General features: G+C 45.8%; 1 protein-coding gene across 1 annotated transcript; it reads left to right on the forward strand.

Annotated features, from left to right (window-relative positions):
• The first annotated feature begins 25955 nt into the window (after positions 1-25955).
• LOC140205363 (neuronal pentraxin-2-like) lies at positions 25956-76841 on the forward strand. The gene is made up of 5 exons (XM_072272958.1): positions 25956-26558; positions 60359-60598; positions 73806-74027; positions 75884-76063; positions 76608-76841. The coding sequence occupies exons 1-5, from the start codon at positions 25956-25958 to the stop codon at positions 76839-76841; spliced, it is 1479 nt and encodes a 492-aa protein (XP_072129059.1).
• The last annotated feature ends 67338 nt before the right edge of the window (positions 76842-144179 follow it).

Raw genomic sequence — 144179 nt, forward strand, 5'->3', positions numbered from 1 at the left:
TAGTCCGGGTAATTATAGACCAGTGAGCCTTATGTCTGTGGTGGGAAAGCTGTTGGAAAAGATTCTTAGAGATACGATCTATAGGCATTTAGAGAATCATGGTCTGATCAGGGACAGTCAGCGTGGCTTTGTGAAGGGCAGATCGTGTCTAACAAGCTTGATAGAGTTCTTTGAGGAAGTGACCAGGCATATAGATGAGGGTAGTGCAGTGGATGTGATCTACATGGATTTTAGTAAGGCATTTGACAAGGTACCACACGGTAAGCTTATTTAGAAAGTCAGAAGGCATGGGATCCAGGGAAGTTTGGCCAGGTGGATTCAGAATTGGCTTGCCTGCAGAAAGCAGAGGGTCGTGGTGGAGGGACTACATTCAGATTGGAGGATTGTGACTAGTGGTGTCCCACAAGGATCTGTTCTGGGACCTCTACTTTTCGTGATTTTTATTAATGACCTGGATGTGGGGGTAGAAGAGTGGGTTGGCAAGTTTGCAGATGACACAAAAGTTGGTAGTGTTGTGGATAGTGTAGAGGATTGTCACATATTGCAGAGAGACATTGATAGGATGCAGAAGTGGGCTGAGAAGTGGCAGATGGAGTTCAACCCGGAGAAGTGTGAGGTGGTACACTTTGGAAGGAAAAACTCCAAGGCAGAGTACAAAGTAAATGGCAGGATACTTGGAAGTGTGTAGAGCAGAGGGATCTTGGGGTACGTGTCCACAGATCCCTGAAAGTTGCCTCACAGGTAGATAGGGTAGTTAAGAAAGCTTATGGAGTGTTAGCTTTCATAAGTTGAGGGATAGAGTTTAAGAGTCGCGATGTAATGATGCAGCTCTATAAAACTCTGGTTAGGCCACACTTGGAGTACTGTGTCCAGTTCTGGTCACCTCACTATAGGAAGGATGTGGAAGCATTGGAAAAGGTACAGAGGAGATTTACCAGGATGCTGCCTGGTTTAGAGAGTATGGATTATGATCAGAGATTAAGGGAGCTAGGGCTTTACTCTCTGGAGAGAAGGAGGATGAGAGGAGACATGATAGAGGTGTACAAGATAATAAGAGGAATAGATAGAGTGGATAGCCAGCACCTCTTCCCCAGGGCACCACTGCTCAATACAAGAGGACATGGCTTTAAGGTAAGGGGTGGGAAGTTCAAGGGGGATATTAGAGGAAGGTTTTTTACTCAGAGAGTGGTTGGTACATGGAATGCACTGCCTGAGTCAGTGGTGGAGGCGGATACACTAGTGAAATTTAAGAGACTACTAGACAGGTATAGGGAAGAATTTAAGGTGGGGGTTTATATGGGAGGCAGGGTTTGAGGGTCGGCACAACATTGTGGGCTGAAGGGCCTCCTGTACTGTGCTGTACTGTTGTATGTTCTAATCACGAATGTATCAACCTCAGCTTAAATGTAGCTAATGACTTGGTCTTCACAGCCATCTGTGGCAATGAATTCTACAGATTCACCACCTTCTGGCTAAAGGAATTCCTTCTCTGTTCTAAAGGGATAACTGTTTATTCTGAGGCTCTGCCCTCTAGTCCTAGACTATAAGAAACATACTCTCCATGTCCACTGTATACCATTTAGCTTTCTAATTGCTTGCTAAGTTAGTATGTTGACTTTCAATCGGATTAATTCTTTTCTATTTATTTAGAGGTTCAACAGGGAACAGGCCCCTTCTGGCCCAGCAAAGCGTGCTGCCCAGCAACTCACCTTTTTAACACCAGCCTATTCACAGGACAATTTACAATGGCTAGCTAACCTACTAACCATCTTTGGGCTGTGGGGGGGAAACCGCCCACTCAGAAGAACCCCACGTGGTCACGGGGAGAACGTACGAACTCCTTACAGACAGCGCTGTAATTGAACTCTGAACTCCGACACCCCCAAGCCGTAATACTGTTGCGCTAACTGCTACACCCTAAGCTGTGGTTAAGGACCTCTAGATCCCTTTGAAAATCAGTGCTTCCCAGTGTCTCATCATCTAGAAAATACCCTGTTACGTGGCATGTGGACCAAATCGTTGACATTTCATTTTTTTCTGACTATATTCTCTGCCATGCCGAGATTGTAAGGGTAGGGGTCTTCAGTGTAGCGTATTTAGTAGGATTTTCTGAGTCACTGTAGGAAAAATTTACTATTGCCGGTCAGACTTAAATAAAGACACAGACCCCGGTATCTGGTTTAGTTACTTTATTGCATGATCATGCAACTAGGACTGTGCTAAAGTGAGCACAAGCATGGTCTTTTATCCTTTAAAATATGTGCAATTCAGCAGTTCTCCGAGATCAATACAGTAGTTCCTGCTTAGACATTATTGGCAAGGTTTGGGATGCTTCCACACCTTACAGAAAATTAGACATGGGGTCCCCGCATACTGAATTAGTTCCCCATTAATTAAAAGAAACCAAGCCATTAGACACGTAGACCTGAGGCCAATGGTTCCTCCCCATTCTTTATAAGAAACCAGGTTGTTAGTCATGTAGACTTTGGGGCTAAGGGTTCCTCCTTACACACAATACACGTGGTTTATCACTTCTCCATTTCCATCAGGCAGGATTTACCCCATCTGTGCATTATCAATTCTTCATGTCTATCAGGACTTGTTGCTAATTAGTATGAATAGACAGACCCCCCCCCCCCCCCCCATCTGCTTACCCTGCTAGTCTCATGATTTTGTTAACCCTTGATTCTCAGGCTTGATTTTCTTCCACAGTCACCATTTTGGAAGGTAGTCAGGCCTCAGGTTAGCATCACAGGAAGTTGCCTTGTCTGGCAGTATAACACACAGACAGTGACAGATATACCATCCCCACGTGATCAGATATCACTGTGTCTCGGGGAAAAATCTGGAACTCCCCCACACCGCCGAACTGCAGGGGGAATCATTGACAAGCGGGCTCCAGCGATTCATGAACACGGCTCGTCTCTGCCTTCGCAAAGATGGCCAGGCAATGCAGGATTTGGCGGCGACATCCACGGCTTGAGAAAGAATAACAGATATCGTGAGAACGCTGTGTAGATTGAAGTTGCTGATGCCTGTAAAATGGCATGCTTTTGCTTAATAGCATAATCCCTGACCTAGTTGTAGCACTTCCTCTTTCTGCCCAAGTTCGATAACTACGAAGTCCATCTTCCTCTTTCTATTCTTTTTGGAAACTAATGCACAGGATAAGCAGTGATTAACTGAAACTGTTTTCATTTTCTCTATCTGTCTTACACACTCATGTATAAAGTTGCTAAAACTCCTCATGTTTTGGGAATCCTGCTTCACTGAGATGCCAGGATTTCTCTGGGCAGTTCTACTGAACTCACAGACCCCTGTGACTATCATGCACCTTAAGCATGCCGGAACATGGGCAATTTTGTTTCTTTGCTGGGAAAAATGGACTGAAAAATGGCAGATGCAGACAATGCAGGCAAGTGTGAGATGTTGCACTTTGGGAAGGCAAATCCGGGTTAGACTTAACCGCTGAATGTTAGGGAGCTATGAGTGTGGTAAAATGGAGAGATCTGGGAATGCAGATCCATAATTTCTTGAAAGTGGCTTCACAGGTTGATAGGGTTATAAAGAGAGCTTTTGGCATGTTGGCCTTCAAAGTAATGTCCTAGTTAAGGTTTCTGCTGCTATGCTGTAGGCTTTTCATTTTCGCAGGCATCTACGAAAGCAGCGTGTCCTGCTGGTAGAATGTTTTGCTTTCAGCTAAGATAAGAAGCCCTGCTGTTCAGCTTAAGCATGTGAGTCAGCTAATCAGGATTGTGGGGAGAAGTTTTCCAAAGGATGAGTAGACTTGCTCGGGGGCTTTTGGCGGGAGCTGCGGAGCGGGACAGAAGGGAAGGTGCGGCAGAATGCTGTTCTAAGGGAGTCCTTGTTGCACAAAGTGCTTTGTGAAGATGAATGGCTCCAAGGGGGAAGGGCCAATACTCCTGAGAGAGGGCCAGTTTATTCAAGATGGACTTCAGGAGAAGTTTGGACTGTGGCTGGTGCTTCCAGGCAGACTGTGGGCTTGGCGCTTTGAGTAATGGTTAAAGCCGGCGTCAGAAGGTACGAACTCCAACGTTATGTGCACATTTTTATACTAATTTTTATAGATGCACTGTAGAAAGCATTTAACCTCCAAATATCCGGACCTGCCTCTCAGTTTTTTTGCACTACCTTACTTTCCCTTTTCTCTTTTCTGTTTATGATTTATAATTTAAATTTTTAATATTTACTATCGGTTTGTACTCCAGGGAGCGGGAAGCGCAGAATCAAATATCGCTGTGATGATTGTACGTTCCAGTATCAATTGTTTGGTGACAATAAAGTATAAAGTATTTAACTGTAATGGGCCTTTTTCTTTTTCCTATTAATCGTTCAATGATAAAGCTGTAATTTGTAAATATACTTTCTTTATAATTTTATACCGTGTACGATCAGTTATTTCTGACCACCAACATTTCTGTCTGGACGGCATTCACTCAGATTGAGGTTCCTTTGATTGGAACATCACAACCTTCTTGTCTGGTTGAAGCCCAAGTCATACAGATGTTGAATGTATTTGTTTATGAAAGGTGGTCTTCTCGCTGCTGAGTCAAGTGGCTGTTAGCAGAGTTAGCACAACGAGCCAAGTTTGTATACAAGCCCAATGAGAGGGTTACTCACAAAATGCCGGAGGAAATGAGCAAGCCAGGCAACGTCTATGGAGGGGAATAAACAGTTGACATCTTGTGCTGATTCCCTTCATCAGGACTGGAAAGGAAGGGGACAGAAGCCAGAATAAGAAGGTGGAAGGAAGGGAAGGATTCCAAGGTGGCAGGAGATAGGTGAGATTAGGTGAGGAGTAAGATGGGTGGGTGGGAAGGAGATGTGATGTAAGAAATTTGGATGGTTGTAGTAAATCACAGATATAAGAGAGTCTGCAGGTGCTGGAAGTCCAAAGCACCACACACACAAACTACTGGAGAAACTCAGCGGGTCAGACAGCATCTATGGAAATGAGTAAACAGTCGACATCTCAGGCCGAGACCCTTCACCAGGACTAGAGAGGAAAGGGGAAGAAATAAGAATAAGAAGGTGGTGGGCGAGGTGAAAAAGAAGTACAAAGTGGCAGGTGATAGGTGAAAATGGGAGGGAGTGAAGTAAAGAGCTGGGAAGTTGATTCGTGAAAGAGGGAAAGGGCTGGAGAAGGGGGAATCTGATAGGTGAGGATAGAGGACCGTGGAAGAAAGGGAATGGGGAGGAGCACCAGAGAGAGGTGATGGGCAGGTAAGGAGATAAGGTAAGAGAGGGAAACAGGAGTGGGGAACGCTGAAGGGGAAGGGGGACGGGGGCAATTACCGGAAGTTGGAGAAATCGATGTTGATGCCATCAGGTTGGAGGCTACCCAGATGGAATATAAGGTGTTGCTCCTTCAGCCTGAGCGTGGCTTCATTGCGGCAGCAGAGGAGGCCATGGACTGACATATTGGAATTCGAATGGGAAGTGGAATTGAAATGGACGGCCACTGGGAAATTCTGCTTTTTGTGGAGGATGGAGCAAAGGTGCTCGACGAAGCTGCCTTGGACGCCTGTCATCTCGATCCAAGGATACTATGCATGAATTCCTGAGATTAATGTCCTCAGCCGAAATAATCAATAGCTGCTTCATTGATGACACTTCTTCCAACATAAGGCCCGAAGTGTGGATGGTTGCACTATGTTCAGTTCTATCTGCAAGTTCTTAGGAGCCACATGCCTACAAGCAACGAGATCTCGTGAACATTTAAGCTATGCCAATAAGTCGGAGTATCCAACATGCCATTTCCAACAAGCGGACGTCTGACAACCTACCCTTGATGTTCAATTGCCTTACCATTTCTGAGATCCCAGTACCCTCAACATTCTAGAGAGTCACAAAGGTTCAAAGGAAGTTCACAAAAATGGTTCCAAGATTGAACAGCTTGTCAAATGAAGAATGTTTGATGGCTCTGGGTGCGTATTCACTCGAATTCAGAAGAATGAAGGGTGACCTAATTGAAACCTATCAAATAGTGAAAGGCCTTGATAGAGTGGATGTGGAGAGGATGCTTCCTGTGGTGAGAGAGTGTAAGACCAGAGGACAAAGCCTCAGAATAGAGGGATGTCCTTTGAGAACGGTGATGAGGAATTTCTTTAGCCAGAGAGTGGTGAATCTGTGGAATTCTTTGCCGCAGGTAGCTGTAGAGGCCAAGTCTTTATGTATATTTAAGGCAGGGGTTGATAGATTCTTGATTTTTCAAGACATGAAGGGATACAGGGAGAAGGCAGGAGATCAGGGCTGAGCGGGAAATGGATCAGCCACAATGAAATGGCGGAGCAGATTTGTTGGGCTAAATGGCCTAATTCTGCTCCTACATCTTATGGTCTTATGACCAGGAGCTCAGTTGTACCAGCCACTTACATACTTTAGTTGCAATAGGAAGTTGGAAGCTCGCGACCTTGTGGCCGACGACTTATCTCCAAACACCCCAAAGCCTTTCCACTATCTATAAGTTGGGAATGTGACGGGATACCATCCAATTCCCTAAAGTACAGAAACAGAATATTTGGCCCATCTAGTCCAATCTGACCTGATCTACTTGCATCCCTCCAAACCTCTCCCATCTATGCATCTTCCAAACGTCTCTTAAATGTCGCAATTGAACCTGCACTTACTACCTGCAAGCACACTCACACTGGCCTCTGTGTGAAGAGTTTTCCCCACAAATATTTCACCTTTCATCCTAAATCTACAGCCTCTAGTTCTAGTCTCACTAACCCAAGGGGAAAAGGCCTACATGGCTCCGTCCTATCTACATCTGTATCGTTTTGTATACCTCTGTAAGATTCCTGCTCATTGTCCTGTGCTCCAAGGAATAAAGTCCTAATCTATTAAACCTTTCCCTTTCACTCAGGTCATCAGGTGGGTGGGGCAGGAGGTAGGCTTGGAACAGAAGTCGGCATGTCCATGTCACATCATGGATATAACAAATTTACTCAGAGACCCGAAAGGCAATCAGTGGGAATTTTCACTGGAGAGTGGGAGAATGTGGAACTCTTTCCAGAGATGCTGCCTGACCTGCCAAGAATCTATAGGACTGTTCATTCTGCTTTTCCAGCTCCTGCGGTCTTCTTCAGATCCTCTCTTCCAGAGGACTGAGATGACTTGAATGGATTCCTTTGTGTGGATGTGGGATTGGAGAGGAGGAAATGGAGAGATATGGTGATGGGGCCAAATGGAGAGATGTGGGAGGAGACTGATATGGAGACGACCACCAGTGTGGAAACAGTGGCCTGACTAGGCTGCTTCCTAGTTGGAAACTTAACCACCCTATCAATTGCCACACAAGTTGATAGGGTTGTTAAAAAGGTGTATTGGCCTCTGTGGGTCAGGGGGTTGAGCTCAAGAGCTGTGAAGTAATGTTGCAGTCCACTGCCAAGAAGACCTACCAGTGCCTTTATTTCCTGAGAAAACTAAAGAAATTTGGCCTGTCCCCTAAAACCCTCACTAATTTTTATAGGTGCACTGTAGAAAGCATTCTTCTAGGGTGCATCACAACCTGGTATGGAAGTTGTCCTGTCCAAGACCGGAAGAAGCTGCAGAAGATCGTGAACGCAGCCCAGCACATCACACAAACCAATCTTCTGTCCGTGGACTCACTTTACACCGCATGCTGTCGGAGCAGTGCTGCCAGGATAATCAAGGACACGACCCACCCAGCCAATACACTCTTCGTCCCTCTTCCCTCCAGGAGAAGGCTCAGGAGCTTGAAGGCTCGTACGGCCAGATTTGGGAACAGCTTCTTTCCAACTGTGATAAAACTGCTGAACGGATCCCGACCCGGATCTGGGCCGTACCCTCCAAGTATCCAGACCTGCCTCTTGGTTTTTTTGCACTACCTTACTTTCCATTTTTCTATTTTCTATTTACGATTTATAATTTAAATTTTTAATATTTACTATCGATTTGTAATCCAGGGAACGCGAAGTGCAGAATCAAATATCACTGTGATGATTGTACGTTCTAGTATCAATTGTTTGGTGACAATAAAGTATAAAGTATAAAGTAAAACCCTGGTAAGACCACTGTTGGAATTTTGTGTTCAGTTCTGGTTGCCTCATATCAGAAGGATGTGGAAGCTTTAGAGAGGGTGCAGAGGAGATTTACCAGGATGCTGCCTGAACTAGAGGGTGTGTCTTATGAAGGTAGGTTAAGCGAGCTGGGGCTTTTCTCTTTGCAGCGAAGGAGGATGAGAGATGACATGATAGAGGTGTACAGGGTGAAAAGAGGAATAGAGCAAATAGCCAGAGATTTTTCCCAGGGCAGAAATGGCTAATACAAGGGTGCATAATTTTAAGGCAATTGGAGGAGAGTATGGGGGGGGGCGCGGGGGATGTCAGACGTAGCGTCTTTGCACACAGAGTGATGGGTGCGTGGAACACCCATCCGGGGCGGTGGTAGAGGCAGATATATTAGGGGCATTTAAGAAACTCTTTGATAAGCATATGGATGATAGAAAAATAAAGGGGGAAGGAGGGAAGGGTTGGCCCCCACAGCCACTTGTGGCAATGAATTCAAAGTTAAAAGTAAATTTATTATCAAAGTAGATATGTGTCACCATATACAACCTTGAGATATATTTTCTTGTGGGCATTCACAGTAAATATAAAGAAACACAATAGAATCAATGAAAAACTGTATACAACAAAGACAGACAAACAAACTATGGAAAAGTCAACAAAATGTGCAGGTACAAGAATAATAATAATAAATAAATAAGCAATAAATATCAAGAATATGAGATGAAGAATCCCTTGAAAGTGAGTCTGTAGGTTGTGGAATCAGTTCGGTGTTGGGGTGAGTGAAGTTGAGTAAAGTTATCCCCTATGGTTCGAGAGTCTGATGATGAGGGGTAGTAACTGTTGCTAAACCTGGTGGTGAGGGACCTGAGGCTCCTGTGCCTCCTTCTTGATGGCAGCAGCAAGAAGAGAGCATGGCTTGGATGGTGGGGGTCCTTGATGATGGATGCTGTTTTCCTGAGTCAGTGCTCCCTGTAGACGTGCTCAGTGGTGGGGAGGGCTTTACTGTGGTGGAACGGGCAGTATCCACTACTCTTTGTAGGGTTTTCTGCTCAAGGGCAATGGTGTTTCCATACCAGGCCCTGACACAACCAGTTTCCACCATTCACCTGTTGAAGTTTATCAAAGTTTTAGATGACATGCTGAACCTTTGCAAACCTCTAAGAAAGTTGAGGCACTGCCGAGCTTTCTTCGTAATGGCACTTACGTGCTGGAACCAAGACAGATCCTCTGAAGTGACAACACCGAGGAATTTAAAGTTGCCGACCCTCCCCACCTCCGATCCCCCGATGAGAACTGGCTCAGGGACTTCTGATTTCCTCCTCCTGAAGTCAATATCCAGCTTGCTGACATTGAGTGAGAAGTTGTTGTTGTGGCACCACTCAGCCAGATTTTCAATCTCCCTCACAAATGCTGATTCATCACTGCCTTTGATTTGGCCTACGACAGTGGTGTCATCAAAAAACTTAAGTACGGCATTGGAGCTGTGTTTAGCTTCACAGTCAGAAGTGTAAAGTGAGTAGTATTGTGTGCTGTTTTGGTCCCCTAATCTGAGGAAAGACATTCTTGCCATAGAGGGAGTACAAAGAAGGTTGACCAGATTGATTCCTGGGATGGCAGGACTTTCATATGAAGAAAGACTGGATGAACTGGGCTTGTACTCGTTGGAATTTAGAAGATTGAGGGGGGATCTGATTGAAACGTATAAAATCCTAAAGGGATTGGACAGGCTAGATGCAGAAAGATTGTTCCCGATGTTGGGGAAGTCCAGAACGAGGGGTCACAGTCTGAGGATAAAGGGGAAGCCTTTTAGGACCGAGATTAGGAAAAACTTCTTCAGACAGAGAGTAGTGAATCTGTGGAATTCTCTGCCACAGGAAACAGTTGAGGCCAGTTCATTGGCTATATTTAAGAGGGAGTTAGATATGGCCCTTGTGGCTACGGGGATCAGGGGTATGGAGGGAAGGCAGGTACAGGGTTCTGAGTTGGATGATCAGCCATGATCATACTGAATGGCGGTGCAGGCTCGAAGGGCCGAATGGCCTACTCCTGCACCTATTTTCTATGTTTCTATGTTTCTATGAGTAGAGCAGCGGGCTAAGCACACAGCCTTGTGGTGCACCTGTGCTGATGGAGATTGTGAAGGAGATGTTGCTGCCAATCCCAACTTACTGGGGTCTGCAAGTGAGGACATCGAGGATTAAGTTGCACAAGGAGGTATTGAGGCCAAAGTCTTGGAGTTTCTTGACTAGTTTTGAGGGAATGATGGTATTGAATGCTGAGCTGTAGTCAATGAGGAGCATCTTATTGTAAGTATCTCCACTGTCCAGAGTTGAGTGAAGAGGCAATGAAATGGCATCTGCTGTGGACCTGTTGTGACAGTCGGCAAATTGGAGTGGATCCAAATCACTGCTCAGGCAGGAGTCGATACGTTTCATCAACAACTTCTCAAAGCACTTCATCACTGTGGATGCAAGTGGGCTACTGGATGATAGTCATAGAGGTAGTTTACCATGTTCTTCTTGGGTACCAGTATAACTGAAGCCAGCTTGAAGCAGGTGGGTACCTCAGATTGCTGGAGTGAGAGGTTAAAGCTATCACTCCTGCCTATTGGTTAGCACAGGTCTTCAGTACTTGGAAAGGTCCACCTTTCTGGTCAGGTCACCTGTCTGAGTGCTACTGGTACCGTGTAACCCAGTACTACCTGTCGCATGGTCGGGTGGTGGGTGACTAAACCAGCTCCCCCACCTGGCTTGCCCGGTGAGGAGGGTGGCTAGACACCCTGCAGGACGAGAAACAAGACCTGTCAAATGGCGGATGAACCCTCTCGTAGGGTCAACGGCCATCTAGCAAACACGTGCCGTGAAGCGCGGAAAGGGCATCCATCGCACCAAAGCTTGGTCTGGCCATTCACTGCAACAGAACGTCCCCCGGCCGTCTTGGACCCCACCGTGCCGCTGGATCCAGGAGGGGATATCGAGAGGGTGGGTCTGGACCTGTGCAACCCCCTACTCACCTAAAATCCACTCACGCACACGCTGTTCCTTTCTGAGGAGTGGGGTACCACCCCACTAACTGACTGAAAGGAACCATCATCATCCTATGGGATGGATAGCTAGAGAGAGAGAGACATCTTTTAGGCTGGATGCCTTCTGTGGGTTCACCCCCCACAATGGATATTGTCAGATCAGTCTCAGAGAGTGAAATCAGAGGGTCGCTGGGGGGTGGGGGGTGGGAGCTTGTGATAGTGCTTTCATGTTCTGTTGGTGAAAGTGGACATAAGTTCTACAGATTCACTACCTTCAGGCTAAAGTAATACTTCCTCAACTCTGCTTTAGAGAGGTGCTTCTGTGCTGAACCCTCTGGTCCTAGGCTCAGCCTGCTATAGAAGACATCTTCTCCACATCCACTCTCTCTCGGCCTGTGGGTGGATATAGTCCCTCTACAGAGTGCTGCCAGGCTCTGCAACTCACGGTGCAAAGGGAGGAGTGGATGTGGCATGGAATCGCGGCTCTTTCCCACTCTCCTCTGGTAGCACGGGCTTCCAGTGGCTCTGCAGAAGGTTACAGAGTGCTTCTCGAGCTGACCGGCGACATCTGTTTGCGCAGGAGGCTTGTGCAGAGGCAGCTGGCCCTGCTCCAGTTCAGGGATTCCTCAGGTTTATCATTAATAAAACAGCAAGCGTTGGCAGCATGCCAGGTCAAAGCACAGATGGAGATGGAGGGAGAGAGAGAGAGAGAGAGAGAGAGAGAGAGACACACACACACACACACACACATACACACACACACACGCACGCACAGGGAACAGGCAGTCAGCGACATCTCCTGCATCTGACTCCTTGCGAGCTCCCGGGCTTCGATCAGTGTTCAAGCCACCGCTCCAGAGACGTGACAACACAGAGGTCCCGGGTTCAATTTGACAAGGTTCCACACGGTAGGCTTATTCAGAAAGTCAGAAGGCATGGGATCCAGGGGAGTTTGGCCAGGTGGATTCAGAATTGGCTTGCCTGCAGAAGGCAGAGGGTCGTGGTGGAGGGAGTACATTCAGATTGGAGGATTGTGACTAGTGGTGTCCCACAAGGATCTGTTCTGCGACCTCTACTTTTCGTGATTTTTATTAACGACCTGGATGTGGGGGTAGAAGGGTGGGTTGGCAAGTTTGCAGACGACACAAAGGTTGGTGGTGTTGTAGATAGTGTAGGGGATTGTCAAAGATTGCAGAGAGACATTGATAGGATGCAGAAGTGGGCTGAGAAGTGGCAGATGGAGTTCAACCCGGAGAAGTGTGAGATGGTACACTTTGGAAGGACAAACTCCAAGGCAGAGTACAAAGTAAATGGCAGGATACTTGGTAGTGTGGAGGAGCAGAGGGATCTGGGGGTACGTGTCCACAGATCCCTGAAAGTTGCCTCACAGGTAGATAGGGTAGTTAAGAAAGCTTATGGGGTGTTAGCTTTCATAAGTCAAGGGATGGAGTTTAGGAGCTGTGATGTAATGATGCAGCTCTATAAAACTCTGGTTAGGCCACACTTGGAGTACTGTGTCCAGTTCTGGTCGCCTCACTATAGGAAGGATGTGGAAGCATTGGAAAAGGTACAGAGGAGATTTACCAGGATGCTGCCTGGTTTAGAGAGTATGGATTATGATCAGAGATTAAGGGAGCTAGGGCTTTACTCTCTGGAGAGAAGGAGGATGAGAGGAGACATGATAGAGGTGTACAAGATAATAAGAGGAATAGATAGAGTGGATAGCCAGCACCTCTTCCCCAGGGCACCACTGCTCAATACAAGAGGACATGGCTTTAAGGTAAGGGGTGGAAAGTTCAAGAGGGATATTAGAGGAAGGTTTCTCACTCAGAGAGTGGTTGGTGCGTGGAATGCACTGCCTGAGTCAGTGGTGGAGGCAGATACACTAGTGAAGTTTAAGAGACTACTAGACAGGTATATGGAGGAATTTAAGGTGGGGGCTTATATGGGAGGCAGGGTCTGAGGGTTGGCACAACATTGTGGGCCGAAGGGCCTGTACTGTGCTGTACTATTCTATGTTCTATATGTTTCTATGTATATATTTTAAGAAAGCTTCTGTTAACCATGAGTGTGGGACAGAATCAAATACTTTTTGGTAGTCAATGTAGCAACACAAAAGAATTCTGGTTTTCCACCGGGCCTTATTTAGAAAGAATCTATTAGTAGTTGTTTTTATATTCTTTCATACTCTTCTACTCTTCTGTGAGTATATTGTGGTTATCAAAGTGAGTGGTGATTAGTTGTGAGATGCATGATGATACAATTTTCCACATAGTTTTTAGCAAGCAATAGAATGATATTTTGATGGGTCATTTCTGATTTCTCCTTTAGGGAAGATGTTTTACTTTCTGTCAAAAATTTAGACACTTTTTCAGTATTTTGAAGAAAATTGTTGATTCATACGAATGAAGGTAAGTTCAATTTTCTATACCAATAATTATGAATATTATCACTGCCGACAGTGATAGTATTTTCCGGCTATGGGTATTTTTTATAACTGCTTTTAACATATCCATTGGTGTTTGCATTTGTTCAATTGTGTGAGTGTGTTCGTCTTCCTCCATAATCCAGCTTGCTTCTTGATTGTACATTGCCCTGTTTGACCAGATATTAGACTAAAAGTTCATCGTCTCTGTGTTTGTTGGTAATTCTGTGCTAGGGTTGGTGACATTTTGATGTGTTGGATTTAGTTTCAATGCCCTGTATAAACCTGTATCATTGTTCCTAAACTGATAATTCTGTTTTCTTTGTCTGATGCATTTCGTGTATCTATTTTGTCTAACTTTGTATGCACCAAACTTCTGTTTCTGTATCTATGAAGTCTGCAATTATTTTGTTAAGTAGATCATGTCTTGTATGGACTTTATATTTGCCTAATATTTCCTTAGCTTTACTCTTAACTTTCTTGTTCATGTTATCAATTTTATACTCCATTAGACAGACTATTTCTGCTCTGAAGGTTTCAATTTTGTTTCTTAATCTCTCCTGCCATTTCAGTGTTCTCATTTCATTACTCTGGTTTGTGTTTCCATTATTGAGTGCCTCTATTTTGGAGTTATTAGCTGCTAATACTACAGTATGTTATTGTGCGTAGTTCTTCAGATGTTTCAAGTTTTCCCAACTATTGTAGTAATATAATATTGTTGACAGTATGAACAATTTTTGCAGATTTTGGTGATGTGTTTTGGTTTGGTATGTAGGGCCTTTTTGTTGGGTAAGTGCCCATGTATTCTGTTAGTGTGGTGTTAAATGTAGGGATAATTTTGCTGGCAAGCTCAGCTTCGTCATCGTGTTTCTGCAGAAGTCCACATCTGTGTTGTTGATATTACCATCATGTTGTGGAGCAGTTGCTAAAGAAGTTCTATTTTCATCAGCGCTTTGTGGGGGGGGGGGGGGAGTGGTTGACATCTTCATTATTTCCTTGTATAGCATTTTTGTTATATGTAGGTTGATTTCCTTCTAGCTCTTGTGCAACTTCATGTTTTACTTGGTTTAACTTGTCGACAGGGATTAAGCTATTTTTTATTATCACCCTACATTAATCTGCTATTTGTTCTGCATTTACTTTTATGGAGAGATGTTGTACTATAAGCTGCTGAAGTTTGTCCCTGTATGCTGTCTTTTCAGTTCCATTACTCGATAGTACACGTGTTAGGAATGTGCTTGTTTCTAGCAATCACTTCATGCGTGTCTTTCTTCCCTTATCTGCTTGAGTGCTCTCATTTGTAAGTGGACTACTCCTCTGAGCAAGTCACAGCCTTTTAGTGTTGTAGGGTGACTTTGAATGCTGTTTCTGGCTTCCTGGTGCCTGCCGGCCTATTCAGCAGTGTGCCACTAGTGGTTTGCTTACTGACCCACCCAGCGCTAGCTGCGAGCTTGCCTAGCGACCCCCAGTCAGTGGCCATATTGCTCTATTCTGCAGACTTCTCTCCATTTCTAAAGTGAAAGGAAATAGCTTTTCATACCTACAGCCAGGATTTGGTGTCAGCTGCCCAATCTGGGTACAATTTGTTTCTGATTTGGTCCGCAGGTGTTACTTTATTTCCCACCTGCCCTGCATACCTGCAGAGCTTTCCCCAGTATGCCACTTGGAGAGTCTTTGTGACTAGTTTTTTATGACTCTCCTGTATTTCTTTGTCTACTCTGAATGCCTGCAAGAACATGAATCTCAGGGTAATATATGGTGACGTATATGTTGTTGTTGTTGTTGTATGTTGATAATAAATTTACTTTGAACTTTGAAGTTTGGGATAGGTTAGATGTTTTGTGAACTCTGGTTGGGGGCAGAACTGTGGCTAAGCAAAAAAGGAAAAAACTAAGTTTGCAGGTGATACCAAGATTGGTGGAGTTGTGGATAATGTAGAAGACTGGCAAAGAATACAGTGCAATATAGATCGGTTGCAGGTATGGACAGAGAAGTGGCAGATGGAGTTTAACCCAGATAAATGTGAGGTACTGCACCTTGGTAGGGCAAATGCAAGGAGACAGTACACTGTTAAGGGCAAGATCCTTAACAGTGTTGTTCAGCAGAGAGATCTTGAGATCCAAGTTCATAGCTCCTTGAAAATGGCCACACGGGTTGATAGGATGGTTAAGAAGGCTTATGGAATGCTTGCTTTTACTAGTCGAGGCTTTGAGTGGAACTTTATGTTGCAACTTTATAAAACTTCGGTTAGGCCACATCTAGAGTATGCATACAGTTCTGGTTGCCCTGCTATAGGAAGGATGTTGAGGTTTTGGAGAGGGTGCAGAAGAGGTTTACCAAGATGCTGCCTGGTTTAGAGGGCATGTGCTATCATGAGAGGCTGGTTAAATTTGGGCAGCTTTCTCTGGAGTTGCAGAGGCTGAGGGGAGATCTGATAGAGGTTTATAAGATTATGAGAGGCACAGACAGAGTAGACAGGGAGTATTTGTTTTCCAGGGTTGACATGTCTAATACAAGAGGGCATGCATTGAAGGTGAGAGGGGGTAGGTTCAAAGGGAATGTGAGAGGTAAGTTTTTTAATCTGAGAGTGGTGGATGCCTGAAATGTGCTGGTTGGTATGGTGGTAGGGGTAAATACATTAGAGGCTTTTAAAAGACATTTAGGTAGGCACATGGTCATGAAGAAGACGGAGGGTTAGGGACATTGTATAGGTAGGAGGGATTAGTGTTTGGGTGTTTTTGATTTGCCTTTTAGCTGGTTCAGCACAACATTGTGGGCCGAATGGCCGGTTCCTGTGCTGTAATGTTTTATGTTCTAGTTATGAAAAAAGATCATGAACCTGAATCATTACTGCTTATTCTCCCTCCACAGATGCTGCCTGACCAACTGAGTATTTCCATTTCACATACGTTAACGGGTTATTGTTACATTTTTGGGACCTTGAAATAGTTTCCTTGCTGAATTTCATTATGTCGCAACAGTGACCACATTTCAAATTGATGTCCTTGACTGCAAAGTGCTTCAGGTCTTCCAGAACTTCCATAAATACAAGGCTTTCTTTACTCCAATAGGCTTTAACTTGAGCAGCACACTTAACTTTCCATTGTTCATTTGCTCTCACTTGTTTGTTCTATTGAAGTATTCAAGTCTGCTTGACACACTGTGACTTACACACAGTGGTCACTTTCTGGGTGGCAGGGTGGAGATATCTCCTTACGAAAGGAGGCATAAAGTGCTCCTTCCCTCCACTAGCCTGCAGGTCACCCTTGGACAAGGTGTAGCACCTGCTTAGCCCCTCGATCAGGGTCACATGAAGCCACGGGAGCAGGTGGTGGATGGTCGTATGAGCAGCTGATGCATATCACAAGTCCTGGTTTTGCCACAACTGACGCCAGGCGGACAATCTCTAAAGGGTATTGATAATGGCTGGGGTCACCCGTCAGAAGACAGGTAAGGGCAAAGTACTTCTGTAGAAATATTTGCCAAGAACATTTATGGTCACAAGACCGTGATCGCCCACGTCATATGACATGGCACATAACGATGATGATGTGTTGATGGCCACTTTATTGGGAACAGGAATGGAATCTGCTGTGGTCTTTTGCTTCCACTTCAAGGTTTGATGTGCTGTGTTTTCAGAGCTTTCTGCACACCACTGTTGTAACGTGTGGCTACTGCCTGATTATTTGAGTTACTGTCGTCTCCCTTTCAGCTTGAACTATGCTGGCCATTCTCTGCTGACCTCCCTCATTAGCAAGGTGTTTTTGTCAACAGAACCACAGAACTGGATGTTTCTTTATTTCTTGCACCATTCTCTGTAAACTCTATAGACTGTTCGGCGTGAAAGTCCCAGGAGATCTACGGTTTCTGAGATGCTCAAACCACCATTCCACACTCAAAGTCATTTAGATCACATTTCTTTCCCCATTCTGATATTTGGTCTGAGCAACAGCTGAACCTCTTGACCATGTCTGCATGCTTTTATGCATTGAATTGCTGCCCCATGATTGGTTCATTAGATGTTTACATCAACAAACAGGTGTACAGGGGAGTGTACCTAATAATAATATTCCCCATAATATCTATTATAGTTATTTCAATAGCTATTCCTTTTGATAACTTTTCGAAGTTTTGAAGTACGCAACTGTGCCGTTCAAACACTATCCAGACACTTAAAGTGATAAATAAGTTTAGAAGAGAACTGTTTAACAATATGTGAAGACCTTACAGGAAGACAGTCACTGCAGGCAAATTATTAATGACAATTTTATAGCAGCCCTTAGCAAGGTCACAAGTAATACCCTTACCCTTATACTTATCCTTTTTCACTGCAGCTTTTGGGTCAAACTGACTAATCTTTCTCCCCTGAGTTCTTCCTTGAATGGGGCTTGTCATGTCTCATATCATTCTCTGATAATTACTGATATTGCAACCAACAGAATTGCCATGTCTCATACCAACAGAATTGACATGTCTCATATCATTCTCTGATAATTACTGATATTGCAACCAACAGAATTGGTTGCAATAACCTTCTTTCTCATCCCTGGATCACCCTCTCCTGAGATCTCCAATCCCTCCTCCACTCCCATTCCTTGCCGTGTGCTGTCTTGGTAGTAAATTGACTACAGTATCCTTCAAAAGACCTAAAGGAATTTCTTTAGGCAGAAGGTGTTGAATCTGGGGAATTCATTGCCACAGATGGCTGTGGTGGCCAGATTATTTAGTATATTTAAAGTGTAGGTTTCTCGAAGAGGACCACTTCCTTGTCATTGGGTTTGGAGGCTTGCATGCCTCAATGACCTAGAGAACTATGTTAGCTGGAGTCGGGACTTTATGCTTTGGCTCTTGGGTCATGCCAAATGAGTCAAGGGGTAGAGGGTAAGAGTGGTCCACCGGTCCTCCAGGTTCAGGGGTTCAGCTCAGGGCTAACAACCCTGACTAGTAAAACAAAATTGTTACAGAAACAGCAATGAAGAATCCTTCTACATCTGAGTGCGACGGTATTCCTGAGTCTTCACCCAGGACTTGCATGACTGACAGTAGTGAAAACCGAGAGGAAGCTACAGGCATGATGAAGGAAGCCCTGAACACTGCCAGAGATGGAGGACCTTCATTGCTGCCCTAACCTCCAGTAGTGTAACAGGCAGAAGAAAGAAAGTGTAGGTTGATATATAGGTTCACATATTCTTGATTAGTAAGGGTCAAGGTTTATAGGGAGAAGGCAGGAGAATGGGGTTGAGAGGGATAGTAAATCAGCCATGATAGCGTAGACTTGATGGGCTGAATGGCCAACTTCTGCTCCTATTTCTTATGGACTACCTCACTACCATCTCAAGATCCCTGCTCTGCACCCAGACCTGAATGGGCCACAATTTCCCTGACTTTTACATTTGACACCGCTAAATTCCATTACTGACCCACTGAGGTTTATTTAATTTGAGCAGAGTAGTTGGTTCAGAAAGAGCTTCTTCTGGTGTGAGTTGCTTTGGGACATCCTAAAGTTGCGACAAATGCTCTACAAATTTCTTTCCTGACATTAGGAGCTATTAATAAAGAGAGATAGAAATAAATTATTTCATTTTTACACTCCGGAAGTAACTGCTACTGAGCATAGGGAGCTGTTTAATTACAGTAACGTAACCTGGTGGCTTTAAAGGCAGGAAAAATGTCACCCTCACAGCAGAAATACACGTATTGAATCAACAAAAGGTAATGGGTCAGCCCTCATATTAATTCAACAGGGGGTTTTCACAATGAATGCTCTATCTATCAAAAGGTCATTGTGGTAATTGTTCACCTTATGTTGTCATGGCTACCATTTTAACTTGGAGACAGATGAAAGGACAATAGGGAGATACAGTGAAGATACAGGCCCTTCAGCCCGTTGAATTCCTGCCAGCTATCGACAGCCCAGTTCCACTTTTCCAATACGAATCCAATTTCTTTTATTCTCCCTACGCCACGGTTAGCGTGATGCTATTACCGCTCAGAGTGCTGGGGTTCAGAGTTCAATTTCAGCGTCTTCTGTAAGAAAGTTTGTACTGTACATTCTTTGCATGGGTTCCTCCGGGTGCTCTGGTTTCCTCCCACAGTCCAAAGACGTACTGGTTAGTAGGTTAATTGGTGAATTCTCCTGTGACTAGGCTAAGGGAATGACTGGCAAACTCCACACAGACAGCCCCTAAACCCATTGCAGCAGAGTGGTGAGGCAGCTCTCCTAGCTGTGCCCGCTGTGAGCATTTGTGAAGGAAATTGCCCCCCTGGGAAATTACAGGATGACTGGACTGATGGGGTTGATGGTGGAAGACGTGGACAAAAGGGCACTTTCAGTGATTGCTTCTTGTTCAGCAACCCTCTGGCAATTAGGAAGAGCAGATGGAAAACACCCCTCCATGAATCACACAGTGTATCACTCTGTCTTCATCATCGCTGGCTCATGACTGCCTTCTCAAGGCAATTATTAAAGGGCATCGCAACATGCCCTGCCAAGTAATGAGTACAGTCACAGCTAATGAATCAGAGCTGTTCTCTCACACACACACACATTATTATGCAGCCCATATGGAGAAAGCAAGAAACATTCAGCACAAGGTTTAGTCGAGGGGAGGGCTGATTTTGTTCCTTGCATTAGTCATTGGGTCGAGTCGCTCCTCTCCCAGCCCTTGCAACGGCAGCCTCTCTACTATACACTCCGTGCCCACTTTATGAAGTACCACTTTTCCCCCTAAATTGTAATGGCCAGTGTTCGCAAAAATCTTGCACTCTACAACTTTTTGGCCGGTGACAACAACATGTACGCACTGAATAATTTCTTCAATAAAAGCAGTATAAAATCTGCCGGTTCTAAAACCTGCCGACAAAGCGTTTGCAAACTCCACCTTGTCAACACCGTCTGCACCGGAAACTGTAAAAGGAAATGTGATCGTGAAATATACTTAACATGCCAATGAGGTAGAGGGTGACAATCTTTTGTGCGCAGTTTTAATTCCTTTGTGTGCCAGTAGCAAAAGATGTCTGGGCTCACACACACCTTAGAGGGAACACTGCTCAGTACACCTGTACACCTGCTCGTTAATGCAAATATCTAATCAGCCAATCATGTGGCAGCTACTGAATGCATAAAAGCATGCAAACATGGTCAAGAGGTTCAGTTGTTGCTCAGACCAAACATCAGGATGGGGAAGAAATGTGATCTAAGTAACTTTGACCGTGGAATGACTGTTGGTGCCAGATGGAGCAGTTTGAGTATCTCAGACACTGCTGGTATCCTGGAATTTTCATGCACTAGAGTCTTTGGAGTTTATCGAGAATGGTGTGAAAAACAAAAAAAAAATCCAGTGAGTGGCAGATCTGTGGGTGAAATTGCCTTGCTGATGAGAGAGGTTAGAGGAGAATGGCCAGACTGGTTCAAGCTGACAGGAAGGTGACAGTTACTCAGATAACCACCGGTTACAACAGTGATGTGCAGAAGACCATCTCTGAATGTACATTTCGAACCTTGAAGTGGATGGGCTACAACAGCAGAAGGTCATGAGCATACACTCAGTGGCCACTTTATTAAGTACAGGGGATATCTAATAGTACGGCCAGTGTGTGTATATCCCAGCGGTAAAATTCCAAGATTCAGGCAACTCACTGTACAGATATCTCACTCATTAGTGTGGAATGGGAACTGGGGGGTGGGGGGGGGGTTGTCCAGAGTGAACTAGGCTGTTCAACCATAGATAGGGGTCTGAAGTCCAGCTAGGGCTGGGTTTGGAGTCTGCACTGTGTGCTGGGGCATGTGTCTGCAGGTGGGGTTGGGCTCAGAGCATCTGGGGTTGGGAAAGCGGGTAAATATACTGCACCCTGGCACTGGCAGCTGGTATTTTTCTTTCTGCCTGCCTTTAAGCTCATAAGAAGATTTATTGAACTATGGTGGGACATGTATGGGTGGCGAGGTGGAGATACGTCTCTACCAAAGGAGGTGTAAGGTTCTCCCTCCCTCCACTAGCCTGAAGGTCACCCTTGGGCAAGGTGTAGCACCTGCTTAGCACACCTCCCCACCCAATGACCAGGGTCACGTGAAGCTGTGGGAGCAGGTGGTGGATGGTCGTATGAGCAGCTGGTGCATAATTGAAGGCAGGATGTAGTGTTACAGTTTTAACTAGCTTGTAGTGGTTGAAAAGTAGCTGGGTATGCACTGACATGTTAAAAACCAACAAAATAATGGACCAAAACTGGGAATTAGGTTAGGCTAAGAGCTCATTTATGGCTAAGGTAGGGACATGTTCGGCACAGCCTGTATTGTACTGTATGTTTTCTATGTTTCTATGTTTCTATATCACAAGTCCTGGTTATGCAACCACTGATGCCAGGCAGAGAATCTCTGAAGAGTATTGGTAATGGCTGGGGTCACCCGCCTTGTAAAGACACTGCCCAGAAGAAGGCAATGGCAAACCACTTCTGTAGAAAAATTTTGCTAAGAACAATCATGGTCGTGGAAAGCCTATGATCGCCCACATCATACAACACAGCACGTAATGAATGACCAAACAGTGTGGAACATGTAAAGCTAAATGAAATTAAAGTATGTTGGTATATTAATAAGAGTAACATCTAACAGTCTGGAAAATCTGCCAGCCTCAACATCACCAAGCCAATTAATTATCAGAGCTTTAAGTAAGTGGTCATGTTGACAAATAATGTCAATATGGTCCACCCAGTTAGTTTCCTCTGTACCACTGACTGTTGATGTTCAGGTAAATGCAACGGTTAGTGTGTGTACAGTCAGCTTCCACAGACTACAGAAGAAAGAACACCTGCTTATCTATAGCCCCTTCCATGGGCACAAGTTTGGAAGTTCAACCTGTGTGGGAAACGTCAGGGCAAATTTGCACACTTCTGTCACGAACAGCAAAGTGACAGTGTCACATTGTCTGCTTTAATGATGTGGGTAGAGGGGAACGCCGTCCAGGGCATCTACAGAAGTCCATGTAAGACCCCTTGGGAAGCTGATGGGCTACGACAACCACATTTACTCTGCTAGTACTTTCTGACAGGCACATCACCAGTAACCTGTTTGCATATTTCCCCAGATGATCCATCCTGACTGTACTGTAGGAGACACAGTCTTTCACTGCTTGTGCAGTTAAACATGTGATAGGAATACAATTCGATTTAATGGATTTGTGTGGCCGCCTGGCTTTATTGAACAAGATTGCAAGGCTGTCAAATACTATATTGTTAGAAGAACCTGAGCTGTCTCTCCTGGCGCTGCGGTTTGTCACTGACTTTCAATGGGTACATGATGGTAATTATAAAATTCGCCAGCATCAAAAGCTAAGGGGAAGCCTCTCTAGTGATTGGGAGGAGCGCCAAATGCTAATTTCCCTTCACACACCTTGGCCCTTTTGTGTTTCCTAGAATGAATTGTTGCGCAATTCCAGAGTTGTTGACCCCAAGTAGCCACCTTTCACTTAGAGGTGTGGTTAGCAAGTATTGGCAGCCTATTCGACCACTGTTGACCTCTCTTGAAAGACCCAGAAGCACTCATATACACTTATAGGTACTGAAGTATACACATATACACTTAGTGGCCACTTTATTAGATACATCTATACATTTGTTTATTAATACCAATATCTAATCAGCCAATCGTAGCAGCAACTCAATTCATAAAAACATGCAGACAGAGTCAAGAGGTTCAATTGTTTGTTCAGACCAAATATCAGAATGGGGAAGAAATGCGATCTAAGTGACTTTGACCCTGGAATGATTGCTGGTGCCAGCTGGGGTGATTTGAGTATCCCAGACGCTGATCTCCTGGGATTTTCACATACGGCAGTCCCTTGAGTTTACAGAGAATGGTGCGCAACATCCAGCGAGCAAGAGTTCTGTGGGGAAGAACACTTTGTTAATGAGAGAGGTCAGAGGAGAATGACCAGGCTGTTTCAAGCTGACAGGAAGGCGACGGTAACTCTAATAACAATAGTGGTGTGCAGAAGAGCACCTCTGAATGCACAACACATCAAACCTTGAATTGGATGGGCTACAGGAACAGAGGACCACGAACATACTCTGAGTGACCACCTTATTAGGTACCTCCTGCACCAGTAGAAAAGGTAATTGTCTGCAGTCTCCCATCACTGCAGGACTTGTACGTGTCCAGGACAAAGAAGTGGGCAGGAAAAAAATCATTTTGTAAATATTACCTACAAAGCAAACTACATTTTCAAAAGCTTTCTGGAAAGCATTATAGGTCTATTAAAACAAACACTTCATGCCATCTTAAAAGTTTCTACCCCCTATGCAGTTAAACTAATCAACCATTCTAGTTACCCCCACCCCCCTGTCTATTACCTCAATCACTGCACTGTAAATACTTTAAACCACTTTTTATGATGCTGTTTCCATTGTAAATAAATGCTGGTATTTATGTATTTATGGATATTTTATTCCATATCTGTGCTTTCAGCTTTATTTTAGTAATTCTTTATTCTGTATAATTGTTGAAGGTTGTTGTTTTCTGTTGCATGTCACACCAGCACACAACAAATTCCTAATACATGCAAATATATATGGCAAATAGAGTTGATCCTTGATCCATACACTTGACTCTCACTCTCTCCTCTCCTATCAGATTCCTTCTTCTCCAGCCCTTTGAATTTTCCACCTGTCACCTCCCAGCTTCATACTTCACCCCCTCCCCCAACCCATCTTGCTTTGCCTTTCGCCCTCTAGCTTGTCCTCCTACGCTTGCATATTTGGGCACCTCCCCCTTTCTTTCCAGTCCTGACGAAAGGTCTTGGCCTGAAACATTGACTGTTTATTCCTTTCCATAGATGCAGTCCGGCTGCGGAGTTCCACCAGCGTTTTGTGCCCATTGCTCCGGATTTCCAGCATCTGCAGGATCTCTTGTGTCCATAATCATACGCATTGCTCACACTCACGCTTAGGCGGCAAGCTCATCCACAGGTATTGCAGCTGGTGGGCATGCTAATCCATTCATTGCACTGATTCATCAGCACACACACTCATGTACACGCTAGTGCTTATAAGGACACACATTAAGTAGAGCAGTACTCTCCCATGCTTGTCTCAGGAAGTAACAGGCAAACTATAGCGCCCCACCTGAATGCAGGATGGATCTCCACATTCCGACTGGAAGATTTGTCCACCAATGAGGGAAAGGAGCTGAACAGCCTCTTGAAACCCCCTGTATTTTCTGCCTTAAAAGAATCCCTAGAAACCACTTCACTACACTGTCTTCCACCATGGGTATTCGGGTTTTTTTTATTTAATTCCTCCCAGTGGTAGCTGGCTTTGCTTGGGATATAGATGTCTCCTCATTCCACTCATTTTGAGTGCTATCCCTCGCTCTATTCACCTCAGATGGGGAACTGAGCTGAGTTTTACCATAACTTCTTGTCTATTTCCCGATCAAAATCTCCATGCTACAAGTATTGGACCTTGGAAATGGAGCAGAAAACGGCCGTGACACTCATCAAGCCAGGCGGCTCCTGTGGAGAGAGAATGAGACCAGAAGTTTCCGGTCAATGACCTTTGATCTGTGCTGACTGACATGAAACACTAATCTAGATTCACTCTTCTTGTTCCTGCCTGCCTTGCTAATGTTCTCCAGCATTCTTTGTTTCTCTATGCTACATGAGCCTTTTCTGAAAGAAAATTAAATCCCACAGCAAAACACTTCCATCATAAATATTAAATCTGTAATGAATGGAATAATGTTTGGGGAGTTCATGTTCCGTTTTAGAAATAAAATAACACACTGTATGTTGTTACAAAATATCCCTGAGGTGGTGTATTGTGGAAATTCAAATAATTATTTGGAGGTAAATAGTACACGGTCCTGTTCGTGATTTCCCAGCAGACAGAAGTCGCGGACCTTTTGGTTTTTTTTCAGTAAACAGCAGAAACAGAGAGGTCATCATTCATAGAATTATAGAGTTTTCAGCACAGTGTCAGATTTATTATGCACGACAACTGCGAGCAGGGTGTTTATGCTCCTAACGAGCTTCCCACCGCCCCTCGTCTTCCTAACCACCCTTTCAGCCGCAGGCCGTTTCCCTCCAATTCCTCCTGGAGCCTGTTTCCAATGCAAATTTCATTTTGAAACATGTTGCCGAAATGCTATACACTCACGCATTTTTTTCCCAGACAATTGGACCCGAGATGCGTTGCCCCTTTAAGGATTATTGTTAACCGAAAAGAATTCCCTTTTAAGAATGTGGGTCGCTCCTCCGGGAATCAATGACGTCTTCGAGGGGCTGTGATTGACAGATGATTGTACGGGATTGCCACTGCACTTGCTATCCGGCAGGATCCCACCTCGGTCTCCGAAGCTGCGGATTTCTGTTTTTAATTTTAACTTGATTCTTTCTCGGGTTCTTGTTGCACAAACTCCGTCACCCTGAAGTATCTAACCATACTGCTAGGGGCAGGGATGCTTGCATTTCTAGGTGCAGTGATCTGCATCATTGCAAGCATCGCCCCTGGTTCTCCGGGATCTGTCCCTGGTGCTGAAAATGAAGCCGGAGCATTGCTTGCAACCCAGAGCGGCGCTGGAGCTGCCCGCGGTGCTGATACGGGGAGAGCCGGCATTCCCGCACCTACCCCAAGCCAAGGCACTGCCATTGATCCTGGTGCTGGCAAAGCTTCTGTGAGCTCTAGGCTTGGATATGGTTCGGATTCATTTATTGGCACTGCCAGTCGCTTCCTCTGTCTGCCTTTGGCTCAGGATTGCCCTTCCCCTTCGATCCGGGAGGATCTGCTGCTGCTGAGGAGTACGGCTGACCACCTCCGCCAGATGGTCATCCAGCAGGAGAAACAGATCGCCAGCGACCAGCAGACCATCAGGGAACTGACCAGCAAACTCAGCCAATGTGAGAATGGCCAGGAACTGAGTTTCTTTCAAAATAATCCCGAGGAATACGCATGGGACCTTGGGAGAAACAGTTTGGAAGATGGGACCGAGGAATCTGACTGGACAGTGTTAGATCTGGAGCAGACCATCCACTCCCTGAAGGACAGCATTGAAAATCTGGAGGTGAGTGGTGTTAACCGAGTAGCCACATACACACGGACACGGACACACACACACACACACACACACACACACGGACACACACACACGGACACACGCATGCTCAAACATGCACTCTCTTCTTTATACACACATAAACACTCACACCACGTCCAATGTCTCACACGTAAACGCACACTCTCACGTTCTCACACATTAACACATAAATACTCTCACATACACATGCGTACGCAGTAAGCACAGACAGGAGCACACGCCGATACGCGCACAGACGGACAGACAGACACACACAAACACGCGTGTGAGTGCAGCAACAGTTTATATTCGGAAAGGCTTACAATGCACGGTTGTACACGTTGCAATCTCAACAGATGCCGGTGCATTGCAAAACAACCAGAATAGGAAGTCCACAGTTCTATGCTGTATTCTAGATGATTCGCGAGCCGTCCCTTTCTTCCAGGCTGCGTGCAGTTCATCAGGGACCTGTTGAAACTGCTGGAGCCGGGGCTGATATGCGGTGCGCTCCAGTTCTTACAGCGTTAGTGGATGTTATTAAGCTCAATAAATGACGATCGCTGGCACTCGCACAGTAACAGGGCGGAAGCGACAGCGTCCCTTGAAATCTATCGCTCACTCTTCTTCAGTTTGTCTCCCGGTCACCTGCCCCATTCTCAACCCCTGACGTTTGACAGCAGATTACAAATATAATCGAACCCAGACCACCGCCGCCGCCCTCCCGTCGCAGTCCAATTTAATTAACAAGCTGCGGATAGAGATCGTGGGGGTGAATGTTGGGAAATTGATCGGTTAGTAGTCCTGAAGGCAGCCGTTCAATTACCCTGGATTAGGGAACGGGAATCATCCAGTGTTACAGTCTCTAGCATTCGGCCCATCTTTCTGTGTAAGCTCTGTAAAGAATTAGACTCGTTTACACACTCACTCCCAGGTTCAAATGATGACCTGCTTGATATGTAGGTAATCATAAACCACTCGTTTTTTTTAAATTAACCAATGCATCGATTTATTTATTTGCATTGATTTATTTATTCGTCTATTCATTTATTTAAAATTATTTACCTGTTTGGTTATAGTGTAATTATTTAAATATATTTATCTATCTACCTTTGTGTTTATGTGTTTATTATTTATTTATATATCTAGCTATCTACCGACCAATTAATCAATGCATCTATTTATCTATTTTTATTTACACAGTTTGACTTTTGTACATTGGTGGTTTGTCAGTCTGTGTGCATTTTTCCCTTTGACTCTGTTATATTTCTTTGTTTTCTGCATGGTGACATACGTACTTTGGTAATTAATTTACTGTGAATTTCGAAGAGATCCTGCAGATGCTGGAAATCCTGAGCAACACACACAAAATGCTGGAGGAACTCAGCAGTTCAGACAGCATTTACGGAGGGGAATTAGCAGTCGGTGTTTTGGGTTGAGACCCTTCATCGGGGACCTGTTGAGTTCCTCCAGCATTTTGTGAGTATTGCTCTTGATATATAGGTAAAAGGACAATGGGCGAATGCTAGAGGACAGATGGCTGGACAGAACAATCCCATACATATTGGAACGATCCCCTGACAATCACAGGGAGCAGAACCTCAGTAAGCTAATCAGTACCCAGGCCTGAATGCCTTCCTTTGATCACTGCATTCAGAATAAAAGGGAGATTCCTTTTTCAAGAAGGAAATATGTTCTAAAGAACAAAACCACTGGCAGCTTCTCTTTCTCAATCTGACTCCATCTCTGGAGACAAACTGACAACCGACATCTTTTATAAACCCACCGATTCCCAAGGTTATCTTGACGATACCTCTTCCCAGCATGCTTACTACAAAAATGCTATTCCTATTTCTCATTTCCTTTGCCTCCACTGCATCTGTCCCCAGAATGCTGCCTTCCTTTCCAGGATAGCAGAGATGTCTTCCTTCTTCAAAGAATGGGGTTTCCCTTCCTCCACTATTGATGCTGTTCTGACCCTCTTCTCATCTTCTTCTCCATTTCCCAAACATCTGTGCTCATCCATCTTCCTGCCACCGTAACAGGGATTGAGTTCCTCTTGTCCTTACCCCATGAGCATCCACATCCAACACATCATCTTCTGCAACATTTGGAATCTCCAAAAGGATACTACCACTAAACGTATTTTACCTCCCCCCCCCCACCCCACCCTCTGCTTTTCACAGGGGTTGCTCCCTCCGCAATTCCCTTGTCCTTTCGACCCACCCCGCTAACCTCCCTCCCAGCACTTACCCCTGTAAGTGGTCCAAGTACCACACCTGCCCGTTCATCTCCTCCCTCACCTGCATTCAGGACCCTCAAATAGCCCTTCCAGGTGAGGGAGCACTTCACCTGTGAACCTGCTGGGGTCACCTAATGTGTCTGGTGCCCCCGATGCAGCCTCCTCTACATTGGTGAGACCTGTCGTAAATTGGGGGACCGCTTCATCAAGCAACTCTGCTCCATCCATCAAATGCAGAACTTCCCGATGGCCAAACATTTTAATTCCAATTCCCATTCCCGTTCTGAGATGTTGGCCCATGACCTGCTCTTGTGCCAAGCTGAGACTACCTTCAGGGTGGAGAGGCAACACCTTATATTCCATCTGGGAAAGCTCCTACCTGATGGCATAAATATTAATTTCTCCTTCAGGTAAATCTTTTATCCCTCCCCTCTTCTTCTGTTCCCCATTCTGACCTTTTACCTCTCCTCACCTACCTATCACCGGGTCCCCTTCTTCCCCTTCTCCTATGGTCCATTCTCCTCCCCAATCAGATTCTTTCTTCTCCAGCCTTTTACCTTTCCCTCCCATTTGGCTTCACCTATCACCTTCTAGCTAGCAGCACACAAAAACGTTGGAGGAACTCAGCAGGTTAGGCAGCATCTATGGAAAGAAGTAAGCAGTCAATGTTTCGGGTTGAGACCCCTCACTGGGACTGAGAAGGAAGTCGGAAGATGCTTGAATAAAAAGGTGGGGGGAGGGGAGGAGAAAGAGGCTAGCTGGAAGGTGATAGGTGATAGGTGAAGCCAGGTGGGTGGGAAAGGTCAAGGACTGGAGAGGAAGGAATCTGATAGGAAAGGAGAGTGGACAATAGGAGAAAAGGAAGGATGAAGAGGAAGTAATAGGCAGGTGAGATGCAATGAAAGTTCAGACTGGGGAATAGAGAAGGGGCGGGGAAATTTGTTTACTGGAAGGAGAAATCGATATTCATGCCATCACTTTGGAGGGTACCCAGACAGAATATAAGGTGTTGCTCCTCCCCCCTGAGGGTGGCTTTAACCTGGCACAAGAGGAGGTCATGGATTGACATGTCAGAACAGGAATAGGAATCAGAATTAAAATGTTTGGCCAATGGGAAGTCCCACTTGTGGTGGATGGTGCAGAGTTGCTCGACAAAGCAGCCCTCCAATTTACGATGGGTCTCACCAATGTAGAGGGGGATGCATCAGGAGCACAATGGACAACTCTAGCCGATTCAGAGGTTAAGTGTTGCCTCAACTGGAAGTGTTGCCTCATCTTCAATTCTTGGTATGATTTCACCCATTGTAGAATTAGTGCTCCTGATTATTGTGGACTTCAGATCCTCTGGACTCCTTAATACCACGGTCCTGATAACACTTCTGGAATTCATGATTGGATCTAGGGTTTTATGAAGTGAAGCAGAGAGGTTACACTGCAGTTCAATAAAACCCTGATTAGAATATCGTGTTCTGTTGTGGTCACCTCATTATGGGAAGGATGTAGAAGCTTTAGAGAGGGTGTAGAGGAGATTCACTAGATCGCTGCCCCGATTGGGTAGCATGTCTTACGAGGATAGGTTGAGAGATCTTTGGCTTTTCCTGTTGGAGTGAAGGAGGATGACAGATGACTCAATAGAAATGTAGAAGATGATAAAGGCACAGGTTGAGTGGACAGCCATTGATCTTTTTTTTCTTGATCTGTTGACTATAGGATCTCTTAGCTTTGTCTATTGCATGTTTACTTTTCTTGGTTACTTTGTCAATACCCCGTGTGTTGTACCCTCATTGGGTAGGGGCTCCATTATTAGGTAGGGCCTGGCTTTACTCACTGCAAGTTCTTCAACTTTCTTTATTAAACTAGGGTTGGAATCTTGGCCTGATTATATTGATAGTATCAGAGATATACGGAGGTGGAACAATTAGCTCAACACTTTGCAGTGCCAGCAGTTGTGCTGGAGGTAAATTGCCGCCACTGTCTGTAAAGAGTTTGCCTGATCTCCCAGTGACTACATGGTTTCTTATGGGCTCTCTGGTTTCCACACTGCGAAGACATACGGGTTAGGGTTAGGAAGTTGTGGGCATGCCACGTTGGCATTGGAAGCATGCCGATGCCTGCGGGCTGCCCCCAGCACGTTATCGGACTATATCGGTTGTTAACACAAACGATGCATTTCACGGTAAGTTTTGATTTTTCAAAGTATATGTGACAAATAAAGCTAATCTTTAGTGTTACTAATAGAGGTATCAGGCTACATGTATTGTGGTGCTGCAGAAACTACACAGTACCTCATGGACGCCCAGTTTTGAGCTGCTGAATTCATTCAACTCAATGTGATAGTGGTACTACATAACGTGGAGACTGTCCTCAGTTTGAATAGGGGAGTTACACCTTTAAGACTGTATAGGGTGACTTCAGCTAATACAAATGTCTTTGTAGCTGGTAGACTGGTGAATGTCCATCCATTGCCTCCTCTACTGCCATTATAAGGCCAAATTTAAGTTAGAGGAGCAGCTCCTTATATTCTGTCTGGGTAGCCTCCAACCTGATTACATGAATGTTAATTTCTCTAGTTTCTGGTCACTTCTCCTCCCTCCCTCCTTCTCTCCTTCTTCACTCCCCATTCTGTTTACCTTCTCACCCCTTCTCTTCGCCTCACCTGCCTGTTACCTATCTCTGGTGCCCCTCCTCCTTCCCTTTCTTCTGTTATCAACTGGCCTCTCCTCTTAGATTCCTTCTCATTCAGCGCTTTACTTCCTCCAGCTATCCCCTCCTACCTTCTTATTTCAGGTCCGCCCCCCACCCACCCACCTGGTGTCACCTATCACCTGCCAGCTTGTACTCCTTCTCCTCCCCTCACCTTATTTTTCTGGCTTCGGCTCCCTTTCTTTTCAGTCACGATGAACTGTCTCAGCCTGAGACACCTACTGTTAACTCCCCTTTGTAGGTGCTGCCTGAGCTGCAGGGTTCCTCCAGCATTCTGTGTGTGTTGCTCAAGATTTCAGGCATCTGCAGAATCTCGGTGTGTTTATGAGACTGATCAAAATGATGTCAGCTGGGTTTAGTCTTTGCATTGAATCTCGTACTCCTGCTGAAAACCCACCATGGCAGCCACATCGTTTAAGACATCCATGGTATTGAAACCACACTACTTTTGGTGATAGATATCAGTCTCTGTGTAGAGTGTGTCCAACAACTTTGTGTGTAATTTTTCAATGATTTAATTGTTTCTTTGTATTTACTGTGAATGTCCACAAGAAAATAAATCACAGGGTAGTATATGGTATGTAGCTTAATAATGGGGCGGCAGTTTTGAAATATGTCTCTAATCTGTCTCTACCAAAGGAGGTGCAAGGCGCTCCTTCCCTCCACTAGCCTGCAGGTCACCCTTGGGCAAGAGGGTACACCTGCTTAGCCCCACCCTACCCCCCCAACTCGATCATGGTCATGTGAAGCCATGGAACTAGGTGGTGGATGGTCGTATGAGCAGCTGGTGCATATTACAAGTCCTGGTTATGCGACGACTGCCGCCAGGCAGACAATCTCTGTAGAGTATTGATAATGGCTGGGGTCACCCATCTTGTAAAGACACTGCCCAGAAGAAGGCAATGGCAAAACCACTTCTGTCGAAAAATTTGCCAAGAACAATCATGGTCACGGAAAAGCCATGATTGCCCACATCATACGACTCAGTACATAATGAACAAACTTTGATAACAAAATTACTCTGAACTCTGAACAGGTTGGACAATGACTCCTCAGCTCAGGGAGGACGGTAAATGGTGACCTGTGGAAGACTTCTTTGTCTGTTTCTACTTTTGATCCATTGGGTCTGGAGACAACATTAGGAGTCCAAGGCCATTACTTTCAATTGCTTGCCAACATGGCTCTCTGGTGGGTCTGTCCTATCAGTAGAATACATTAAAGAGTTCTGAGACCTTGAAGGTGAGACTCTGACAGGGTTAAGAGTCTGTGAGAGTGTTTGGAGAACAAACCCCAGATGTTTGTGGGGAGAACTTTGAGAGATAAAGCCAGTTGGAGAAAGTTTCCAGTGCCCGAGTCTGTGCTGATGTCGATGTAAAATGGCCTACATAATCATTCATGGCAGATGCAATTTAATGTGAATAAATGTAAGGTTATCCACTTTGGTGGCAAGGACAGGAAAACAGATTATTATCTGAATGGTGGCCGATTAGGAAAAGGGGAGGTGCAACGAGACCTGGGTGTCATTATACACCAGTCATTGAAAGTGGGCATGCAGGTACAGCAGGCGGTGAAAAAGGCGAATGGTATGCTGGCATTCATAGCAAGAGGATTCGGGTACAGGAGCAGGGAGGTACTACTGCAGTTGTACAAGGCCTTGGTGAGACCACACCTGGAGTATTGTGTGCAGTTTTGGTCCCCTAATCTGAGGAAAGACATCCTTGCCATAGAGGGAGTACAAAGAAGGTTCACCAGATTGATTCCTGGGATGGCAGGACTTTCATATGATGAAAGACTGGATGAACTAGGCTTATACTCGTTGGAATTTAGAAGATTGAGGGGGGATCTTATTGAAACATATAAAATCCTAAAGGGATTGGACAGGCTAGATGCAGGAAGATTGTTCCCGATGTTGGGGAAGTCCAGAACGAGGGGTCACAGCTTGAGGATAAAGGGGAAGCCTTTTAGGACCAAGATTAGGAAAAACTTCTTCACACAGAGAGTGGTGAATCTGTGGAATTCTCTGCCACAGGAAACAGTTGAGGCCAGTTCATTGGCTATACTTAAGAGGGAGTTAGATGTCGCCCTTGTGGCTAAAGGGATCGGGGGGTATGGAGAGAAGGCTGGTACAGGGTTCTGAGTTGGATGATCAGCCATGATCATACTGAATGGCGGTGCAAGCTCGAAGGGCCGAATGGCCTACTCCTGCACCTATTTTCTATATTTCTATCTATGTTTAGTCTTTCTATGGCTTTAATAAAATGGTTGACCTTCAGAATAACTTGCTAGGTCATATCAGGAGGCAGTTAAGAGTCAACCACATTCATTTGGGTATGGAGTCAGTGGCCATTTTATTAGGTACTACCTGCACACCTGCTCATTAATGCAAATATCAAATCAACCAAGCATATAACAGCAACTTAAAGCATAAACGCATACAGACATGACCAATTCTTCCCCATTCTGATGTTTGGTGTGAAAACAACAACACAGTCATTGGTAAAAGAATCGGGGGGGGGCGGTGTTGGGTGCTAATGGGAATGTGAGGAAGAATAGGTTACAGATCTGCAGGGAAGTAAGAGGGGGAAATATTATTGACAGGATTACTCTTTTGAGAGCCAGTATGGACTCAATGGGCTGAATAGTCTTGTGTATCTTAGTAAGGAAGTTTAGCGTAAGTAATGCACCTAATGTCATGGAGGGATTTTAGATTACATCCCCAAATCTTTGGGAACCTCAGGACCTCAAGGTACTGGTATTTCAACACACACACAATACTGGAGTAATTCAGCAGGTCAGGCAGCGTCTATCGAGGATGCATCTCTTCAACTTTCTGGTGTTGCAGTTGACAACGTTCCCACAAGGAGTGGTTTTGTAGCCAGTTTCTGACAGGGGAGAAAGGTCAAGTTAGAGAGCTTTGGAAGGGGGAGGAATCCAGAACCCTCAATGGCAAAGAGTCAAAGAAATGGACATCATAGTTAGAAGCACGGCTAGACTTGACAGGCTGAGTGGCCTGATTCTGTTCCTTTGTCTATGGTCTTAAAGCCTACGTGAAAAATGAGGCTGGAAGACGTGATTACGAGGGTGAAAAGTAATCTATTGTTACAAGATACAAGATTATTTATCAACCATGGAGCAAATCATACGGTAAACGGCGTCACTTGCGTCAACAACCAACACATCCGAATGTGATGGGGTAGATCACAAGTGTCGCCACACATGCCAGCCCCAATATAGCTCCATCTGTATATTTGACTCTTACCCCAAAGGAATGTGGTTGTCTCCAACCTTTGCCAAGGTGGATCAGTTTGAACAAAGTGGAGGCTTTGGGGGCTGCAAAGTGGAGTGCAAAGGCTTTGGGAGCGACAAGCATGAAGTTAACAGGAGATGGGCTTTAGTACCTGAGCTGCAGCAAAGGCAGACAATGAACTGAAAGCACCATTGAGGAATACACTGGTAGAATTTACGATGGTGTCAGAGTGTAATATTTAAATCAAGGTATGTTAACAAGATAGCAATTTGCTGAATTTGTAGCACACAGAAACATTTCCCTTCAGCTTTGAATTTGCATAAAATTCAGATCTCACCGTAGACACTGAGCTGAACTGAACTGAAATATGCCTTTTGATTTTGTGTTTTATATTCTGTGTTTTTGCTCTTTTTATGTTGTCCTTTGTTAATTTGATGTGTGATGTTTCTCTTTGGGTGGGTTGGTTCCACTGTTCTTCTTTGTCTTGTGACTATCCGTGGGGAGGATGGATTTCAGGGTGGTATACTCCATACACACTTTAGTAATAAAAGTGTACTTTGAATCTTTGAACCTTTGGATTAAATGTGCCTGTGGAATTTCGTTGATTTACAATGGCCACTGACATTCTCTAATCCTGTATTCAGGGCACTGGCCGGAAAACTACTGTTGGGATTCAACAACTCTAAAGCAATTCCCAGCTAATGGTATATTGTTATCAAAATAAAATACGATCTACACCCAGTGACCACCTTATTAGGTGCAGGAGTGGAACTTGGTGTGATCTTCTGCTGCTGTGGCCCATCCACGTCACGGTTGGATGTGTTGTGCATTCAGAGATCTTCTGTTCACCACTGTTGTAACCCATGGTTATTTGAGTTACTGTCGCTTTCCTGATATCTTGAACCACTCTTGTCATTCTCCTCTGACCTCTCTCATTAAAAAAAAATGTTTTCATCCACAGAACTGCCATTCACTGGATGTTTTTTTTCATTTTTTTTCACCGGTCTCTGTAAACTGTAGGGACTGTTGTGCTTAAAAATCCCAGGGGTTCAGCAGTTTCTGAGATACTCAGATCATCCAGTCTGGCATCGACAATCATTCCACGGTCAAAGTCCCTTAGATCACATTTCTTTCCCATTCTGATGTTTGGGCTGAACAACAACTGAACCTCTTGACCATGTCTGCATACTTTTATGCATTGAGTTGCTGCCACGTGATTGGCTGATTAAGATATTTACATTAATGAGATGGTGTACAGGTGAACCCGATGAAGCAGCCACTGAGTGCATATCAGCCATTTTCTTACAGTAAGACGTCCCAAACAGCAACGAGCTAGCCGAGACCAGTGCCCAGTCCCATAACAGCTTTCCTGTTAATTCTGTTCCAGCTCTTATAAAAGAACCCATAACGTCTATCTCAGAGTTTATAACATGATATATTTTTACCCTCATCCAAACAGACATGGGAGTCTCTTGCTAGATTGGCATTTTATATCCTTGCCTAACTTTCCTTGGGTTGATGGGGCTGAGCTGCCATCTTGAACTGTCACCGACATAGAGTTAACATAGAACATAGAACATAGAAATCTACAGCACATTACAGGCCCTTCGGCCCACAATGTTGTGCTGACCATGTATCCTACTCTAGAAACTGCCTAGAATTTCCCTACTGCATAGCCTCTATTTTTCTAAATTCCATGTACCTATCTAAGAGTCTCTGGAAAGACTCTTTTGTATTCGCCTCTACCACCATCGCTGGCAGTGCATTCAATGACCCACCACCCTCTGTGTGAAAAACTTACCTCTGACATCCCCTCTGTACCTACTTCCAAGCACCTTAAAACTGTGTCCCCTCGTGTTAGCCATTTCAGTCCTGGGGAAAAAGCCTCTGGCTATCCACACTATCAATGCCTCTCCTCTTCTTATACACCTCTATCAGGTCACCTCTCATCCTCTGTCACTCCAAGGAGAAAAGTCCAAGTTCACTCAACCTATTCTCATAAGACATGCTTTCTAATCCAGGCAACACCTCGAGTCGAAGGGCCTGCAATGTGCTGTAGATTTCTATGAATCTATAATTCTATAGTCCCATTTAAAATCCTCCCCACATTCCCATCATCTCCCCCAGATTATGTTATTCAGCTACACACTAGGGGCAAATCACAGCAGCCAACTAAGCTGCCGACCTGCACGCCTTTGGGACGTAGCAGAAAACTGGAGCGCCTGGAGTAAGCCCACCCAGTCACAGGGAGAACATGCAGACTCCACACAGACAGTACTGGAGGTCAGGATTGAACCAGATGCTCTTGCTGGGCCACCGTACCTCCTGCTGTAGGGGAGGAAGCTTTTGCTGATAATATTGGACACCAAATTTTTTCCAAAAGTGTTGCTTCCTCAGAAATGTTTTATGTTTATGATAGACTGCTTGAAGCCAAACACAAATATAATTTCAGATTACTTGTATCACATAGGGATTTGGAGAAACAAGAAATTAGCTCTTTATTGAATATGATATGTTTAATTGCATAATGGTGTTGATGTTTTGCAGTAGTTCAACTAAGCTAAAAATATTTTGTTGATGATTTTCATTTGTGCTCAGTGCCCGAGGCTTCTCGCTTAAGTGTCCAACAATAATCAGCCAGTATTGATGGATTCCAGTTGCCCTGATGTCGTTTCTCCATGATCAGAATGTCCTGGTGAAACCTTTCACCATGCTCGTCACTGACAGTGCCAGATTTGCAGGGAAGTCGTCTAAATGGAAATACAGAAAGTGAATCTTTAGTGGCATGTTGCACTTCATGGTTTTGTATGCTTGAAGCGTGTTGCCAACCAGCTGCATGTAGACTGGTGCCAAGAAACTTTTCAACAACATCTTTGAATGCCTTCCATGCGATTTTCTCCAGTCCCATTAGAAGTTCTTTGAATTGCCTGTCATTGATGACCTGTTAGACTTGTGGACCAACAAAATCGTCTTCCTTAATCTTGGCATCAATTATTCTGACCTGATTTATGAATTGAAATAACAAATGTAGATGATTTCAGAAAAATTGTGCATGGTAAGAAAATTTCATGGTGATTTTCATGATCAGCAGCCCAAATTCCATAATATACACCCAAAAATATTCAGGAAGAAAAATCTTTGCTGTCCAGTGTTCTCAAAGTACCTATATGTTACCATATGCTACTCTGAGATACATTTTCTAGCAGGCATTCACAGTAGAACAAAGAATTACAGTTTAATCAATGAAAAACCAAATTCCACCCCCCACCTATTTTTTTACAGCCTATTTTCCCATACATCTCCCACCATCTACCCACACTAGAGGTGTTTTACCCTAACCAATTAATCTAGCAACCCGCATGTACTTGGGATGTGGGAAGAAACCAGAGCTATCTCATGGGCAATTCCAAACTAAACTTGAATGAATGAAGGATGCTCGACAGTGGTGGCAGGGCTTGAATGCTATCACCCCTTACAAGGTGAAACCAAGCGACATAGGTGGCAACAAGGCTTCACTTCCAAATGACATCAATGTCCCCTATGCTCGTTTTGACCATCAAAACATGGGGGAGCCATCATGAACAACCACAGTCTCCGAGGACCCTGTCATTTCAGGCTCTGAGGCTGAGCTGAGATCATCCTTCAGGAGGGATGCCCTCACACCTGAGAATGGGTGCAAGCCAAGCGGACTGTCTGTCCGGGCCAGACTGAGTTTCCTGCGGCAGCTGTACACAAGGAGAGGGAGCACGTTCCATTATTACCCCTGACTTGTGCCCCTCATCAGTGGGGGAAAAGCTCTGGTGACTCAGGACACGAATCCCTCACGGCAGGATGGACAGAATCACAAGACATCCACAGGGTGAATGTGCGTTGGGTTATTGAAGCTCAGAGCCAACCACCAAAGGTGTTCAGGATTGTAGCACTGGGCTGAAAGAGGAAGTGATTTAAAATCTTTATTTGGCATCCTGTCATGTATTATTTAAGAAAGGCTTGAACTCTAAAGAGGGAACTCACTCCTGAAATCAAATGTACAAATGCTATAGCAACGTGGCACACAGTACAGTAAGCGCAGTACAGGCCCTTTGGCCCAGGATGTTGTGCCGATCTTTAACCTACTCTGAGATCAATCTAACCCTTCCCTCACCAACAAAATCCGCAGATGCCGGAAATCCAAAGCGACACACACAAAGTGCTGGAGGAACTCAGCAGGCCAGGCAGCATCTACGGACAAAGTACAGTCAACGTTTCAGGGCAAAACCCTTCGGCAGGACCCTTCCCTTCCCCATTTTTCTATCATCCAGCTGCCCCTCTAACAGCCTCGAAAATGTCCCTAATGCATCTGCCTGTACCATCACCACTGGCAGTACGCTCCACACGCCTCTGTGTAAAAATCTTATCTCTGTCAATCCTCCCTGTAATTTCCTCAAATCACCTTAAAATTATGCTCTTTCGTATTAGTCATTTGCACCCTGGGAGAGAAAAAATATTTGTCTGCCCACTTGATCTATATTTACTAATATTTGGTACACCTCAATCAAGTCACCTCTCATCCTCCTTAACTTTAGAGAGAAAAGTTTTAGCTCACTCACCCTATTATCCTAAGACGTGCTCTTTAATCCAGGTAGAATCCTGGTAAATCTCCTCTGCAGCCTCCCTAAAGCTTCTGAATCCTTCCTACAATGAGGTGAACAGAACTGAACACAATATTTCAAGTGTGGTCTAGCCAGGGTTTTATAGAGCTACACACATAAAATTTGCTGGTGAACGCAGCAGGCCAGGCAGCATCTCTAGGAAGAGGTACAGTCGACGTTTCGGGCTGAGACCCTTCGTCAGGACTAACTGAAAGAAGAGCTAGTAAGAGATTTGAAAGTGGGAGGGGGAGGGGGAGATCTGAAATGATAGGAGAAGACAGGAGGGGGAGGGATGGAGCCAAGAGCTGGACAGGTGATTGGCAAAAGGGATATGAGAGGATCATGGGACGGGAGGCTAGGGAGAAAGAAAGGGGGAGGGGGAAAACCCAGAGGATGGGCAATAACGGATGGGGTACAAGGGGGAGGTGGGGCATTAACAGAAGTTAGAGAAGTCAGTGTTCATGCCATCAGGTTGGAGGCTACCCAGACGGAATATAAGGTGTTATAAGGGTCTTGGCCCGAAATGTCGACTGTACCTCTTCCTATAGAGGGGTCTCGGCCCGAAACGTTGACTGTACTTCTTCCTATAGACAACACCTTATGTTCTGTCTGGGTAGCCTCCAACCTGATGGCATGAACATTGACTTCTCTAACTTCCGTTAATGCCCCAGCTCCCTCTCGTACCCTATCCGTTATTGCTCATCCTCTGGGATTCCCCCTCCCCCTTTCTTTCTCCCTCGGCCTCCCGTCCCATGATCCTCTCATATCCCCTTTGCAAATCAACTGTCCAGCTCTTGGCTCCATCCCTCCCCCTCCTGTCTTCTCCCATCATTTCGGATCTCCCCCTCCCCCTCCCACTTTCAAATCTCTTACTAGCTCTTCTTTCAGTTAGTCCTGACGAAGGGTCTCGGCCTGAAACATCGACTGTACTTCTTCCTATAGATGCTGCCTGGCCTGCTGCGTTCACCAGCAACTTTTATGTGTGTTGCTTGAAATTCCAGATTCTGCAGATTTCCTCGTGTTTGCGTTTTATAGAGCTATAACATTACTCTGTGGCTTTTGAACTCTGCCCCCATCCTCTAATGAAGGCCAACACACCATGTGCCTTATCAACAACCCTATCAACGTGCACGAGAACTTTGGGGGGATCTATGGGCGTGGACCTCAGTAACTGAATGTGCACTCAGTGGCCATTTTATTAGGTCCAGGAGTGGAGCCCAGTGTGGTCGTCTGCTGCTGTAGCCCATCCACTTCAATGTTCAATATGTTGTACATTCAGAGATGCTTTTCTGCACACCACTGTTGTATCGTGAGGTTATCTGAGTTACTGTCGCCTTCCTGTCAGCTTGAATAGGTCTGGCCATTCTCCTCTGACCTCCCTCACTAACAAGGTGTTTTCGCCCACAGAACTGCCGCTCACTGGATGTTTTTTTTGTTTTCTCACCATTCTCTGTAGATTCTGTTGTGTATGAAAGTCTCAAAAGGTCAGCAGTTTCTGAAATACTCAAACCACCCCGTCTGACACCAATAATCGTTCCACCCTATCTGGCACCAAAAAATGTTTTTTTTTGGTTTTGTTTTTCATGCTGTTCTCTAGTAATTCTAGAGGCTGTTGTGCATGAAAATTCAAGTCAATCAACAGTTTCCACGGTCAAGGTCACTTAGATCAGCGGTCCCCAACCACCGGGCCGCAAAGCATGTGCTACCGGGCCGCAAGGAAACGATATGAGTCAGCTGCACCTTTCCTCATTCCCTGTCACGCACTGTTGAACTTGAACATAGGGTTGTCAACTGTTCCGTATTTGCTGGGACATCCCGTATATCGGGCTAAATTGGTTTGTCCCATACGGGACCGCCCTTGTCCCGTATTTCTCCAACTAAGGTAGAACATTCCTATGAAACCTTCTGTGCTGAAATCGCGTGAAGCGAAGAAGCAATTACCATTAATTTATATGGGGAAAGTTTCTGAGCATTCCCAGACCCAAAAAATAACCTACCAAATCATACCAAATAACACATAAAACCTAAAATAACACTAACATATAGTGAAAGCAGGAATGATATGATAAATACACAGCCTATATAAAAGTAGAAATAATGTATGTACAGTATAGTCCGGAAGATTAAGGCAAAACTGATTTGTGGGAAAAAAATTGGCACGTACGCGCTTGCGCACGTCACGCTAGTGCACACAGGTGCCCGTGCAAGGCTTCATGGTCATGGTAGCCTTTCCTGGGGTAAACACAAGTGTCCCGGGATTTGACTGCTACTTTTGTCCCTTATTTGGGAGTGAGAAAGTTGGCAACCCTAACTGTAAAAGACATGTTGGGGTGAGTTTAACCCTACTTGAATGCCACCCCCCTGGTTGGCCAGTCCGCAAGAATATTGTCAATATTAAACTGGTCCACAGTGCAAAAAAGGTTGGGGACCCCTGACTTAGATCACATTTCTTCCCCATTCTGATGTTTGATCAGAACAGCAACTGAACCTCTTGACTGTGCCTGCATGCTTTTATGCATTGAGTTGTTGTCATGTGATTGGCTGATTAGACACTTACATTGGCGAGCAGGTGTAGCTAGTAAAGTGGTCCCTGACCGTCTAAGCAGCACAACAGAAACAGGCAGAAGGCGGTTGTTGGTTAGCTGGAGACGGGCAGTCACACAACAAACCCATTCGGTAAAGCAGGCAGCGGAGAGCGTATGGCTTGATGGAATTAGTTTGCTCAGAAGGCCACTGGGACCTGCTGTTCGTTTGGCCTTTCAACCCACTCTGGGTGTGTAATGGTGATTGAAATTTCTAACAGAAAGGGATCGCAGCCAAAAGAGCACCATCAGCCGCTGGTTTGTCAGAGTTAATCACAGCTCCATGAATCATACAGCGCTGTCTGGGCGACCACATCCTGTTAATCATTTCAATCTGCGCGCATTCTGGTTAAGCCTTCCACGAGTGACAGTGACCAGTCCATTGGCCTGAGCAAAAGAACTTGTCCTCCTTGGTAACACACACAGAACACTGGAGGAACTCGGCAGGTCAGGCAGCATCAATGGAAAGGAATAAAGAGCCAACATTTTGGGCTGAGACCCCTCATCGGGGCTGGAGCGGAAGGGGGAAGAAGCCAGAATAAGCAGGTGGGGAGGGGATGTGTGGGGAAGGTGGAAGTGATCGGTGAAGCCAGGTGAGGGGGAAGATAGGTGGTTAGGGGAGGGAGGATGAAGTGAGAAGCTGGGAGGCGATAGGTTGAAAGGGTAAAGGGCTGAAGAAGGAGGAATCGGATCGAAGAGGAAAGTGGACCATGGGAGAAAGGGAAGGAGGAGGGGCACTAAGAAGAAGTGGAAGGAAGGTGGGGAGAAGAGAAGGGGTAAGAGGGAAGCCAGAAAGGGGAATGGAGAAAGAGTGAAAGGGGAAGTGGAGAAATTATTGGAAGTTGGAGAAATCGGTGCTGACGCCAGAAGGTTGGAAGCAATGCAGACGGAATTCCGGCTTCTTCCCCAACCTGAGAGTGGCCCCATCATGAAAGCAGAAGAGGCCATGGACTGACATGTCTGAATGGGAATCGGGCTGGAATTAAGATGGGTGGGCACTGGGAAATTCCGCGTGTCGTGGATGGAGTGAAGGGGCTTGGCGTTCTTTTGTTCAAACTGTTTGGACGTCCATGCGAGTCTAGAAGCCGAGCCCTAAAGGCCATGATCGGCAAGTCCTGGGGTCTGTTTTGATATTGTTGTTCTTGTTGCTGCCTGTCTTGTCCTGCTGAACCTTGTGGGCATGAAATGTTGGAGCTGGAATCTGCGGCAGCACTTTTGGGCTGCCTCCAGCACATCATGGAAACAACACATTTCACTGTATGTTTCGACTTAATTCAGGGATCTCCTGGCACCCTACAACTACTATTCTCCACTTTAAACCTGAGCGGGGGGAGCTCTCTTGCCCTATTTTGCCTTGACCTACAGTATGCCACTAAAATCTCACCCTTATCACATTGCAGTTGCGGGATCTTGCTGTGTCCAAACCAGCTGTTGCATTTCTCACTCGACTCTTGCAACAAGAGTCTATACTTGGTTCTGAGAAGCTGTAGGACATCAGGGTGTAAGCATGAAACCAGATGGATAAAACTAGACATCAATGAGAGGCTGTTGACCATCAATAGGTAATGTAGGCTCTGTTATAACAGTCATCATCATTATACGCCGTGTTGTATGACATGGACGATCATGGTCTTTCCATGACCATGTTTATTCTTGGCAAATAATGTACAGGACTGGTTTGTCATTTCCTTCTTCTGGGCAGTGTCTTTATAAGATGAGTGGTCCTAGCCATTATCAATACTCTTCAGAGATTGTCCGCTTGGCAATAGTGGTTGCATAAACAGGACTTGTTATTTGCACCAGCTACTCATACGACCATCCACCACCTCCTCCAATGGCTTCACGTGACCCTGATTGGGAAGGGCGAAACAAGCGCTACACCCTGCCCAAGGGTGATCTGCAGGCTAGTGGAGGGAAGGAACGCCCTACACCTCCTTTGGCAGAGACATATTTCCACTCCGCCACCAGTAAATGAAAATAAAGCATCCTGCAGATGTTGGGAACCTGAAAAAAATACAGAAAATGCTGGAAATACTCAGCAGGTTGGGCAGCATCTGTAGTAAGAGAAACAGTTAAAATATCAGGTCTGTGATCTGTTATCAGAACTTGGAAAGAGAGAGGTGCAAATTAGTCTTTAGCAAATCAGGGGGATAGCTAGAATAAAAGGAATGTCTGTGATAGGATGAGTTGAAGTGGTGCATGGTGGCAGTTACCATCACATTCAGCTTCTCGGTCTGTTGTAATGAGCTCTTAATGTTTGCTGGCCGTACCTGTCTCAGAAACGTATACAAGTAAACTGAGCCAATCTGATGTAAAAACAGAAAATGGTGACTGCTGGAAACACTCAGCAGGTCAGTCAGCATCCGTGGAAAGAGAAGCAGGTAACGTTGCAGAAATATTAATAGTTTCTGTTTCCACCGATGCTGCCTGACCTGCTGAGGTTTTCCAGCATTCTCTGTTTCCTAGCTCTGCTGCCAGCACGATGCTCACTCTCCCATTATTGTCAAACCAGAAGAGCAACTGTGGTGTGAATGGAGGTTGAGTTAGTATAGCCTCGAGGGGCTGAAGGGGGCCTCCTTCAATGTTATAATATAGTACAGCACAGGAATAGGCCCTTTGGAGGAACAACTCAAGCTAATGGCATCTAATTCCGACTGTCTACACCTGGTCCATATCCCCTCTTTCCCTACATATTCGTGTGCACATCTGAGAGCCTCTATCACATTTGCCTCTGCCAGCAGCCCAGGTAGCACATTCCTGGCACTCTCCACTCTCTGTGTTAAAAACTTTTCCTGTACCTCTCCCCTGAGCTTTCAGTCCCTTTTCTTAAATGCATGTCCTCTAGTATTAGACATTTTGAACCCGGGAAAGGGATACTGGCTGTCTCTATATGATAGAAGCCACTCATAATTTTATAAAGTTCGATCACACTTCCCCTAGGCCTCTGTCACTCCAGACAAAGCAACCCCGGTCTGTCCAAACTCTCCTTTGTAACACACCGATGAATTACGCCAGCTCTCCCTTCCTCCTGCTATCACATCTTTCCTAAAGTATGGTGCCCAGAACTGGATGCTTCTCCAGTTGTGGCCAAGTTAGTGCTTAATGAAGATTTATGACAGTTTCCTCGCTCTTGTACCCTGTGCTTCTAATTATTTAGTTAATTAAGATCATAAGGCACAGGAGCAAAATTAGGCCATTTGGCCCATCTCGATTACTCTGCCATTCCATCACGGCTGATTTATTTTCCCTCTCATCCCCACTCTCCTGCCATCTCCCTGTAACCATTAAAGCCCTGAGTAACCAAGAACCAACCACCCTCCACTTTAAATGTAACCAATGATTTGGCTTCTGCAGTCGACTGTGGCAATGAATTGTACAGATTCACCAGCTTCTGGCTAAAGAAGTTCCTACTCATCACTGTTCTAAAGGGGTGTCCTTCTATTCAGAAGCTGCGCCCTCTGGTCCTAGACTCTCCCACTATAGGAAACATCCCCTTCACGTCTACTCTATCTAGGCCTTTCAATATTCAATAGGTTTCAATGAGATCCCCCATATTCTTCTGAATTCCAGTGAGTACAGGCCCAGAGCCATCAAACACTCTTTATATTAACCCTTTCATTCCGGGATCATTTGGGAATATACTTATTTAAACATGAGCTATATTCTTATCGTTTTAACTAGAAGAGCAGTATTCTTACTACCTTTGACAATTACGTTAGATTGTTAATGACCTAAAGTATTCTGCCTGTGCAGAGGGATCCCAAGTCCAGTGACAATCCACTGGTAGCATGGGCAAATCCCAAAAGCTGGGAAGGTACTTATCATGATCATTTTGAATTAATCATAGCCTGTTCAGTGAGAAGCCCTGCCAGCAATGTCACTTTCAGGTAAACCCACCCTCTGACTATCTCCTCAGACCAAGCCCACAGAGAATCTGTGATGCCTCCACAATCAAAAACAGACTTAGTGGCCTCTTTATTAAATACACCTGCTCGTTAATGAAAATATCTAATCAGCCAATCACGTGGCAGCAACTCCATGCATAAAAGCATGCAGACATGGTCACGAGGTTCAGGTGTTCTTCAGACCAAACATCAGCATGGGGAAGGAATGTGATCTAAATGATTTTGACTGTGGAATAATTGTTGGTGCCTGATTTGAGTATCTCAGAAACTGCTGGTCTCCTGGGATTTTCATGTCCGGTGCCAGACGGGGTGGTTTGTGTATCTCAGAAACTGTTGATCTCCTGGGCTTTTCATGCACAACAGTCTCTGGAGTTTACAGAGAATGGTGCAGAAAAAAAGACTCCGGTAAGTGACAGTTCTGTGGGTGAAAAGACCTTGTTCATGGGAGAGGTCAGAGGAGAACGACCAGACTGGTTCAGGCTGACAGGAAGGCGACAGTAACTCAAACAACCTCACGTTACAACAGTGGTGTGCAGGAAACCATCCCTGAATGCACAATACACACACACACACACACAAAATGCTGGAGGAACTCAGCAGGCCAGGCAGCATCTCAGGAAAAAAGTACAGTTGACATTTCGGGCCAAAACCCTTCGGCAGGACTGGAGAAAAAAGGCTGAGGAATAGATTAGAAAGATCGGGGGCAGGAGGGGAGAGAGGAACACCAGGCAATTGGTGAAACTTGGAGGACAACACCTCAAAGCTTGAAGTGTATGGGCTACAGCAGCAGAAGATCATGAATATACATGCTGAGATCACTTTATTAGGTACAGGAGGTCGCTAATAAAGTGGCCACTGAATGTAGCCTATAAATACACCTTGGCTGAAGGGAAATGGACAGAAATGCGTGTAAATAAAGGAGGAAAGAGAAGCTTGTCAAATTTTGATGGAGTGAGCGCATAACTAATGACCTCATCATTCTATCCAGTGTTCTATATTCGTAACCGGTGAATTGAAAACCTTCCTGTACAAGAAAGACTAACATTATAAATTTATATCCTTGGACATTGGTTAATAACTTTCTGTCTCCTGTGAGGCTCTTAAAAGACGTTGTCACCAAGATGAAGTGGTGCCATGCAAAGGAAAGGGAAAGATATATTGCAGCAGATAGAAACTAGTCTCATGAAACACGTTGATTAATAGATGGATCTGTGTGAATCCCAGGAAGTATATATTACTGTAACAGCTCACTTCAACCGTCGCAGTTTATAGGATCTAGTGAGTCATCTTTCCCCACTAACCATCAGCTTATAGAATCTCAGCGGCATAATTCCTTATTTATCACCAATATAGAATCCAATGGATCAAATTTCCCCAGTTTCTCGAATCCAGAGGATCATCTTTCCTCATTAATTCCCAACTTATAAAATCCAATAATTCTCCCCATTCATTACTGACACATAGTCCACAAGATACAGGGCAGAATTTGGCCACTTAGCCCAGTCAGTCTGCACTGCCGTTGGATCATAACTGATTTAATATCCCTCTCAACCCTATTCTCCTCCAAGAGGACCACATCCTTGTTGTAAGGTTTGGAGGTGTGTGTGTGCCTCAACGACCCAGCGAGCTGGGCTGGCTGGAGTCAGGTCCTTGTGCTTTGGCTCTTGGTAGGGTCACCCATGCCAAACAGGTCAAAGGGTAGAGAGACCAGACTAAGAGTGGTCCACCAGGTTTGGGGGGGGGGGGTGGTTCAGCTCAGGGCTAACAGCCATGACCGGTTTAAAAAAACTTGTTGCAGAAACAGCAATGAAGAATCATTCCACATCTGTGTGTGACAGTATGGACAGACAGAGATGGAGACCTTTATTCCTGTCCTAAATGCCAGCAGCACAACAAGCAGGAAGTAAGTAAGTCAACCCCATTCTCCTGCCTTCTCCCCATAACCTTTGATGTCCTTACTAATTAAGAATCCATCAACCTCCACTTTAAATATACCCAATGATTTGGCCTCCACAGCCATCTATGGCAATGAATTCCACAGAATCATCACCCTGTGGCTAAAGAATTTCCGCTTATCTCCGTTTTAAAGGAGACCTCGTATTCTGAGGCTGTGCCTCTGGCCCGAGACTCTCCCACTAATAGAACCATCCTCTCCACATGCTCTTTCAATAGGCCTTTCAATATTCAAGTAACACACACAAAATGCTGGAGGAACTCAGCAGGCCAGGCAGCATCTAGGGAAAAGAGTGAACAGCCGACGTTTCGGGCCGAGACCCTTCAGCAGGACTGGAGAAAAAAAGATGACGTGTCAGAGTAAGAAGATGGGGAGCGGGGGAGGGTACCCTTTTCCTTAGACATACCGGGTAGGTTAATTGGTCATTGTAAATTGTCCCGTGATTAGTTTAGGGTTAATTGGGGGGTTGCTGGGGTGACGTGGCTTGAAGGGCCGGAAGGGCCTTCTCCGTGCTGGATCGCTAATTAAAATTAAAATAAATAGCCCTGCCAGAGAGAGGAGGGCAGATTTCCTTCAGCCAATATTCCATGAGCTACACAGAGGTGCAGCTGCACAGATCCAGAGGCCTGTATCCAGTGCTGGGGGAAGACTTTGGTGAAGCCAAATTTGGAGTCTTGTGTGCAGCTCTGGTTATCCACCTACAGGAAAGATATCGATAAGATTGAAAGAGTGCAGAGAAAACTTACAAGGATGTGGTCAGGAATTAAGTTATAGAGGAAGTTTGAAAAGGTTAGGACTTTATTCTCTGGAGTATAGGAAAATGAGGGGGAGATTCGTGGGTTACAGAATTATAGTGAAGTATAGATAGGGTAAAGGCAAGCAGGCTTTTCCTACATTTATGAGAAATTTGGATAGATACATGGATGGCAGGGGTATGAAGGGCTAAGGTCCAGGTGCAGGCTGATGAGACTAGGCAGAATATAATTCTGTACAGACTAGATGGGCTGAAGGGCCTGTCTTTGTGCTGTAGTGTTCTATGATTCTATGAGGTTTGAGGTGTGAGGCTGATGGGTGGTGGAGATGTTAGAAGATACAAGTGATTTTTACAAGAAATAAGTTTTTAACAAGAGTCTGCTGATCTCCAACTACATGTTACTAAAACCAGCTCTATTTGGAAAGAAGTTTTCTAAAATTCAACTTGCTTGCATTTCCCAACTGGATTGATGGGATTTGAACTCACAGATCACTCATTCTGTAATGGACTCCTCTCCAGACTTGGCTACAGCTCAACACTGAATCTTCTCCACTCTGCATTGAGCATCTAGTCTGCATCAGAGAGGCACTGTTTTTAAAACATCTGTTAGACCGATGTAATTTGAAGTTAAGTCACATCTTTGATTGAAGTTCTGACTGATACACTGGCTCTGATGGCTACATAAGAGAACCAGAGGTACACAGTTCCCGGGAGATTCCATGGTGGGATCATTTTGGTCTTCAGTATCTAGAGACATCTGCACAGAAATGGAGAGAGAACAAATCTCAGCTCGGGTGGGATGGGAGTGTACAGCTGAGGCAGGGGGCTGGGGGAGGATGAAGTAGGTCTGGGGTGGGTTCACTGTAAGAGACTGAATTAAGATGGAGTCCTTCTCTCTCCAACTCTTATTCTCTCTCCCTCATCCCACCTCTCTCCCTCCTATCTTTCTTCCTCCTCTCTCTCCCTTCCCCATTCCCCCATCTCTACCCCTCTCCCTTTCCATTTTCCTTCTCTCTTTATCCTTCTTTCGACCTTCCTCTCTCTCTCACTCCATCTTGATCTTTCTCTCTCTATCTTCCCCTCTCTCTTTCTCTCTCCCCCCTCTCACTTTCTCTCTCCACCCCCCTCATTCTCTCTCTCAGCACACTCTTATCCCAGTCCCTATTTTCCTTCAGATCTTTCTCTCCCACTGTTGTTTGCTGATTTAACAACAGATGATGTCATTACTCCGGGGAAACATTCAACGCAGCATGCCGCACGCAATCTGGAAAGAGGAAAACAAACGTGATATTGTCACTTATCGTACACACCGGGACAGGTGCGCATTTGGACAGGTGTGCACCGGGACAGGTACGCATTTGGACAGGTGTGCACCGGGACAGGTACGCATTTGGACAGGTGCACACCAAGACAGGCACACCCTGGCACAGGTGCATACTGGACAGGTATACATTGATGCAGATACTGACTAGGGCAGGTGAACGCTGTCACAGGTACTTGCTGGGATGACACTTAGGTGCTGACTGGCACAGGTGCACTCTGGGACAGGTACACACCGAGACAGGTACACTCTGTCACTGGTAATCATTGCTACAAGTTTTACCTTCAGTCAGAAATTATAGGTGTTTGTGGTACATGAGAAACAGATCCCTAAAAAGTACAAACAAGCTTTGGTTTAAACTGCGGCATTATAGACAGCAAGTAATCCAATAATAATAGTGTTTAAAGTATATTTTTTCTGTGATTTAATCCAGTACATAGTGACATTACTTGTTTCCCCAATCCCTTTTCTCTCACCTCATAATCTACCCAGCATCTGACACCGACCCCACCCTCAGACCCCCATCTCTCTGTTTACTTACTGTCCTCTACCCCACTTGCTCATTAGCCACACCATCCTCCCACTAGGACTAGGACCCCTCACCCCACTGTTCCCATCTGCCCTCCTCACTTCTCTTATTTGGTTCATGCTCCATCTTCCTTTCCTATTGGATTTCACTATCTTCAGCCCTTTGTCGTGTCCACCCATCACCTCCCAACCTCGGTCGTTTTTTTCTGTTCTCCTTCTTTCCGTTCCCATAACCCCTCCTGGATCCACCGGTCTCTTGCCAGCTATTTCCCCACCCCTCTTTAGAGTGGCTCTATCCCCCCACTCTCAGCAGGCCAGGCAGCATCTGTGTGGGGAAGTGGGCACTTGACGCTTCGGGTCGCGACCCCTCACCTGGACTGAGATGAAGCCAGTCCAGATAATGGATGAAACGTTAAAGACCGAGCAACACACACCAAATGCTGTAGGAAATCAGCGAGTCAGGCAGCATCTATGGAGGAGAGAATAGGCAATCGCCATTTTGGCCTGAGACCTGATGAAGGGTCTCGATCCTACACTTCGGCAGCCCATTTCCCTCCACAGATGCTCCCTGGCTCGTTGACTTCCTCCAGGAATTTGTTTTTCCTTGCTTCAGGTTCCGGTACCTGCCGTCTCTTGTTCTCCAGAGGTGACTGTCCATATCAGTAGCAATGAGATAAGTTGGAAAAAGGACGATGTACCGCAGATAGATTAGAAGGAGTTCAGAGAGAGATTAAGGTGACAGGGCATGAAAGGGAGTAATCAGAGGATTGCACCCTGGAGAATATAGGAACAGGACATGGCACAAATAAATCCCTGGCTGGCAAGGTGGTCCCGGTGAGATTCAGACTCCAGGGATATTGGGATCAGTTCAGGGAATTATACACACCGGATGGTTTGCATCTTGGCAAAGCGTGAGTTTTGTTATGCTGTGGTGTGGTCCCAACTAATACTGGGGTTTGGGCACAGGAAGATAATATTAAAAAGGAGATCAGCGGTGCAAGACAAAAATCTGGGATGTAGATAGGTTAGGTTGAGCAAACTAGGGCGTTTCTCTTTGGAGTGAAGGAGGATGAGAGGTGACTTGATAGAGGTCTACAAGATGATAAGAGGCATGGATCAGGTGAATGTCTGGAGACTTTTTCCCAGGGTGGAAAGGGCTAATATGAGGGGGCATGATTTCAAGGCGATTGGAAGAAAGTTTAGGGGGGAACGTCAGTGGTACATTTTGATACACTGGTGGGTGCTTGGAAACCTCTGCCAAGGGTGGTGGTAGGGGCAGATACATTGGGGCATTTAAGAAACTCTTAAACAGGCCCATGGATGGTAGAAAGATGGAGGGCTATGCAGGAGGGATGGGTAGATTGATCTTAGATTGGACTAAAAGCTCAGTACCACATCGTGGACTGAAGGGCCTGTACTGTGCTGTAACATTCTATATTCTATTGAACATAGGACAGCACCAGCACAGTACAGGCCCTTCGGCCCACAACATTCTGCCGACCCATATAAACATACTCCACAATCAATCCAACCCTCTCTCCTACACTGCCCATAACCCTCCATTTTTCTTTCCTCCTTGTGCCAAAGAGTTTTTTAAATGTCCCTATTGTATTAGGCTCTATCATCAACACCGGCAGTGCGTCCCAGCTACCCACCACTTTCTGTGTTAAATACATCTCAGCTAAACTTTCCTCCTCTCACGCTAAATGCATGTCCTATGATATTGGCCATTGCTGCCCTGGGAAAGGCTGCTGCCTGTCCACTCTCTATGCCTCTCTTAAACATATACAGAACTGTGCAAATGTCTTAGGAACATATACAGTATATAGCTAGGGAGCCTAAGGCTTTTGCACAGGACTGGAGTAATTTTATGTATTGCTCTGCACATAGGTCGAGCAGCATCTGGAGAGGGAAGAGATTGTTGATGTTTTGAGTCCAACCCTTGAAGAGTTCTCATGCTGGGCTTCAACCCAATGTGAACCATTATTTCCCTCCCACAGACTCTGCTTAACTGTGGCCGCAAAAATAAGCACAGTTCATGACGCATGTGAGTGATGATAAAGCTGATTCTGATACGGGTCTCTTCTGTGGACTGAGAGTGGGAAAGGGGCAGGGAGAGGGGAATCATGGTTGGGAAAAGGGGAAGGGAGAAGGAGGGAGTGGGAAGCAGGGAGACATTCTTTAATCCAATCACAAACAGGAGAAAATCTGCAGATGCTGGAAATCCAAGCAGCGCACAGAAAATGCTGGAGGAACTCAGCAGGCCAGGCAGCATCTATGGAAAAGAGTAAACAGTCGACGTATTGGGCTGAACAAATAAACAATTGTTTGGAATCAAGTGACCTTGCCCGGTGTCTCAGGGCTGGGTGTGTCTGCACTTGTGTCACCCCAGCCCTGGCACTCCTTCTCTGCCACCTGGCCTACGCCCCTCCCACAGCACTCCACCCTGGCATTCCCAACATCCTGTGCTCCCGTCAGAATTACAAACTCGCTCTCCGCTGCACGTTGAGAAATACAGTACTGTGCAAATCTGAAGCACCCTGGCTATATATACTGTATGTGCCTGAGACTTTTGTGCACCTCTTTCAAGTCATCACAGTGGTGCAGATAGTGGAACTCGTGGCCCAAGTTCTCTCCTGATCTCTGATTGTGTGGGATTTTCCCTGTGACTGCACGGCCTCCTCTGTATGCTTTGGTTTCCTCCCAGATCCCAAAGACTGCGGCTGGGGGGTTAATTGGCCACTGTACATTGCTCCTATGGTGTAGGTGAGAGATAGAATCTGGGGAGCTGATGGGAACATGGGGATCATAAAATGGGGTTCATGTAAAACAGGGACACAGGAGACCGTCGTGGCTTGGAACTGGAACAGCAAGCAATCTACCGGAGGGACTCGTGGGTCGAGCAGCATCTAGAGAGGGAAGAGATTGTTGGTGCTTTGAGTCCAACCCCTGCAGAGTTCTCATTCTGGGCTTCAACCCAAACGTGGACAGACTCTGCTCAACCTGCTGAGTTCCTCCGGCAGATCATCTCTTGCTCATTTCAATGGGTTTTCGACGGCAGGGGGCAGACGTTGTGGGCCAAAGGAACGTATGATTCAATGACTCTCTGTACGAGAAATAGCAAGTCTTCAAACAAGGCTGTCATGGTAACGTGGCGAATAATGTAATGATATTACGGTCACGGTGACGCAGATTCAGTTCTGCTGCTGCCTGTAAGGAGTTTGTACGTTCTCCCTGTGACCGCGTGGGTTTCCTCCGGGTGCTCTGGTTTCCTCCCACAGTCCAAAGATGTATAGGTTAAGAAAGAAATGAGTTATATTCATCAGATGTACATTGAAACATACCGCGAAATGCGTTGTTTGCCTTAATAATCTGAGTACGTGCTGGGGGCTGCCCATGCATGCCACAATGCTTCCGGTGCCAACGTAGCATGCCCAGAACTTTTACATGTGTATAGCAAGGATGCCTAAGACTTCTGCGCAGTATTGTATTTGTCAACATGGAGCGTAGAGCGAGTTTGTAATTCTAGCGGGAGCACAGAATGTTGGGAATGGCGAGGGTGGTGCGTCGAGGGAGGGGTGTGGGGTAGGTGGCAGAGGACTGCCGGGGCAGGGGGGGTGGCATGGGTGTAGATGCACCCAGCCCTGAGACTCCAGGCAAGGTCATTTGATTCCAAATGATTGGTTTATTGATCATTACAGAATGTCTTTCTGGTGCTTCCCACTCCCTCCCCTCTCCCTTCCCTTTTTCCCAACAATGATTCCCCTCTCCCTGCCCCCTTCCCACTCTCAGTCCACAATAGAGACCCATATCAGAATCAGGTTTATCGTCACTCACATATCATGAAATTATTTCTTTTGAAGCAACAGTACAGTGCAATACATAAAGTTACTACAGTACTGTGCAAAAGTTTTAGACACCCTAGCTGTACATATGTGTCTAAAACTTTTGCACAGAACTGTCGATAGTAGGTTAATTGGACACAAGGGTGTAATTGGACAGTGGGGGCTTGTTGGGCCAGAAGGGTCTGTGTCAAGTTGAATCACTAAAATAAAAGATTTAGAAAAATTAGAAAGGCTAAGAAATAATAAAGAAGTTGTTGGAAAGGTGGAGACTTGTCTCAAGAAAGGGATAGGAGTGGGTCCTAAGTATTCCTAGACTGAAGGTGTTCAAGAAATAAGGGGTGGAAGGGAAGGGTTGATTACGATAAATATGTCTCCCCCCTCGCTGAGTGATACCTCTCTGCTCAGTATTTAGGGAGAGAGAGAGAGTGCCTGTGGTATGTCGAATTGTCGGGTGAACGATTAGTTTTTGTCATACTGCCTATGGTGGTCTTTCTTGGGGGCTTTGCTATTGCTTGCTTGGTGGGTGGAGGGTACTGGTGCTTTTGCTGTAGTAGGTGTCGGGGGGGTCAATGCTTTGCTGCTGCTTGTGCGTGGGAGGGGGAGTGAGGGGACTTTGGGGTTCAAACATTTTTACTGTCACTCATTCTTTGGGGAACCCTTCTGTTTCCCTGGATGTCTGAGAAGAACAAGAATTTCAGACTGTATATTGGACACATTCTCTGATATGAAATGGAACTATTGAATTAATACAGGGCTGGAGAGTGAGGGAGATCAAGGACAGAGTCTGTCTAGATTTCAAGCTCAAGAGAAGCTTCGTTACAATACTGGAAACTTTTCTGTAGGCTTCCAGCCAGTGAGAAGGAAGTCAAGGAGCAGGTTTGCTGGGAAGTTTGCCAAGATGTGTAAAAGCAATGATGATAATTTAGACCTGGTTAGCAAGTCTATATTACATAGAGGCAAAGAGAAGCACGTTGAGCAGAGCTTTCTTAATCTGTGCGTTTCTGTCTCAGCGGGAATGATGGCTTTGCTGAACAATGAGCCAAACCAAATGGGGCAACTATCAGAAATAGCAGTCAAACAATCAGTAGCCATTTTATTGGGTTCCTTCCTTATCTAACAAAGAGGCCCCTGAGTGTATGCTTTTGGTATTCTGCTGCTGTAGCCCGTCCACTTCAAGATTCTAAGTGTTGTGCATTTAAAGATGCTCTTTTGCACGCCACTGTTGTAACATGTGGTTATTTGAGTTGGTGTTGCCTTCCTGTCAGCTTCAATCAGTCTGGCCATTCTCCTCTGACCTCTCCCTTTAACAAGGCATTTTCACCCACAGAGCTGCCACTCACTGGATGTTTTTTGTTTTTCTCTGTAAACCCTCGAGACTGTTGTGCATGAATATCCCAGGAGATCGGCAGTTTTTGAGATACTCAAACCACCCCATCTGGCACCAACAATCATTCCACAATCACTTAGATCACATTTCTTCCTCATTCTGATGTTCGGTCTGAACAACTGAGCCTCTTGACCATGCCTGCATGCTTTTATCCATTGAGATTTTTTGATAAGATGGTACGAGATTCAATGTTCAAAGTAACACACACAACACGCTGGAGGAACTCAGCAGGTCGGGCAGCATCCGTGGAAACGAACAGTCAACGTTTCGGGCCGAGACCCTTCGTCAGGACTGACAATCAACGTCTCAGCCCGAAACGTTGACCGTTCGTTTCCACGGATGCTGCCCGACCTGTTGAGTTCCTCCAGCGTGTTGTGCGTGTTGCTTTGACCCCAGCATCTACAGAGTATTTTGTGTTTAATGTTCAAAGTAAATTTTATTATCAAAGTACATATACATCTCCATATCCAGCCCTGAGATTTATTTTCCTGTGGGCATCCTCAGCAAATCTACAGAATAGTAACGATAACAGGGTCAATAAAAAATGAATCAGAGAAGACAACAAACTATGCAAATGCAAATATAAATAAATAGCAATAAATAATGGGAACATGAGATAATGAGATAAAGAGTCCTTAAAGTGAGATCACTGGATGTGGAAGCATCTCAATGGATGGGCAAATGAGTGTGTTTATCCCCTTTTGTTCAAGTGCCCGATGGTTGAGGGGTAGTGACTGTTCCTGAAGCTGATGGAGTGGGTCCTGAGGCCCCTGTACCTTCTACCTGATAGCAGCAGGGAGAAGAGAGCAAAGAGGTTTGTGATCAAGTCCTGAAATAAGGGGGGATATTGCAATGTAGTTAGAAAATTGGCTCCATTACAAGAAGCAGATAATTCCTGTACAATCTGGCTCTGGTATTGAAAGGAAGTGCAGAGTGCGGTTTCCCAGTGGCTGGTACTACGACCAATACATTTCTTAATATAGACTCATGAGTTGGACGTGGGTGGAGAGGGCATAATTTGCAAATTTTGCAGATGACACAAAACTAGTAAGCAGATTGAGTTGTGAGGAGGATAATAATAGACTTGGAGAAGGAGAGGGTGGTGGGAACGGGCGGATAGTTTGCAGATGCATGTTAAGGCTGATCCGTGTAAAGTAATGCATCTAATTAGGAGGAATGAGAAGCCTTAGAACAGGTGCAAGAATCAAGACGGTGTGCAAAGTTCACTGAAAGTGGCAGGACAGATTAAAAATGAAACGTGACAACCACTCTGCTGGAGGATCGCAGAAGGTCGGGTGGGGTTTCAACCAAAAATGCTGACAATTCCTTTTCCCCCCGCAGATTCTGTTCAACTTACTGCATTCCTCCAGCAGATTTAGAATTTATTTAAATCTTACATCCATCCCACGATTGTCTGCTGCTCTTGATTCCAACCCCTGCAACCTCTTGCCTCTCAAAGTTTAACCAAACATGGGTTCCTGGAATTTATATAAATAGAGACAGAGTTTACAAGAGCAAAGCAAACACATGAAGCACTAACGCAGGTACAACTGGAGAAGAGTGTACTGGAATACTCGCCCCTCGCCTGGATGAGTGCAGCTCCATCAACACTCGAGGAGCTTGACACCACCCAGTACAAGGCAGCCCACTGGATCGGTACCCCTTCCACAAACATCCAGTCCCTCCACCATCGATGAACAGTTTCAACAGTGTGTGCTATCTACAAGATGCACTGCAACAACACACCAACGTTCCTAGGGCAGCACCTCCCAGATCCATGACCACTACCATCTAAAACAGCAGATACCTGGGAACACCACCACTTGGAAATCCCCCTCCAAGTCACTCACCATCCTGACTTGGAAAACAGATCACCATTCCTTCATTATCACTGGGTCAAAATCATGGAATTCCCTCCCTAACAGCACGGTGGGTGTACCTACACCTCAGGGACTGCAGCGGTTCGAGAAGGCAGCTCATCAGCACCTTCTCAAGGGTGAGCAACTAGGGACGGGCAATAAATGACACCCACATCCCAGAAATGAATAAATTTTAAAAAAAGGCCCAGTTCTGGGCACCACACTTTAGAAAAGATGTGAAAGCAGTAGTAAAAGAGTGCAGAAGAAATTCATTGATGTTACAGCTCTGTGCAACTCACTATAACAAAGGTGTTAAGGCTTTGAAGAGGATGCAGAGAGGTTTATCAGGATGCTTCCTGGTTTAGAGGGCACGAGGGGCTGGATAAACTTGGGTTGTTTTCTCTGGAGTGTTGGAGGCTGAGGGGACATCTGAAAGAGGTTTATAAACTTATGAGAGGCATAGATAGAGTGGACAGGGTGTATCTGCTTCCGAGGGTTGTAATATCTAAACACCAGAGGACATGGATTGAAGGTGAGAGGGGGTCGGTTCGAAGAGGATGTGAGTGGTAAGTTTTTTATTCAGAGAGTGGTGGATGCCTGCTATGATGGTAGAGGCAAATACATTAGAGGCTTTTAAGGGACGGTTGGATAGGCACATGGATGTGAGGAAGATGGAGGGATATGGATGTGGTGTAGGTAGGAGGGATTGGTGCTTGGGTGTTAATGATCTGCTTGTTAACTGGTTCAGCATTGTGGGCCGAATAGCCTGTTCCTGGGCTACAATATGTTCTATGACATAGTACGAGGAGAGGCTGATCATAATAGAAGTGGTACTGGCTGAGGGGTTGATAGAACCTGAAAGAAGTTCATAAAATTCTGAGGGACATAGTATTTAAGAAACTTTTGCATAGGCAGATAGATGAGAGAGAAATGGAGGGCAATATAGAAGGATAGGCTTGGATTGATCTTAGAGTAGGTTAGCAGGTGGCACAATAATGTGGGCTGAAGGGCCTGTACTGTATTGTACTGTTCTAAGTTCTATCTTCTAAGTAAATATAAACACAGACCTTACTGAATTGTGTAGGAGGTACTGCAGGGTGGAGTAAAACATCTATCCCATTTCTATTTTTCTTTTCTTTTCAAATCTTTTTATTGTTATTATCCAAAATTATCACGAGTACATCGAAGTAGGCAACATTTACAATGTCTCAAAACAAAATATTGTTTTAAAGGTTGAAAAATTGTTGGTGACAAAAAAAAGAGGGAAAAAACCCTACTAAGCAAGGAAAAGTGAGGAAAAAACCCCACCATTTCTATTTTTTATGGCCTCCTTCATCCCCCCAGCGTTGCAGTGACATTTCAAAGGACACCTCACCGGGTGTAAAATTCTTCAGGAGAAGCGGGGGCCGTTGGAGAACGGCTTCACGTTCAGTTCCTGTGATGTGCTGCATCCAGTGAAGTGGAAGGCAGATGGAGCCTCAGTCAGCGAGACGTGAGTCAGCTCTGAGATGCCAGGGGGCCCATCTGCCACGTTCGATTGTGAATCCTGTTGCTGCCTGGGATGAGGCTGGTGCGGATCTGTGCCAGACCATCAAAAGCAAGAGGACGGTGTGGCTCATGCTCATACACAAAACTCTCCAACAGCCTTTGAAATCACGATTTACAATGCAGCATAGAATAACTTAATGGAGTCAATAAAGAACCGTAAAATACAGCATCGTATGGCTAATTTTCCCCACAGTTTACACTCACATACCTCACTAGCAGACACAGAACTTGGTATTGCACATCAAGATACATTCTCCAGTGTCACTGAAACCGCTGTCACACACAACTCACTGTCAGACACACACCCCACTGTCAGACACACAATCCACTGTCAGACACACACCTCACTGTCAGGCACACACCCCAATGTCAGACACACACCTCACTGTCAGACACACACCTCACTGTCAGACACACAATCCACTGTCAGACACACACCTCGCTGTCAGACACACAATCCACTGTCAGACACACACCTCACTGTCAGACACACAATCCAATGTCAGACACACAATCCACTGTCAGACACACACCTCACTGTCAGACACATACCTCACTGTCAGACACACACCTCACTGTCAGACACACAATCCACTGTCAGACACACAATCCACTGTCAGACACACACCTCACTGTCAGACACACAATCCACTGTCAGACACACACCTCACTGTCAGACACACAATCCAATGTCAGACACACCCCACAGTCAAGTCAGACACAAAATCCACAGTTGGACACAAACCCCACTGTCAAACAAACACCTCACTGTCAGACACACAGCCTACAGTCAGACACAAAATCTACTGTCAGACACGCAATCCACTGTCATCCACACACCCCACTGTCAGACACACACACCACTGTCAGACACGCACCCCATTGTCAGACAAACACTTCAGTCTCAGACACACTCCCCACTGTCAGACAAGACACTTCAGTATCAGACACGCACCTCAGTTTCAGACACATAATCCACTGTCGGACACACACCCCACTATCAGATACACAACTCCCTCCTTGGCCATATGCACACCTTTTTATTCTGGCATCTTCCCCTTTCTTCTTGGTCCTGAAGAAGGGTCTCGGCCCGAAACGTCGACTGTCTGCTCTTTTCCATAGATGCTGCCTGACCTGCTGCACCAGCATTTTGTGCGTGTCGCTTTGGATTTCCGGCATCTGGAGATCTTCTCATGTTTGTGACGCTAATACCTGACGTGCAGACTGTGTTTATGACGTGCTACCATTCTTGTTCTGTTCTGTCTCGCCTGCCGACTAGGGGGAGTTGTTGTCTCGGGGCAATGGTTCCTCAACGACGCTGTCTGGCGTGCAGCAGGTCCACTTCTACCAGAAGATGCAGGAGCTGGAAGGCCAACTGCTTGCAAAGCTCTCCGAGCTCGAGAGAGAGCGCTCCTTCCTACAGAACAAGAGCGACCGGCAGAGGCACCGAATGGAGGAGCAGCTCCAAGCTCTTCACCAACGCATCGACAATCTGGAGAAAGGTAAGCACGGGGACAGTCCTGGGGCACAGTGTGATGCCTGTTGCGTAACACCAGCACAGAAGTTCGCTATCCAATCAGTAAATACGGGACAGCCAGGTGTGGCCCTCCTGAAAAATTCTCCGTGCCTTCTAGAATTGACTCACCTACAAAGTTCTGCAGGAACTCAGCAGATCAGGCAGCGTCTATGGAGGAGCGTTTCAGGCTGATGGAAGTTTTCAGCCCAAAAGGTCGACTGTTTATTCCCCTCCATAGATGTTGCCTGTCCTGCTGAGTTCCTCCAGTATTCTGTGTGTGTTGCTCAAGATTTCCAGCATCTGCAGAATCTTGCGTGTCTTCCGGTTTTTTGAGAGTTGACCCTCCCTTTCCTCCAGGTCACCTCAAACTCTGCTGCCCACGTTGGAACCAATACCAGGTTTCATTCAATCATCCTTAAAAAAATACCTTCATTATAAATTACATTCTCTAATACTACAAAATACTACATCAAAATATAGACAAAACAGTGACTAATACAACTAGTAACACAAGCTAAGTTAAATTAAAAGGTTTTCATCCTTACGGCGAATCATAAAAATTCTTATCCCCTGCAATGCCCAATGACCCATCATCCCTGCCTGTGTTTGTACACCTATACTAAGTCCGGACTGTCTGTGCTTCAGATTTAATATACACACTGGTTTTCTGTTTCCTTCACAGTCTTACCCCCTCCCAAACCCCTCCATCTCTGTAAATCTTCTTAAACTCCTGTGATATCTGCACTCTGGCCTCCTAATCTTCTCTGATTCTAATACCTGGGCCCTAAGCTCCAAATTTCCCTTGATAGAAACTGCAGAGAGTTGTGGACGCTTCTCAGCACATTACAGAAACCAGCCGTGAATTCTGTCTACAATTCTTGCTATCTCGGCCAGATAGCCACCATAATCAAGGACCTCATCTGCCTTGGGCATTCTCAGCTTCCCCCTTCCCATCGGGCAGAAAATACAAAAACTTAAAAGCATGGACATCAGATTTAAGGAACAGCTTCTATCCTTGCTTAAGATTTTTGCTGATGTTATGTAGGTATTTCATTTTTAGCAGTTCTGTAAGAGCAGTCTGTTTGGGTTTGAGCTGAGATAAGGGGCTTTGCTGTTCAACTTAAGAACGTGGTGTCAGCCAGTCAGGATGGTGCAATTGGGAGAAGGTTCTAGAGAATGCTGGGTGGAGAGGTTTTTGTGAGGGAAACTGGTGTGGGTCGAGGTCTTTTTTGGTGGGAGCTGGGAGGAGACAGGAGGGAAGATGGCTGAGGATGTCATCCCTGTTGCACAAGGGGCTTTGTGCAGATGAATGGCTTCAAGGAGGAAGGGCCAATACTCCCGTGGGAAAGCCCATTTGTTTGGGATGGGTTTTGAGCGACATTTGGGAAGGTGGTGTGCGTGCTTTCACGCAGACTGAGGGACCAGCAGGTGATTTAAAGACAAATGCAAGATGAGCTCCAACTTATCCGCACATTTGCCTGTTCAGTTATGATGGGCCCGTTTGTTTTTTTTCTTTTTCTTTAATAACTGTTTGGTTAACATTCTTAAATATGCTTCCTTTATAATTGTATGCAGTGTATGATCTGTGGTTTCTTGCCAACGGTGATTGCAGGGGGTGGGGGGAAGTAAATCTCACAGCACTCACACAAACTGGGGTTTGGGTGGGTGAGACATCCCAACCTCACAGGTTTGGCGGGTCCAAGGTCGTGTACACCCTAGACATATGGACCCTGAGAAAGGTGGGTTCCTCGCCTCAGAGCCCAGTGGCTGTTAGCGAGGGGCTAACGAGCTGCATTTTCAGAGACGCCCAGTAAAAAGGGGTTTCACCACTTTGATATACACTGTTATGGACTTGCACCTTATTATCTGCCTGCACTACAACTTCCTCTGGAACTGTAACATTTTAATCTGCATTCAGTTATCATTTTCCTTTGTACTACCTCAGTCCACTGTTGCAAGGAAACGAATCATAAACAGAAGAAATTCTGCAGATCTCCTCAACAGCTTTCAATTCCCTGGCCCTGACCGCTTAATTTTCACCATGGATGTCCAGTCCCTAATCACTTCTGTCCCCCATCAAGAAGGACTTAAAGCTCTCTGCTTCTTTCTCAGCAAAAAAACAACCAACCAGTTCCCCTCCTCTGTTTGGCAGAATTGGTCCTCACCCTCAACAGTTTCTCCTTTGGTTCCTCCCACTTTCTCCAGATTGAAGGGGGTAACCATGGATACCCTTATAGGCCCCAGCTATGCCCATCTTTTTGTTGGCTAAGTAAAACAGTCCATATTCCAAGCCTTCCCTGGTAAATGCTGCCCAACTCTTCCTTCGCTACATTGACAACCACAAGTCGGTCCATGGCCTCCTCTTGTGCCAGATGAGGCCACTCTTAGGGTGGAGGAGCAACACCTTATTTTCCATCTGTGCAGCTTCCAACCTGATGGAATGAACATTGATTTCTCCTTCTGGTAAAAAAAATTCCCTACTCCTCCCTTATTCTTCTATTCCCCATTCTGGCCTCTTACCTCTTCTCACCTCCCCTTGGGTCCCCTCCTTCTTCCCTTCCTCCACTCTCCCCTCCTATCAGATTCCTTTCTCTCCAGCCCTTTCCCTTTCCCATCCACCTGGCTTCACCTATCTCCTTCCAGCTGGTCCTCCTTCCTCTCTCCCCCACCTTTTTTACTCTGGCATCTTCCCCCTTCCTTTCCAGTCTTGAAGAAGAGCCCCGGCCCAACACGTCGACTGTTGGTTCATCTCCATTGACTCTGCCTGACCTGCTGAGTTCCCCCAGCATTGTGTGTGTGTGTGTGTGTGTGTTGTTCCTGAGGCAGTCCCTCCTGTAGCTGCTGTCAGTGCTGGGGAGGGATGTGTCCATGATGGACCGGACTGCAGCCTCTTGTGCTCCTGTGTGATGAAATGGGATCAAGAGAGAGCAGGTTGATGAGAGACACGAATAAAGATTGTAAGACCTTCCGAAGATACGTAAGATACAGGCGCCACGGTAGCATAACAGTTAGTACGACACATTAACTCAGGTTGGAGGAGCAACACCTCATATACCGTTCAGGTAGTCTCCAGCCCCTTGGTATGAACATAGAATTCGCCAACTTCCGGTAATTCCCTCCCCCTCCCTTCCTCTATCCCTATGTCACTCTGCCCCCTCCCCCAGCTGCCTATCACCTCCCTCACGGTTCCGCCTCCTTCTACTACCCATTGTGTTTTCCCCTATTCCTTCTTCACCTTTCCTGCCTCTCCCCTCCCCCACCCCTTTATCTTTCCCCTTACTGGTTTCTCACCTGGAACCTACCAGCCTTCTCCTTCCCACCCTCCCCCCCCACCTTCTTTAAAGGGCCTCTGCCCCTTCCCTCTTCAGTCCTGATGAAGGGTTCCGGCCTGATACGTTGACTGATCGTTTCCATGAATGCTGCCCGACCTGCTGAGTTCCTCCAGCGTGTTGTGAGTACGACACATTTACCCCTCGGGCCGTTACAGAGTTCAGAGTTCAATTCCAGCGCCACCCATAAAGAGTCTGTATTTTCCCCTTCCCCCCCCGCGAAGTGCGTGTGTTTTCCCCAAGTGCTCCGGTTTCCTCCCACATGCCTGGAAGGTTAATTGATCATTGTAAATTGTCCCATGATTAGGGTAGCGTTCATTGTGTTTGTTGGGGATCACTGGTCCAGCATGGCGAGAAGGGACCACAAGGGCGTTCCCTGCACTGTATCACTAAGTAAACTAATTAATCAATGAAATGTACCTGAGGCCTCCGTCGGCCAGGGTCGACCATCCCAGCTGTCGAGATACGCAAGCCTGGGCAGGACAATATGGAGGGCAGGCTGTTGCACAAGTAGCAAGCTCCCCCTCTCCACACTGATCAATCCAGAGGAACAGCAGAGACCGATACGGTTTGGCCCCAGCAGCATCACAGGAGCTGCCAGTCAGCGTTGAGCTCAGTGTAGGACTGCCTCTGGGACTCCACCTCCGGATTTTTCCCATCTCAAAGCCTTCTCTATGAGTGTGTACAACTGCAAGGCAGCGGAAGTTTGAGAGCAGTTTTCCTCCTCCTAGAAGAACTTCCAACCACGGCTGATAGGCCCCACCTGCCCGAAGCGACTGGTTTCTAAGGTGCCAGTAACCCACCTTTGCCCCTTCTCCTGTCAGTAGCAATGGTCCTGCTGGGCTTGGTTGCTAAGCCACACGTGAAGGCCAGGAGCTGGACTGGTTGTCAGAGGCTACTCGAGGCACACGCCATTGGGGGCGTGTTTAATAGGTAGCGGGAGCTTGTCTCCATTACCAGCCCAGGCTGTAACAACCTGAGGGAACCTTAAATATGTAAAATAGAAAAGAGTAGTAAAAGTTACTGTGTGTCCCTTAAAGAATCAGGAGAATTAGTAGACGCAAATACGAGGAATTCTGCAGATGCTGGAAATTCAAGCAACACACATCACAGTTACTGGTGAATGCAGCAGGCCAGGCAGCATCTCTAGGAAGAGGTACAGTCGACGTTTCGGGCGAGAGAATTAAAGATATTAAGTGATTAACTTGTTTCTGTTTTCAACAAAGAATGCACAGAATACGTTCAGGAAATTGTGGAGGACTATAGACTGAGGGCAGTGAGGAGTTGAAAAGAATTAGAATTATTAAAATATTAATACTGGAGCAAAGATGGAAATGCAATAAATCCTCAGGACACGATAAGCTGTATCCTGGGGATATGAAAGAGGTGACCATGGAGATAGTGAATGCATTGAGCATCACCTTTCAGATTTTCACATTCTTCGGAATGGTTTCCATGGTTTAGGAAAGGAGAGGGAGAGAGAGAATAAAAACACAACGATAATCCATTAGATTGGCAGGGAGAATGTTAGAATTTATGACTCAGGAAGTGGTCGTTAGGCAGTGAAAATAATAAAAGGACTGGACGGTGTCAACATAATTTAAGGGAAAGGAAAACAACAGGAATTCTGCAGATGCTGGAAAGGAAATTGTTTGCAGATGTGTTGGAATTCTTTACGATTCTAGCCCACTGTTTAGACAAGGGTGAAACCGTTGCTGTGATGTGTTTGGACTTTCCGAACCTTAGATAAGGTGCCAAACAAAAAATTATTAAATAAACTTAAAGTGCACAGTATAACAAAAACACAAGGGATTCTGCAGATGCTGGAAATCCAGAGAAACGCACTCGAAATGCTGGAGGAACTCAGCAGGTCAGGCAGCATCTATGGAGAGGAATAAACAGCTGATGTTTCAGGCCAAGACCCTTCTTCAGGACTGGAAAGGAAGGGGGATGGAGCCATAATCCTGGGGAATGAAAGCCGAGCCGTAACAATGCTCACTGATTGTGCTGGGGTGGAAAACTCTGGTACCAAACAGGGATTATTCATGGGGCACTGGATAACTCCACACATAGAAACATAGAAAATAGGTGCAGAAGTAGGCCCTTCGGCCCTTCGAGCCTGCACTGCCATTCAGTATGATCATGGCTGATCATCCAACTCAGAACCCTGTACCAGCCTTCTCTCCATACTCCCTGATCCCTTTAACCACAAGGGCCATATCTAACTCCCTCTTAAATATTAGCCAATGAACTGGCCTCAACTGTTTCCTGTGGCAGAGAATTCCACAGATTCACCACTCTCTGTGTGAAGAAGTTTTTCCTAATCTCGGTCCTAAAAGGCTTCCCCTTTATCCTCAAACTGTGACCCCTCGTTCTGGACTTCCCCAACATCGGGAACAATCTTCCTGCATCTAGCCTGTCCAATCCCTTCAGGATTTTATATGTTTCAATCAGATCCCCCCTCAATCTTCTAAATTCCAATGAGTATAAGCCTAGTTCATCCAGTCTTTCATCATATGAAAGTCCTGCCATCCCAGGAATCAACCTGGTGAACCTTCTTTGTACTCCCTCTATGGCAAGAATGTCTTTCTTCAGATTAGGGGACCAAAACTGCACACAACACTCCAGGTGTGGTCTCACCAAGGCCTTGTACAACTGCAGTAGTACCTCCCTGCTCCTGTACTCGAATCCTCTCGCTATAAATGCCAGCATACCATTCGCCTTTTTCACCGCCTGCTGTACCTGCATGCCCACTTTCAATGACTGGTGTATAATGACACCCAGGTCTCGTTGCACCTCCCCTTTTCCTAATTGGCTACCATTCAGATAATAATCTGTTTTCCTGTTTTTGCCACCATGATAGTCTTGCTCCAGATTACGTCATACCTTTTTCCAGCCCAATAATCTCCAACCCACCCCATAATCTGTGCCTTCCTCCAGTAGTCCTGATCAAGGGTTTCAGCCCAAAGCATCGACTGTGAATTCCTCTCCATAGAGGCTGCCTGATTTACTGAATTCCTCCAGCATGTTATGTGTGTTGCTTAAAGTGCCCAGTTATGAGGGAGCACAGAGACATAGATGACAGATTATGGTTAAGGAACTCAAGTGCAAAGGCAATGCCTCAAAAAGGCAGCGTCCATCATTAAGGAGCCCCATTACCCAGGACATACCCTCTTCTCATTGCTACCTTCAGGGAGCCTGAAGACACACAATGATTCAGGAACATCTTCTTCCCTTCTGCCATCCAATTTCTGAACAGACAATGAACTCCCAGTATTTTTCCCCTAGTGTTATATATGTATAGCTGGGGTGCCTAAGACTTTTGCATAGTATTGTATTTGCCAAGGTGGAGTGTGGAGCAAATCTGGCGGGAGCAAAGGATGTTGAGAATGGTGAGGGTGATGCGCCAAGGGAAGGATGTGGGACAGATGGAGGAGGAGGACTGGCAGGGGTTGGGGTGTGCGAGAGCGGACACACCCAGCCCCAAGACACCAGGCAAAGTCGTCTGATTCCAAACAACTGGTTTATTGATCATTATAGAATGTCTCTCTGGTGCTTCCCGCTCCCTCCCCTCTCCCTTCCCCTTTCCCTTCCCCTTTCCCAACCATGATTCCCCCCTCCCTGCCCCTTTCCACTCTCAGTCCACAGTAGAGACCCAGATCAGAATCAGGTTTATTATCATTCACAAATGCCATAAAATTTGATTTTTTTGTGGCAGCAGTACAGTGCAATGCATAAAATTAATACAGTACTGTGCAAGAGTCTTAGACATCCTCTCTCTCTCTCTCTCTCTCTCCCCCCCCCCTCCTCTGTCCCCCTCTCTCTCTCTGTCTAAGATTTTTGCATAGTGCTCTATGTCAGTGATATTAAACTGATTCGGATCCTGATTTTTGGGTTGGAAGGCTATGACCAGTTGGTTTCCTCGGGAATCGATGTCGGGGCCCCAGCTATTCACAATGATTGCCAAGTTTGATCTATAAAAGTTTACAAACAATAAAAAGCTGAAAGGCAGTGTGGTCTCTGGAGAGATGCAGTGAGACACCAGGAATATACATAGTGGCCATTTTAATAGGTACCTCTGCATACTTGCTTGTTAATGCAAATATCTAATCAGCCAATCAGGTGGCGGCAACTCAATGCATAAAAGCATGCGGACATGGTCAGGAGGTTCAGTTGTTGTTCAGACCGAACATCAGAATGGGGGATGACATGTGATTTAAATAACTTTGACTGTAGAATGATTGTTGGTGCCAGATGGGGTGGTTTGAGTATCTCAGAAACTGCTGATCTCCTGGGATTTTCACGAAAACAGTCTCTAGTTTACAGAGAATGGTGCAAAAACATCCAGTGAGTGGCAGTTCTGGGGGCAAAAATGCCTTGTTAATGAGAGAGGCCAGAGAAGAATGCCCAGACAGGTTCAAGCTGACAGGAAGGTGACAGTAACTCAAATAACCACGTGTTACAACAGTGGTGTGCAGAAAAGTATCTCTGAATGCACATCATGTCAATCCTTGAAGTGGTCGAGCTATACCAGCAGAGGACCACAACGGGTTCCACTCCTGTACCTAATAAAGTGGCCTCTGAGTGTAACTGCCAGCTACGTAAAGATCAGGGAGGTGGCAGATGGAATATAATGTGGAAAGTGAGGTCATAACAGATGGCCGGAAAAAAATAAAAGAAGATTTTTTTTTAACGGTGAGAGTCTGGAGCATTGTGTTCAGAGGGATTTGAAGTTAAGCATGCAGGTTTAGAAGCCAGTTTGGAAGGCAGACAATATGTTGTCCTCATTGCAAGAGGATTTGAGGACAACAGCTGAGACATCTTGGTCTAATTATGTGGAGACCTTTGGACAGTACATCTGAAATATTGTGCCTAGGTTTGGTCTCCCTATCTAAGGAAGAATACTCTTACCTCTGTGATATTTCAGTGAAAATTCCCCACATTGATTCCTGGGATATAGAGTCTGTCCCGTGAGGACAGTTTAAGTGAACTAGGTCTGCACCCTCATGAGTTTAGTAAAATGGGAGATGATCGTATTACATATTTCAAAGGCTTCAAAGCTACATTTAATGTCAGAGAAATGTATGCAATATACATCTTGAAATGCTTTTTCTTCGCAACCATCTACGAAAACAGAGGAGTGCCCCCAAGGAATGAAAGACAGTTAAATGTTAGAACCCCAAACCCCCTCCACAGCACCCCTCCCTCCTGCGCTTAAGCGGCAGCAAGCAATGATCCCCCCTCTCCCCAATGCAAAAAAAAAAGCACGGCACCCACCAGTGAGCACTCAAGTGTGAGCAAAGCAACAGCAAAGATACAGACTTGCAGACACCCCAAAGACTTCGCATTTCACCCGGTATTTGACATGCCACAGGCTCTCTCTCTCTCTCCCTAATAAGGGAGAAAGTGATGTCTCCGTTTCACAGCGAAGAGGGGAGACGTAATTTGCTGGTTTACGATGTTAAAAGTCTGTTATGCCACTTTCTTCGAGCTCTGTGCCCAGAGATCTCGAGTCTCTGGACACACAGCCGCAGATCTTCCGACTCTCCCAACGACACACAGATTTCCTGCTGTGACATCGACCTTCGATCTGCCCATCTCCAGAGCCCCGAGATCCTAGACCTCCAAAGGCCAGCTGAACTCTTAGGCTGAGCCCCGACGTGCCGAACAACGGCCAGATATGAAAACACGAGAACGGGTCCCATTCCTGCAAAGAACCAGAGTCAGCGTGTAACTCCAGGTCAGGGTCTTCAAAAGAACCCTGAAAGGGAAAAATAGAGATATTAAAGATGGAAACTGAGCTGTTTCCGAAGATGCGAGTAAAGGAGTCGCCGTTTAGCGGCATCATCACTCCGCTCCACCTATGGGGCTTGACATTGGAGATTCAGGCTTGGGGGTGTAAACACAGGGGTATAGTCTCGAAACAACAGGGTTTTTTACAAAGCAGAGATGAAAAGAGAATTCTTCATTCAAAGTGTTGTTTCTTCTACAGTGTGTTGTTTCATTGATGTGAAACTTCTGACAGTGAGACACTCCCTCAGTATTGTCCCTCTGACAGTGAGACACTCCCTCACTACTGTCCCTCTGACAGTGAGACACTCCCTCACTACTGTCCCTCTGACAGTGTGACACTCCCTCAGTACTGTCCCTCTGACAGTGAGACACTCCCTCAGTACTGTCCCTCTGACAGTGAGACACTCCCTCAGTACTGTCCCTCTGACAGTGAGACACTCCCTCGGTACCGTCCCTCTGACAGTGAGGCGCTCCCTCGGTACCGTCCCCCGACAGTGAGACGCTCCCTCGGTACTGTCCCTCTGACAGTGAGACACTCCCTCGGTACCGTCCCTCTGACAGTGAGGCGCTCCCTCGGTACCGTCCCCCGACAGTGAGACACTCCCTCAGTACTGTCCCTCTGACAGTGAGACACTCCCTCGGTACCGTCCCTCTGACAGTGAGGCGCTCCCTCGGTACCGTCCCCCGACAGTGAGACGCTCCCTCGGTACTGTCCCTCTGACAGTGAGACACTCCCTCAGTACTGTCCCTCTGACAGTGAGACACTCCCTCGGTACCGTCCCTCTGACAGTGAGGCGCTCCCTCAGTACCGTCCCTCTGACAGTGAGGCGCTCCCTCGGTACTGTTCCCCCGACAGTGAGACGCTCCCTCGGTACTGTCCCTCTGACAGTGTGACACTCCCTCAGTACTGTCCCTCTGACAGTGAGACACTCCTTCAGTACTGTCCCTCTGACAGTGTGGCACTCCCTCAGGGCTCCCTCGGTACCGTCCGTCTGATGGTGAGACGCTCCCTCGGTACCGCCCCCCGACAGTGAGACGCTCCATCAGTACTGCCCCCCTGACAGTGAGACACTCCCTCAGTACTGTCCCTCTGACAGCGAGACACTCCGTCAGTACTGTCCCCCTGACAGTGAGGCGCTCCCTCGGTACCGTCCCCCCGACAGTGAGATGCTCCCTTGGTACTGTCCCTCTGACAGTGTGGCACTCCCTCAGGGCTCCCTCGGTACCGTCCCTCTGACGGTGAGACGCTCCCTCGGTACCGTCTCTCTGACGGTGAGACGCTCCCTCCGTACCGCCCCTCGACAGTGAGACACTCCCTCGGTACCACCCCTCGACAGTGAGACACTCCCTCGGTACCGTCCCTCTGACAGTGAGACAATCCCTCAGTACTGTCCCTCTGACAGTGAGACAATCCCTCAGTACTGTCCCTCTGACAGTGAGACGCTCCCTCGGTACTGTCCCCCCGACAGTGAGATGCTCCCTCAGTACCGCCCCCCTGACAGTGAGACGCTCCCTCAGTACCGCCCCCCTGACAGTGAGACGCTCCCTCAGTACCGCCCCCTGACAGTGAGACGCTCCCTCGGTACTGCCCCCCCGACAGTGAGACGCTCCCTCAGTACCGCCCCCCTGACAGTGAGACGCTCCCTCAGTACCGCCCCCCGACAGTGAGATGCTCCCCCAGTACCGCCCCCCTGACAGTGAGACACTCCCTCAGTACTTTCCCTCTGACAGCGAGACGCTCCCTCAGTACTGTCCCTCTGACAGTGTGGCACTCCCTCAAGGCTCCCTCGGTACCGTCCCTCTGACAGTGAGACACTCCCTCAGTACCGTCCCCCCAACAGTGAGACGCTTCCTCGGTACTGTCCCTCTGACAGTGAGACACTCCCTCAGTACTGTCCCTCTGACAGTGAGACACTCCCTCAGTACTGTCCCTTGTTGTGGTACCGGATGGTCACCTTGGCCCCCCCTGCCCCTTTTGTCGCAAGAATGCAGAGGAAGCTAGTGGACTTCTTCTGGGGAAACAGGAAGCACTGGGTCTCTGCAGCGGTTCTGAGTCTCCCAGAAGGAGAGGGCGGACGGTCGCTGGTGTGTGTACGCACACAACTGGCGGCTCTCCGCCTCAGGACTCTGCAGAGATTCCTGTACGCCGAGCACCCTCCCAGGTGGCACGTGTTGGCGACTTTCTTCCTCCGGAGTGGCTGCTGTCTTGCCGAAGATATGCAGCTACCACTGGCGGGCGTCAGCCGTGCTGCTTTGCAGAGGCTGCCCGGCTTCTATCAGGACCTACTGAGAGTCTGGAACATGGTTGCCTCAGGCCGGGAATCCCCTCCTCTGGCAGAGGGCGGGGTCCTGGCCGACGCTTGCCCTGTCTCAACGGATGTCAGTGCGGTTCAGTTGTGTGGAACGACTCGGGCTGAGCTGCTCGTCAGGCCCAGGCCCCGCAGCCTTACCCGAGAGACGAATCCACACAACTTGAGCCGTCTTTCATCAACACCCACAATCCCATTCAGGGATGCAGGCAGGAGGTACCTTTATGGGCTGCTGCTCCACACCCTCCACTGCCTAGCATTTGTACACCGTCCCGACACGCCATGGCGGTCGGTCTTTCCACCTGGAGGTGAGGGGGGTCCCCAATGGAAGTCCCTCTACAAGGGAGTCCTTCCCATGCACCTTGGGGATCTCGGCTGGAGGGTGCTGCATAAAGCGGTGCCCTGCAATAAGTTCTTTAGTTTGTACATGGATCTCCCAGCCGCGTGTCACTTCTGCGGGCTGGAGGAGACCGTGTACCATATGTACGTGGAGTGTGTGAGGCTGCAGCCCCTTTTCGTGTATTTGCGTGGGCTGCTTCTCGCCTTCTGGTTGCATTTCAGTCCCACCCTATTCATATATGGTCATCCAGTAAGGAGGGGGGCACAGAGGGATGAGGATGTCCTTGTCAACTTGCTCCTGGGGCTGGCGAAAATTGCCATCCGTGGCTCCTGGAAAAGGGTGGCAGGAGGATCTCCCCGGGCGGACTGCCTGGCTATGTTTCGGGGGTATGTTCGTGCCCGGGTGAATATTGAAAAGGAATACGCACAGTCCACGGCGACCGTCGAGATGTTCCGGGACCATTGGGCTCCGCGGGGTATAAATGCCATCATTGATGAGGATGGCAATATATTGGTTTAACATGTATTGTCTGTTTGTAGTGTAGTAAATGTGTTAGTCACTGGGTTTGTAAATATTGTACAGCACCGACATTTGTAATGAAGAATTTTGTAAAAAAAAAATCAGTACTGTCCCTCTGACAGTGTGGCACTCCCTCGGTACAGTCCCCCCAACAGTGAGACACTCCATCGGTATTGTCCCTCTGACAGTGAGACAATCCCTCAGTACTGTCCCTCTGACAGTGTGACACTCCCTCGGTACTGTCCCTCTGACAGTGAGACACTCCCTCAGTACTGTCCGTTTGACAGTGAGACACTCCCTCAGTACTGTCCCTCTGACGGTGAGACGCTCCCTTGGTACCGCCCCCCCCGACAGTGAGACACTCCCTCGGTACCGTCCCTCCGACAGTGAGACACTCCCTCGGTACCGTCCCTCCGACAGTGTGACACTCCCTCGGTACCGCACGTCCGACAGTGAGACACTCCCTCGGTACTGTCCCTCCGACAGTGAGACACTCCCTAAGTACTGTCCCTCTGACAGTGAGACACTCCCTCAGTACTGTCCCTCTGACAGTGAGACACTCCCTCAGTACTGTCCCTCTGACAGTGTGGCACTCCCTCAAGGCTCCCTCGGTACCGTCCCTCCGACAGTGTGACACTCCCTCGGTACCGTCCCTCCGACAGTGAGACACTCCCTCGGTACCGTCCCTCTGACAGTGTGACACTCCCTCGGTACCACCCGTCCGACAGTGAGACACTCCCTCAGTACTGTCCCTCCGACAGTGAGACACTCCCTCCGTACCGTCCCTCTGACAGTGAGACACTCCCTCAGTACTATATCAAGGGTAGTAGATAGAATTGCGACTTTTGCCAGAGATGAATGATCATAAAATCTAAAATCAGTATTTTTACTTCTTCCCAACAGAAACCACTGCTTATAAATTGCAGGAAAGTTACAAAATATCACTGCCTGTGCGGACAAATTATATGTTTGCCCAAATGAAGAGGAGCCTGCCGGAACTGTACTCTCTGACCGTCTGTGTGTGGCTCAAGTCTAAGGCCAGTGTGGGGATGGGAACCCCTTTCTCCTATGCCGTGCCCGGACAGGCGAATGAGATTGTCTTACTCGAGTGGGGGAAGAAGCCAGCTGAACTGCTGATCAATGATAAAGTAAGTTCTGATTTCTTGCAAACAACAGGAATTCTGCAGATGCTGGAAATTCAAGCAACACACATCAAAGTTGCTGGTGAACGCAGCAGGCCAGGCAGCATCTGTAGGAAGAGGTGCAGTCGACGTTTCAAGCCCAGACCCTTCGTCAGGACTAACTGAAAGAAGAGCTAGTAAGAGGTTTGAAAGGGGTAGGGGGAGGCCAAATCTCTTACTAGCTCTTCTTTCAGTTAGTCCTGACGAAGGGTCTCAGCCTGAAACGTCGACTGCACCTCTTCCTACAGATGCTGCCCGGCCTGCTGCGTTCACCAGCAACTTCGATGTGTGTTCTGATTTCTTGAGTGATTGAGTGAATCTCTCATGCTAGAAGCCCTCCCAGTTGTAGCAGGGAGGCTAGAATTGGACAGGATGTTCCTGCCTAGGGCATTGCATCTCGCCTCCGAGAGGGACTCTTTGGGTGGTTGGAAAGCAGGGTGGGGCACTGGGGCAGAAGGCAGAGGTGTGCATCAGTTTGGGTTCAGTGCTGACTCTGGAGGCTGCCTTAATGGGATTTGTACGTTCTCCCTGTGACCGCATGGGTTTACCCCTGGGCTGCTCCGGTTTCCTCCCACAGTCCAAAGACCTGCTGGTCGGTTGGTTAATTGGTCAATGTAAATTGTCCCGTGATTAGGCTAGAGTGAAATCGAGGATTGTTGGGCGGTGTGACTCAAAGGGCTGGAAGAGCCTATTTCGCGCTGTCTCTCAATAAATAAGTAAAAAAAGTAAATAACGAACATTGATAAGTGTAGGTAGTTAAGAGTTGTCTGCCCTGGGTAGAGGCAGATACATTGGAGTCATTTAAGAAAATGAGTCATTGTGTTGGGCACGTGGCCAAGTGGTTGAGACGTTTGTCTAGTTACCTCAAGGTCGCCAGTTCGAGCCTCAGCTGTGGCAGCATGATTGTGCCCTCGAGCAAGGCAATTAACCACACATTGCTCTAGTCTGTGCGAGGAGTGGCGCCCCACACAGACTTCCAATCTGCGCCTTGTAAGGCATGAAAATGCCCGACGCAGGCCTCTCATGGTCTGAGTCGACGTTCTCTCCCTCCCCTAAGAAACTCTTAGGTTGGCATATGGGTGGCTATGTAGGAGGGAAGGGTTAGATTGATCTTAGAGAAGGTTAGAAGGTTGACACATATTGTGGGCTGAAGGGCCTGTACTGTGTTGTAATGATCTACGTTGTATGTTCGAAATGTCAGTCTAGTGGGCATGGCTTTAAACCAGGGGATCTCAACCTTCTTCACGCATGGACACCTACCATTGTCCATGGGAGGGGTCCGTGGGAGTCCATGCTTTGTAGTGAGAGTGAGAAAGGAGATGTATGGGGGCGAGCTTTTCTGCACGGAGAGCTGTAGGCGGTCTGCCAGGGAAAGCAGTGGACGCAGATATGATAGAGGCACTGAAGAGGCTTTTAGAGGGGCCCATGAGTATGCAGGGAATTGTGGGACAGCTGTCATGTACAGGCAGTGAAGATTTAGTTTAATTTGGCATCATGCTCGGTACAGGCATTGTGGGCCGAAGGGCCTGTTCTGTGCTGAACTGTTCTATGAGAGTGGCTAGGCTGTAGGAAAGTCGTGGGTCAGCTACTGTAACCAATGAGCATGGCCTGAGTGCAAGCACAGGCTCAATGGGCTGAATGGTCACTTTCAATATTATAAGGAAATATGAAAAACCCTGTGTGGGGCAAGATCCCCTGGTGTCTTTGGTCATCCACTCCACTTGCCCGGAATGGTGTGTGTGTTGGCATCCTGCTGTTTCCATGGTCTCTGCACTGACGACAGGCGAAGCAAAGTTCACATCGAGATGAATTGGTGCTTCCAGGTGGCGCGGCTGCCATTGAAGATTAACGACGGACAGTGGCATCACGTGTGCATCACCTGGACGACCAGGGACGGCCAGTGGGAGGCTTACCAGGACGGCACGAGGCAGGGATCAGGAGATAATCTGGCACCTTGGCACCCAATCAAGCCGGGAGGCACTCTGGTCCTTGGGCAGGAGCAGGTCAGTACTAAGAAAGTGATCCAACCATCCCTTCCCTCTCCATTTCCATCATACTCTGTCTTCTTCATCCCTTCTCTCCATTCCTTGTTCCATGGAGAAGTGATTCTATAGATGACCCCTCTGTTGGCCAAGCATTACTGGATGAGGAACTGGTTGGGGAGCTTCCTACTGCTGTGAAAACTACACTTGGGTGGTTCACCAATATGCTGGAAGATCTTAGCTGGTCGGGCAGCATCTGTGGAAGGGGAAGGAATTGTCAACGTTTCAGGTCAAACCCTGCAGGCTTTCGACATGAAGCATCGAGAATTCCTTCCCTCTCACAGACGCTGTTCGACCTGCTGAGATCCTCCAGTAACAGCTGCCTCTTGGTTCCTCCAGCTGGGATAGAAACAGGAATGTGAATCCATTTAGAAGAACCTTCACTTCCTGGTACGTTTGGTGAGGACTCTTTCCTCTGTCTCATCCCCCTCTGATTTCGTGTGTTTCTCTCTATATCGGGTAGCTAAGCTTGTGACTTGGGTCCCTCTGTTCTTTGCTTGTGCAGGATATGGCTGGGGGAAGATACGACGCAGCGCAAGCCTTTGTCGGCGAACTGGCGGAGTTCAACGTCTGGGACCGGATTCTGACAGCGGCCGAGATCCAGAGCATCGCCAACTGCTCGTCCGATCCAGTGGGCAACGTCCTCTCCTGGGAGGGCAGCGGGATCGATCTGTTCGGGGGGGCGACCAAGTGGCCTTTCCAGAGGTGCAGCCAAAGTACCGTCTCCAGGGAGGACTAATCCTTCGCCCCTTGGCGTTGCCCGCCCTTCACTGGGCCAGCTACAGCCGAGGCCAGCTTCTGCACTCTTCACTATGTCTCCAGAGTGGCTGGGGTGCCTCCAGGGGTGCGTGACCGACGGTGAGCGCAGGCGAACGAGGCTCAGGCTTCTCCAAGGCCAACACTCCGACTGGAAGCCTCGCTCACCCGCCCAGACCTGCACACGTCTGCCCGTGCTTCCTAACTGTCTGTTCCCAGCGGATGAGGCAAACGCTTGGAGTGTTGGATTGGAAAAGCAGTACCCCTGCAGGCACTGGCCAACAATCATGTACCATTCCAGTGTACATAGCTGTTCATGTGTGGACCTACGCGCTTGGGGGCAGGGGGTCACCAGGCTTTCTCTGGCCAATGTGTGGTAACGTGTCGAGTGAGGGTGTAAATTTGTTCGTTTTGATATTTATGATATTCGGATGAACCCTTTCTGTTTGTGCTTCTGACATCACAAACTCGCAGAGCCCAGGTCAATAATCTCACTGCCCCAAATTCAACAGAAGACTACTGGCAATCTCCAGGAGGTTTGCTGTCTGCTTTATGTCGTTCTGAGTGTACGTGGTCCTCATGCATCACACTAACACCCGAGACCCTGATTGGCCCTCAGTTCTCTGATTAACTCACAAGAGGACATAATTTTAAGGTGATTGGAGGGAAGTAGAGGGGTGGTGCCAGAGGTAGGTTTTTTACACAGGGAGTGATGGTGGGTGCATTGAATGCCCTTGCAGGAGTGATGGTAGAGGCAGATACATTAGGGGCTTTTATGAAACTCTTAGATAGGTGCATAGATGGTAAAAACATAGAGTGTTATGTATGAGGGATTAGATTGATCTTAGAGTAGGTTAAAAGGTCAGCACAACATCGTAGGCCCAATAACCTGTTCTGTGCTGTAATTTTCTATATTCTATGTTTAATTAGTCCTCCGATAATCCCAGAACGATGCCTCAATTAACCTGTATCAATCTCGAGTCTCTCGGCCTTGAAGGTTCCTCGATCTCCCAACCATCCCTCACTTGAGACTCGATCTTCTCACCCCCAATCGATCCTTAAACTTCAGTTGACAATTGATTCTTCATAACCTGCCTCACTCAATGCTTAAACTGAAGGGTTCATCCTGTGCCAAATCAGCTAGATGCCCAGAGGTAGAAAAACCTGTAAAATCCACCGAGTCTCTTCAGTTAGTACCTTTTGGTGTTCTCAATGGGGGACTGTTATAGTTTTTTTTAAAAGTGGAATTCTTTGTTAAAGGCAAGTTGTTTAGGACATTAGAAAACAACATTGCAGCCTAAACCCATAATGTTGACTCTAAGGGCATCCCAGGGACCATGGCCACCTCTCAAACAACAACCTAGTACTAAACACGGAATGAGGGTGGTCACCCGAAGGGATGTAACGGCCTCATTTCTATCTGACCTTTATGTTGTAATGTACTTTGAACTTTGAACTTTACTTGTTAATCTCGGTATTGTCAACGCTAATCGTTTGCATATGTTTTTCGGATGAATTTGACGTTAAAGGCCGATGTAGGTAAAGCGGAGACATTTGTAGTCAGTTAATCTGGCTCCAGTGTTGGACGATATTGTCCATCTAGCTCTGACCAGCCTAGGCCCGGGGTTATAAAGAGGTATAAACAGCAAGAAGATGGTCCCTCCACCAGGGATTAAGTATTGTCCATGTATAAATATTCAGCTACCAGGACAGTACATCCGTCAAAATACAATGCGTTACTGGAAATAACTCGGAAGATATGCAGCTCGGCTGGTTGACGGTTGGGTTGAGTTGTTCGCCATTCCTGGGAATCCATTTGCAAACGTTTCATCACCATGCGAGGAGACTTCATCAGTGTGCTCTTCATTGGTGGTGTGAATGAACTGCACACTGACGATGTCTCCTCGTACGGTGGCGAAACGTTTGCAAATGGATTGCCAAGATCAGAGAACAACTCAACCCAACCAAAACGTATTACTGAAGTACATATGTTATCATATACTACCTTGAGATTTAATTGCTTGCATAATAGATCTATAGATACATACAGTGGAAGGTTATAACTCTAGACATCCACAGGAAGGGTTTATTTCTCCTCCTGAGTACTTATTCTACCATTGTTTTCACTAGTATGGACACAATGGGCCAAATATCCTTTTTTTTGTGCCATAATCCCCACCCTGCCCTATTTTTTAAATAACCCCCACCTACCCCTCGTCTCCTATCTTTAATAATTCACCAGCAGTGGTTTTCAAAGAAACACTTTTTTTATTAACTTCCCTCTGATAATTCTCCTTGGTGGTTCTGTGACCATTGAGACTCCAGGGGCAATTTAAAGAGATGGACAGACCTCAAAGAGTTGCCACTCTTTGAGCTGTAGAATGGAGATTTGCCTCATTATGGTGAAGCAGCCGTCAGTTTACAAACGTTACTGGTAAACGCTCACTGAATGATATGTTCGCTTCTTCCCTCATGTACGTGAACTCTGGATTTTGACATGTGTCCTTAGCATGTGTTAACCTGTTGGTTGTTAAATGTGACCTGATTCCGACAAGGCTGCTAAACCCATTCTCTGCTCGTGTATGAGCAATGCTGCTGTTGTCTGTGTCTTTCAATCGCTGAATATCGATGGTCTGTCAATCTCTTTCGAAACGATCACTAGTTAATATCTTTCGATACTGTGTGGTATTTGTGGTGACTTATGCAGATTCTGTTACATCGGAACCATTAAATGGGCTACTGTTACACAAGCCTTCTGCAGTTGTGCATGTTTATTGCGGCATCCTTCAGTGAGTGAAGCATTCTGCAAAATCCCTACAGTGGGAGAATCTAAAATTTCGAATTGACTCAACAAGTGCTGGAAATTTGAAATTAAAACAAAAGAAAAATGCCGGATACTCTCAGCAGGTCAGGAAGCACCTGTGGAGGGTGTTAGAGAAATTACTCAAGTACTCCATTTGGGCATTTCAGACTTTGAAATGAAGAGAGCTTTACTCACGATATCATGGGGAGTGGAACCGCTAATGGTGGGTTTCGAACTCCAAATAATACAGAGAGCACAGCTCCTTTCATACACGTACAAATTGATTGCAAAAGCAAAGTCTGTTCTATTCCCTCGTGAATTACCTTGATTGCCTTGTGAATTACTAAAGGTAAGCTAGGTTCATATGCAGTTCTCTTGTGATAAGCTACACTCATAACAAGAGGCAAAGTTTTAAAAAATCAGTCCCATATACAAGTCTGTTTAACAAAGAGTTTGTCCCATATCCTTGAGGCTAATTCTTTCAAGATAAGCTACTGCATGTATTTATTCTACGAACTGTCTCTGCTAAAAGACTGAGCCATATCTATAACAGACTAAGCTGCAAGCTATTTTCCACACTCAAAAAGCCAATATTAACCCTTTGTCTATCAAAATTTTTTCCTCCACGAGGGAGAACTTATTCACTGCCCATTCCACCATGGTGTTTAAGGTATCAATGAAGGTCCTTCATCTCTGATTGCTGTTTCATTGTTTTTTGACCAGTCAGGGTTGTTAGACCCTGAACCTAGTCCACTCTTAGCCTGGCCTCTAGCCTTTGACCTGTTGGGTATGTGTGACCCTACCAAGAGCCAAAGCACAAGGGCCCGTGACTCCTGCCAACTGGGTCTCTGGGTCATTGAGGCACGTAAGCCTCCAAACCCTACAACAAGGTTGCAGTCCTCTTGGAGAAAGAGGAGGGAGAAACAGAAAGGTAATATTTTGGGTAGGAGGGCTTTTATCAGAGCTGAAAAGAAATGAGAAAACAGATTAGTTTTCAGGTTTGGAGAGGGTGGGGAAGGAACAGATAGGATAAAAGGAGTATCTCTGATAGGATGAGACCAGTATTGCCATGGTGATATGCTAATTATGAAGCTCACAGGTTGGTAGATTAAAGGGTTAAGGCTGTGAAATAAAGGTCAAAGCTGTCGCAGAGAGATGAAAGTGAATGCTGAAAGACAAGTCAGGCAACGGACAGATCAAAGATGTACAGGTTGGTAGGTTAATTGGCCATTGTAAATTATCCCGTGATCAGGCTATGATGAAATTGGGGGATTACTGGGCAGTGCGGCTCAGGGAGCTGGAAAAGCCTACCCTTTGATGTATCTCAATCAAGCAACAAATAAATAAATACATATTACAGAAAAGCAACCTGCAGCCAGTCCTAAGAAGTCAGAGAAAACAAGTCACCTGAATTCATTGAATTCGATATTACATCCCAAAGCCTGTAATGTCCATAGGCCAGGGGTTCCTAACCTGGTCTCCACGGGCCCCTTGTTTAATGATGTTGGCCCACGGCATGCAAACGGTTGGGAACCCCTGCCATGGACAGACAATGATGGGCCTGCTCCTCAACATTGCATTGAGCCCGATTGAAACAGTGTAGGAGCCCCCGGACAGAGGGGTCGGAGTGGAAATGGGATACAGATGAGTCTGAGTCCGCAGCCTGGAATGTTGGCTCTTTTTCTCCTCTGATGGTGCTGCTGGGCTGCTTGGTGTTCCCACTCCAGATCTTGCTCCGCTCTGACGCTGAGCATCAGAGAGGCCAGGTCTCAGGGTCTCACTGCAAGAAGGCATCTATGTCATTGCCACATGGCTTCAAATTGGGGAGATGATTCCTTTCATTTTTTAATATTCTTTTATAGGATGTGAACGCTGTGGGTCTGCAACGTCCCTTCCGAATTATCCTTGAGATGGCAGTGAGCTTGCCATTGAACTGCTTCAAGTGGAGCATGCTGCTTGGGGGAGAGATCTAGAACCAAGATGCTGCATCAAAGATCAACGTAAATAAGTACATATATGTCACCATAAACAACCCTGAGATTCATTTTCTCGTTGCCACACTCAATGAATTCATAGCATACTAACCAGAACAGAATCAATGAAAGACTGCCTGACTTGGGTGTTCAACCAAGAAGATGACAAACTTTGCAAATACAAAAGGAAAGAAATAATAGATAATTTGTAAGGCATCTGTTAGTCTTGCGAGACCATGGATCTGCGCCTGGAGTCTTCAGTCTCCAGGGTGCAGGCCTGGGCAAGGTTGTATGGAAGACCAGCAGTTGCCCATGCTGCAAGTCTCCCCTCTCCACGACACCAATGTTGTCCAAGGGAAGGGCATCAGGGCCGATACAGCTTGGCACCAGTGTCATCGCAGAGCAATGTGTGGTTAAGTGCCTTGCTCAAGGACACAACACGTTCCCTCGGCTGGGGTTCGAACTCACGACCTTCAGGTCGCTAGTCCAATGCCTTAACCACTTGGCCATGTGCACACACAATAGATAACTAAGCAATACATATCAAGAACATGAGGTGAAGAGTCGTTGAAAGTGAGTCCATTGGTTGTGGGAACAGTGCAGTGATGGGGCAAGTGAAATTGAATACAGTTATCGCCTACATGATCATGGGGACACACCTAACATATTACACTTTAAGAGTGTGCTTTTCCTTTCCGCTCCTTGTGGCACATCAGGCTTTTTCTTAGCGTATAACCATATAACAATTACAGCCCTTCTAGTCCATGCCGAACTCTTACTCTCACCAAGTCCCACCGACCTGCAGTCAGCCCATAACCCTCCATTCCCCCCCGGTCCATATAGCCATCTAATTTAACTTTAAACGACAACACAGAACCTGCCTCAACCAGTTCTGCTGGAAGCTCGTTCCACACAGCTACCACTCTCTGAGTAAAGAAGTTCCCCCCCCACGTTACCCCCAAACCTCTGCCCTTTAACTCTCAACTCATGTCCTCTTGTTTGAATCTCCCCCACTCTCAATGGAAAAAGCCTATCCATGTCAACTCTATCTATTCCCCTCATAATTTTAAATACCTCCATCAAGTCCCTCCTCAACCCTCCAAACAATAAAGACCCAATCCGTTCAACCTTTCTCCGCAACTTAGGATTTTTGTCAAATTTTTACAAGGCCAAGTTGTTAGCTCAATGCTGAACCCAGCACGGATGGAAAGCATGCAAGGAGCTGGCTGGATTCGAACCTGGAACCATTTGTTTCGGAGTCCATGTGGATGCCACTACACCACTGCCTGGTTAAACTCTAAGGGGGTGCCAATCAATATTAGGGAGGTTGAAGTCACCCTTGACAACAACCCTGTTATTTTGCACCTTTCTAAAATCTACATCATGATCTGTTCTTCAATGTCTCTGCTGCTACTGGGGGGTTTATAGAATACTTCTAATAAGGTCATTTCTCCCTTCCTGTTTCTGACTTCCAACCACACCCAGTGTGTGACTTTGTTTAGATTAGATTAGATTAGATTCAACTTTATTGTCATTGTGCCGAGTACAGATACAAAGCCAATGAAATGCAGTTAGCATCTGACCAGAAATGCAAAGAATAGCGTTATTTACAAAATAACTGCGAATAAAAAGTAAGTGCTGCGGCACACAAATATAAAAGTACTGAGACAGTACAATATGGGTGCAATACTGCTTAGCGCTGTGATGAGAGGTTCAGCAGGGTCACAGCCTCAGGGAAGAAGCTCTTCCTGTGCCTGCTGGTGCGGGAGCGGAGGCTCCTGTAGCGCCTGCCAGATGGGAGGAGAGTAAAAAGTCCATGGTTAGGGTGAGATGCTCCTGTATCTCCTCTCTGAAGGTAGTAGTGAGAAAAGGGCACATCCTGGTTGGTTGGGGTCCATTTCTGAAGCATTGAATTTTGAAGATGCCTGCGATGGAGTGAAGGTTCGTGCCCATGATGGGAGCTGGCTGAGGTTACAAGCCTCTGCAACCTTTTCCTATCCTGTGCAGTGGCCCCTCCAAACCAGACGGTAATGCAACCTGTTAGAATTCTCTCCAAGGTATATTTGTAACAGAAATTGCCTCAAACTCTTAATGAAATATGGATGCTGGCATGCCCTTTTCGTAATTGTATCAATATGGTAGGCCCAGGGCAAGTCTTCAAACATGCAACATATCGATGCAGCTATAAAAAAGGCAAGGCATCAGCTATATTTCATTAAAAGTCTGAGAAAATTAGGTTTGTTATCTAAAACATTCTAAAACTTCTACAGATGTACTGTGGTGAGCATTCGCTCTGGTATGTGGGGGGTGGGGGGGGGGTTACTGCACAGGGTCAAAGTAAGTTGCAGAAAGTTGTAAAATTAGTCAGCTCCATCATGGGTACTGGCCTCCATAGTATCTAAGACATCTTCAAGGAGCGATGCTTCAGGAAGGGGACATCCATCATTAAGGACCGCCATCACCCAGGACATGCCCTCTTCCCATTGTTAACATCGGGGGGGGGGGGTTACAGAGGCCTGAAGGCACACACTCAACAATTTCTTCCCTTCTGCCATCCAATTTCTGAATGGACATTGAGCCCTTGAACACCACCTCACTTTTTAAAAATTTATTTTTATTTTTGTGCTACTTAATTTAACTTAACTACGTATAATCAATGAAAGATCACACCAACTTGGGTGTTGCCAGTGTGCAAAAGGCAAAAAAACTGTCCAAGTACAAAAAGAAAAAAATAATAAATACATAATACATAAATGGATAGACAGATAGATAGATAAATAAATAGATAGCTAGATGGAAAGGAAAGGTACGTTGCATCTGGAGTTTCTCCGGTTAGCGGACGATTTCCCTCCACGCCTCTCTGACGTAATGGGGAACCGCGTACGAGGCAAGTTACATCAGTGGTTTGCCGTTGCCTTCTGCCGGGTGAGTTTCCGAAGAGATCACCAGCTCGTAACCCAGCACGGAATGGAAAGCGTGCAGGGGAGCCGGCTGGATTCGAACTCGGGACCTCTCGTCCCGAAGTCCGGCACTGATGCCACTACGCCACCAGCCGGGTCAGATAGATAGATAAGCAATACATATTGAGGACATGAGATGAAGAGTCCTTGAAAGTGAGTCCATTGGCTGTGGGAACATTTCAGTGACGGGGCAAGTGAAGTTGAGTGAAGTTACCAGCTTTGGTTCAAGACCGTAACTTGTTCTCACATCACCAGATTCAGGAAACTAATAGCTTAATAACAGGTATTACCCCTCAAGAATCAGGCTCTTCACTCAACTTCACTTGCCTCATCATTGAAATACAGCCTGGTGTGCAAGGATTGCTTGTCCAGCATAGAACATTGCAGTGAAGTACCGGCCTTCAACCCAGGAGGGTGTGCCAACCTTCTGACCTACTTTAAGATCAAACTAATGCTTCCCTTCCACATAGCCCTCGCTCAAAGGTTCATCTTAATGTCAGAGAATGTATACAGTACACAGCCTAACATTGTACTCTTCACAGACATCCGCAAAACAAAACCCCATAGAATGAATGACAGAGACATGGAAGCCCTTGCAGCCCATTTTTTCCTATCATCCATGTGCCATCCAAGAGGTTCTTAAAGGTCTCCAATGTATCTGCCTCTAGCACCACCAATATAGAGCGGTTTGCACACCCACCAATCTCGGTGTAAAAAAAATACCTCTGACGTCTCCTGCACACATCATCTCCTCCAATTGCCTTAAACTAATACCCCTTCTATTGGACAGAAGGACAGGCAAAGGATCATTAAATCTCCTCCATACTTTACTTTCTTGCTGCCTGCACCCTGTCCTGTAGTTTATACTCCAGATCCGTCAGGAAGCTACCTGTTCTCTTGTGAGATTCTGGCACCATTTGACGGATTGTGTTTACCCTATTGCCTCTACATCAGTTCCTGGACTGTTTTGTGCAGTGACAGACCAAGCTTTGTGGTTCTGATTTATTTTAAACGGTTATGTACAAGTCTCTTCATAGTCATGGTCATAGTCATACTTTATTGATCCCGAGGGAATTTGGTTTTCGTTACAGTTGCACCATAAATAATTAAATAGTAATAAACCATAAATAATTAAATAGTAATATGTAAATTATGCCAGGAAGTAAGTCCAGGACCAGCCTATTGGCTCAGGGTGTCTGACCCTCCAAGGGAGGAGTTGTAAAGTTCGATGGCCACAGGCAGGAATGACTTCCTATGACGCTCTGTGTTGCATCTCGGTGGAATGAGTCTCTGGCTAAATGTACTCCTGTGCCCACCCAGTACATTATGTAGTGGATGGGAGACATTGTCCAAGATGGCATGCAACTTGGACAGCATCCTCTTTTCAGACACCACCGTCAGAGAGTCCAGTTCCATCCCCACAACATCACTGGCCTTACGAATGTGTTTGTTGATTCTGTTGGTGTCTGCTACCCTCAGCCTGCTGCCCCAGCACCCAACAGCAAACATGATAGCACTGTCCACCACAGACTTGTAGAACATCCTCAGCATCGTCCGGCAGATGCTAAAGGACCTCAGTCTCCTCAGGAAATAGAGACGGCTCTGACCCTTCTTGTAGACAGCCTCAGTGTTCTTTAACCAGTCCAGTTTATTGTCAATTTGTATCCCCAGGTATTTGTAATCCTCCACCATGTCCACACTGACCCTCCTGGATGGAAACAGGGGTCACCGGTACCTTAGCTCTCCTCAGGTCTACCACCAGCTCCTTAGTCTTTTTCACATTAAGCTGCAGATAATTCTGCTCACACCATGTGACAAGGTTTCCTACCGTAGCCCTGTACTCAGCCTCATCTCCCTTGCTGATGCACCTAACTATGGCAGAGTCATCCGAAAACTTCTGAGGATGACGAGACTCTGTGCAGTAGTTGAAGTCCGGGGTGTAAATGGTGAAGAGAAAGGGAGACAAGACAGTCCCCTGTGGAGCCCCAGTGCTGCTGATCACTCTGTTGGACACACAGTGTTGCAAGCACACGTACTGTGGTCTGCCAGTCAGGTAATCAAGAATCCATGACACCAGGAAAGCATCCACCTGCATCGCTGTCAGCTTCTCCCCCAGCAGAGCAGGGCGGATGCTGTTGATAAGGTAGGAATAGGAATGTTTCATATCACTGGCATATGTCATGAAATGTCTTGTTTTGCGGCAGAGAAACAGTGCAATACATAAAAAAAACTATAAGTTGCAAACAGAAATATACTATATGTATGTACAAACGTGTGAAAGAGAGCAAAGAAAATAGTAAGGCAGTGCTCATTGTCCATTCAGCGATCTGATGGCAGAGGGGAAGAAGCTGTTCCAAACATTGTTAGTGTGTCTTCAGGCTCCTGGTATCTCCTTCCTGATGGCAGCAATGAGAAGTGAGCATTTCCTGGGTGATGGGGGTCCTTAGTTACGGATGTCCCCTTCCTGAGGCATTGCCTTTTGAAGATCCCGATGCTGGGGTGGCTAGTGCCCAGGATGGAGCTGACGGCTTTTGCAACTTTCTGCAGCCTTTTCCGATCCTGTGTGGTGGCCCCTCCGTTACCAGACAGTGGTGCAACCACTTAGAATGCCCTTCACCGAACGTACGTGGAAGCTTGCTAGAATCTTTGGTGACGACCATATCTCTTCAAACTCCTAATGGAATACAGCCGCCGCTGTGGCTTCTTTGAACTTGCATCAATAGGTCGGTCCCAGGATAAATCTTCAGAGATGCTGACACCCAGGAATGTGAAACTGCTCACCCTGCTGAGGAAATTATTGATCATTATTGCTGAATAACAAGATGGTCTCTGTGAGTGTGTAATGTGCTTGCACTCGAGGAATGAGTAAGAAAGCTTAAATTGTACAGGACAGGACTTTAATGCAGGCAAGAGTGAGGTGTTGCACTTTGGGAAGAAAAGCCAAGGTATGACTTACAAAGTGAAGGGCAGGGCTATAAAGTCACAAACAAACCAAGAAAATCTGCAGATGCTGGAAATCCAAGTAGCACACACAAAAAATGCTGGAGGAACTCAGCAGGCCAGGCAGCATCTACGGAGAAAAGTACGGTCGGCGTTTCAGGCCGAAGCCTTTCGTCAGAACTGGAGAAAAAAAAGCTGAGGAGTAGCTTTAAAAGGTGGGGAAAGGGAGAGAGAAACACCAGGTGACAGGTGAAACCTGGTGGGGAAGGGATGAAGGGAACAGAAGGCCATGGAAGAAAGAAAACGGGGGGAGGAGCACCAGAGGGAGGTGATGGGCAGGCAAGGAGATAAGGCAATTAGGGTGAATGGGAGAACAAAGGGACCTGGGAACAATTCCTTGAAAGTGGCATCACAGGTAGATACGGTTGGAAAGAGAGCTTTTGGCAGATTGAAATTCATAAATCAGGCCATTGAGTACAAGAGTCGGGATGTTATATTGTAGCCGTAGAAGATGTTGGTGAGGCCAAATTTAGTTCTGGTCACCTCCCTACAACACAACAAAAACACAAGAAATTCAACCGAAGCTGGAAATCCAGAGCAATGTACACAAAATGCAGGAGGAACTCAGCAGGTCAGGCAGCATCTGTGGAAACGAACAAACAGTCAACGTTTCGGGCTGAGACCCCTCTTCAGGGCTGGAAAGGAAGGGGAGAAGATACCAGAATAAAAAGGAGGGAGAGGGGAAGGAGGAGAGCTAGAATGTGATAGGTGAACTCAGGTGGGTGAGAAAGGTAAGAGGCTGGAGAGGATGGAATCTGAGAGGAGAGGAGAGTGGGCCATAGGAGAACGGGAGGGAGGAGGGGCTTCAGGGGGAGATGATAAGCTGATGAGAAAAAGTAAGAGGCCAGAGTGGGAAATTGAAGAAGAGAGGAGGGGGAGGGAAATGTTTTATCAATAAGCTTGAAAGAGTGCAGAGAATATTGACAGGGATGTCGCTGGTATGAGTCCTGAGTTACAGGAAGAGGTTGAATAGGTTTGGACTTGATTCCCTGGAGCGCATGAGAATGAGGGGAGTTCGTAAAGAGGAACACAAACTTATGAGGGGTACAAACAGGGTGAATGCATACAGGGTTCTCCCCCTGAGGTTGGGAGAAACTAGAGCCAGGAGTATTTAAGAGGAATCTGAGGGCGAGCTGCATCACTCACTGCATGGTGCTAGTGTGGAACAAGCTGCCAGCAGAACTGGCAGGTGCAGGTTTGACTGGAACAGTTAAGAGAAGTGTCGGAGATATATTGATCAGAAAGGGACGGAGGGCTATTGTCCAGGTGCAGGTGTATGGGAACGGGCAGAAAACCAGGCCGGCATGAGCGGAAGGGCCTGTTTTGGTTCTGTAATGCTCCGCCACTGCATGAGTCTAGGGCACCACTGTAACCATTAGCTACTCAGATAAAAGTGGACATACCACTTCAAGCTGAAAATCAAAACTAAATCTTCTTTGTGGTTGAGCAGGGAGAGAGGCTCTAAGTACAGTAATGGCATGAAAAGTGATTTCTTTGTAGCCTTTTATTTCAATCTCCATGGTTAAATGGGTGTTTTTCAAAACAAGACAAAGATTAATACCACAGTCAGCTCTAGTTTCTATTTTACAAAGAGCCCTAGAAGCAAATTAGAAAGTGAACATTGGGTTTACAGGAATTACGTCAATTTATAATCAGAATCAGGTTTAATATCACCGGCATATGTTGTCAAATTTGTTAACTTAGTGGCAGCAGTACAATGCAATACACGATAAATATAGAAAAAAAAGAATTACGGTAAATGTCTGTATGTATTTTAAATAGCTGAATTAAACATAGTAGTGCAAAAACAGAAATAACTTTTAAAACAGGTGAGGTAGTGTCCATGGGTTCAATGTCCATTTAGGAATCGGGTGGCAGAGGGGAAGAAGCTGTTCCTGAATCACTGAGTATGTGCCTTTAGGCTTCTGTAACTCCTACCTGACAGTAACAATGAGAAGAGGGTCATGAGGTGATGGGGGTCCTTAATAATGGACGCTGCCATTCTGAGGCACTGCTCCTTGAAGGTAGCTTGGATACTGTGGAGACTAGTACCCATGATGGAGTTGATTCATTTTACAACTTTCTGCAACTTCTTTCGACCCTGTGCAGTAGCCCTCCCTCCCCATACCAGGCAGTGATGCAGCCTGTCAGAATGCTCCCTACAGTACATCTGTAGAGGTTTTTGAGTGGTTTAGGCAAACAGGCAAGAGTTCCTTTCTGTCAAAGAGCTGATTGGAGATGTGCTTTTTTAAGATCGTCACAGTGATTGGGGAGAGCTTCTCGTGAGTGTGGTTGAACTGCAGGACAGAGATACATTGAAGAGGAAGCTTGGGGTGGGGAAGAAGAATATGAAACAGGGATGAAAAAATTAGCTGCTGGAAGAACTCGGTAACCAGGCAGCATCAGTAGGAGGACGTAGACAGTCAATATTTTGGATCAAGGCCTTTCAGTTTCGTCCATCTGTATGCCTGACTTGAAACTTCGTTTACCCAATTCTCTCCACACAGATGCTTAGTTTCTCCAGCAACTCATTTTTTTTTCTCTTCAGCTTCCAGCATCTGAAGGTTCTTGTGTCTCCATGAAAATGGGATGATAGGGTGAAATGAGGCATGTTAGTAAGACGTTGTTATGAAGCAAAAAGCAGTAGAATGGACTAGCTTGACTGAATAGAACACAGAACAGAGAAATCTATAGCCCTTCGGCCCACAATGTTGTGCTGACCATGTAACCTACTCTAGAAACTGCCTAAAATTTCCCTACTTAGCCTAAAATAGCCCCCTATTTTTTTAAGCTCCATGTACCGATCTAAGACTCTCTTTAAAGACCCTACTGTATCCGCTTCCACCACTGTCACTGGCAGTGCATTCCACTCACCCACCACTCTCTGTGTATGACACCTATCTCTACATCACCTCTGTAGCTACTTTCAAGCACCTTCAAGCCCCCTATTTTTTTAAGCTCCATGTACCTATCTAAGACTCTCTTTAAAGACCCTACTGTATCCGCTTCCACCACTGTCACTGGCAGTGCATTCCACTCACCCACCACTCTCTGTGTATGACACCTATCTCTACATCACCTCTGTAGCTACTTTCAAGCACCTTAAAACTATGCCCCCTCGTGTTAGCCATTTCAACCCTGGGAAAAAACCTCTGGCTATCCACATGATCAATGCTTCTCGTCATCTTATACACCTCTATCAGGTCACCTCTCATCCTCTGTCACTCCAAGGAGAAAAGGCCAAGTTGACTCAAATCTATTCTCATAAGGCATGCTCCCCAATCCCGGCAATATCCTTGTAAATCTCCTCTGCGCTCTCTCTATAGTATCCACATCCTTCCTGTAGTGAGGTGACCAGAACTGAACACAGTACTCCAAGTGGGGTCTGACCAAGGTCTTATATAACTTTAACACTGTAGCCCGTCCACTTCAAGGGTCAATGTGTTGTGCATTCAGGGATGCTCTTCTGCACACCACTGTTGTAACGTGTGGTTATGTGAGTTAGTGTTGCTTTCCAGTCAGCTTGAACCAGTCTGGCCGTTCTCCTCCGACCTCTCTCATAAACAGGGTGTTTCCACCCTCAGAAATCCCGCTCACTGTTTTTTGATTTGGTTTTTCGCACCACTCCCTGTAAACTCTAGTGTTTCAGCAGTTTCTGAGATACCCAAACCATCCTGTCTGGTTAAAGTCACTCAGATCACATTTCTTCCTCATTCTGAGCAACAACTGAACCTCTTGACCATGTCTGTATGCTTTTATGCATTGAGTTGCTGCCACGTGATTGGCTGATTAGATATTTGCATTAACGAGCAGGTGTACAGGTGTACCTAATAAAGTGGCCACTGAACGGAGGTTCACCGTCATTCCATAATTAGGAAAATTAGCTGAAAGTAGTTACTCAATCCACGATGTGTCAGTGACTAAGCATTTGAATTTGGCTGTGGCCACTTTCACTTCCTCTCTGGGTCTGGTCACTTCCCCTGAATGAATCCTCATTATATAACTGAATAAAGACAAATGAAAGCATGTGCGCGGAGCTGAGGAACACACAAATATTGCCTGCGTTCAGCGGATGCAGCAAAGAGAGATTGGAAAAATATTCCAAAAGGACAGTTGAAAGTAATGAAGGCTTTTCTCTCTGGAGTTATTGAATCTGTTTCTGCTGCAAAGGAGATCGGTTCCCAGATGGAGCAAATCTCTGGTCATTAGCAATGCAGAAACAAAAGCAAATGTTTCTTTTAATAAGTTGAAAAAAAAGCAAAAACCTGCAGTAATCAGAAACCTGAAATAAAAGCAGGAAATACCGGAGACAGCTGTCAAAGTAGGCAGGTTTGTAACTGCAAGGACTGAGGATCAGTATTGACCTTCAGCACTGCCTGAGTGGAGCGTGTACACTCTCTCATAACCGTGGGGGTCACTTCAAGATGTGCGAGTTAACGTCGCAGAGGTTAATTGGCTGTGTATTCCCCTTTGATGTGGGTAAATAGCAAAGCATTCAGAAAGGAATTGCAGAGTGCATGCAGAGAGATAAGAGGAGATGAGATAGGACTGATGAGTTTGTTCTAATTGAAGCCAGCACTTGAAGTGAGGGACAGAAACAGTATTAATACTTCAAATCTAAAACAGATCATCAACCACAACCATTACATAGCTCTCCCTCTCCCTCCCCCTCTCCCTCTCCCTCACCCACTTCCGTTCCCTCTCCTTCTCCCTCCCCCTCTCCCTCTCCCTTCCCACCTAGATTCAGACGGAATTCGATGAACTCTGGATGGGAGACCCTGGGGCAAGTATACTGAGGCATGGGACGTTAAGAGAGTTTATGCGGGATTGGGCACAATGAACTGAATTCAAAACAAGAACTTAAAGGGACAGTACTGAGGGAGTGTCTCACTGTCAGAGGGACAGTACCGAGGGAGTGTCACACTGTCAGAGGGACGGTACTGAGGGAGTGTCGCACTGTCAGAGGGACAGTACTGAGGGAGTGTCTCACTGTCAGAGGGACAGTACTGAGGGAGTGTCTCACTGTCAGAGGGACAGTACCGAGGGAGTGTCTCACTGTCAGAGGGACAGTACCGAGGGAGTGTCTCACTGTCAGAGGGACAGTACTGAGGGATTGTCTCACTGTCAGAGGGACAGTACTGAGGGAGTGTCTCACTGTCAGAGGGACAGTACTGAGGGATTGTCTCACTGTCAGAGGGACAGTACCGAGGGAGTGTCTCACTGTCAGAGGGACAGTACTGAGGGAGTGTCGCACTGTCAGAGGGACAGTACCGAGGGAGTGTCTCACTGTCAGAGGGACAGTACTGAGGGATTGTCTCACTGTCAGAGGGACAGTACCGAGGGAGTGTCTCACTGTCAGAGGGACAGTACCGAGGGAGTGTCTCACTGTCAGAGGGACAGTACCGAGGGATTGTCTCACTGTCAGAGGGACAGTACCGAGGGAGTGCCTCACTGTCAGAGGGACAGTACCGAGGGAGTGTCTCACTGTCAGAGGGACAGTACCGAGGGAGTGTCTCACTGTCGGAGGGACGATACGGAGGGAGTGTCACACTGTCGGAGGGACAGTACCGAGGGAGTGTCTCACTGTCGGAGGGACAGTACCGAGGGAGTGTCACACTGTCGGAGGGACAGTACCGAGGGAGTGTCTCACTGTCGGAGGGACAGTGTCGAGGGAGTGTCACACTGTCGGAGGGACAGTACGGAGGGAGTGCCTCACTGTCAGAGGGACAGTACCGAGGGAGTGTCACACTGTCGGAGGGACAGTACTGAGGGAGTGTCTCACTGTCAGAGGGACGATACCGAGGGAGTGTCTCACTGTCGGAGGGACAGTACCGAGGGAGTGTCACACTGTCGGAAGGACAGTACCGAGGGAGTGTCTCACTGTCAGAGGGACGGTACTGAGGGAGTGTCTCACTGTCAGAGGGACAGTACTGAGGGAGTGTCTCACTGTTGGAGGGACGATACGGAGGGAGTGTCAAACTGTCAGAGGGACAGTACTGAGGGAGTGTCACACTGACAGAGGGACAGTACCGAGGGAGTGTCACACTGTCAGAGGGACAGTACTGAGGGAGTGTCACACTGTCAGAGGGACAGTACCGAGGGAGTGTCACACTGTCAGAGGGACGGTACTGAGGGAGTGTCACACTGTTGGAGGAACGGTACCGAGGGAGTGTCTCACTGTCAGAGGGACGGTACTGAGGGAATGTCACACTGTCAGAGGGACGGTACTGAGGGAGTGTCGCACTGTCAGAGGGACAGTACTGAGGGAGTGCCTCACTGTCGGAGAGACAGAGAGATTGTTTTTAAGAAGTTGAGCACCGAATTGATAGATTTCTTTTCTGAACAAGTTTGGTATGTTCAGAAACATAATGGCGTAGCAAGAGAGATAAATAAGATTTAGAAGATCTTGAGAAATGGTAACATTAAAAAAAATGAGGTAAATCCAGATAAAGGACACAGATGCACAGTAGTACCAACACTGAGGACAGAGGCAAGAGGAGAACTCTCATGGTCCGGTCTGTGAAGTCTGCATTCTGCTTTATTTGTCTCTTCATGTTCAGTGTTCTGTGTATAGAAAGAGCCCCAGCCCTTGGTCCTGTTCCCAAGGAGGGGATCCTGGCTCTGTGTGCTGTGTACGAGTCCTGGCCCTACGTCCTGCTCCCAAGGAGGAGTCCCAGCTCTGGGCTCCGTGTTCTGTGTTCCTGTTCTCCCAAGATCAAGTCAAGGCTTCGGGTTCTCATCCTGTCCATGTGCCTTGCCCAGCCCTGTGCTGGAATTCCCTCGTCGAAGAACCCAAGCCTCGTCTAGTCCTGTAGCCAAGCCTCGCAGAACCCAAGCCTTGTTTAGTCTTTATCCAGTCTCTGGCTCAGACTCCAAGCCCAGGCTCCTCGTTCCCAGTTCCTCGTCCTGGTCCCGCTTTCTTAGCCAAAGTCTGAGCCCAAGTCTGTGTTTCTGTCCCAGCTAGTCTATGTCCTGTCCCGTCCCTAAGTCCAGTCCAGTCCAGTTCCTAGTACTTCAGTGTCTGGGTCTTGCATTTGGGTCCGCTACCAGTGCCCCCCGTTATGACAAGAACAGTTTATTTGGATACAATCTACCGTCCTATTAAAACGACACCGGGGAAATTCTTGCTCAAATAGTCTATAGATGAGTAAGCGCAACACACACAAAATGCTGGAGGAACTCAGCAGGCCAGGCAGCATCTATGGAAAAGAGTGAACAGTCGACATTTCGGGCTGAGATCCTTCGTCAGGACTGGAAAGGAAGGAAGAAGATGCCCAGTTTTGTGGGGGGTGGGTTAGAAATGAAAAAATCCAGAGCAGCCAGAGAGCCAGGATGGAGTGTCCAAAGAGAGGAGGAGGGGTGAACATGGGAGAAGGGGTCATCAGCGCGGGACGTGGACTCCTTGTCAAAGAAGTGGGCTCGGAGACAGCAGCAGCTGAAGAAAAGCTGGATACTTTTTATAGGCAGGGTGTATATACTCAGTCGGGCAGATGAGGCTCGTCAGCCTGGGAAGGCAGTCCATCTAAGGGAGGGAAAACTCTGATCTCAAACCTCTGCTGCCTTGCGGCCATACCCACTCATGGGAAAGGCTTCGGGGGTAAGCCCTGAGGATAAATCCGGAGCTGGAGTCCCTAAGGCAGTCCGACGTTGCCTTCAACCTCGTTCTGGCAACTCCTGCGACGACACTGGTGCCAAGCTGTATGGGTCCTAATGCCCTTCCCTTGGACACAACATTGGTGTCATGGAGAGGGGAGACTTCCAGCCTGGGCAACTGCCGGTCTTCCATACAACCTTGCCCAGGCCTGTGCCCTGGAGAATGAAGACTTTCCAGACGCAGATCCATGGTCTCGCAAGACTAACGGATGCCAACACTATATATACTTATAGTAATTCTTTTGTTTTCTACATTTGTCATTTATTGCACTGTGCTGCTGCTGCAAAGACAACAAATTTCATGACATATACTGGTAATATTAAGCCTGATTATGATGTTGAAACTGCTTATTCTTTCCACTGCTGACCCCTCAACGGGGGTTGGAATCCACAATTAATGCCTTGGTCTTACCGAACTTGAGGGAAACGTTGTTGCTGTAACACCACTTAACCAGCCGACCGAGCTCATTCCTGGACCCTTCATTTCCATTACCCCTCTACGTTTACTGTCACCTCTTGCATTGTCATCTGCTGGGAACTCAACCCTCAGCATTTCAGTGTAACTGAGGAACTATTCCAGTACCTCGGTCCAGGCAGCCCGTGGCTCTCACAGAACAGCTCCGACGTTTGGTGAGGCCCCACCCCTCCGTTCACCGACTGCCGCCCATGAAGGCCCTAGCAAAGGAAAAGTAAAGTCTTGTTTTTTTTTCACATTAACCAATTTTCATGTTAAAAAAAATGAAGCTAAATAAAATATGTTTAAGAATAAACAATATTAAGGGTGGCCCAACCTACAACTAGCAGAGCAGCTCCAGGGAGTTGGTTTTAACTCTGACCTCCAGTGCTGTCTGTGTGGAGTTTGCCTGCTCTCTGTCTAATTTCGTATTATTTATTTATTGCAATACAGTGTGGAATAGGCCATTCCAGCCCTTTGAGCTGTGTCACCCAGCAATCCTCCTGCTTGAGTCCTAGCCTAATTATGGGAAAATTTACAATGACTAATTAACCTATCAACCGGTACGTCTTTGGACTGTGGGAGGAAACCGGAGCACCTGGAGGAAACCCACACGGCCACAGGGAAAATGTACAAACTCCTTACAGGCAGCGTCGGGAATTGAACCCGGATCGCATTATGTGTGTCCCTGAGTCCATGTGGGTGGTAGTCAGAAACAGGAAGGGAGCATTTACTCCATTGGAAGAATTCTATAGGGACCTCCCTCGCCTTCGGTAGCAACAGAGGCACTGAAGAACAGATCGTGAGGTAGATTTTGGAAAGGTTCAAAAATAGGGTTGTTGTCAGGGGTGACTTCAACTTCCCTAATATTGATTGGCACCACCCTTAATGCAAAAGGTTTAGATGGGGTGTTATTTGTTGGTGTTTGATTATGTTAGTGTCTTTCCGCATTTTAAAGACCTCCAGGTACATTGGCTGCTGTAAGTGCCTTCAGTGTGTAGGTTAGCGGAAGAATCTAGTGAGGGAGGGGAGTAGGTTGTAAAAAGGGAGAATGCACCGGGAGCAGTGTAGGATTAGTGTAAATTGGCACTTAATGGTTGGCACAGACTCAGTAGGCCAAAGGGTTTACTCCTTGTGCTGTATGTCTCTAAATATCTTCTCTCCAGAACCTGATTTCTACCATTCACCTGAATGAAACTACCCTGCAGACGCCAGGTTTAACCCAGCTCACTGGGCAACAGTGCCAGCCCGAAGGCCAGGGAGTGCTTGGCGTTGCCACATGCAACTCCAGTCCACTGCAGTGACTAAATCAGTGGTTGGAAGATGCTAGCATTGACTTAGACGCACGTTAGGATCAGAATCCGAATGGGGCTTAACGTCACCAGTGTACGTCATGAAGTTTGTTGTCTTTGCGTGAGCAGAACAATGCAGTACATAATAATAGAGAGAAGAAAACAAAAATTACAGTAAGTGTGTGTACTAAACAGTTACATTAAATAAGTGGACAAAAATAGAAATAAAAAAGTAGTGAGGTAGTGTTCATGGGTTCAATGTCCATTCAGAAATCGGATGGCAGAGGGGAAGAAGCTGTTCCTGAATTGTTGAGTATGTGTCTTCAGACTCCTATAGTTCCTTCCTGATGGTAGCAATCATGAACAAGGCATGTCCTGGGTGATGGGGTCCTTAATGATGGATGCCGCCTTTTTGAGGCGTCGCTCCTTGAAGATGTCCTGGATACTACGGAGGCTGGTGCTCATGATGGAGCCAAGTTAACAACTCTCTGCGGCTTACTTCCATCCTGTGCAGTAACCACCCAACCCCCACCCACCCATCCCAGACGGAGATGCAGCCAGCCAGAATGCTCTCCATGGTACATCTGTAGAAACTTCTGGGTGTTTTTGGTGACATACCAAATCTTTTTTTTAGATTATGAGAACACTCAGTCCTCTTTTATTGTCATTTAGAAATGCATACATGCATTAGGAAATGATACAATGTTTCTCCAGTGTGATATCACAGAAAACAGGACAAACCAAAGACTAACACTGACAGAACCACATAGTTATAACCTATAGTTACAGCAGTGCAAAGCAATACTATAACTTGATAAAGAACAGACCATGGGCACATTAAAAAAAAGTCTCAAAGTCCCGAGTCGATCGACTCCCGAGTCCCCGATAGCAGGCGGCAAAAGGGAGAAACTCCCTGCCATAAACCTCCAGGCACCGTCAACTTGCCGATACCTTGGAAGCAGCCGACCACAGCCGACACTGAGTCCTTCCGTCCGAAAACTTCGAGCTTCTGACCAGCTTCTCCGATACAGCCTCCCGAGCGCCATCCTCTGCCGAGCGCCTTCGACCTCGCCCCGGCCGCTGAAACACGCAAGGCTGAGGATTTCGGGGCCTTCAGCTCCGGAGAATCCGGTTACCACACAGTAGCAGCGGCTTCTTAAACGCCTAAGGAAATATAGCCATCGTTGTGCCTTCTCTGTAGCTGCATCAATATGTTGGGTCCAGTTTAGCTCCTCAGAGATATTGACACTCAGGTGTTTGAAATTGCTCACTCTTTCCTCTCCTGATCCCTCCGTGAGGACTGATGTGTTTTCCAAGCAACACACACAAAATGCTGGAGGAACTCGGCAGGCCAGGCAGCATCCATGGAAAAGAGTGAGCAGTCGACGTTTCGGGCCGAGACCCTTCGTCAGGACTGAAGGGTGTGTGTGTCCCCTTCTGAAGCCCACATCAGTCCTTGGGTTGTTTCCTCTGACATTGAGTGCAAGGGTGCTGCTACGACACCCACCAAAATCAGAACCGGAGTCAGAATTACCGTCACAGATTTAGGTGAGATGACAATTGCTGTTTTGCAGGAGTGGTACGGTATAAAGGCACAAAATGATTGGAAATCACAAAGATAAATTTGCCAGGACGATGCCTGGATTAGAGAACTTGAGCAAGTCAGGGCTTTTTGCTTTAGAGCACAGGAGGATGAGAGGTGACCTGATCGAGGGGAACAAGGCATAGATCGAGTGGATAGCCAGGTTTTCTTTCCGGGGTGGACACGGGTAATTCGAGGGGGCATAATTTTAAGGTCATTGGAGGAAAGTGTAGAGGATATGTCAGAGGTAGTGTTTTATAGAGAGAGTAATGGGTGCGTGCAGCTCCCTGCCAAGGGTGGTGTTGAAGACCTTAGGGATATTTCAGAAACTCTTGGGTAGGTGCATAGATGAGAGAAAACTGAAGGCTATGTGGGAAGGAATGATCTTAGAGTAGGTAAGTGGGTCATCACGGCATTGTGGGCTGAAGGACCTTTACTCTGCTGTAGCGTTCTATGTTCTATACTCTGAATAATTAGTGCAAGAAGAGAAGAATAAAGGGTTTGTGAGAAAGGGTTCACTGACTGCTCAGAAATCTGACGGCGGAGGGGAATGAGCTGTTTCTGAATCACTGACAGTGCCTCCTCAGAGTGGAATTGTTCAGGGAGTGTGGCTGTGTTGAAGGTGGGAGGAAATATTGAGGGAGCAGTGTACTGTGAGAGGGGGAGGGCACTAGGGGAGAGCTGCATTGCTAGAAGGGTAGAGAATCCTCGTTTTTATGTCTCCAGGAGGATATAGAAGGGCTTGTGACGACTGCTTACAACAGCAGAAGAGAATTCCCCCCAGTCGTCACTGAGATGTTTCTGAATCGCTAAGTGTGGGTCTTTAGACTCCACTGCCTCTGCCCTAGTGGTGGCAACAGGAAGGGGGCATGTCCCAGATGGTGAGGGTCCACACGGATCGATGCCACCTTCTTCACGCACCTCCGCTTGAAGACGTCCTCGTCGGTGGCGAGGGTTGTGCCCGCGATCGAGTTGGCTGAGTCTACAAGCCTCTGCAGACTCCTTCAACCCGGCACATTGGAACCTCCACAACAGGCTGGTGGAAAGCAGGATTTTTATTTTTGTGGGGGGGGGGACAAACACACTCACGCAAAGGAGGCAAGTTTGAAAATACACTGAACGCACCCCTTCAAAGCTCAGCTTCCTGTGCATCCTGTGTTGTTTTCCAGCTGAACATCTGGAGCTGTATACAGCTGGAAAGGTATAATCTGATTAATTATGGACCTTTACCCAGCAAACCCTGCTAACTGGATAGAGGAAGACACATGATCAGAACCAGAATCAGGTTTAATATCACTGGCATATGTCGTGAAACTTGTTAACTTTGTAGCAGCAGTACAATGCAATACAAGAGAAAAAGAAAACTGTGAGTTACATTAAGTATATATATTAAATAGTTAAATTAAATAAGTAGTGCAAACGAAATAGGAAATAAACAAAAGTAGTGAGGTAGCGTTGATGGGTTCGATGTCCATACAGAAATCAGATGGCAGAGGGAAGAAACTGTTCCTGAATCGTTGAGTGTGTGTCTTCAGGCTCCTGTACCTCCTCCCTGATGGTAGCAATGAGGAGAGGGCATGTCCTGGGTGATGGGGGTCCTTAATGTTGGACGCCACCTTTCTGAGGCACTGCTCCTTGGAGATGTCCTGGATACTACGGTGGCTCGGGCTCATGATGGAGCTGGCTAATTTTACAACTTTCTGCAGCTTACTCCGATCCTGTGCAGTAGCCCCCACCCTCACATACCAGACAGGGATGCAGCCAGTTCGAATGCCCTGCGTGGTACATCCGTAGAAATTCGTGAGCGTTTTTGGTGGCATACCAAATCTCAAGCTCCTCACGATTGCTTCAGGCCAGAGAATGCTCAGTTTCCATCTCTGTTTTCAATAATCAAAGGGCCATTTATCTGGAGATATAACTAGTTTATGCAGCTTTCAGACCACAGACTCCATCTGGATCCCTTTGGGACCTTTAGCGTATGCTGTTGCACAAACCACATCAATTTGCGATGGCAATCCGACATGCATCTCGAGTAACAAATAGATTGCAATTAATAATTTCTCCTCCAAAGAATTTTTGGCTATATTTTAACCCCGAACATTTTTTGATAATTACAGGCAATTTCTTTTACATAACCTGCTCTTTTAAACATCAAGTGTGGGTAATGGTCTCTGACGATCTGGTCCATTTTTCTCAACGTTATTACAGAGATTTGCTAATTCCAGGCTCTGTCTTTCCTGGATGTTGAATCAATTCAATATAAAAGCAAGGATGTAATGTTGAGACTTTATAAAGCACTGCTGAAGCACTTGAGGTATTGTGAGTAGTTTAGGGCCCCTTATCTTAGAAAGGGTGTGCTGAAACTGGAGAGGGTTCAAAGAAGATTCACAAAAATGATTCTGGTATTGAACGGCTTGTCCTATGAGGAGCATTTGATGGCTCTAGGTCTTCTAATTCAGAAGAATGAGGGGCGACCTCATTGAAACCTATCGGATGTTGAAAGGCTTCGGTAAAGTGGATGTGGAGAGGATGTTTCCTGTGGTGGAGAGTCTAAGACTAGAGAACACAGCCTCAGAATACAGGGGCATCCTTTTAGAACAGAGATCAGGAGGAATTTCTTTAGCCTGAGAGTGGTGACTCTGTGGAATTTGTTGCCACAGGCATATGTGGAGGCCTAGTCATGGGGTATATTTAAGGCAAAGGTATACAGATCCTGGGTTGGTCAGGGCAAGAAGGGATATGGGGAGAAGGCAGGAGATTGGGGCTGAGAGGGAAAACGGATCAGCCATGATGAAATGGCAGAGCAGACTCAATGGTTCTGATAGCCTAATTCTGCTCCTATATCTTATGGTCTTATAGTTCCCAAGTACTGAATTCTATTCTCAGTAATAGGCAAAGCAGACAATTTCTTACTGATATTGTCAGTGAGCCATGCTTTCCAACAGATTTTCTCTGCAGTCCGTTGACGTTTCAACCTGCACACCTTCGGGATTAAACTGGAGCACCCTAAGGGAAGCCAGGTGGTCACAAGGACAACGTGCAGACGCAGCACGGACCACAGTGGAGGTTGGAACCAGGGTGGCTGCAGAACTCAGATGGTTGCCCTACCTGCAAGCAGCCCTCAACAGAGTGGACACGGAGAGGGTGGTTCCATTAGTGGGGGGAGTCTGGGACCAAAGGGCACAGCCTCAGAGTACAAGGACAATAGACAATAGGTGCAGGAGTAGGCCATTCAGCCCTTCGAGCCAGCACCACCATTCACTGTGATCATGGCTGATCATCCACAATCAGTATCCTTTTCCTGCCTTCTCTCCATATCCCTTCACTCTGCTATCTTTAAGAGCTCTATCTTACTCTTTCTTGAAAGACTCCAGAGAATTGGCCTCCACTGCCTTCTGAGGCAGAGCATTCCACAGAACCACAACCCTCTGTGTGAAAACGTTTTTCCTCAACTACGTTCTAAATTGTCTACCCCTTATTCTTAAACTGTGGCCTCTGGTTCTGGACTCCCCCAACATTGGGAACATGTTTCCTGCCTCTAGCGTGTCCAATCCCTTAATAATCTTATATGTTTCAATCAGGAACATATAATAAAGGACAGAGATGAGGAGGCATTTTGTTAGCCAGGGGTGGTGAATTTATGGAATTCACAGCCAAAGGCAGCTGTGGAGGCCAAATCATCAGGTATATTTTAAGTAGAGGTTGATTGGCTCTTGACTAGCAAGGATGTCAAATGTTACAGGGAGAAGGCAGGAGAATGGGCTTGTAAGAGTTATATTAAAAAATTCAGCCATAATGGAATGGTGGAGCAATCTAGATGGGCCAAATGGCCCAATTCTGCTCCTGTGTCCGACTCTCTTATGATGAACGGCCCAGTGATTGTACCTCAATTTCCCTGGTGAGTGGTATTTACTATTTCCAGTAAGCTTATCACTCTGACCACTGCCTGCTCTGACAGGGGGTGAATGTGGGGGGAGATTCTTTGTAGTCACACTCAGTGATTGGCAGAGCTGCAGTAGTAAGTTCTGTAGTATCCAGAGTAGCCACAGCCACAGAATGGCTCAATTCTGTTCCTATGCCTTATGGTCTGACAATGGGACAGCCCAAGGAGCAGCTGGGACACACTAAAGTTGACAAATAACTGGGAGTGGGGCAAGTGAAGGACAGTACACCAGCACAGCTGTTAGAGCTGGCGTTTCACAGCGACAGAGACGCAGGTTCAATCCTGCCCTCGGGCGCTGTCTGGGTGTGCGGTTCGAGTTTTTTCTCCCTGCCTGGGTTTCCTCTGGGTGCTCCAGTTTCCAGCCACATGCTCTTGGGTAGGATGACTGGCCATGGCAAATTGTCCTTAGTGTCGAGGTGGGTGATGGACTCTGGGGGGAGTGCAGGGGGAATAACAAGTTCCTGGGGCTGCACCCGGACAACAGACTTGAGCGGAGCACCAACACGGAGGCTGTGTACAAGAAGGGCCAGAGTCCCCTCTGCTTCCTGAGGAGACTGAGGTCCTTTAGAGTATGCAGGCCTCTCCCTCACATGTTCTACCAGTCTGTTGTCACCAGCACGATCTTCCATGCACTGGTGTGCTGGGGCAATGGCATCAACACGGGTGATGCCAACAGGCTCAATAAACTGATTAGAAAGGCTGGCTCTGTTATAGGATTCAAACTGGACCCACTGGAGGCTGTGGCAGAACAAACGACCCTACGGAAAATCCTGGCAATTCTGGACAATGTTTCTCACCCTCTGCATGCCACCTTGGCTGAACAGAGGAGCACTTTTAGTCATAGACTAAGGCAACTGCGCTGGTCCAAAGAGCGTTATATGAGGTCATTCTTGCCCGCAGTCATCAGGCTGTATAATTAGTCAACCTGCAGCCAGGGAAGTGATCTTGAAATCTTTGACTTGTAAATCTTGTACATCTTATTTTTAAGGTAACTTGCTTTTATTCTTTCTTACTTCTCTTCTAATATTTGTATATTAGATTATGAGGACATTCAGTCCTCGTTTATTGTCATTTAGAAACGCATGCATTAAAAAATGATACAATGTTCCTCCAGAATGATATCACAAGAAACACAGGACAAACCAAGACTAAAACTGACAAAACCACATAATTATAACATATAGTTACAACAGTGCAAAGCAATACCATAATTTGATAAAGAGCAGACCATGGGCACGGTAAAAAACCATGTGCACTTGTCACCATAATTTCCTTTGGGATCAATAAAGTATCTATCTATTTATCTTAAAATGATGCTAGTGTAGGATTAGTGTAAATCAGTGTGGACCTGGTGTGCCAAAGTTTCCATGTTGTATCTCACTATGACCATGTGATCTCCATACAATACTGTCAGAATTTCCAAATGGCTTTAGTGGGCCCAATATTACCTGCAGCCTGTGGTGGTCAGTCTAATGCCTCGGTGACAATTGATACCATCCTTCACTTGTTGCACTGCATTCAGTTAGAAAAGGATTCATGGAGACACAAGAGACTGTAGATGGTGGAATTTGGAGCGAAAAAAAGAACACGAAAGGAACTCAGAAGGCCAGGCAGCATCAGTGTGGGAAAATGGAAACTCGGTGCTTTGAAGTCATCCTGAAATGTGAAAAACACAACATTCTGGAAATCCTGAGCAATGCACACAAAATGCTGGAGGAACTCAGCAGGCCAGGCAGCATCCGTGTGGTGAAATGGGCACTTGACGCTTTGGGTCACGAGCCCTCATCAGGACTGAGATGAAGCCAGTCCAGATAATAGACGAGGGTCTCGACATGAAACGTCAGCCAGACACAGCAGCTTGAGCAGCACACGCCAAGTGCTGGAGGAACCCGGCAGCTCAGGCAGAATCTACACAGGGGAGAGTAAGCAATTGACATTTTGGGCCGAGACCTGATGATGGGTCTCGACCCAAAGCATCGACTGTACATTTTCCCCCACAGGTGCTGGAGTTCCTCCGGCAGTTAGTTATTTGACTGAAAGGAAAAGCTGAGAGAGAGTCCTTGGAAAACAGCTCCGTTTATATAGTAAGTGCTGCACTTTACAACTGGAGATAGTGGACTTAGGTTGTTAAAGACATGGTAGTGTGGTGGTTATGTTACTAGGCTCATACCTAAAGGCCTAAGTATTGATCTGAAATGCGAGTTCGAATCCTAAGAATGCAGTTGGAAAATTTAAACTCAAATGAATGAACTCTGCAATGTCAACAGTACTGGCTATAAACTTTGAGAGGTTAGGCCCTGCATTAATAATGAAGCACGTATATTACTGCCCAGGCGAGATGAAGATAAATCTGCTTCTTCATTGCCGTGCTGTTGCAAACTTTCTTAAAAGGGAAATGCACTGTGTTCTTAAAGTGGAAATAATCACCGTAAGGAGCGAACATACGCTGTGAAACTGTTGCACAGTCATTGAAATTAACGTAGTCCAGGAAGACAACCACTTGATTGATTCAACAAGGTTCAGGGGCCAGTGGAGCTGGATCGGTTTTGTCCCACAAACTGGTTCATGACAATATAGATTCAGTGGCCACTTTATTAGGCACACCAGTACACCTGCTCGTTAATAAAGAGGTATTGTCAGCCAAGCACGTAGCAGCAGCTCAATGCATAAAAGAGCCACGATGTGCGCTGGCAACGTTGGAGCCCACGCGCGGAGGAAAGGCAGACTCCAATGTAGAGACGGCGACTAAGTTTATTCTTAAGGATTCCAACAGAATATCTGTGGCTCGGACGAGTGACACCATGAGAAGTAACAATCTCAAAACTAGGACCCCGCAAGTAGCACTAATTGGGCATCCGCTTACCACAAAATCCTTGAGTCTATCAAAATAAACTTAACAAGTTTAAACAGAAAGCACCAGAAGACCACATTACAAAGCCACAAGTCACTAGAGAAAAACACAAGGAACTCTTAAGTGTTTAATGTCTCTCATTAAACAACAATTAACCAATTCAGGTCCTCTAAAAACCTCAGAGCCCAAATGCCCACACAAGCCCGAAGAGCTCATTGCTTAAGAGCATACAGAGATGGTCAAAAGGTTCAGTTGTAGTGCAAACCAAACATCAGAATGGGGAAGAAATGTGAGCTAAGTGGCTTTGACCATGAAGTGATCGATGGTGCCATACTGTGTGGATTGAGTATTACAGAAACTGCTGATCTCCTGGGATTTTCATGCATGACAGTCTCTAGAGTTTACAGAGGATGGTGTGAAAAAAAAATCCAGTGAGCAGCAGTTCTGTGGGCGAAAATGCCTTGTTAATGAGAGAGGTCAGAGGAAAATGGACAGACTGGTTCAAGCTGACAGGAAGGTGACAGTAACTCTAGTAACCCCACGTTACAACAGTGGTGTGCAGAAGAGCATCTTTGAACTCACAACACATCAGTCCTTGAAGTTGATGGGTTACAGCAGCAAAAGACCACAAACATACAGTACACTTAGTGGCCACTTTATTAGGTATAGGAGGTCTACTCTACAAGTCACCTCTCATCCAACTTTGCTCCAAAGAGAAAAGCCCAAGGTTGCTCAAGCTCTCATTATAGGATATGCTCTCTAATCCAGGCAGCATCCCAATAAATCTCCTCGGCACCCTCTCTAAAACTTCCACATCTTCCTATAATGAGGTGACCAGAACTGCACACCAGCATGGTCTAATTAGCCTTTTATAAAGCTGCAACATTACCTCGTGGCTCTTTAACTCAATCCCCTAAATAATGAAGGCCAACGCACCATATGCCTTCTTAACCACCTTATCGGCTTGTGCAGCGACTTTGAGAGATCTATGGACCTGGACCCCAAGATGCCTCTGTTCCACCACTCTCCTGAGAATCTTGCCACTAACCTTGTATTGAAACCTGCCCTTTGTGTTTTATAGTCTATGTTTTCGATTGTGGTGTTTTTTGCTGTTTGCGTGACATTTTTTGTGATTTGATGTTTGATATTTTTCTTTGGGCAAGTTGGTTCATGTTGTTCCTTGGTTTTGTGACTATCTGTGAGGAAGACCGATTTCAGGGTCGCACACTGCATACGCAGTTTGATAATAAATGTACCTTGAGTCTTTGAATCATTGCCTCAGGTTCGACCTTCCAGAATGTATCACTTGAAATTTTTCCAGACTGAACTCTACCTGCTATTTCTCAGCTCAGCTCTGCAGCCTGTCACTGCCCGCTGTAACCTACAACAGCTTCCACACTATTCACAACACCACCAACTTTTGTATCATCGTAAAAATAATCAATTAGGTAGGTGAAAGAAGGCTTAACAAAAGGAGGAAGAAGAAAGAGAGTTGCCTCTAGCTGTTGATAAGAACAGTGGTTTGAGATTTTAATGAGCATCCCAACACTGCTTATTCACCTTCGGCTGGGAAGGAGATGTCTTTACCCGAGGCAGTTGTATCTACCCAGGGAATTTCAGTTGCTTGAGGAGCGCAGTCCAGAGCAACACTAACCATTCTTCAGTCAAGCAGCTCCAGCTCTCTAGTGCCAAGCAGTTGGGGTTGGAAGGGATTTTGTCTGTGTGAGAGGCAGCCACTCTATAAATAAGAGACAGTCCCATCTGTTGGTCTTGCGTTTTCTTTATACACTCTGCTTGGTACAAATGTCCGTTGATGCTCAGACACTCAGCTCAGTTAAAAAAAGATAGAACATAGAAATCTACAGCACATTACAGGCCCTTCGGCCCACAATGTTGTGCCGACCATGCAACCTACTCCAGAAACTGCCTAGAATTTCCCTACTGCATAGCCCTCTCTTTTTCTAAGCTCCATGTACCTATCTAAGAGCCTATTGTATCCACCTCTACTACCATCACTAGCAAAGCATTCCATGCACCCACCACTCTGTGTGAAAACCTTAACTCTGACTTCCCCCTTGTACCTACTTTCAAGCACCTTAAAACTATGCCCCCTCATGTTAGCCATTTCAGCCCTGGGAAAAAGCCTCTGGCTATCCACACAATCAATGCCTCTCCTCATCTTGTACACCTCTGTCAGGTCACCTCTCGTCCTCTGTGGCGCCAAGGAGAAAAGGCCAAGTTCACTCAACCGATTCTCATAGGGCATGCTCTCCAATCCAGGCAACGTCCTTGTAAGTCTCCTCTGCACTCTCTCTATAGTATCCACATCCTTCCTGTAGTGAGGTGACCAGAACCAAGCAGATGCTTTGCTCTTGGTTTTCAACTATGATTCTTTCTCCTCTCCCACACCAGAAGAGTAGCTTCTTTTCCCTGTTCTTTGTACTACTTTTGCCCCCAGCAGATAGGCCCCACAACTCTATTTAGCGGAATCTAGAGTCCTCTCCTGTGTTTTTTAAACAAGCAACTCTTAGCCAGATTTATGAAGCTCCATACCTGATTAGAAACATAAGGTTTCGCATTGAGTGTGTTGTAAAGTTTCAGGGAGACACTGAAGCTAATGGATACAGAAGTGTTTTATTCAACAAAACGAAACACTCTTGGTAGAAGAGGCCTGTTTGTCCCAATATTACATGACATTTTATATGCTACAGATCAAAGGACAATTCTATAGTTATAATATATCTACAATGCTTTGAATTACATATAATTCTCACATCTCCTTCTTCGCACCCACACTCCAGACACCCAAAATGAACGTTAATCAGCACTGTCTGATTTTTAATTAACCGATGTCCACAGCTCCAGGGCTTCATTTTAAATTTAACCTACAATCCACATTCAGGTTCAAAGATTGGTTGCTGCAGTTCTTATTTGCTATGTAAGGAGCCTAGCCCTTAACAGACCTGTCCTGGGACTTTGACGCTGGGTCAAAGATTTAGCCTGTTTCGATCTGTGTCACATATTTGACCACAAAGGGAAACTGAAAGAACAGCCCTTTAATTAGAGTGGCACAACGGTATCCAGCTTATTGCAGTGTGACTGGGTTCCTGCTCTGCACATTTGTGGCTGATGCTCTCTGCTGCTTGGATCTCACCCCCAATTCTCAAACGTGAGTCACCGCCAGATTGCACCAAAGATCTTGGGCCATCAAAGTGAAGCAGAAGGTTTTAGAGCTCAAAGCCCCGTGAATGATTCCTTCAACAACCGGATTTTGGCTGGCTTACGGGGTTTGAGTGAGCAATTTCCCTCCCAGTTGAGGGAGTCCAACACTGCAGTGTGGGTTCGTTTCCTCAAATAGCTGTTCGTGTCTGTTCTGCCTGTGCGAGGATTCTATCAATACATCAGGAACAGTAGCTATGATACAGGCTTCCGTGCCAGAAGATTGAGATCAAACCTACCAAGGGCAGTGAGAGAATACAGATTCAGTTCATAAGGTTGAGAAATAAATGCAGGAAAAGTCTAGAAACTGATGAATAGAGCCTGGATCATCACAGGCAAAGCCGCTCGCTCTCGTGGAGCTCACTTGCAAGGAGCGCTGCCGCAAGGAAGCACTATCCATCTTCAAGGTCTTCCATCATTCAGGCCGTGCTCTCTTCTCACTACTGTCATGAGCCCTGTGGGCCTCTGTGGCTTGCTGTAGAACATTGATCTAGGCTTCTCGAGCACTTGTATTTGCTAACCGCTGTCTTAACTCGCCCTTTCGGTTTAATCTTGTCAAGCGAATTGTGCCTGGCACGTGTTTTCCGCATTCTGTGATTATTTAAAGGGGTCTCTCAGTTGTCCCTCCTGAGGCTCTGTCGGCGTTCCTAAGCCTACCCTCTTGTTTCGTCCCTTCTGCCGTTCCTCTGCTCCTGGGTTGGATCGTGAGTTGAGTTGAGACGCTGCCTATGACCTCTGTGACTGAGAAAGCCTGCTGTTCCTCCATATTTTTTTAGGTTATGACGACATGCAGTCCTCTTTTATTGTCATTTAGTAATGCATGCATTAAGAAATGATACAATGTTTTTCCAGAATGATATCACAGAGACACATGACAAACCGACTTAAAAACTAACAAAAACCACATAATTATAACATATAGTTACAACAGTGCAAAACAATACCGTAATTTGATAAGAACAGACCATGGCATGGTGAAGTCTCAAAGTCTCTCGAAAGTCCCATCATCTCATGCAGATGGTGAACCTCCAGCGCCGCCAACTTGCCGATGCAGCATCCTGGAAGCTTCCGACCACAGTCCGACTCCGAGTCCGTCCGAAAACTCCGAGCCTCCGACCAGCTCTCCGACATCGAGCACCGAGCGCCATCTCTGCCGAGCGCTTTGACCCCGGCCCCGGCAATGGGCAATAGGCAAAGCCGAGGATTGGATCCAGTGCTGCGAGTGCACACAATGACACTACCACCATCGGGTCCCACACCACCATATTCAGGAACAGTTATTATCTGTCAGCCATCAGGCTCCTGAACCAGCACGGATAACTTGGCCCATCTCAACACAACTGACACCCAAACACAATGAAACCCAGAGCAGAACACACAAAATGCTGGAGGAACTCAGCGGGTCAGGCAGCATCTATGGAAATGAATAGACAGTCGATGTTTTGGGCCAAGAACACTTCATCAGGGCTAACTCCCCAAGAGTTCCAAAGCTTTTTTTTAATGCCATGGGCCCCATTAACAGAAGTGTCTGCAGACTGCAGGCTGAGAACCCCCCCGAGCTCTACACTTACTTTCAAAGAGTCGACAACTCAGGTTTTATTTATTTACTTTTTTGTTATCTGCACGACTGGTGTTCTTTTACACATTGGTTGTTTGTCGATCTCTGTAATTTCTTGCTTTACATAACACCTATTGTATTTCGTTGTTGTGTCTATTCCACTCTGCGCCTTGTGGAGCGTCGAGTGGCAACCTTGTCGCATCTTTAGCATTTTTGACTTTTTTTTATGAGGCCGGGTTGCTGGCCTGGCGCTCAGATCAGGCACGGACAGAAAGTGAGCAAGGAGCCGGCTGGATTCGAACCCAGGACCATTTGCTTTGACGACCAATGTGGATGCCCCTACACCATCAGCCGGCACTGTTGTATTTTCCAGTAAGTGCCTGGAAGGAAATGTATTCCAGGCTTATATATGTAATGCCCTGGTTCACATGGTTCATTTTTTCTCTCTGTTATGCTTTTCTGTTCTCTGTGTAAGGTGCTTGCTTGAGTTACTGTTGAAGATAAGAGATAGGAGAAATGTGTGCCATACAGTTGGGATGAACAGATTCAGGGGAGGATTCTCTGGTGAGGGCCACTAAGGTTGGGCTTGGGACTTTTGAGAGGGGAGAAGAGAGAGAGGTCAGAGGGTCAACCCAGAGTGGGGCCAGGAAACTGAGCTCCAACTTGGGGTGCACGTTAGACTGTTCCATTTAAAATGGGCCCTTTTCTTTTTTTTCCTTTTTCTTTACAGACCCTTTAGCCAAATTAAGAATCATAAGCATAGAACATAGAATAGTACAGCACAGTACAGGGCCTTCGGCCCACAATGTTGTGCCAACCCTCAAACCCTTCCTCCCATATAACTCCCCACCTTAAATTCCTCCGTATAAAGCTAAATCTTTTAATTGTATGTGGTGTACTGTCTGTTATTACATGGAACTGATTTGTAACAGGGTAACAAATCACGCAGCATCCACACAAACGGGGGATTCAGAGGAGCATGCACTTCAATCACCCTCGTTTGGCGGGGCCAAAGGGTGCCTTCCCTAGACTTACGCAGTCGATGGAACCGGAGTGTTACATATACGTTCTTTGATAATAAGCTTACTTTGACTTTGACCAGTGCCTGTGGGAGTAACTCTGAGGCTGAATCCTTGTAAACACTCACGGGGCACACGACTCACTCGAGAACGCCGTTTTTGAGCCAATGAACCGTTTTTAGCTGAGGCAATTGGGAGTGGGCAGCAAATATGAATCAGGCCTGCCTTCCAAGGCTGAGCGAAGCAGAAACTCCTGCCCAGTCCCTGTTCCCCATCAGAAATATGTTGCTCTGTGGGATCTTACTGTGCAGAAACACAGCAACTGTGCGAGAGACAATTAGGTCCAGCAAAGCACTTCAGCCTAGTAAGAAGGGTGCTACTAATGCAAGTAGCCTCAGATAATCTCTGACAGGCACAGCCAGCTCCTGGCCTTCACGTGTGGCTTCGTTACTAGGCCCGGCAGAACCATTTCTACTGACAGGAGAATGGGCAAAGGCAGGTTACTGGTGCTTTAAAATTGGTTGTTTTGGGCAGACGGGGCTCATCAGCTGTGGTTGGCAGCTCATCTAGGAGAAGGAAAACCCCGACGTCAAACCTCCATTGTCTAGTTGCTATACCCATTCATGGGGAAGGCTTCGGGAGTAAGCCCCGAGGGAAAAACCTGGAGCTGGAGTCTCTTTGGCAGTCCTTCGTTGAGTTCAACACTGACTATCAAAACTGGTGCTAAACTGTTTCGATCTCTGCCGTCCCTTTGAGTTCATCAGATGCAGACATCTCACCTCTCCTGGAAGTTCCGGGAGTCTCCCGCATATTAATTGTGGCTCCCTGATGCCCGCAAATTATATACAATATCAATTTTTTTGAGAGTGAGCGAGCGAGAGAACAACCACGAGAGAGAGAGAGAGCGCCATGGCAGAGTGTTCCAAAAAAAGAAAATATAAAACGTACGTCACCCCAGACTACACTAAAGTGTACCCCTGCCTAATAGGGGTCAAAAATAATGACAGTGTTGCTCGCTGCACTGTTTGCAACAGTGACTTTTCTATTGCCCATGGTGGGTTAAGACTGTAAAAGACATGTTGAGGTGAGTTTAACAGGTTTCACTCGTTCATTAGCATAACTAACGTTATTTAAACTAGCCGGCTAGCTGCTCAGGAGCTACTCTATTGCAGACATCCCACCTCTCCTGGAAGTTCTGGGAGTCTCCCGCAAATTGATGGTGCTACCTCCCTGAAATGAGTTTTTGCAGGGTGGGTTGTCTGCAGATGTGTGGACAGGGGGAGCTTGCTACAGGGGCAACAGCTTGCTCTCCATATCATACTGCCTAGGCTTGTGTATCTACACAGCTAGGACACAATATTCATGGTCGACTCCAACCGACAGAGCCCTCAGGCTAATGCAAGTTCAGTCATTCTTTCCTTTAATAAATGGTTTGATTGATTCTTAAACGTCAGATTCTTTCATCCTATTCTCCGTGATGATAAGAATGACCGCTCTGTGCATCTTTGGGTCTAGGAAGGAGAGCAGGCCGGCACATAACTTCCTTCCTCATTCCCTAATTCCTCCAGCTATTTTCAGTCTCGGAAGACACTTTTTTTAACTCCAGCACCGCCGCGCTGTTCCTGTTCAAGCATTACCCTTTTGCCTGTTGGTTTAAGCAAAGCCTTGGGGTGGAACAGTCCTGCAATGGTTAGCACGAGGTTTTACACTGCAGGCGACCGGGGTTCAATTCCCGCCGGTGTCGGTAAGGAGATGGGTTTCTCCCACATTCCAAAGGTACACGGGATGGGTTAGTAAGATGCGGGCATGTAATGTCACTGCTGGAAGTGCGGCAGCACTTGTGGGCTGTCCCTGGCCATCATCGAAATACGTTTGTCATTGATGCAAACAACTCATTTCACTGTATGTTTCGATGTACATGTGACAAATAAAGCTAATCTTCTGATTCAAAGATACCTCCTGCTCCCGGAGAAGGTGACACCAGCGGGAAAGGCAGCATTCTTCAGAGGGTTCACAAGGTTGTTTCTTTTACTTTGTTTCTTCTTCATTCAGATACGATTCTGCTACGATTGGAGCCTGTGCTCTACAGTTTGACGGTGTGTTTTCAGGCCAATTGAGCAATTTGGTGCTTTGCTGTCTCCGAGGGGGGTCTGGTGAGGTTTTGAGCAAAGTGTGCGGCCTGGAGACTGGGTGCGAGTCCATGATCGACTTCACTTCTCACCGCTCTCGCTGACGAAAGCTTCAGGGAAGATTGAACTCAGCGAGGACGAGAGCAGAGGGCGAGTGGGTGTTCGGTATCACTTGCCTGCAAGTGACCGATCTCTCTCTCTCTCTCATTCTCCTGGAGGAAGGTGCCTGCATTCAACCAGTGTCTCTCTCTCCCCCTCTCACTCATTGTTACCAGAGGACGGTGCTGGAGTCCTGTATCTTGGGCAAGGTTTAATGGATGAGGTTTGTGGATTGGGGATTGGACTCTGTAGTTCATGTTATGCTGTGTTTCCAGTTTTTGGCTGCTTCTTTTTTGTTGCTGTTTTGATCGGGGCGGACAGGCTCTGCGGCCTGCAGTGGATGAACAACACAGCGCTGGATCGAACTGAACTGAGCTGAAACTGAACATTCCTGGGCTGTTTGTGGCTTAATGTTTTATATTCTGTGTTTCTCCCTCATTTTTTTTTTTGCCATTTGTGCGATTTGTTCTTTTTCTGCATGCTGGGGGTGGGGGAGGGGTTGACGTTTTTCTTTGAACAGGTTTCCATGGTTTTCTTTGTTTCGTGGCTGTCTGTGGGATGACAAATCTTAGGGTTGTGTAGTGCATAGATACTTTGAGAATAAATGTACTTTGAACTTTGAAAACTCAAGCTAGTTTTAAGGTCCCTCTGTGGATGCACCTCTCCCCATCTCCCTAAACTCCTCCACCCCTGTAACCCACTCCGTCAGTTTGCCTGTCTGACTCTGCCCTCTTACCATCTCCCAGATTTAAACAATCCACCTCTTCAAAATTCCTCTTCACAGTTCAATGGACGATTCGTCACCTGTCTTCACATCTTCGCACATGGCTCAGGGTCAATTCTTTTTGCCTGGTCGCACTTCTGTGAAGCAAAGTGGAAGGCCGTTGCTATAGAAATGAAGTTTTACTGGCACATTCCTGTTGCTGAGCCTCATTAGACTAGAGATTAAGATGAGATGACACTTCAACTCTCCAACGCAGCTGAGAATCCAAGACACTGAATCAAGGTGAAGAGTCCTGAAATGTCAAAGCTTCCAATCTGTCAGCAGAAGCTCAATGGAATCTCTTCAAAAATGCTCACGAACAACTTCAAGCATGTTTATGCAGAAGGTTCTATCTTTGCCTGTCAGTCTGAGAAGGAGCTTAAGAATCACATTTCATGCAATTTCTTCAGATTTCCGGGGCATTGGATGGTTTGTGTTTGGTCTCTTTTATTGAGTGGCTGTATCTTTCTACCTGATATGTGTTATGTGTGCTTTGTGCTGTGTGTGACTGTTGGTACTGCATTTTGTACATTGGTCCTGGAGTAAAGCTGTCTCGTTTGACTGTATTCATGAGAAATGGTTGAATGACAATTAAACTTGAGTTGAATTGAATTGAATGTAGATCTTGCATCAATTATGACTTAATCTTTGTTTGTAACAACCATAGAACAAAATATTTCCAAATGGTGATGGATTACAAGCTGTTCAAATATCTGAATATTATTTGGAATTTTACTCATCTTGGGTCCTCAGAGCATCCATTTCCCTCCTACCCCACCTTCCCTGAACACCCCAACCCTCCTCTCCCCTCTGACACCACCAGCAATTTTCCCCCTTCTGATCCCAGCTCCCTTCCATGCCGGGTCTTCACTACTCCCTCAAACCTTTCCTCTCTGAGGCAGAACGATCTGTCCTCAGCGAGGGCTTCACCTTTGTCCTCCTGTGCCCGCACCTCAGTGAGTTCCGCGCCCGCCACAATGTCGAGGTTTTCTTCAGTTGCCTCTGTCTCCGAGCCCATTTCTTTGACAAGGAGTCCACATCCCGCGCTGATGACCCCTTCTCCCATGTTCACCCCTCCTCCTCTCTTTGGACACTCCACCCTGGCTCTCTGGCTGCTCTGGATTTTTTCATTTCTAACCCCCCTGCCCTGCAAACTGGGCATCTTCTTCCTTCCTTTCCAGTCCTGACGAAGGATCTCAGCCCGAAATGTCGACTGTTCACTCTTTTCCATAGATGCTGCCTGGCCTACAGAGTTCCTCCAGCATTTTGTGTGTGTTGCGCTTACTCATCTATAGACTATTTGAGCAAGAATTTCCCCGGTGTCGTTTTAATAGGAAGGTAGATTGTATCCAAATAAACTGTTCTTCTCTTGCCTCTCTCTTCAGTGTTGGTAATACTGTACATCTGTGTCCTTTATCTGGATTTGCCGAATATTTTTTTAATGTTACCATTTCTCAAGATCTTCTAAATCTCTTCTATCTCTCTTGCTGGGCCATTATGTTTCTGAACATAACAAACTTGTTCAGAAAAGAATTCTATCAATTTGGTGTTCAACTTCTTAAAAGCAATTTCTCTGTCCCTCTGACAGTGCGACACTCCCTCGGTACCGTCCCTCCGACAGTGAGACACTCCCTCGGTACCGTCCCTCTGACAGTGTGACACTCCCTCAGTACTGTCCCTCTGACAGTGAGACACTCCCTCGATACTGTCCCTCTGACAGTGTGACACTCCCTCAGTACCGTCCCTCCAACAGTGTGACACTCCCTCAGTACTGTCTGTTTAAGTTCTTGTTTAGAATCCAGTTCATTGTGCCCAATCCCACATAAGCTCTCTTAACGTCCCATGCCTCAGTATACTTGCCCCAGGGTCTCCCATCGAGTTCATCGAATTCCGTCTGAACCTAGGAGGGAGAGGGAGAGGGAGAAGTTGAGGGTGAAGGAGAGGGAGAGGGGAAGAGAGAGGGGGAGGGAGAGGGAAAGCTATGTAATGGTTGCAGTTGATGACCTGTTATTAGATCTGAAGTATTAATACTGTTTCTCTCCCTCACTTCAAGTGCTGGCTTCAATTAGAACAAACTCATCAGTCCTATCTCAAGCAACACACATCAAAGTTCCCGGTGAACGCAGCAGGCCAAGCAGCATCTCTAAGAAGATGAAGGGTCTCGGCCTGAAACGTCGACTGTACCTCTTCCTAGAGATGCTGCTTGGCCTGCTGCGTTCACCAGCAACTTTGATGTGTGTTGCTTGAATTTCCAGCATCTGCAGAAGTCCTATCTCATCTCCTCTTATCTCTCTGCATGCACTCTGCAATTCCTTTCTGAATGCTTTGCTAATTACCCACATCAAAGGGGAATACACAGTAGCCAATTAACCTCTGCGACGTTAACTCGCACAGCTTGAAGTGACCCCCACGGTTATGGGAGAGTGTACACGTTCCATTCAGGCAGTGCTGAAGGTCAGTATTGATCCTCAATCCTTGCAGTTACAAACCTGCCTACTTTGACAGCTGTCTCCGGTATTTCCTGCTTTTATTTCAGGTTTCTGATTACTGCAGGTTTTTGCTTTTTTTTCAACTTGAAAAAGGAAACATTTGCTTTTGTTTCTGCATTGCTGATGACCAGAGATTTGCTCCATCTGGGTACCGATCTTTGCCGCAGAAACAGATTCAATAACTCCAGAGAGAAAAACCTTCGTTATTTTCAAATGTCCTTTTGGAATATTTTTCCAATCTCTCTTTGCTGCATCCGCTGAACGCAGGCAATATTTGTGTGTTCCTCAGCTCCGTGCACGTGCTTAGTAATGCAAATATCTAATCAGCCAATCACGTGGCAGCAACCCAGTGCATAAAGACATGCGGACACGGACAAGAGGTTCAGTTGTTGCTGATACCAGACATCAGAATGGGGAAGAAATGTGATCTAAGTGACTTTAACTAGATGGGATGGTTTGGGTATCTCAGAAACTGCTGATCAGCTGGGATTTTCAGGCACAACAGTCACTAGAGTTTACAGGGAGTGGTGTGAGAAACAAAAAACAGTGAGCGGGATTTCTGAGGGTGAAAACACCCTGTTTATGAACGAGGTCGGAGGAGAACGGCCAGACTGGTTCAAGCTGACTGGACGGCAACAGCAACTCACATAACCACACGTTACAACAGTGGTGTGCAGAAGAGCGTCTCTGAACCCACAACACATTGACCCTTGAAGTGGACGGGCTACAGCAGCAGACGACCATGAACATTCACTCAGAGGCAGGAGGTCCTTAATGAAATGGCCACTGAGTGTACAGAGAGAATCAAGCTATTCAAATTTGAAGACAGAATATAATATTAATGGTGAGACTCCTGGCAGTGTGGAGGATCAGCGAGATGTTGGGGTTCACGCCCATAGGACACTCAAAGCTGCTGTGCAGGTTGACGGTGTTGTTAAGAAGTCGTTTGGTGTGACGGCCTTCATCAACCGTGGGATTGAGTTCAAGAGATGTGAAGTAATGTTAAAGTTATATAAGACCTTGGTCAGACCCCACTTGGAGTACTGCGTTCAGTTCTGGTCACCTCACTACAGGAAGGATGTGGATACTATAGAGAGAGCGCAGAGGAGATTTACAAGGATATTGCCGTGATTGGGGAGCATGCCTTATGAGAATAGATTGAGTCAACTTGGCCTTTTCTCCTTGGAGTCATGGAGGGATGAGAGGTGACCTGATAGAGGTGTATAAGATGATGAGAGGCATTGATCATGTGGATAGCCAGAGGCTTTTTCCCAGGGCTGAAATGGCTAACACGAGGGGGCATAGTTTTAAGGTGCTTGGAAGCAGGTACAGAGGAGATTGCAGAGATAGGTGTCGTACACAGAGAGTGGTGGGTGTGTGGAATGCACTGCCAGTGACAGTGGTGGAAGCGGATACAGTAGGGTCTTTAACGAGAGTCTTAGATAGGTACGTGGAGCTTAAAAAAATAGTGGGCTATACAGTAGGGAAATTTTAGGCAGATTCTAGAGTAGGTTACATGGTCAGCATGACATTGTGGGCCGAAGGGCCTTCACTGTGCTGTAGATTTCTATGTTCTATGTTCTATTCAGCCAAGCTAGTCCATTCTACTGCTTTTGCTTTGTATTTATCGTGTATTGCATTGTACAGCTGCCACTAAGTTAACAAATTTGACAACATATGCCGGTGATATGAAACCTGATTCTGATTATAAATTGACGTAATTCCTGTAAACCCAATGTTCACTTTCTAATTTGCTTCTAGGGCTCTTTGTAAAATAGAAACTAGAGCTGACTGTGGTATTAATCTTTGTCTTGTTTTGAAAAACACCCATTTAACCATGGAGATTGAAATAAAAGGCTACAAAGAAATCACTTTTCATGCCATTACTGTACTTAGAGCCTCTCTCTCTGCTCAACCACAAAGAAAATTTAGTTTTGATTTTCAGCTTGAAGTGGTATGTCCACTTTTATCTGAGTAGCTAATGGTTACAGTGGTGCCCTAGACTCATGCAGTGGCGGAGCATTACAGAACCAAAACAGGCCCTTCCGCTCATGCCGGCCTGGTTTTCTGCCCGTTCCCATACACCTGCACCTGGACAATAGCCCTCCGTCCCTTTCTGATCAATATATCTCCGACACTGCTCTTAACTGTTCCAGTCAAACCTGCACCTGCCAGTTCTGCTGGCAGCTTGTTCCACACTAGCACCATGCAGTGAGTGATGCAGCTCGCCCTCAGATTCCTCTTAAATACTCCTAGCTCTAGTTTCTCCCAACCTCAGGGGGAGAACCCTGTATGCATTCACCCTGTTTGTACCCCTCATAAGTTTGTGTTCCTCTTTACGAACTCCCCTCATTCTCATGCGCTCCAGGCAATCAAGTCCAAACCTATTCAACCTCTTCCTGTAACTCAGGACTCATACCAGCGACATCCCTGTCAATATTCTCTGCACTCTTTCAAGCTTATTGATAAAACATTTCCTTCCCCCTCCTCTCTTCTTCAATTTCCCACTCTGGCCTCTTACTTTTTCTCATCAGCTTATCATCTCCCCCTGAAGCCCCTCCTCCTTCCCGTTCTCCTACGGCCCACTCTCCTCTCCTCTCAGATTCCATCCTCTCCAGCCTCTTACCTTTCTCACCCACCTGAGTTCACCTATCACATTCTAGCTCTCCTCCTTCCCCTCTCCCTCCTTTTTATTCTGGTATCTTCTCCCCTTTCCTCTCCAGCCCTGAAGAGGGGTCTCGACCCGAAACGTTGACTGTTTGTTCGCTTCCACAGATGCTGCCTGACCTGCTGAGTTCCTCCTGCACTTTGTGTACGTTGCTCTGGCTTTCCAGCTTCGGTCGAATTTCTTGTAGGTCGGAGACCAGAACTAAATTTGGCCTCACCAAAATCTTTTGCCTTTTGCACATTGGCAAAACCCAAGTTGGTGTGATCTTTCACTGATTATATGATGGTTATGAAAATTAATCTCGTGGTTGTATGTGAGGACATGTATGCACCTTGATAATAAATTTACCTCGAACTTTGTAATTAAATTAGGATTACAGGTTCTGGTCAACTTAGTTCCATTACTGTAGTCACTGGAACTTCTCTAGGCTGTTGGATCTGGTGATATTGATCCAGAGATTCTTTGGAAGTCTAGAATGAAACATAAAACTTAGTGGTTACGGCCATTTTATTAGGTGTTATGAGAACAAAGAACAAAGAAAAGAAGAGGAAAAAGAAGTAAACACGAGGAAATCTGCAGATGCTGGAAATTCAAGCAACACTCATCAAAGTTGCTGGTGAACGCAGCAGGCCAGGCAGCATCTCTAGGAAGAGGTACAGTCGACGTTTCAGGCCGAGACTCTTCGTCAGGACTAACTGAAGGAAGAGCTAGTAAGAGATTTGAAAGTGGGAGGGGGAGGGGCAGATCCGATATGATAGGAGAAGACAGGAGGGGGAGGGATGGAGCCAAGACCTGGACAGGTGATTGGCAAAAGGGATATGAGAGGATCATGGGACAGGAGGCCGAGGGAGAATTCTCTAACTTCCGCTAATGCCCCACCTCCCCCTCGTACCCCATCCGTTATTTATTTTTATACACATATTCTTTCTCTCTCTCTCCTTTTTCTCCCTCTGTCCCTCTGACTATACCCCTTGCCCATCCTCTGGGCTTCCCCCCCCCCTTCCTTCTCCCTGGGCCTCCTGTCCCATGATCCTCTCATATCCCTTTTGCCAATCACCTGTCCAGCTCTTGGCTCCATCCCTCCCCCTCCTGTCTTCTCCTATCATTCTGGATCTCCCCCTTCCCCTCCAACTTTCAAATCTCTTACTAGCTCTTCTTTCAGTTAGTCTTGACGAAGGGTCTCAGCCCAAAACGTCGACTGTACCTCTTCCTAGAGATGCTGCCTGGCCTGCTGCATTCACCAGCAACTTTGATGTGTGTTGCAGGAAAAAGAAGTCACTGTTATCTCATACTCAAGCCAGAGATAAAAGCCTATTCCATTGATAAGAAGTAACTGTTGAAATTGTAAAAGATACAAAGATGCAAAATATATTTATTATCAAAGTATGCATGCAGTATACAACCCTGAGATTCTTCTTTTCGCAGACAGCCTCAAAACAAAGAAAACCATAGAACCCATTCAAAGAAAAACATCACCCCCCCACCAATCCCATGTGCAGGGTAGATGGTACTGAATACCCGATCGTCTTCCACACTCGTTTCGATTATTTCAGCCTACTGAGTGAGAGTGTCAAGAATGAAGTTGATCATGCCCCAGCTCCAGGCTTCTTGGCCTCCAGGCCGCATACTTTGCTTGGACACAGCGAATCGCCACGTCGCTCAATCAACCCAAAAGCGTGCCGCCAAAATGTAGATGACAGGCTCCAACAGAACCACACTTGAACGGAAAAGAAGTGAAAGAAGCTGTTCCATGACCCGTCTGGAGGATGCCACCCGTGGTCGCGCTGCTCCCTGGCGCCATATCCCAGATTCAAGTGGTGTGACACCTGCTGCAGAAAAACTGAGAAGCTCCTGGAAAATACAAAAGCAGATATACTACAATTGCTAGAAAACTTACTGAACAGTTACACATACAGTATAGAGGTGATTATTTAAAAATATAAGCAAACATAGTAAAATCAAGCTGAAAGAAACATACCAATTCAACACCCTAATCCAACAAGTCAATGGCGGTTATCAGTGGTGAAGTTCACTATGGTTTTCTGTGTGATAGCACAGGCTTTGGTTAACTCAGGAAAAGTGAGTCTGAAGATTGAGACTTCAGACCTGACAAAAGAATATTCATGGTTTAACAGACGGCGTTATCCCTGTCCTTCTGTATGTTTCCTAAGTCTACAGCAGGCAACGCAAGGCTCTTAAAAGGTACCACCAATAACTTCTCAGCTAAGTTCTCCAAATTTATTGGAAAGATGATGAAACTAATGTTCATACTATTATCATCCAGGATATGCTCTCTTCACACTGTTGCCATTGGGCAGGAGGTACAGGAGCCTTAGGTCCCACACCACCAGGTTCAGGAACATCAGGCCCCTGAACCACCATGAATAACATCACTCACCTGAAAGCTGAATTGACTCCACAACCTATGGACTCGCTTACAAAGACCAAGGGGGTCTGTGGACCCCAGAATGGGAGCCCCTGCTCTAGGCTCACCTTCAAAAACTCTACAATTCATGTTCTCAGTATTATTTATTTACTTTTATTTTGGCATGGTTTGTCTTTATTTGCACGTTGGCTGTTTGTCAGTTTTTATTTCTCTACAGTTTTTCATAAATTCTATTGTATTTCTTAATTTTTCTGTACCCGCCTGCAAGAAAATGAATCTGAGGGCAGTATATAGTGGCGTATGTGTACTTTGATAATAAATCTGAACTTTAAGTTTACAGTACTTTGAAGCCAGCAGCTCCAGCACTGAGGCCCCAATTAAATCCAGTCACTGGCAAGGCATGCAATTTGTTTCCCTGATACCTTCATAGACTTTCTATGCCAGATGTAGTCCTGAGATTTTAAGGCACTGGTCAGGTCACATTAGATTGTTAGATTGGATTAGATTATGAGGACACGCAGTCCTCTTTTATTGTCATTTAGTAATGCATGCATTAAAAAATGATACAATATTCCTCTGGTGTGATATCACAGAAACACAGGACAGACCAAGACTGAAAAACTAACAAAAACCACATAATTATAACATATAGTTACAACAGTGCAACAATACCATAACTTGATGAAGAACAGGCCATAGGCACAGTAAAAAAGTTCAAAGTCTCTCGAAAGTCCCACATCTCACGCAGACGGGGGGAAGGAAGAAAACTCTCCCTGCCATGCCCGACCACGGTCCGACTCTGAGTCGTCCGAAAATTTTCGAGCTCCGATCAGTCCTTCGACATTGAGTACCGAGCACCATCTCCGCCGAACACTTCGACCCCAGACTCGGTCGCCCGCAGCAGACAAAGCCGGGGATTTTGGGGCCTTCCCTCCGGAGATTCTCAATCGCACAGTAACAGCGGCAGTTAGCCGGGCATTTCAGAAATTTCTCCAGATGTTCCTCTGTACCTTCTCACGTCTGTCTCCACCAAATCAGAATTGTGCACGGCATCCTACTTACAAATACGATATCATTTCACCGGAGAGCTCGCGCACTGCGTCGCGCCGCCATCTTCTCCTCCTGCCGGAATGGGAATTGAGCTGGAATATTGTGAGCTATTTTGAGTCCCCTGTCTAAGGAAAGTTTTGCTCATCCTGGAGAGGGTCCAAAAGGACATTGCATGAATGATCATGAGTATGAAAGGATTAATGTACGTATGAGAAACATTTCATGTCTCTGGGTCTATGCTCAATGGAGTTCAGAAGGATCTCATTGAAACCTACTAAATACTGAAAGAGCTACTAAATACTGAAAAACATACTGAATGCAGAAAGGATATTTCCACTGGTAGGCACAGCCTCAAAATAAAGAGACATGGTTTTGGAACTGAGATGAGTATGTACTTCTTCAGCCAGAGGGTGTTGAATCTGTGGAATTCATTGCCATGGAGGGCTGTGTCATTGGGTGTACTTAAAGTAGAGATTGATAGATTCTTGATTGGTAAAGGATTAATGATTAGACTTTCAGATAAATTATGGGTCACATCCCTTGCTTAGAAAGGAAAAACATAACTCAAGGACCTTTCAACTGATTCCAAACCACATCAAGAAATCTTTTTTTTGTTAGGATTAAGGCTTAGGAAACAGGAAGTTTGGCACTAGTCATAAACCTTCTAAAATGAAATTATTACTATTTTTGACATCTGTCTGCCCCATTAAACCAATAATATAAAATAACAAATTTATGTTAATACATAAATGTTTCAGTCTAGTATTTCCTGAAACCTTACAATGATCCTTGTTTCTCAAGAGATTTCTAAAGATATTTATTTAACAATTATCATAATTGAACTATAATTTTTGCTGGTGCCTCATAGCTCCAGTGACCGCAGCCAATCCTGATCTGTAGTGTGTTAGTACAGAGTTTGCCTGTGATTGTGTGAGATTCCTTTGGGCGCTCCTGTTAGGGCATTTTTGGGGTTAGGAAATATAGCAACTATCTTCAGACCTGAATATGGACAGTAGAATAAATTTAAATGCAGCTCTGAACAATGGGTCCTAGAGCTGAGAAAACAGCAGTTGATTACAGGACCAGACAATGCTGATTAACATTGTCTGGAGTGTGGGTGCAAAGAGGGAGGGTGTGAGAGTTATGTGTGGTTCAAAGGAAGCATTGTAGATACATTATAAATATGGAATTGTCCTTTGATCTTCAGCATATAAAATATCATGTAGTCTTGGGTCGAGCAGACCTCTTTCTCTGAAAGAATCTCAATATGTTGCCTGCTGTGTCTCATTTTGTTGAATAAAAGACTACCCCATATCTACCAGCTACTTCTCTCCAGTGACTTTGTTCACGTTACAACAGGTCCTATCCTCTCCTACATCCCAATGATGTGCAGGTTGATAGGTTAATGGGTTTTGGTAAATTAGAGTTTGAGGGCCTCCGTTGTCAGGTTTGACCATTGATATTGCATCCTCGCTGTGTACGTGATACGCAAGCCAGGGCGGTACGATACAGAGAGCAAGCTGTTGCCCATGCTGCAGGTTCCCGCTCTCCATCCAGCTGAACGGCAGAGACCGATACAGTTTGGCACCAGTGCCATCGCAGTAGTTGCCAGTCAACATTGAACTCAACGTAGGACTGCCTTAGGGACTTCAGCTCTGGACTTTTCCTTGGGGTTTACTCCCAAAGCCTTCCCCAATGAGTGAGTATAGCCACAAGGCGGCGAAGGTTTAAGATCAGAGCTTCCCTTTTCCTAGATGAGCTGCCAACCACGTCTGATGAACCCCATCTGTCCAAAATGACTGGTTTTAAGGCATCAGAAACCTACCTTTGCCCCTTCTCTTGTCAGCAGAAACAGTTCTGCCAGGCTTAGTAGCTAAGCCACACGTGAAGGCCAGGAGCTGGACTTGGTTGTCAGAGACTGTTGGAGATGCCCGGCATTGCAAGCATTTAATAAGCAGTGTGAGCTTGTCCCCAGTACCCCCACACGACTGTACAGCCTTAAGGAACCAAGCTGTAGTGAATTAGTAGCAGATTCAACAGTAACGTTGCTGGGTTGGTGAGGTGATCGGTTACAGGGAAATAAGGGAGAGTCAACATAGGCTCAATGGGCAGAACGGTCTCCTTCGAAAATGTATGAGAAAAGGTATCAGAAATTATTTGCATTAGTGTACGAACACCATACAAAAAGTAGTGGATATAGCCCAGTCCACCGTGGGTAAAGCCCTGCCACCATTGAGCCCATCTACGAGGAGTGCTATCATCAAGGACGCCCACCCCCCAGGCCATGCATTATTCTCACTTCTGTCATTGAAAAGGAGATACAGGAGCCTAAAGTCCCTCACCACCGGGTTCAGGAACAATTATTACCCTTCAACCATCAGCCTTCTGAACCAGGGTGGATAACGTCACTCTCCACAACACTGAACTGATTTCACAACTCATGGACTCACTGACAGGGACTCTACAACCAATGTTCTCAATACTTATTATTTATTTATTTATTGTTGTTATTTTTCTAAATTTCTTTTATGTGCTTGCACTATTTGTTGTCTTTTGCATATTGGTTGTTTGTCCATCTTTGTGTGCAGATTTCCATTGATTCTGTTGTGTTTCTTTGTATTAACTGTGAATGCCCTCAAGAAAATGAACCTCAGGGTTGTATATGGTGACGTATACTTTGATAATAAATTTACTTTGAACTTTGAAGGTACTTGCTGGTTGGTGCAGACCCAGTCAGCAGAAATACCCTTTTCTGTGCAGTATCTCCCTCTGGTTTCATGATCCTAACATTGAGTGATTTTTGTGACAAATAGCTGGCTATTTTGACCTCTAACTTCCAAATCTTCTGTACCTGCTTAACTACTAAGCTGGAGTTAGTGTTGCTCAGCTCTTCTCCCCACCATTTGTCCATTTCTGATTTTCTTCGGTGATATTCTTACTCAGTTTGGTTTTGGTCATATCATCTGTTGTTTTGCAACATGTACATATCTGCTTACTTTATCGTAATGTTTTGGAGACTTTTTGTGTTTGAATTTTTGCAATGAATGTCTTGGATAGATTTTCTGTTCCCTTAAACTTGTTATAAACCTGCATTATTCAACAGCTCAAAGTTCAAAGTAAATGTATTATTAAAATGTGTATATGTCACAACATTTATTTATTTAGAGGTATAGTGTGGAGTAAGCCCTTCCGCCCCAGCAACCTCTGTCAAACCCAATTTAACCCTAACCTAATCACAGGACACTTCCAGGAAGAGCGCAGCCTTGTCATAGGTTTGGAGGCTTGTGTGCCTCAATGACCCAGAGAGCTGTGTTGGCTAGAGTCAGGGTTTATGCTTTGGTTCTTGGTAGGGTTCACCCAAGCTAAACAGGTCAAAAGGTAGAGGACTGACTAAGAGTGGTCCACCGGACCTCCAGGTTTGGGAGTTCAGCTCAGGTCTAACACGTGGCCAAGGACAGACGAAGATGGAGGAGCTTCATTGCTACCCTAAATGCCAGCAGTGTGACAGGCAATTAATTAATTTTAAAAAGTCACAGGACAATTTACAACCACAAACAAGGGAAAATCTGCAGATGCTGGAAATCCGAGCAACACACACAAAATGCTGGAGGAACTCAGCAGGCCAGGCAGCGTCTATGGAAAAGAGTACAGTTGGTGTTCTGGGCCAAAACCCTTTGACAGCACTTTGGAGGACAATTTACAATAACCAATTAACCTATTCGTACGTCTTTGATCTGTGGGAGGAAACTGGAGCATGCATTCTGTCGAGAGGACGTACAAACTCCTTACAGAGACATAGTGATTGAAATCCAAAATCTGGCGCCCCAAGCTGTAATAATATTGTGCTAACCACTGCGTACTATGGTGCTCGTAACACCGTGAGATTCATTTTCTTGCAGGCATTCGCAATAGAACAGGGAAATACAAAATAATAAATGAAAACTACACTCAAAAACTGACAACCAACCAATGTGCAAAAGAAGAGAAAAATAAAATAATAATAATATAATAAATGGAATAATAATTACCCAATAGCAATATCTACAACTGGTATCACCCCAAAGGCACTACACAATACCATCAGACAATTAGGGCTACACAGCAATATTTATGTAAATCTCCAGAAAGCCTCAATACTAAACACCACTAGAATAGTCTGAAAGTTCCTGGCAGTTGAGAAATGAGTGTACTTGGCTATGCCCGCAGCTCAGGTTTTACCAGCTTGAGCTGAGAAAAAATAAAAATACAACAACAATAATAGATAAATTAAGGCACCCATTAGTCTTGCAAGACCATGGATCTGCGCCGGGAAAGTCTTCACTCTCCAGGGCGCAGGCCTGGGCAAGGTTGTATGGAAGACCAGCAGTTGCCCATGCTGCAAGTCTCCCCTCTCCACGACACCAATGTTGTCCAAGGGAAGGGCATTAGGACCCATACAGCTTGGCACCAGTGTCGTCGCAGAGCACTGTGTGATTAAGTGCCTTGCTCAAGGACACAATACGTTGCCTCGGCTGGGGCTCGAACTCACGACCTTCAGGTCGCTAGTCCAATGCCTTAACCACTTGGCCACGTGCCCGCAATAGATAAATAAATAAATAATAAACAGATACGTAGATAGATATATAAAATTAATTAATTAATTAATACTGAGTGAATGAGTTGTAGCGTCCTTGAAGGTGGTTGTGGAGTCAGTTCAGTGTTGAGGTGAGTGAAGTTATCCACGCTGGTTCAGGAGCCTGATGGTTGGAGGGTAATAACTGTTCCCGAATCTAATGGCTTGGGACCTGAGGCTCTTCTACCTCCTTTCCGATGGCAACAGCAAAAAGACAGTGTGGTCTGGATGGTGGAGGTAAGGAAGACTTTGCCTGTGATGGACTGGGTTGTACCACCACTTTTTTGTAGGTCAGAATATATTCCGTTATATGGCTAGGGAAGCTATATATTAACCTTGCTATATTGCACTCTACCTACTTGTAAATCTTCTGCAAATCCCATAAATCTTCCAGTAGATAGCATTCTCTGGAAGGGTCTCAATATATCTGAACTGTTGATAATCTGATGATCCCTTTTCTTCTTAAACAACATAATCCTTGCCTCCCTTTCATTTCCTGTTCCTGCTTACCAATTCTTTATCCATTTGGTTTGTGTAACAATTTATTGATTCTTTGCTATGCATTTACAATTATTTGACGTTAGCTGGAAGGACTGTCCATCTGAGAGCTCTAAATTTCTTTTTCTGAATGGCAAGGCTGTCTCTTTGCCATAACTGTGGCTTTTTGTTAATAGTTTCCAAGCCTAAAGATACAATTAGCAAGCAGGTGTGGTACATTGTACTCAGCAGGTCTTTGTCCTCTGTTTCCAGACTGTTGTGAGGATTAAATTCAAATCCTTGCAGCTAAATAGGATCAACTATTCTGCCAGTGAGGATAGTGGTTTTAATCTTGTTTAATTTAAAATTAATCTTCAAGCTTCTTAACACTTCAAAGGTTCAAAGGTTCAAAAGGTCATTTTATTGTCAAAGTATGCAAGTACAATACAACTCTGATATTCGTCTTCTCCAGATAGCCATGAATACAGAAAGTACATGGGAGTTGTTGAAAGAAAAGACATTAACATCTCCCTCCCCAGCATGAAAAAGAAAAAGAAACAAAACTCACAAGCTCCAAAATCCCTCACATCGTCCTCGCTAAAAAAAACAGTGATAATAGCAACAAATCCCCTACCCCTACCCACAGAAAAAACAGTGACCAATGACAACTCTCAACCCCCTCACCCACAGAAAAGAACAGCTACAACAGCATTAGAAATGCACCCCCCACACACAAAAAATTAACAGATCACCCACCTGTCAATCAGCCAGAAGCAAGAAAACACCAACAAACTGGAGGGTTTCCCAACTTTTTTTATGCCATGGGCCCCTACCATTAACCAAGGTGCCTGCGGACTCCAGGTTGGGAACACCTGGCTTAAACCATAGAGCCAGAAAGGATTACAACGTGAAAATAGGCCATTCAGCCCACCAAGTCTGGACCTACCATTAACTACCTGTTTACATTAATCCTGCATTGACGATTAAATGTTAGCTTTATTTGTCACAGGTACTTTGAAATATTGAAACATACAGTGAAATGTGTCATTTGAGTCGACAACCAACATGGTCCAAGGATGTACTGGGGGCTGCCGGCAAGCATTCCATGCTTCTGGTGCCAACAAAGCATGCCCAGAACCCACTAACCCTAAACTATACCTGTATGTGGGTAAAATGGTGGATGGTGTCTATATGGACTTCAGTAAGGCCTTTGACAAGGTTCCACACAGAAGGTTCGTTAGGAAGGTTCAGTCATTAGGCATTAATATGGAAGTAGTAAAATGCATTCAGCAGTGGCTAGACGGGAGACGCCAGAGAGTAGTGGAGGATAACTGTGTGTCAGATTGGATAACTGAGTGTCAGATTGGAGGACGGTGTGTCGCGGTGTGCCTCAGGGATCTGTACTGGGTCCAATGTTGTTTGTCATATATATTAATGATCTGGATGATGGGGAGGTAAATTGGATTAGTAAGTATGCAGATGATACTAAGATAAGTGGCGTTGTGGATGATGAAGTAGGTTTTCGAAACTTGCAGAGAGATTTAGGACAGTTAGAAGAGTGGGCTGAAAGATGGCAGATGGAGTTTAATGCTGAAAAAAGTGAGGTGCTACATTTTGATAGAACTAATCAAAATAGGACATACATGGTAAATGGTAGGGCATTGAAGAATGCAGTAGAACAGAGGGATCTAGGAATAATGATGTATAGTTCGCTGAAGATGGAATCTCATGTGGATAGGGTGGTGGAGAAAGCTTTTGGTTTGCTGGCCTTTATAAATCAGAGCATTGAGTATAGGAGTTGGGATGTAATGTTGAATTTGTATAAGGCATTGGTAAGGCCAAATCTGGAGTATTGTGTACAGTTCTGGTCACCGAATTATAGGAAAGATGTCAATAAAATTGAGAGAGTACAGAGGAGGTTTACTAAAATGTTGCCTGGGTTTCATCTCCTAAGTTACAGAGAAAGGTTGAACAAGTTAGGTCTTTATTCTTTGGAGTGTAGAAGGTTGAGGGGGGACTTGATAGAGGTGTTTAAAATTATGAAGGGGATTGATAGAGTTGACGTGGTTAGACTTTTTCCATTAAGAGTGGGGGAGATTCAAACAAGAGGACATGGGTTGAGAATTAGAGGACAAAAGTTTAGGGGTAATATGAGGGGGAACTTCTTTACTCAGAGAGTGGTAGCTGTGTGGAACGAGCTTCCAGCAGAAGTGGTTGAGACAGGTTCGATGCTGTCGTTTGAAGTTAAATTGGATAGATATACGGACAGGAAAGGAATGGAGGGTTATGGGCTGAGTGCAGGTCGGTGGGACTAGGATAGGGTAAGAGTTTGGCACGGACTAGGAGGGTCGAGATGGCCTGTTTCCATGCTGTAATTGTTATATGGTTATATGATTATATGCCTTTGGAATGTGGGAGGAAATTGGAGGAAATCTACACGGTCATGAGAAGAGCGTACAAATTCCTCACAGACAGCAGTGGGAATTGAACCCTTGTTTACTGGCACTGTAAAGCATTGCACTAATCACTGCAATACCAGGCCGCCCCCCCCCCCAAGTTTCCTTTTTCCATTTTGTTTTCAATTCTCCCCAGATCTCCATCAACTTCCCCTGGATTCCACCTCTCACCTACAAACTAGGGCAGTGGTGGTGAACCTTTTGAGAGTCTGCACCCAAATTGGCAATAGTCATTTAAAAAACTCCCCCATCACCCAGGAAATTCCTTCTTCTCATTGCTACCATCAGGAAGGAGGTACAGAGTCAGAATCAGAATCAGAATCAGGTTAATTATCACCGGCATGTGTCGTGAAATTTGTTAACTTAGCAGCAGTAGTTCAATGAAATACCTAATATAGAAGGAGAAAAAAAGTAAAAATAAATAAATAAGTAAACCAATTACAGTATATGTGCATTAAATAGATTAAAAATCATGAAAAAACGGAAATAATATATATTTAAAAAGTGAGGTTCAATATCCATTCAGGAATCGGATGGCAGAGGGGAAGAAGCTGTTTCTGAATCGCTGAGTGAGTGCCTTCAGGTTTCTGTACCTCCTTCCTGATGGTAACAGTGAGAAAAGGGCATGTCCTGGGTGCTGGAGGTCTTTAATAATGGACACTGCCTTTCTGAGACTCCGCCTTTCTGAGATACCGCTCCCTAAAGGTGTCCTGGGTACTTTGTAGGCTAGTGCCTAAGATGGAGCCGACTAAATTTACAACCCTCTGCAGTTTCTTTCGGTCCTGTGGAGTAGCGCCGCGTTCCCCCCCCCCCCTTACCAGACAGTGATGCAGCCTATCAGATTGCTCTGCACAGTACACCTATAAAAGTTTTTGTTGACATACCAAATCTCTGACTATTTTACTTATTTGGGGGTTAAAATTGCTGAAAGGCATAAGGACTTACTCAAGCTCAACTTTTTACCATTAATTAGTCAGGTTAAACAATTGCTTACTAAATGGTCTCCATCGTCTCTATCACTGATTGGCCAAATCAATGCTATTAAAATGATTATTCTACCTAAATTTTTATATCTATTTCAAGCTGTACCAATTTTTATTCCTAAATCTTTTTTTGATACTATTGATTCTAAAATTTCCTCTTATATATGGCAGAACAAAAATCCTAGGTTAAGAAAAAAATATCTACTGAAGTCTAAGAAAGATGGTGGTTTAGCATTGCCGAATTTAAGATTCTATTATTGGGCAATTAATATTCAATATTTATTATTTTGGACTCAAGATTGGGATATAATTCCAAGTCCACAATGGGTAAACTTTGAAAATTGTACGAGAGTTTTCATTAGTTTCTATTTTAGGATCTTCACTGCCCTTTGTGTTTTCTAAATTGAATAAACAAATGGTTAATCCAATAATTAAACACACATTATAAATATGATTCCAATTTCATAAATTTTTTGGTTTGAACAAATTTATATTATCATGCCCAATTATATCTTATTTTTTTTCCAACCCTCTGTTATGGATCAAGACTTTTTGATATGGAAAATGAAGGGTATAAAATGTTTCCATGACTTATTTTTGAATAATTGTTTCATGTCTTTTGTCTAATAAATATAACTTGCCCAGATTCCATTTTGTTAGATATTTACAAATAGGAAACTTCTTAAATACCATGCTGTCTACATTTCTGATTTCATACCCAACTGATATCATGGAAAAAATTTTAGGCTTAAATCCTGATCAGAAGGGTTCAATAACAACTATTTATGATATAATTATGAAAATACAGCCAGATATATCTGATAAAATTAAAAATGTATGGGAAAGGGAACTTCAACTTTACCTACCTATAGGGAAATGGGAGAAAATTTTTCAATTAGTTAGCTCTTCCTCTATATGTGCTAAACATATGCTGATACAATTTAAGGTAGTACATAGGGCCCACAGGTCTAAAGATAAACTAGCTCGATTTTACTCCCATATAAACCCTATTTGTGACAGATGTCACTCTGAGGTGGCCTCTTTGACTCATGTGTTCTGGTCCTGCCCTCTCTTGGAAGAAGTTTGGACAGATATCTTTGAAATCATTTCAACAGTTTTGCATTTCGATTTACAAACCCATCCTACACGGCAATTTTTGGTTTGCCAGTGACGGAACATAGCTCTTTATCCTCTTCAGCCCGTCGTATGATTGAATTTGTTACATTAATGGCCAGAAGATCCATTTTATTGAATTGGAAAGAGACCAATCCTCCCACTACACTTCAATGGTTATCTCAAACTATATCATGTTTAAATTTAGAAAAAAATCAGAAGTGTCATTTTTGATCCTTCGGTTAAATTTGAAGAGACTTGGAAGCCATTTATTCAACATTTTCATATGATGTAGTTTGACCTTTTCCGAATTCTTCTTATTAACTTAGAATATATGAATAGAGGAGGGAGTTTACAACATTAATGAATGTATTCAATCTAATATATTGGTTCAGCCCTGTTTAGTTCTGTTTGGTTTTTTTTTGCTTTTTTGGGGGGGTTTTCTTTGTGATTTTTTTTTCTTTTTATTTTTTTTCTCTTCATAATTAATTATATCAAGAGTTTGGAAGTTTGTTACACTTATACTATTTGTGGTTTCTCTTGTATATGTTTATTATCAATAATGTAATTCCAATCTCTTTATGTCACTATTGTTACTATGTTTATGAACTTGAAAACGAATAAAAAGATTAAAAAAGAAAGACATACCAAATCTCTTCAAACTCCTAATGAAATTTTGTTGCTGTCTTGCCTTCTTTATAGCTGCATCGATATGTTCAGACCAAGTTAGGTCCTCAGAGATCTTAACACCCAGGAACTTGAAACTGTTCACTCTCTCCATTTCTGATCCCTCTACGAGGATTGGCATGTGTTCCTTTGACTTACCCTTCCTGAAGTCCACAATCATCCTACTGACGTTGAGTGCCAAGTTGTTGCTGCAACACTACTCCACTAGTTGGCATATCACACTCCTGTACGCCCTCTCATTTCCATCTGAGATTCTACCAACAATGGTTGTAGCATCAGCAAATTTATAGATGGTATTCGAGCTATGCGTAGCCACACAGTCATGGGTGTAGAGAGAGTAGAGCAGTGGGCTAAGCACACACCTCTGAGGTGCACCAGTCTTGATCATCAGCGAGGAAGAGGTTTTATCACCAATCTGCACAGATTGTGGTCTTCCGGTTAGGAAGGCAAGGATCCAATTGCAGAGGGAGGTACAAAGGCCCAGGTTCTGTAGCTTATCAGTCAAGATTGATCAATCAGAACTCTGAAGGCACACACTCAACTCAGGAACAGCTTCTTCCCCTCTGCCACCCAATATCTGAACAGACATTGAACCCGTGAACACTACCTCATTACTTTTTCAATTTTTATTTCTGTGCTACTTATTTAATTTAACTATTATATATATATATATATATATATATATATATATTTACTGTAATTCCCTTTTTTTCCTATTATTATGTACTGCTGCCACAAAGACAACAAATTTCACAACATATACCCGTGATATTAAACCTGATTCTGTGTTCCATGGCAATTTTGAGGAGAGATTAGCACCGATTAATGAATTAGTAACAATAATTATGGAATTTTTCCCCATTGAAAAAGGATGAACCCTGTTGTTTATTTATGTATATTTATTGTTTTACTATTAATGAAAGCATGACAGAGGTAGATTGAAATTAATGAAGCATTAAAAAAATATTAATACTAATCTTTTAAAAAGACAATTGAAAAATAACATCATTTCCTAATGGCATTGCTTTTGTAACTGTGTCATATTCCCGACCGAACAGTGGTGGGCATCCAAACTTTAGCACTGAAATTCCCTGGCGTATGGTTAGCTGCCACTGTCCCTTTCAGACTCAGACTGCCAATTATTGCCTGCCATATTCCTTTGTGAAAGCCTGTTTTTAAAAGTCTCGTGCTGAGCACTCACCATTCAATTGTTGCAGTTCCATTTCTAGCACGACTGTTTGTGATTTCATATTTGGATTTGGATTTTGTCTTGTTTAGTTTACGTCCGAGTCTGAGTGTATTCCAGACCTCACTCTGCATTTGGGTTCACCGCCATCCATAGCTCCCTCATTACAAACTGTTTACTGATCTGTAGACCAGGTCTGTGAGGATTACAAAATTTATCAACCAATATGGCGTGATCTCACAAATGTCAAGCTGGTGTGAGATGTTTCCTGTGAAAACACCTCACTCTTGTCGGTTGTAAAAAAAAATCATTTGCTGCTTCCTTTGGCAATAAAAATAATCATGATGTATCTATTTATTAACAGCGAAGTTTAAAGAATCCAGGGGCGGACCTGCATGTCATGTGTCAACACAATTTTTGTGGACCTCAAAGGAGGTTCACAAAAATGATTTCTGGATTGAAAGACTTGTCATATGAAGACCATTTGATGGTTTTTGTGACTCTACACACTAGAATTCAGAAGGATGGGGGGGGATCTAATTGAAACCTATTGAACATTGAAAGGCCTCGATAGAGTGGATGCGGAGAGGATGTTTCCTGTGGTGGGAGAGTCCTGGACCAGAGGACACTGCCTCTGAATAGAGGGATGTCCTTTTAGAACAGAGATGAGGAGGAATTTCTTTAGCCAGAGAGTGGTGAATCAGTGGAATTCGTTGCCACAGGTAGCTGTGAAGGCTGAGTCTTTACATATATTTAAGGCAGAGGTTGATAGATTCTTCATTGGTCAGAGAATGAAGGAATACAGGGAGAAGGCAGGAGACTGGGGCTGAGAGGAAAAATGGATCAGTCATGATGAAATGGCAGAGCAGACACGATGGGCCAAATGGCCTAATTCTGCTCCTATATCTTATGGTCTTATGGTGTACCAACTTGGAGGCACGTGCCATTGGTTCAGCACCCCTGCACTAGGGTCTATTTACAATTGTCAATTAACTTATAAACTTATTATATAGGCATCTGTTAGTCTCGTGAGACCATGAATTTGCGCCTTGGAAGGTTTCCAGGGCGCAGGCCTGGGCGAGGTCGTATGGAAGACCGGCAGTTGCCCATGCTGCAAGTCTCCCCTCTCCACACCACTGATGTTGTCCAAGGGAAGGGCATTAGGACCCATACAGCTTGGCACCGGTGTCATCACAGAGCAATGTGTGATTAAGTGCCTTGCTCAAGGACACACGTGCTGCCTCAGCTGAGGCTTGAACTAGCAACCTTCAGATCACTAGACCGACGCCTTAACCACTTGGCCTCACGCCAACTTATAAACTTGCTTATACAGTATTTAGGATGGAGGAGGAAACTGAAGCAGATGGCATCAGTCACTGAGAGAACATGTGAACTCCAGACAGACAGCAGTGGAGGTGAGGATTGAACCTGGTTCTTTGGCACTGTGAGGCAGTGTCTGACACAGCAATATGCTGCCCATACCTTCCTAACTTATAAGGTGCAGTAAATATGAGAATGGATTATTCCCCTGCCTACTCACCAACACCAGTACATCTGTCAGTGCGCAGATTTTAAAATGATCATCCTGAGTTTGAATCCTTTCTTGGCCTTGTCTCTGTACCTTCCTCCAGCTCTATAGTTCTCTGATACCAATTCCAGGGCCTTCAGTCCACCATTGTCACCATTTCTTTACTGAAATATTCAGAATCTCTACAAGAAATTCAGGAGACATTAAAACTTTTAAATTTATTTTAGAGATACAGCATGATAGCAGGCTGTTCTGGCAACGAGCTTGAGCCGCCCAATTATGCCCATGTGACCGATTAACCTACTGACCCTGTATGTCTTTGGCATGTGGGAGGAAACTGGAGCACCTGGGGATAACCCATGCAATCACGGGGACAACGTGCACAGCAGTAGAGTTGAACTTGGGTTGCTGGTGCTGTAGTAGTGTTAAACTAACCACTATGTTTCCGTGGCGCCCTCAAACGACTCCTGAAGTTTTGGACTGGGTCTAATAAATAGAGAAAACCACAATATGAACATTGGGATGTTAAAAGTTCCATCCAATGGATCACCAACAATAGGGAGTGGCTAGGTAGCGTGTGGTTAGCACAACGCTTTGGAGCGCCAGTGACCAGGGTTCAATTCCCACCGCTGCCTGTAAGGAGTTTGTACGTTCTCCCCATGACCGCGAGGGTTTCCTCCAGGTGCTCTGGTTTCCTCCCACAGTCCAAAGGTGTACTGGTTGGCAGGTTAATTGGTCATTGTAAACTGTCCTGAATTTACACTGCGTCCACACTAGACCGGATAAATCCATAACCAAAGCTTTCTCTCTTCGTTTTGACCCTCCGTCCACACTGAAATGGCGTTTTCCTGCCCCGAAAACAGAGATTTTCTAAAACGCTCTCCAGAGTGTGTAAATCTGAAAACGCCGGTTGGGCGGTGGCGTGTGCACGGGGTAACCGGAGCGTTTTAAAAACACTGTCATGACGTGCCGGAACAGGTGGTGGCGACAGCGCGGCATTTCATTGTTTTCTTGAACACATATACTTTATACTTTATACTTTATTGTCGCCAAACAATTGATACTAGAGCGTACAATCATCACAGCGATATTTGATTCTGCGCTTCCCACTCCCTGGATTACAAATATTAAATATGAAAAATATTAAAAATAGTAAAAATTAGTAAATATTAAAAATTTAAATTATAAATCATAAATAGAAAATAGAAAAATGGAAAGTAAGGTGGTGCAAAAAAACTGAGAGGCAGGTCCGGATATTTGGAGGGTACGGCCCAGATCCGAGTCGGGATCTGTTCAGCAGTCTTATCACAGTTGAAAAGAAGCTGTTCCCAAATCTGGCCGTACGTGTCTTCAAGCTCCTGAGCCTTCTCCCAGAGGGAAGAGGGACGAAAATTGTGTTGGCTGGGTGGGTCGTGTCCTTGATTATCCTGGCAGCACTGCTCTGACAGCGTGCGGTGTAAAGTGAGTCCAAGGACAGAAGATTGGTTTGTGTGATGTGCTGGGCTGTGTTCACGATCTTCTGCAGCTTCTTTCGGTCTTGGACAGGACAACTTCCATAACAGGTTGTGATGCACCCTAGAAGAATGCTTTCTACGGTGCATCGATAAAAATTAGTGAGGGTTTTAGGGAACAGGCCAAATTTCTTTAGTTTTCTCAGGAAGTAAAGGCGCTGGTGGGCCTTCTTGGCAGTGAACTTTGCTTGGTTGGACCAAGTCAGATCATTTGTGATATTGACCCTGAGGAACTTAAAGCTTTTGACCTGTTCCAATTGCGCACCACCGATGTAAATTGGGTCGTGCGGTCCGCTACTCCTTCTGAAGTCAACAACCAATTCCTTCATCTTGCTGACATTGAGGAATAGGTTATTGTCTTCGCACCATGCCACCAGGTTCTTAATTTCCTCTCTGTACTCAAACTCATTATTACCCGAGATACGGCCTACAATTGTTGTGTCATCAGCAAACTTATATATTGAGTTTGATGGAAACTTGGCTACACAATCATGGGTGTACAGTGAGTACAGTAGGGGGCTGAGTACACAGCCTTGTGGGGCACCGGTGCTCAGAGTGATTGTAGAGGAGAGCTTGTCCCCTATTTTTACAGCCTGGGTCCTGTCTGTGAGGAAGTTGAAGATCCAGATGCAGATCTGAGTGCTTAGGCCCAGGTTCTGGAGCTTAGGAATTAGCTTATAGCGTTCTTTATAGCGGTCAAGAATGTCGTTGTATTTGGTTTGGCATGACTCCCAGTCCCATGTTCTCCACTGCTTTGCTGACTTTGTAGTCGTTTGTAACTCACAGAAGCAGCTCGACTTCATCGTCTGTCCAAACGAAGGAGTCCGGTCTGCTTTTTCCAGTGGAGGTTTTCTTTGTATTCTTCGAAGACATTGTTGAAAACTTTCTTTCGCTGTTGTTGTAGGTACTCTAGTTTTTGACCAATGGAAATAGCACAACTGTACCGTGGAAACGGAAATAGTATACCGTTTCCTCTTCACTTGTCTTCTGTAGATGTGTCCTGCGCATGCCCAGTAGGAGGAGATTCGCCCAAATACTCGTTTTAATGTGGACGGAGGTATTTTCAAAAATGTCTGGTGTGGACGCCTATCGTTTTTACATGAAACCGGCGTTTTCAAAATTATCCGGTCTTGTGTGGACGTAGCCTTAGACAAGGGTTAAATCGAGGAATTGCTGGGTGGTGCAGCTCGAAGGGCCAGAAGAGCCTAGTCCATACTGTATCTCAATAAATAAAAAATAAAAAGCTATTTCCACATATATAGCTACTGGCAAAAAATATTGGAGAATTCATAAGAGCAGTATTAAAATTGTACTTTATATTTGCATGTCAGATGGATCACAGCTTCTCAATGTTAAAGTCCTGGAATGTAGAAATGCTGTCAAATAATATTGGCGAGCAGGATTGTACATGTAATGAAAAGGAAGGACGGAGAAGCCAGATAAGATAGTTGGGGGAGGGGAAGGAGTAAAAGACCCTCCCGCCACCTGCTTATTCTGGCTTCTTTTGCCCTTCCTTTCCAGTCCTGATGAGGTGTCTCTGCCCGAAGCTTCAGCTCTTTATTCCCACATCCATAGGTTGCTGCCTGACCTGCTGAGTTCCTCCAGCACTTTACGTGTGTTGCTCTGGGTCTCCAGCACCTGCAGAATCGACCGTGTTTATTTACATGCGGTGCCAGCCGGTGGTGGAATAGCATCTGCACCGGGCTCCGAGGAGAGCGGTCCCGGGTTCGAATCCGGCCGGCTCCTCGCACGCTTTCCATCCGTGCTGGGTTGAGCGTCGAGCTGGCAACTCGGCCTCGTAAAAAAAAAACAGACAAAAATCTTAGAGAAACGGCAAAGTTGCTGCCCGATGCTGCATGACACACAGAAAGGAACAGCAACAACACGTTGGTTACGTTGGGCAATGTGGGTGGTGTCTGAATCTGATTGTTTCCAAGGTGAGCAGATACAGCTAATTCAACCCAAGCCAACCCATACTGTAAGGTTATTCACTGGCGCTCATGTTACAGGAGATACCTTATAGGGCACGTTGCTAGAACTCAATTGTGTAATTTTCTCCCACTATTAACGTACTTCAGGCAGTCTAGGTCAATGCAATGGGTTTTAAGGAGGTTAAAGGATAGGAGAGAGGCAGCAAGGTGGAAAGATTCACGAAGTTAGGCTTCAGCTGAAAGTCCAGGTGGAATGAAAGAATAGAACTGTTAATGGAGGTTATAGAAATGGAGAGAAGCAGGGCCATAAAGAGACTCATAGAATCATAGAGCACTACAACACAGAACCCAGAAATAGACCCTTCAGCCCATCTACTCCGTGCTAAATTGTTATTCTATCTAGTTCCATTGACCCATCCTTGGCCCTACATACCTCCTCCATCCAGACTTCACCTTAAATGTTACAATTGAAACCATATCTACCACTCCCACTTGCAGCTCACACCACCTGCTGAGTGAGGAAGTTCTCTCCCCCTCCAGTTCCCCTTAAACATCTCGCCTTTCTTCCTTAATCCACGACCTCTAGTTCTCATCTCACCCAACCTTAGTGGAAAATATAAATACAAGAATGTCTGCGGATGCTGGAAATCCAAAGCAATGCACACAGAATGCTGGAGGAACTCAGCAGGTTGGGCAGCGTCTATGGAAAAGAGTAAACAGTCGATGTTTCAGGCTGAGATCCTTCTCAGGACTGAGAAGGAAGGGAGAAGGTGCCAGAATTAAAAGGTTGAGGGGAAGGGGAAGGAGGCCAGCTGGAAGGTGATAAGGTCATTGTCATTGTGGCTATCCCTCAAGGTCGAGGATGATGGTCTTCATTCTGAAGAAGTGGCCCACAGAGCGAAGACGCCTGTGCGTGTATTTGTTTAACGTGTACTTGATGTTGCACTCCAAGAAGCACACGATACTTCACAAATCAACCAACTGATTCCAGTGGCATGGAAACCACGGCGATGGGTGCTGATGGATTTGTTGCAGCCGTTGAGTTCGAAGTACCTTAGTCCGCCTGTTCCACCGTTGAGGTCTTGGTTGGATTGTTCTTTGTCAGGGACCTCACCCTCGACCTTACCACCATGGGTGACCCTACCAGGAGCATAGTTCCAGACGGCATCGCTCTCGGGATCTCAGGACCACACAAGCTTCTCCACCGCGACAAGGTGACAATCCACGGAGAAGTGTGATAAGGTAAAAGGCTGAGGAAGAAGGAATCTGATGGGAGAGGAGAAGGGGACGGGGGGGGGCAGGAAGTAATAGGCAGGGGAGAAGAGGTAAAAGGTCGAGTGGGGAACAGAGGAATAGTACAAGAAACCTGCTTGCATTCACCCTATCTATACCCCTCATAATTTTATATACCTCTATCAAATCTGCCCAACTTGAAAGCAGTGGTATTAAAGTCTGTGCACTGACAGCCTGGAAAGCATTGTGAGTGTGAGCACAGGAGCATGGGGGTGTTGCCTCATTGGAGCTGGTGCAGATGGTATGGATGGAAGCATTGTGGACCATCGATGGGAGAAGGATGGGAAGATCATCCGGGGCAGCTCACTAAGTGCTTCTGACACGTACTGTTCAGTATACTCCGGTCCAATGCACACCAGCATTTCCATACCCAAGACGAGTAAGGCTGGAGGAAAATACATGCAGCAACTCACCACTTTGAAGCTCCCACAAAGAAGTAAAATTCTGCTCTGGAGCTTTATGAGATAAAAATGAGGAAAAGACAAGTTTTAAAGAACAACTTTTAAAAGGTGAAGGGTGGCATGGTAGCCTAGTGGTTAGTACAATGCTTTACAATACCAGCAACCCCAGTTCAATTCCCGCCGCTGCCTTTAAGGAGTTCGTACGTTCTCCCCGTGACCGCGTGGGTTTCCTCCAGGTGCTCTGGTTTCTTCCCATAGTCCAAAGGTGTTAATTGGTCATTGTAAATTGTCCTGTGATTAGGCTTGAACAAGATAGGGGGATTGTTGGGCAGAGTGGCTCAAAGAGTAGGAAAAGCCTTTTCCCAATAAATAAATACATAAATTTGGTGATGAAATTTGAGAACTTAAGACCCAGGTAACTCAAAGAAATTTGGAGATGCACATAGGACCAGAATACTGAAAGAATCCGCTACTGGGATTTTTGACTTTCTTACCAGGAGACCACATTCAGCGTGAATTGGTAATAACATCTCCTTGATGACTACCAGCATAGGTGCACCTCAAAGATGCATGCTTAGCCCTCTGCTTGACTTTGCCTACACTCATTAGTTTGTGGCCAGCCGCAGCTCAAATCTCGGATGCCGATGACGAGCGTTATAAGAGTGAGCGAGTTGTGTGGCTCTCAAAGTCAGCGAGGCCAAGGAATTGATTGTGGTCGCCAGGAAGGGGAAGTTGGTACAACACTGGCCAGTCTTCATCGAGGGGTTAGTGGTGGAAAGGTCCTGGGTGTAAACATCTCAGAGGATTTATCCTGGGCCCAGCACGTTATTATTTATTGTAATTTACAGTTTTCATAATTAAAGATTGCAATGTACTGCTGCTGCAAAACAACAAATTTCACGACATGTGCCACTGATATTAAATCTGATTCTGGTTCTGATGCAAATGATGAGAAGGGCATGCCAGTGACTGTACTTCATCAAGAGTTTGTGGATGTTTCCAAAGACTATTCCAAATTTCTATAGATGTTTGGTGGAGAGCATTGTAACTGGCTGCATGGCAGACTGGTATGGAGTCTCTACATAGGGTTGCAGACACAGCCAGCTCCATCATGGACACATCCCTCCCCACGATCAGGGACATCTTGAAGAAGCAGTACCTCGAAAAGGCAGCATCCATAGTTAATGTTCCTGACCACCCTGGACATGCCTTCTTCTCATTACTACCTTGTTCCTCTTTGATCCTACCTTTGAGAAGGTTTTGTGACTTGGTACTCTTGGTACCTCTGAGACGTGGATTGGAGAGTCAGGGCTACACAGGTGTGGAGGAGCACTTGTGCCATGCCTTTGCAAATTCCCGTTATTTTCTTCCAGTCGTGCTGGCGGACATTCGTGTGGTCGCATCCTATTGTGGCAGCCTAAGGTGTAGTTAACAGGTCTTTGGCTTGTGGCTGTCGGTATAACTGAACATGATCCTGTTATCGCCAGAAGAACACACAACATATTCCCTCCAAAGAGCACCTGCAATGTAATGAGTGCCTTTCACAGGGATATTTTCAACCAAAATTTAACTCTCAACCTACCCAAGTGTTGGACGAAAGATACAGGGGGGGGGGGCGCCGTGAGGAGGGGGAGAAGAAAAACTTGATTATGTAGAATCTATATATTGGCGAGACCCGACGCAGACTGGGAGATCGTTTCGCTGAACACCTACGCTCTGTCCGCCAGAGAAAGCAGGATCTTCCAGTGGCCACACATTTTAATTCCACGTCCCATTCCCATTCTGATATGTCTATCTTCGGCCTCCTCTACTGTAAAGATGAAGCCACACTCAGGTTGGAGGAACAACACCTTATATTCTGTCTGGCTAGACTCCAACCTGATGGCATGAACATTGACTTCTCAAACTTCCGCTAATGCCCCACCTCCCCCTCGTACCCCATCCGTTATTTACTTATATACACACATTCTTTCTCTCTCTCTCCTTTTTCTCCCTCTGTCCCTCTGACTATACCCCTTGCCCATCCTCTGGGTTCCCCCCCGCCCTGTCTTTCTCCCTGGGCCTCCCGTCCCATGATCCTCTCATATCCCTTTGGCCAATCACCTGTCCAGCTCTTGGCTCCATCCCTCCCCCTCCTGTCTTCTCCTATCATTTTGGATCTCCCCCTCCCCCTCCCACTTTCAAATCTCTTACTAGCTCTTCCTTCAGTTAGTCCTGACGAAGGGTCTTGGCCCGAAACGTCGACTGTACCTCTTCCTAGAGATGCTGCCTGGCCTGCTGCGTTCACCAGCAACTTTGATGTGTGTTGCTTGATTATGTAGAGACTGGTGGTGATCTGGACCATGTTGCCAATAAGTGTGGAGGAAAGCAGTCAAGCAGACACTCTGAAGGGAAGTGGTTAGGTACACAAGGGGGAAATAATTTGCAGAATTGTGTGAAAAGATCCAGGGTAATTAGACTGCATGGGTAATTCTGAAAGGAGCCAACCTGGACTTAATGGGTTGAACGGTTTCCTTCTGTGCTTAAAAGATTGAATGAGAACTTCTAAACGACAATTGGGCAGATGCACAGATAGGAAGGTAGGAACACTAGCTGATGAGATTGGCTCGGATGGGCATCTTGGTCAGTATAGAACCGATGGGCCAAAGGGACTACTTCTGGGCTGTACAACTCTGCTGTCTATCAGTGGGGAGTACAGGAGCCTGAAGACCCCCACTTAATGGTTCAGGAAAAGCTTCTTCTCCTCTACAAATTCCTGATCAGTCCATGAACCCATGAACACCACCTTTTTGTTCTTTTTAGTTTGCACTATTTATCTAACTTTGTAATTTATAGATTTTTCTGAGTTTGCTCTGTACACCTGCTACAAAAACAGAAAGTTTCACCTGAAATGCCAGTGATAACAAATCTGATTCTGAGCTCTACATGAGAGAACCAACAATGAAGAGGGACCTGTAGAAACATCCGGTACCAGACCTTTATTCAATAACATCGATAATAAAACAGTTAACATTGTTAAGGCAAACTAAGGAACTCATAAAACATTTAAGAGAATATGGGTACTATTAATCAAAGTCTAATCGCCATTAGCAGAATGGCAGTTCTAATCAAGATCACAATGAAGCTTTGCAATTCGTTACAGTTTCTCTGCTGTTTTCTAACCAGCATTACGTTGCATTCTGGAGCCTGCAGAATTTGGTACAACTCATATTCTCAATATTTATTTACATTTTTATAATTTTGTTTTTCTTC

This window comes from Mobula birostris, chromosome 11, assembly GCF_030028105.1.
Source record: "Mobula birostris isolate sMobBir1 chromosome 11, sMobBir1.hap1, whole genome shotgun sequence".
Classification (NCBI taxonomy): Eukaryota; Metazoa; Chordata; class Chondrichthyes; order Myliobatiformes; family Myliobatidae; genus Mobula; species Mobula birostris.

Bases quoted from the DNA above. Each gene is read 5' to 3' on its own strand.
- LOC140205363 (XM_072272958.1), top strand. From the start codon at position 25,956: ATGCTTGCATTTCTAGGTGCAGTGATCTGCATCATTGCAAGCATCGCC. The intron at 60,599-73,805 runs GCACAGTGTGAT...TATAAATTGCAG, and splicing joins AGCACGGGGACAGTCCTGGG to GAAAGTTACAAAATATCACT. The intron at 76,064-76,607 runs GTCAGTACTAAG...TTGCTTGTGCAG, and splicing joins TGGTCCTTGGGCAGGAGCAG to GATATGGCTGGGGGAAGATA.